Source organism: Balaenoptera physalus (assembly GCF_965194825.1).
Source record: "Balaenoptera physalus genome assembly, chromosome: Y".
Classification (NCBI taxonomy): Eukaryota; Metazoa; Chordata; class Mammalia; order Artiodactyla; family Balaenopteridae; genus Balaenoptera; species Balaenoptera physalus.
In genome coordinates, this window is record NC_138904.1 from 15,759,326 (window position 1) to 15,903,504 (window position 144,179).

Below are 144,179 nucleotides of genomic sequence, written 5' to 3' on the forward strand. Positions count from 1 at the left end.
TCAGTCATCCTGATTTGTGTCTAGCACCGCGTGCCTACTGTCTGGGTTCCCCTGAAATGAGTCTGGATCCTTCAACCGAGTCTTGTCTTTTGAATTGAGTCTAGTTCCCATGAGAAGACTTTGGAGTTCTTCTGTGCTGATTGTAGAACTACACTAATGGTTTTTTTCCCCAGAGGGATGACAGCTAATTCTGGATTTCCTGTGCTGTGTCTGTGTTTCCTTAGGTGGGTTTGAGATCCCACAGTGTGGTCTTGACCTCTATATTTTGGATCTGGAATTCATGAGTTGTGCCTCCAGATTCAAGTGTACTGTCTGTGGTCCCCTGACCTAACTCTCTTATGTGGGTTTCCTTATGTGGGTTGTGGTCTTTTTTCCCCACTTCCTTCTTTTATTGGGAAGCATATATCTGGATACACCTGGGATGCCTGACTTGGGTCCCTTGATGGTTATGGAGTCTTATGTGGTGGATCTGTTGTCTCCTAAGCTTAGTGTAAGTAACTGAAGACATCTGGGTTCTATAGTACTGTTGTGGGTTCCCAGGACTGTGTGTGGGCCTGCCTGAGTGGTATGTTTGTATGTACTCTGAAACAAGTCTTGGACCTGTAGGTGGATCTGAGTGTTCTTTTGAGTATCTGAGGACACTGCTGTTGTCTGGAGATGCCTGAGCTTAACCTAACTCATTCCTGTGAATTAGGTTTAGGATCCCTGAGGTGTATGTATGGCAATGAATATGGGTCACCTGAGATTATTCTGTGATACCCCCTGACGCATTTGGTTTCTCTGAAGTGTGTCTGGGTCTCCAGAGCTGAGCCAAGTTACTTTGAAATTGATCTGCAGTCTGCTGAGGTGGTTCTGGCAATTCTGAGGTGGATTGGGACTATTCAAACTGAATCTGCCTCTCTAGCTTGGGTCTGGGATTTCCAGAGGTGAGTCTGAATGCTCTGAGTTGACTTTGGATCAACTGAGGTGTTTCTAGGCTTTTAATATGTTGTCTGTGGAATTCTGTGTCATTGAGATGGATTAGGACTGGCCAGTATCAGTTTGGGGTCCCTGAGGTGTGTCTGGGATCCTCTGGAGTATTTTCTGGGGATGTATGTACTAAGTTTGGTGCCCATGAACTGACGTCAGCTTTTCTAATCAGAGTCTGGGTCCTGTGGACAGAGCCTGCGTTGAATTTGGGTCTGTTTGAGGTGAGTCTGTGTTAGTCATATATGTCTGAGGCCTCCTGGGGTGGGTCTGGGGACCTCATAGATTGATATCTGGGAGTGTGTGAATTGAATCTTGATCCCTTGATGTAATCTGGGGTCTCTAGAGGTGTGTTAGGTTACTTGAGAAACTTCTGGTTTCCTTGAGTTGAATCTGTGTCCTCCAAACTGAGTTTTGGTATCCTGAGGATGGCTTGATTCCTTTAAGTAGGTTGCGAGCCCCATATCTTTTACCCTGTGAACTTGCAGTATGTTTCTGTTTTCCAGGTCTGTTGCTGAGGAATGCCTAAACTGAGTCTGGATTCCTGAAGTTAGTCTTCTTTGCTCTGAAGTAGATCTGGATCTGAGGTACTTCTTGTGGATTTCGAGCCACTTGATTATGGGTCACTTGAAATAGATTTGGTTTCTCCTAGTTGGGTCCGATGTCTGCAGAACTGGGCCAGTGTACCTTGAAGTGGGTTTGAAGTTCCCCTACATGTCATAACATAAATATATGTAATATAAATAATAAAATATTTATGTGTATAATTATATATAAAATTGTGTAATTATCTGTAAAACATATATTTTTATATAAACCTTATGATAACCATAAAGCAAACACCTACAGTAGATACACAAAAGATAAAGAATGGAATCAGAGCATACTACTACAGAAAATCAGCAATTTACAAAGGAAAGCAGCAAGAGAGGAAGAAAGGAACAGTGAAACTACAACACAGCCAGAAAATAGTAGGACAGCATTGGTAAGTGTTTACCTATCAGTAGTTAATCTAAATGTAAATGGATTGGATTATCTAGCGAAAAGACATAGAGTGGCTGGATGGATAATAAAACAACCAACTACATGCTGCCTACAGGAGACTCACTTTACCTGTAAGGACATACATAGGCGCAAAGTGAAGGTATAGAAAAAGATATTCAATGGAAACCAAATGAAAGTAGGGTAGCTATAATTATATCAAACAAAATCAACTTTAGCCAAAACATTAATGAGACGAAGATGATCGTACTTTAGCCCAGCGGTCCCCAGCCTTTTTGGCAGCAGGGACTGGTTTCATGGAAGACAATTTTTCCATGGACTGGGAAAAATTGGGGGTGTTGGGGGGGGATGGTGCTGGCTGTAATGCGAGCGATGGGGAGCAATGGGGAGTGGCAGACGAAGCTTAACTCCCTCACCTGCCGCTCACCTTCTGCTGTGCAGCCCAGTTCCTAACAGTACTGGTCCGTGGCCCAGGGGTTGGGGACCCCTGCCTTAGACCACCTAAATATATCAAGGAAGCACTAACAGATCTGAAGGGAGAAAAACACATATTACAGTGATAGTAGGGGACTCCAGTACCTCATTTTCAACAGTAATAGATGATCCAGGCAGAAATTCAACAGCGAAACATTGGATTTGAACTATACCTCAAACAAATGGACCTAACAGACATTTTTCAGAACATTCCATCCAACAACAGCAGAATACACATTCTTCTCCAGCGCACACAGAACATCCTCCAGGACAGACCATGTGATGGGTCACAAAACAAGTTTTAACAAATGTAAGAAGATTAATATCATACCAAGAATCTTTTCTGACCATAATGGTATGAAACTAGAAATCAATAACAGAAGAAAAGTTCAAAAATTCACAAACGTGGAAATTAAGCAACACATTTCTGAACAAACAGTGAGTCATAGAAGAAATTTAAATATCTTGAAACAAATGAAAATGGAAACATATATCAAAACCAGTGGGGTACTGAAAAAGCGGTTCTAAGAGGCAAGTTTATTGCAATAAATGCCAACATTATGAAAAAAGAAAGATCTCAAACAAACACCTCAAGGAAATAAGTACAAATTAAGACCAAATTTTCTAAAAAAGGAAGGATATAACAAAGAGTAGAAATAACTGAAATAGAGACCAGAAAAAAAAGGAAAAGATCAAAGAAACTAACAGGTAGATTTTCAAAACGATAAACAAAATTGAGAGGCCTTTAGCTGGGCTAACTAGGAATAAAACAGAAAAGACTCAAATAAAATCGGAAAAGAGAAAACATTACAATTGATACCACAGAAATAGAAAGATCCTAAGAGACTAATGTGAACAATTTTATGACAATAAATTGATAAATTCTGAAAACATACAACCCACCAAGGCTGAATAATGAAGAAGTAGAATATCCGAACAGACGAATAACAAGCAAGGAGATTGAATCAGTAATCAAAAGCCTCCTAACGCAAAAAAGCCCAGGACCGTATGGTTTCACTGATAAATTCTACTAGATATTTAAAGAATGAATGCCAGTCCTTTTCAAACTCATTCAAGAAACTGAAGAACAAGAAGTACTCCTAAACTCATCTCATGAGGCTACTACTCTGATACCAAAGCCAGATAAGGACACTACAAGAAAAAGAATACTATATAGACCCATATCCCTGATGAAGATAGATGCAAAATTTCTCAAAATATTACCAAATGGAATTCAATAGCTCATTAAAAGGATCATTCACCATGATCAGGTGGAAGTTATCCCTGGGATGCAAGGATGGTTCAAAACTTACAAATCAGGAAGTATGACACACCGCATTGTTAATGAAAGATAAAAATAATGTAATCATCTCAATAGATGGAGAAAAAGCACCTGACAAAATATGATGTCTTCTCATGATAAACATACCTGAATTCTCTTAGTTTTTGCTTGTCTGTAAAATTTTTAATTTCTCCATCGAATCTGAATGAGATCCTTGCTGGGTAGAGTAATCTTGTTTGTATGTTTTTCTCCTCATCACTTTAAATATGTTCTGCCACTCCCTTCTGGTTTGCAGAGTTTCTGCTGAAAGACAAGCTGTTAACTTTATGGGGTTTCTCTTGTGTGTTATTTGTTGTTTTTCCCTTACTGCTCTTAATATTTTTTCTTTGTATTTAATTTTTGATAGTTTGATTAATACGTGTCTTGGCGTGTTTCTCCCTCGATTTATCTTTATGGGAGTCTCCGTGCTTCCTGGACTTTCTTAACTCTTTCCTTTCCCATCTTAGCGAAGTTTTCAACTATCATCTCTTCAAATATTTTCTCAGTCCCTTTCTTTTTTTCTTCTTCTGGGACCCCTATAATTCAAAGGTTGGTGTGTTTAGTGTTGTCTCAGTGTTCTCTGCGACTGTGCTCAATTCTTTTCATCCTTTTTTCTTTATTCTGCTCTTCAGTATTTATTTCCACTGTTTTATCTTCCAGGTCACATATCCGTTCTTCTGCCTCAGTTATTCTGCTATTGATCCCTTTTAGAGAATTTTTAATTTCATATATTGTATTGTTCATCACTGTTTGTTTGCTCTTTTGTTCTTCTAGGTCCTTGTGAAACGTTTCTTATATTTTCTCTATCCTATTTCCAAGAGTTTGGATCATCTTTACTCTCATTATTCTGAAATCTTTTTTGTGTAGACTGCTTATTTCTTCTTCATTTGTTAGGTCTGGTGGGTTTTTGCCTTTGTCCTTCATCTGCTGTGTGTTTCTCTCTCTTCTCATTTTACTTAACTTACTGTGTTTGGGGTTTCTTTATCGCAGGCTGCAGGTTGGAAGTTCCTGTTGTTTTTGGTGTCCCTCCCAGTTGCTAAGGTTGCTCCAGTGGGTTTTGTAGGCTTCCTGTTGGAGAGGACTAGTGCCTGTGTTCTGGTGGATGAGGCTGGCCCTTGTCTTTCTGGCTGGCAGGTCCACGTTTGGTGGTGTGTTTTGGGCTGTCTGTGGCCTTATTATGATTTTAGGCAGGCTGTGTGCTAATAGATGCGTTTGTGTTCCTGCCTTGCAAATTGTTTGGCATAGCGTGTCCAGCACTGTAGCTTGATGGTCGTTGAGTGGAGCTGGGTCTTGGTGTTGAGAGGGAGATGTCTGGGAGATTGTTACCCTTTGATATTACGTGGAGCTGGGAGGTCTCTTGTGGACCAGTGTCCTGAACTTGGCTCTCCCACCTCAGAGGCACAGCCCTGACACCTGGCTGGAGCACCACGAGCCTGTCATTCACACAGCTCAGAATAAAAGTGAGAAAAGAAAGAAAGAAAGAAAGAAAGAAAGAAAGAAAGAAAGAAAGAAAGAAAGAAAGAAAGAAAGAAAGAAAGAAAGAAAGAAAGAAAGAGAGAAAGAGAGAGAGAGAGAGAGAGAGAGAGAGAGAGAGGGAGGGAGGGAGGGAGGGAGGGAGGGAGGGAGGGAGGAAGGAAGGAAGGAAGGAAGGAAGAAGAAAGAAGATAAAAGAAAATAAAGTAAAATATTTCAAATAAAAAAAAGTAGTAAAAAAAATTTTTAAGTGATTAAAAAAATAAAAAGAAAGAAAGAAAGAAGAGAGCAGCGAACCCAAAAGACAAATCAACCAATGATAACAAATGTTAAAATCTATACATAAAAAACAAACAAACAAAGAAAAAAGAAAAAACAGACAGAACCCTAGAACAAATGGTAAAAGTGAAGCTATACAGACAAAATCACACACAGAAGCATACATACACACATTCATAAAAAGGGAAAAAGGATAAAAAATATATATAGCATTGCTCCCAAAGTCCACTTCCTCAATTTGGGATGATTCGTTGTCTATTCAGGTATTTCACAGATGCAGGTACATCAAGTTGATTGTGGAGTTTTAATCCATTGCTCCTGAGGTGGCACAAGGAAATTTCCCTTTCTCCTCTTTGCACTGCTCCTGGGGTTCAGCTCTGGCCCCGCCTCTGCATGTAGGTCGCCCTCTGGTGTCTGTTCTTTGCTCAGACAGCACAGGGTTAAAGGAGCAGCTGATTAGGGGCTCCAGCTCACTCAGGCCGGGGAGAAGGAGGGCTATGGGATGTGGGGTGAGCCTGCAGCCGCAGAAGCCGGCGTGACGTTGCACCAGCCTGAGGTGTGCCGTGTGTTCTCCCAGGGAAGTTGTCCCTGGATCACGGGACCCTGGCAGTGGCGGGCTGCACAGGCTCCCGGGAGGGGAGGTGTGGATAGTGACCTGTGCCTGTTCACAGGCTCCTTGGTGGCTGCAGCAGCAGCCTTAGCATCTCATGGCCGTCTCTGGTGTCCTCACTGACAGCCGCAGCTCACGCCCATCTCTGGAGCTCGTTTAGGCGGTGCTCTGAATCCCCTCTCCTCGCGCACCCCAAAACAATGGTCTCTTGCCCCTTATGCAGTTCCAGACTTTTTCCCTGGACTCCCTCCTGGCTAGCTGTGGCGCACTAGCCCCCTTCAGGCTGTGTTCACGTCGCCAACCCCAGTCCTCTTCCTGCAATCCGACCGAAGCCCGAGCCTCAGCTCCAGGCCCCGCCCACCCTGGGCAGGTGAGCAGACAAGCCTCTCGGGCTGGTGAGTGCTGGTCGCCACCCATCCCCTGTGTGGGAATCTCTCCGCTTTGCCCTCCGCACCCCTGTGGCTGCACTCTCCTCCGTGGCTCCGAAGCTTCCCCCCCTCCGCCACCCACAGTCTCTGCCCGCGAAGGGGCTTCCCAGTGTGTGGAAACCTTTCCTCCTTCATAGCTCCCTCCCACTGGTGCGCGTCCCATTCCTATTCTTTTGTCTCTGTTTTTTCTTTTTTCTTTTGACCTACCCAGGTACTTGGGGAGTTTCTTGCCTTTGGGGAGGTCTGAGGTCTTCTGCCAGCCTTCAGTGGGTGTTCTGTAGGAGTTGTTCCACAGGTAGATGTATTTCTGATGTATCTGTGGGGAGGAAGGCGATCTCCACGTCTTACTCCTCTGCCATCTTGAAGGTCTCCCCTGTAAGTCCACTTTTAATATCTGGGAAAAGTAATTGGGGCTTTCAGTGTAGCCCTGTGGCATCATAGTCCATGTATATTATTGTTCATTCCAAGCAAAGGCAAAAAGATATTGGGCATCAGGATGTACAGGGATACTGAAGAATGCACTGCAGAAATCTTTCACAGTAAAGAATTCACTAGTTTAGGGATATAGGACAGTAAGGTATGGGTATTTGGCACTACAGAATGGCAAGGAAGATAATAGCACTGATAGATCTCAAATCTTGTACAAATCTCCAACTCTTGCCATTAGATTTTTAACTGGCAGAATGGGAGTGTCATAAGGGCTAGTGTAAGGCACAATAAGCCCTTTCTTAATGTAAGCTTATACCAAAAGTTCTATTTCTTCTGTGTTTCCCGCCTCGATAGGTATTGACTGATATTGGACAGGGGTTTATTTAGGTCTGTGGTAATTTTAATGGCTGCTGCAGAATGTATTTTCCCTATGTCAGTAGGATCAAGTGACCCCAATTCTTCAGGTACTAAGCCTGACAGTTTTTCTTGTTCAGCATCACTGTCAGTCACAAACGTTATATGATGAAGAAATCTGAGTAATCTTTTAGGGCTAAAACCATTTCTCCCTTAACAGTAAAAGAAATATGAGCATCATAAGTTTCTAATAAATCTATACCTATCAGGTGCATAGGGGTATTTTCTACTAGGAAAAAGGAGTGCCTTCGTTTAAGTTCTCCTAAGTATAATTCTAAAGGTAATGATTTAAGGGTCTTAATATTTGCATTAGAAACCCCTACCATCTGTACCGAGGTATTAGAGAGAGAGAGAGAGCCTTTAATTTTGATAGGGCTCAAAATGTAAAAGGTAGCCCCTGTATCTATTACCGCTTTAATTGTTTTCTCCTCATATAATCATTTCTGTTTCTGCCAGGGTGTTAGAGAGGAGAAGGGGAAAGACTCCCCATGTTCCCTCAGATCAGCCTTACTCTTGTTTAACTTGAAATTACAGTCAATATCTGGTTTCCCTTCTAGGTCTCTCTTTGCTTTTCTTGCAGTTTCCCCAGTAATGACCCGGTTTTTTTTTCAGTAAAAGCAAATTACAGAATTTACCAGTGGTGGATTGAATAGGGTTGGGTTAACTTTAGACTGACATTGATTATTTAATTGTTGCAACTGAATGTTCATAATTTTTATAGAGGCATCTTTTTCTTTTTTTTTTTTTTTTTTTCATCTTTTTCTTTTTAATACTTTTGAAAAGTTAGTCAGCCAACATGACAAGGGCATTTGTATGTGATACAGACAAATCATGTCTAAATGATTAACATGCCTAAATCATGTCGTTTAGAGTAGACGATTCCTCATCTAGACCTTCTAAAAAGATGGAGTTAAGCAAAGAATCATCTTGGTGGTTAAAGAATGATTCAGGTGTCATGCCGGAATATTGTTTAAAAGTTTCCTTGGACCTCTCATAGTAATCCAGGATTGGTTCATCTCGTGTTTGTTTACATTGCTGAATCTTTGACCAGTCAGCAGTTTTTGGGAAAAGCTCTGTGATAATTCTGAGTAATTTATGAGCTAACTCCTTGCATTCACCTTGAGCCCGTGGGCTGTATAAATCAAAATTTGTTAAGGGGGTCTCTCCATCCTGCTTTCTCTATTTATTCCTTTGTTTGACTTTTAGAAACTAATAGCTGTATTAATTGATATAAATCTGAAAACCTGGGCTTACAGGTTTGGACGACTAGCTCAAATTCCTTAGCAAATCCCAACGGATCTTGACTACATTCGAGAAAGTCCTTAGGTAAAACTAAGTTCTGCTCGGGTCCAGGATGTGTACGTAAGCACAGAGTACAGTTCACCTCTTCCTGTAATAGGTTTCTCCTTCAAGGGAGCTATGAGTACTTCTGATCTTATGTCTTCCTTTCCTGGGGAAGGGGAAGCAGCAGGAGAATGGGTTGGTGGAAGAGAGAGAGAGCGCGTCTGGGTTAGGCACTTCGGATAAAGGAGGATATAAAGACGGAACAGAGTGAGAGACAAGGTTAACGCTAGTGGCTTTGAAAAATTCTAGTATCATTTTGAGCAACGTTTTGCTGATTTTTTGTGAAGAAGTTACTTTATCATTTCCGCTTTTAGAGGCTTCTAAATACCAATTGAAATAAGCATTCCATTTCTGTTTGACCTTTCTCTAGCTGCATATGCAAAAAAAACCACTTAGTTTTCAAATGTCAAAACAGACCCAATTTGGCCATTTAAGGTTGAGATCTCTTAGTATAATTTCCCTAATTCAGTTGGTCCTTGCAAGTGTGAGCTCCATACGTATTGTATGTGAATCTGGCTAGAGTGTTAGTGTGGAGGCTGGCTTTCTGACACTCCGTGTTTCTCTGTTTGAGAGTGTCTGTTTCCCATTTTAAAGTTGAATTTGTTGGGGATAAAATTTTCCATTGAAATTGTGGGGTGGGCCAGTGTGCTGCTTGTGAGTCTAACTCCTCCGGGATTTTGCCCTAAAGTCTTTTTAGCTCCTTTTACGTGTCTTGGGTTTTCCCTCTGGTACTGTAAAACCACCACAATGCTCAGAACGCTTATTCGCGTTCCCAGCAGAGCAAGCTTTCATTAAAATGAGTGGGTTTCCGAATAGGGATGGTTGCACGGTACAAGGATTGCCTCCACCACTCCTGCAAGTTAATTATAGAAAACCAGACATCTCAAGTGAATGAATTTAGCACTTTTCTACGTATGGGAAGATACAAGAGTCTGGGCTCACTGAAAGCATTCCTTTGATATGCACCTTAGCTATCTAGGGTCAGAATCATGTTCTTTCCCATCCTGAGTCCCCTCTGGGTGCACCATTGGGGGCGGCTCTAGTGGCTGAGGGCTTGATGGTGGGCTTCCTGTTTTTATCTTGAGTTCCCTCAGGGCTCAGCATTGGGGGCAACTGTAGTGGCTGATGGCTGTTGTTCACTGATAACGGCAGGTGGCATTCTTAGTCCACAGCTTCATAAGTATTTTTTAAAAGTTAGGTATTTCCTTTGAAGTCCTCTTTGTTTATTATTTAGTTGCATTTTGGTTTGTTTCTTTTGTTGTTTATTTGGGATCCAGTTAACAATCAAGTGTTCCATTTACTTAACATGATATAATTTCTGTTCTGATTTGTTTGAGAATACATTATAGATATCATAGCCTTTTCCAGTCAAATTCTTCAGTGTATTTTCCTAAAAACAATGATTCTGCCTCATTACCATAGTAATCGAAATCAGAAAATTAACTAATTATTACTATTATCAAATCTATAGACATATTTAAATTTAACCAATTGAAACACAAATATTGTTTAAAGAAAAAGAAAAAATTTTTTATCAAGGTTCCAATAAAGGTTTATGCTTTGCTTTTACCTCTCAAGTCCCTTTATCTTCATTATTCTGGAACATTTTTGTCTTTTATGACCTTAACATGTTTGACAAATTCAGGCCCATTATTTTGTAGGATGTCCCTCCATGTGGCTTTGTCTGATTTTTCCTCATTAGATTCAGGTTCGTGTTTTTGGCAGAAATATCTAGAAGTGACATTGAGTCATATGTATACTATCAGGAGACACATGTTGGTGAATTTGCTATACTGCTAAAGAAGTCAGCTTTATTCATGTTGTTAAAATGATGTCTGTCAACGTTTCTCCACAATAAAATTAATATTTTTCCCTTGTAGTTAATAAGTGTCTTGTGAGGAGATCGTCCCCCTTAATTTTTCTTAAAGAAATTCACGTTCTTTTATTTATTTATTTATGACTGTGTTGAGTCTTCGTTTCTGTGCGAGGGCTTTCTCTAGTTGTGGCAAGTGGGGACCACTCTTCATCGCGGTGCGCGGGCCTCTCACCATCGCGGCCTCTCTTGTTGCGGAGCACAGGCTCCAGACGCGCAGGCTCAGTAATTGTGGCTCACGGGCCCAGTTGCTCCGTGGCATGTGGGATCTTCCCAGACCAGGGCTCGAATTCGTGTCCCCTGCATTGGCAGGCAGATTCTCAACCACTGCGCCACCAGGGAAGCCCCCCCTTAATTTTTAAAAGTAAATTTTTGGTTTTAAGTTTGGAATCACACCTTTGTTTTCCTCTCCTCTGTATCATACTCCAACACTGTCATTTATTTTGATGTTAGTCATATGCTTTTAAAAGAAAACATGAAGTTGTGAATTCTAGTCTTCGCTAAAAATCCTGAGGCAGTCCTAGTAAACCATGTCCCTAGAGAGAAAACAGTTTATAGATCTAAAAATCAAAATATCGGTCAATTTTAGTCCTATTTGATTTATGTGAATGGATCCATGGTAAAAGTGTCTGATTTTAAGTTTTCTTTACATTACTTTATTGTAAACTCCTAGATTTAATCATGCCATTCTGTTTTCACAGCCAATTCTTTAGCCTAGGTCTAAGGTCCTCAACCTGATAATCACATGCCAAAGTATATGGATTTTTTTTCTTGGGGAGAGGATCCGTAGGCTTCAGTATATCTTTAACGGATCATTATGGGAACTTTTTGCATAAATTGCTGTTATTTTCCACCCACATTAGTTTATTTTTCATTTCAGCCTCAGATTGAATCCCTTAAACATCTTTTCCTTAGGTCATCACTTTGCTTAGGATGCTGTATCTTTTTTCTGACTCATCAGTGCAAACCTAGGTACTTTATCCTAACTTTCAGACCTGCTATTAGCTAAATAGATCTAATAGCCTTTTCATGGCTTTCCCCCAACCCCCTAGTCTTTTTTGGTGCCACTTGAAAATTTTCTCCTGAATTTTTACATTTGCTTTGTGCCCACTCTATGCCATTTCAGACTGCATTCTTTTTCCTTTTATGTCCCACATTACTCAGATTTTCTTCATGATGATTTTCCCATAGTAATTCATCCTGAATTCCATGAGAATTTACATATTACAGTCAATACTACACTGTTACATACTGTTTTCATGTTTCTTTGGAATTCTTTAGGTATTTAATGCATGTAACTGATCTGCTCAATGGATCATACATTTATTGATAACAGGGACAATATATGTAGTTTAATTTTTGTAGATACCAGTACCTACTCTCCAAATTTATTCTTTCCTCAAGTATTTATTGAACACCTGTTATGTACCACCGATTGCACACGCAACAGCACGGAAAAGAAACAGCCCTGCTTTCAAGAGCATGCATGCAATAGACCAAATAAATCAGTAAAGTATAATACTGATTTTTTTGAGCTTTTAAAGCTTTAATAAGTTTTTTATTGTGGCAAATATGTAACATAAAAGTTACCTATTTAACCCTTTTAGGTATATAATTTAGTGGCATTAAGTACGTTCATAATGTTGTACAATCATTGCCATTACATTTCCAGAACTTTTCCATCATCTCAAACTGAAACTCTGTACCCATTGAATAGCAACTCCCAATTCTTCCCAAACCAGGTCTTAGTAAACATTGTTCCACTTTTCGTTTCTATGAGATTGCCTAGTTTGGCTACCTTGTATAAATGCAGTCATACAATGTTTATCATTTTGTGTCTGAATTATTTCACTTAGCATATGTCTTCAGCGTTCATCCATGTTGGTTGCATCAGAATTTCCTTTCTTTTTAAGGCTGAACAGTATTCCTCTGTACATATGTAGCACATTTTGTTTATACATTCATCTGTCGATATACACTTGAGTTGCATCCATCTTTTGGCTATCATGAATAATGTTGCTAGAAAATTGTTATACAAATATGTGTTTCAGTCTCTGCTTTCATTTCTTTTGGGTATATACGTAGAGATAGAAATGGTTCATCATATGGTAATTCAACAGTAAATTTTTTAAGAATCCATCATATTTTCTTCTACAGTGGCGGCACAATTTTGCATTCCTGTGAGCAGTGCCCTTGAAGTTCCATTTTCTCCCAGTCTTTGCCAAAACTTGTTGTTTTCTGTTTCTTTCACAAGAATTATCCTAATGGATGTAAAGTAGTATTCATTGTGGATTTGCTTTTTATTTCCCTAGGGATTCATAGTGTGATCATATTTTCATGTAGCTTAATGGCTATTTGTATGTCTTCTTTAAGTTCTTTGCCAGTTTTAAAATCAGATTTGTTTGTTTTCTACTTGTAGGAGTTCTTCAGATACTTTGGTTATTAATTCTTTACTGGATACATGGCTTGGGTATATTTTCTCCCATTCAGTGGGTTGTCTTTGAGGTCTGTTTTGTGCCCCTTTTACTTTTGTGGCCTGTGCTTTTGGTGTCGTATCTAGAACATCACTGCCACGTTGTGGCAAGCTTTCCTCCTATGTACTAAGAGGGAAATTAATGGCTATAAACTCTTACCTTAAAAAGGAAGCAATATCTCAAATCAACAAACCAAAACCTTACAACTTAAAAAACTAGGAAAGAGGAGGAAATAGATGAGAACTAGCAGAAGGAAGGAAATAATGATTAAACCAGACATAAATAAAATAGAAATCAACCCTGCTGACAACCCTCCTGACGTAGGACTTGAGCTTCCATAATTGTGAAAAAATACTTTTCTGTTGTTTAATCTCCCTAGTCTGTGGTATTTTTTTAAAATAGATCTTTATTGGAGTATAATTGCTTTACAATGGTGTGTTAGTTTCTGCTGTATAACAAAGTGAATCAGCTGTACATATACATATATCCCCATATCCCCTCCCTCTTGCGTCTCCCTCCCACCCTCCCTATCCCACCCCTGTAGGTGGTCACAAAGCACCGAGCTGATCTCCCTGTGCTATGCGGCTGCTTCCCACTAGCTATCTCTTTTACATTTGGTAGTGTGTATAAGTCCATGCCACTCTCTCACTTCGTCTCAGCTTACCCTTCCCCCTCCCCGTGTCCTCAAGTCCATTCTCTACGTCTGCGTCTTTATTCCTGTCCTGCCCCTAGGTTCTTCAGAGCCTTTTTTTTTAGATTCCATATATATGTGTTAGCATACGGGTATTTGTTTTTCTCTTTCTGACTTACTTCACTCTGTATGACAGACTCTAGGTCCATCCACCTCACTACAAATAACTCAATTTCCTTTCTTTTTATGGCTGAGTGATATTCCACTGTATATATGTGCCACATCTGCTTTATCCATTCGGCTGTCGATGGACACTTAGGTTGTTTCTGTGTCCTGGCTATTGTAAATAGAGCTGCAGTGAACATTGTGGTACACGACTCTTTTTGAATTACGGTTTTCTCATGGTATATGCCCAGTAGTGGGATTGCTGGGTCGTATGGTAGTTCTATTTTTAGTTTTTTAAGGAACCTCCATATTGTTCTCCATAGTGGTTGTATCAATTTACATTCCCGCCAACAGAGAACCTCAGACCCCAGGGAATATTCATCAGAGTGAGGTCTCATGGAGTTGCTCATCTCAGCACCAAGACAGCTCTACCCAATAGCCTACAAACTCCAGTGTTGGAAGCCTCAGGCCAAACAACCAGTGAGACAGGAACACAATCCCACTCATTAAAAAAGAAAAGAGACGGCAAAAAATTACGTCACAGATGAAGGAGCAAGGTAAAAACCTACAAGACCCAATAAATGAAGAGGAAATAGGCAATCTACCCGAAAATGTAAGAGCAGACACTGTGGTACTTTTTAAGTGCATCTGTGGCAAACTAACACAATGAAGAAGAAATGATTTGACCACCATCATGGTCAAAACACTCAAGTACTTAAGTAGAAATAAAATCCCTCAACATATTAAAGTCCATGTATTGAAAATCCATAGCAAACCTCATATCAATGTTTGCTTCACATATTATAGAGCTCTTATGTTTGGTTCAAATGTATTTATAATTGTTAAATTTTTTCTGAGGAATTGACATTTTTATCAATAGACTTTTCATCAATATGTCAATATTAAATTTACATATATATATGAATCTTTGTATTTTGTAATGGTTTTTGGCTTGTATAGTCCCCCTTCTCTCTTCTGGTTACCATTTCCACAGAATATTTTTTCTTTTACTTTCAAGCTATCTGTGTCTTTAGATCAAAAATGGGTCTCCTGAACAATATGTTGTTGGTTTTTGTGTTATCCGTTCTGTCAGTGCATGTCTTTGGGGAGTTTAGTCTCTTTACATTTAAAGTAATTTCTTCGAAGGACGCTTTCTGTTGCTATGTTGTTACTTGTTTTCTCTGGATCTTACAGGTTTTTTTGCCCATCATTTCCTCCATTTCCTCCTTCTTTTACATTTAGTTGATTTTTTTGTTTGTTTGATGTGTTTTGTATCCCTTCTCATTTCCCTTTATGTATATCTGATAGGTTTTTTTGTGTGTGTGGTTATCGTGGGGATTACATATAAGATCCTGAAGTTATAACAACCTAATTTGAATTGATACCAACTTCACTTCAGTCGTGTACCAGAGCTACTGATAATAATCCTCAGAGTGAGAAATCAACAAGATGGCAGACGAGGGAACTCTAGGCTCTCTTCCCCCATAGAAACATCAAATATATAATATTTGATCAAAATAGTTTATAAGAACTTTAGAAATGAATTAAGAACCAAGTACATGTCTAATCAAGAAATGCTGCATTCAAAACAAGGAACTTTCATGCCATTTTGCTCACCTTTATCCCAGACCCTTTCCAGTGTAGCACAGCGTGTTTGAGAAGAAAATGCCAATTCTCATTTCTTCTCTCAGGCGAAGGTAATGAGTGGAACCTGCTTACAGTGTTCTGGCTTATCTGGGGACTACCCTAAGGGCTGGTTCTTGTCTTGCCAGACTCACACCACTAATGGTATAGTTTGGATATCAGCTTTGAGGCCACATATATCAGGGCTGGTGCCACAGTATGTTAGAGCTGCAGGGGGTCTGCAGTCCTGCTGTCATCCAGGAATAAGAGGTTATAGGCAGATGAATATAACAGAAAATACGGTCCAGAAAAGAACCAGGGTGAAACTTTAGTTATATTAAGACGTTTAAAGGGAGCTGTATATACCGGTAACAGGAATCAAAGCAAGCACAGTCCTAGGAAAGAAACGTCCTCAGAGAACTTTTCTTATTGCCTGTGTCCTCCACGCTTCTGCTTATCATCTGACTGTGGTTTCCTTAAATGTGTCCAGACATTTCTCTCTTGCTGCTTTCAGTGTTACATCATTATCTTTGTTCAGTTTGATAATAATGTGTCTTGTTGTGGGTCACCCTGAGTTTATCTTACTTGTAGTTGTTAAGCTTCTTGTATTTATATAAATGTCTGTTTCGTCAAATGTGGAAAGTCTTCCTATGTCTTCAAAAAAATCTTTCTACTACTTTCTCTTTTCTCCTTATAAGGATCCCATAATGGTCCACTGACACAGTGTCCTATAAATCCTATAGGCTGTGTTCACTTTCCTTCAATCTTCTTTCTTCGTTTGCTGGATTCCTTATCTTCAATTGTCCTGTCTTCCAGTTTGCCTGTTGTTTTTATATCTAGTTAAATATGTCATTTTACCTCTTTAGTGAATTTCTTCATTCACTTATTGTATTTTTTTCACCTCCAGCTTTGCTTTTTTAAAAAGTAATTTATATCTTTTACTCATTATCATCATTATTATTTTATTCATATATTGTTTCCTGATTTCCTTATTTTTTGTCCATGTTTTTTTCCTTTTACTCTTTGGACATATCTAATACAATTATTTGAAATTGTAGATTTGTTGTCTGTGCTTGCTTTGAGATGATTTCTGTTGATTTATTTGCTTCCTTTGAATGGGCCATCTTTCCATGTTTCTTTCTATGCCTTGTGATTTTTTTTGGTCATTGTTGAAAATTGTACATTTGAAAAAACAGGCACTTTTCCCAGATTTTGCAGACTGTGAGCCTAGACATCACCTTGAAGTGAAAGCTTATGACCTCCCCAGTTTTTTCCTTCAGTGTGTGTTGAGTCTTTCCTTCAGTGTGTGTTGACTGACCCTGCTTTCTGCCTTCTCAATTCCCCTATATAAATAGCTCAATTTTTTGAACATTCAATTTCCCAGATTGTCTGTACCCAGCTTATTCTAGGGCTTTTTGTGGTCTATTGTATGTTTATACCAGTAGGTCAGTCCAGCAGCAGCTTTCAGGAGTACCGCCTGCTGCTTCTGATCCTCTTCTGTGACTAAGATGGGCCATGCTGCTTTTCCTGCACCTGAGAGTCAAGATAGGCAAAATTAGTCCAAACCTTTAGCTCCCTAACATGTTAAAATGTTACAAGTAAGGTCTACCCTACTTTTTCTAGTTTAAGGGAGGGAATTGGGAACTAGGCTGCTGTCTCCTCTAAGTTAAAAGACCATGGTCAGGGGCTAGTAAAAAAAAAAAATGCTGTAAAATTTCCTACCACTTGAATATTTTTTCATTTTGAATATTTTATCATTTTTCTTCATTCATTTGCTTACTAAAGACTGCGATTGTTTGCAGAGCTCCTATAAGTCTATTTCATCCGTGTATGGTTTTGTTTTGTTTTGAGGTATAGTTGAGTGTTTATTGATGTTTCCATGAAGAAACAAGGACTTAGAGCTTCCTAGTTCACCATTTTCCCAAAACCACCCTGTTTTAAGAAAGCATTTTAACAGGGAGGCTAACGAACAAATAATATCATCAGGGCTTAGATTTTTAGGGATAGTGGTCATTTTAAGGCATCTCTGAGAAGGTGGATTTTGAGTAGAGACCTTAAGGAAGGAAGTGCAGGAGCTGGGGAAGAGCATGTACTGAGGCACACAGGTGGAAGGCCTAAAACGGTGAGAGAATAGCAAGGAGCATGGGCTGGGGCGATGAGCAGAAGCATTTGTCACAGCTGAGAGCAGAGTTAGTGAAGGGACCAAATTACGTAGGGTCCACTCAGGACTCTTGTTTTTTTCTGAAAGGGGTAGGAAATTGAGGAGTAGTTTTGAGTCCAGGGGTGACGTGATTGTACTTCCGTTTTACTGGGATCTCCATAATTGCACTAAGAATTGATTCAAGAGAAGGGTAGGCATGCAATCAGGCAGGGCAGTGAGAAGTGTATAGCTCAAATGTGCTGAGTAGGAGCTTATGGTGACTTGGATGAAGGGTTGGTGACAAGGGGTCAAAAAACGCCTAATTTTTTCTCTCTTCATTTTATTGAGATATAATTGACATATACACTGCATAGGTTTAAAGTATACATCATAATGGTTGGATTTACATACATGTTAGAATGATACCAGAGTAAGTTTAGTGACCATCCATCATCTCACATAGATACAAAATAACAGAAATAGAAAAAAATATTTTTCCTGTAATGAAAACTCTTAGAATTTACTCTCTTGACAACTTTCATATATAACATACAGCAGTGTTCATTATATTTATCATGCTGTACATACATGCTTAGTAGTTGTTTATCTTGTAACTGGAAGTTTGTACCTTTTGACTGCCTTCATTGAATTCCCCCTCCCCCAATCCCCACCTCTGGTAACCACAGATCTTGTCTGTTTTCAGTGAGCTTGTTGGTTTTTGAAATATAACTGACCTACAACCTTTTGTTAGCTCCTGTTATACAACATACTTCTATACATGTCAGAATGGTCTCCACAGTAAGTCGAGTTAACATCTTGTCACGACACAAAGATAGTGCACAGGTATTGGCTCTGTTCCCCACCCGGTATATTCATACCTATGATTCATTTGTTTTGTGATTGTAAGTTTGTACCTCTTAATCTCCCTCACCTATTTCTTTCCTCCCATCATCTGTCTCCCCTCTGACAATCCCCTGTTTGTTCTCTGGATTTATGACTCTGCTGCTGTTTTCTTATGTTTGTTCATTTATTTATTTTTTTAGATTCCACATATATGTGAAATCGTACAGCATTTGTCTTTCTCTGTGTGACTTATTTCACTAAGCCTAATATGCTCTAGGTTCATGCATGTGCAAAATACTTGTAATTCTGAAAATTGAGCCAACACAGTTTCTCTTGGTCTAGATAATGGAGTGTGAGAGAAAGACAGGAGTCCAGGATGACATTAAGATTTTTTGCGTGAACAGATGAAAAACTTTTGGTAGAGTACAGAAATTCAGGAGTTTAGACTCCTTAAATGTGAAATGCCACTTAGACCTCCAGTGGAAATGGCAAGGTTGTTTGGTGACTACACTAATTTAATGCTTGTGTTCTAGAAAGAGTCGTGGTAAACAATAAATTACTATCTAGGTTGATAAGGAAACCAACACAGAAGATCTCTTCCTGGAAGAGGTGGCGAGTCTGCCGAAGGAGAGGCCCGGCCACAGGGCCCGCGGCTCGCCCTTCACGCAGAGCAGCACCATTGTGCGTTCCCAGACTTTCTCGCCCGCAGCACGAAGCCAGTACGTCTGCAGAGTAAGTCGGGAGTCCTTTGCCACCTGCCTGGAAGGATTCTTCATCGGTCGCGGGCGGGGCTGGGCAGCAGAGGGTTGGAGCTCCCGGCTGGTCCTCACCTGCACGCAGGGTTGAGAACTCTGAGACAGGTGGAGGGGGAGACCCCACCTGCTGTGGTCCGTGGAGACAGGACAGCAGGTTGGAGGTTGGCCGGCCGTGGCCGTGTGACAGTGACAGCACGGACTAGCAGAGACGAGGCGCTGTTGAGGGTAAGTGCTCACGATGCAGCAGACTGGGCGCGCCGTTTGGCTTGAGGAGAGCTTTGACCCTCCCGCTCCTCTAACGGGGCTCGTTGGAGAAAGCATCTTCCCTTGAAGGGGCTGCCAAGGAGCCGCTGCATTAGGGCAAAGCCAGAGTTTGATCATATGAGAGAGGCAGACCCTCAGGCCTACGTGGGAGACACTGAGGGGTCCCCAGGCCCACCCTCGGGCTCAGAAATTGGCTAGGACTCACGGAACTCAGAAAAGCCGTCGTAGCCACGATGATGGTGCGCCGCAGGGAAGGGGTGCAGACCGACGCGCAGAGGGAAGAGGCGACGGGCAGCGCTCCGGAGAGACCGGGCGGAGCTTCCAGCCCTTCTCCCGCAGCGGATTTGTGCGGGAGCTCTCACCTCTCGGAGCAGTGGCAGCGTGCCCGGAGCACAGCCGACCAGGGGCGCTCACCCGAGGCTTGGTGCCCAGGGGTTTTGTGGGGGTCGTCACGAGGCACAGCTGGTGGCCGGCGTGGCTGACCTTCATCTCCAGCCCCTCCAGGGTCAAGCTGGTGGCCCAGGGCCCCCCTCACATTGTCAGCAGAGACTGTGTGGCCGGGCCAAGGTCCCCAGGTAAACAGAGACACTTAGAACGTTCTAGGGACTTACAGGTCACTGCCCAGGAGCTGAGCAGGGAGCCCACCTTTCTTGGGGAGGGAATCCTTTACTCACAGGAGGGAGCAACAGGGGCTGGGGCCCGGGTGGCCACGTCTGCGAGGCCTGCAGCTCCTCTCCCCACGCGGCGAGGTGCCCCGGTCGCGCTGCCCCGGGCAGCCCAGGGTCAGGCGGGGCACTCCCGCCCCATCAGGCTGCAGCCCTGTGGGGCCTGATGCTTCATCACGCGGCTGGAGGCACCTGATCGAAGGCCACCCTTCCTTATCCTAGACTCCTGCCGAGCCCCTGTGGACCAACCTCCAGCCTCCTTGCTGAGAACAGGGTGGTGACGGAGGGAGCCCTTCACCTCCCCAGAAACAGGCCTCCAGCCCCTGCACTGGGCTTTGCGTCCTGCGCGAAGGCACGCACTGGCCGGCGATGCTTCTAGAGGCCTCTTTGTGTTTATATTATATGTTTGTGATGAAGGGGAGGCATGTAAGTGCAGGGCTGCGACATTTCCTGATATCTGGGGTTCATTGGCATGGAAAGTAAGGCGTGAAGGCCAGGACTTTGCTTTCACGCAGATATATGTTGATCCTGAAATGAAAACCTGCCGCCAAATGAAATACATAACGTCTCGGCTCCCGTGAAGTCGGCATTATTTATTTTTCTTTTTAAAGCCAGGTCTTTTTCCTCGATGGGCAGGGTGGGTGTTAGTGGCGTGGGCTTGTCTTCCTGCCAGGAACGAGACTCTTTCCTGGAACGCCAGTCTTCCCAGCTCTTGCCAAAGATAGAAACACAGCAAATGAGAATGATTGATAAAAAGTGAAAAGCGCTGAGGAGAGTGTGGGTTTTCGTGAGCGTCACACCGTATCAAGTGGCAGTTGGCATTGATAGGATTGAAATTGTGTTGCTCGATTAGCCTGGAAAACCTCAGCTGGTTCGGTTGATGGACCTGAAGGAGGGGTGGGGCTGGGGGTTGCTCTGCTCATTTGGTTTGTCTTTGTTTGGCTTGAAACTCTTGTGTAGGGTTTTCTTGTAAGCGAAACCCAAAGTCTTGGTAAAAGCTCTAAACGTCATAACTGTTTGAGTACCTGCACGAGAAACAAAATAATCCAGTTCAGAGTACACAGAGAATGAATGTTGAATTCTTGAGGAAGTGTTTCTGAACCTCAGTCTTTTTGGTGTAACTTTATCGTAGTGACAGCGACAGTTCAACGCTGCCCCGGAAGTCCCCCTTTGTCCGAAACACTTTGGAAAGACGAACCCTTCGCTATAAGCAGGTATGTGCCACGTAGACTAATATGCCGTCTGTATGTACGCTGGGAGTTATTTCTACAAACCTGAAGACGTAATATTTTAGGTAAGATTAATTGAAAGGTGATATGTTTATTTCCTTTTTTACTTAGGTATAATTTTAAAAAGTGTATATAATGTCAATATGTTACCAATATTTGTTAATTTCCTAAGATAATGTCATAATCTAAGATAATACAGGATCTTTACATTTTACAATATAATAAATTAATAAACAGCCATTCTGTGTAAGAGATTCTTCTCTCTTTTTTGACAAGGGAGTATATACAGTTTAGAAAATTTGAGTCTTTCAACGTGGAGCATTCTCCTACATAGGACTGTTCTACAGTTTTCCTTTCTATACACCGAATTTTTTCTCCACATCACGCCAGTTTACACAGTTTTGCTACTTTTAATTTGTAAGGTAGTGGTTCCCTGACTTTCCCGGGCAAGAATTCTTTGAAACAAAAAATAATTCCCAGATCTCCTTGTGGTGGTTGTATTTAGAGTAGCCGCTGACAGAGAATGATAAGAAAGCACATAACTCAGCAACAAAAGTATTTCTCGGCAGCCATGCTGTTGGCATTTTGGCCTAGGTCTGTCTTTGTTGGGGGCTGTCCTGTGCACTGTGGGCCGTTGAGCTGCATCCCTGGCCTTGACCCACTAGTTGCCACTATCACCCCCTCCCCCAGTTGTGACGACCAAAACTGTCCCCTGAGGGCCCAAGTCACCCCTGGTTGGGAACCAGTGAGCTCTGCTATGAATTCAGCAGAGCTATTAAATGAGTTCGTGTTTATTAAGTCACTTACATTTGCATTTAACTTCTGCATATGTGCAGACTAGTGTTATGGGTGTGTAAAACGCATACAGTTATTCAGTCCTCCCAACAACGCTGATAGGCTCGTGGATTTGTGCTTTTGTTGCACTAACTGCCTTCCCCAGCGTTGTTTGCTCTCAGCTCCGTGTACAAAATTCTATTCTCGTCTTAGAACCTTCTTGAAAACAGGAGACTTGCTTACTTCAGGCTTATGTGGGGAGGAACATTTTGTTGTTGTTGTTGTTGTTGTTGTTGTTGTTTGGCCTCGCTGCGCGGCTGCCGTTGTAGTTCTCCGACCAGGGATGGAACTCGCACCCCAGCATTGGAAGCGGGGAGGCCTAACCATTGGACTACCAGGGAATTCCCTGGGGAGGAGCGTTTTTGACAGCCTGTGTGTGTTTAACCAGACAGCCCTCAGCGTGGTTTATAACGTGCTTTTTTCCCGTTATACAGTAGATCATTAAGATTTTGCCACGTCGGTATACTTTTCATCTTTTTACAATAGCTGCATTTTCTGCTGGCCTTATAATGTATTTGATCACTTTTCTCTTGTTAGGTATTTAGGATTTTTTTCTGTCATAAACCTTTTGCACATCATCAGCTGTGCCTTTCAGATGCAAGTCAAATGAAATTTCAGAACCAAAGAAAACACACATTTTGTGGCTCTTGCTTATATTGTCAAGTAGCACTTGAGAAAGATGACGCCCTCCTGCCCCGGTGAGAGGGTCTGTTTCTCTGTGCTTTAGCCAAAGCCTAGGTCGTCCTTACAGCGGACAGTTTCCTGTCACTGGCTCGTTACCGGAGTGGAGGTTTGAACCCGTGTCGCCCACGTGCATGTTGTGTTGGCGTCGGGCCACGCTGCGGGTGTCTCCCTCCAGTGGGGTCGGTCACTAGGGGAAGAAGCTGCAGGCAGGGCGCGGGCGGGGTGGGCGCGCTCACGGCCGCGGTCTCGCAGCCCTGCAGGTCCTCCCTGGCGGCTCTGGCGGCGCGCACGTCCCTGGACCTGGAGCTGGACCTCCAGGCGTCGCGGACGCGGCAGCGGCAGCTGAACGAGGAGTTGTGCGCCTTGCGCGAGCTGCGCCAGCGCCTGGAGGACGCCCAGCTCCGCAGCCACGCCGAGCCCGCGGCCTGGCTACTGCGCGACGAGCGCTTCTGGAGCCTGCTGCGGGAGGCCGAGAGGCAGGTGAGGCCCCGGCCCGCCAGCGGGGGGAGGGGGCGGGCGGGCGGGCCTTTCTCCCCTCCCAGTGCCCGGAGCTGGCAGGGGCTTCCATCGCTCTTCCTTGAAACTGGAAGCAAACCCGTCTGGTTCACCCCGCCTTGCTGTTGCAGACGAGACAGACCAAACTTGACTTCCATCAGGAACAGGCAGCTGAGAAGATGCTGAAGAAGGCCTCCAAAGGGGTGTGCCAGCTGCGCGGGCAGAACCTCAAAGAGCCCATCCAAGTGCAGGCGTTCAGGTGGGGAGAAGCCCAGGCCTCACTCTCCCGCTTGCTTTCTACTGTCACACCTTTGTCATTATAAAGAGTAAAGTAAGTATTGAGACAGACCCACAAGGAAGTGGAGAACAAAGCTGGAATCCCCACTGCTGTCAGCATTGTGCGATTTTTCTCCTGATTTATTTTCTATGTAGCTTTAATTAAGTCCAATTATGATCATTTTTGTTGAATTTTGCATTCAGCTTATTAAGAATTAAAATACCACATGTTACTACCTAACCTGTTATTTTTTTCATGACTAATTTCATCTAATAAACATAATTCACTTACCGGCTCTTGTAACATCTTTTATGTTTATGATCACAAATAACAGCAATTTACATATGTACAGTATGTGTTATCTTTGCTTTTTAAAATTTAGATTGAAGCATACTCTATATACAGGAAAATGTTCTGTTCTTATGAATATAGTTTAGTGAGTTCTCATAAACTGAACATTACAGAAATCAAAACATTATCAGCGTTTCCAGATTACCCTTCAAATTTCCTTAAACGCTGTGTTGAATTCTAATGACATAAATCAGTTTTGCATGGTTTTGTTCTTTCATACAGCCGCAGTTAACACAGCTCTATCCATACTACTTTGTGCCTGACTTGTAGCTTTGTTTTTTTCTATACCTGTAATTTTTATGTTCTTATCATAAAATAACACAAGATATTATAACCACTTCCTTCAGTTTTGATTTAGAATTCATATACTGATATATTTTTAAAATGTATTCATTTGTTGATAGAACAAGAATTAACACTTACTATGTAGCAGGCACTCTTCCAGCCACTGGAGATAAATCCCTGCCCTCCTAGGAGTATCATAACTTCTATTAAAATTTTGAAAATTTGTGTACAAACACATATGATGAGAATTCAAATTCTGATTGTTCTATGAACAAGGAAAGCCATCATTGATATGAGAGCTTCCTGCCAGCTTTCAGTGTCTGCATATCACCTTCTAACGTAATTTTTTCCATGCCCACCCAGGGAGAAGATAGCATTTTTCACGAGACCAAGGACTAACATACCTCCGCTGCCGGTTGATGATGTTTGATGAAGTATTTATCTGCCTATTTTATTTCCACGAAGTTCTAAAATTGTCTTTCAAATATTTGTGCAAAGTTATTAATATACACATTTTGTTTTCAAAAGTCTATAAATATGTATTTTTTGATAGTGACAGGAACAGGGCTTGGCTTTTCCTTGTTAAATTAACATCTCAAGCAGGTTATTTTATAAAAGAGCAGCTATTGTGTTAAGATTCTACAGTTTCCATGCTGTGTTCTTTGACTTGAAGGGTGGAAGACAGAAACTCAGGCAGATTCACTGTATTGTCATTTATTTATAGTTCTTTTCTTCCTCCTTGAAGGAAAACACTGACTTTAAGATGTATTTTAAGACTGAAATTTAGTTCTTCAGTATTTGCCATGCGGTAGAACGGATCTTTGGGGCCGGTTTTGTGTCTGACGTCGGAAACGCAAACACTGTGTGCTGAACTCGTCACTTGCCCCGTCTCTCCTGTGTGCATTGATCATGTATATTGCACACTTTCGCACCCTTTGTGTGCTGTTAAGATGCCGCCTTAGGGGCTCGGTCCTAAGTCAGTGCGGGGTGCGCGTTGCGGAGCTCGGTCTCCCGCGCGGGCTGGGCGCCCAGAGCCCCTGGTTTCCGTGCACCTTTCCGTGCCCACCCCGGGTCTGAGGCCGGTCACGGAGCCCCCGGCAGCGGCAGCCGCACAGCCCACCCTCACCCGGCCACGGCAGCCCCGCCTGCCTTTCCGGCCCGCCCCATCTGATCCTGACCGACAAGGAGGGCGGTGGTGGAGCTTCTGCTCTGCTGCTCTGCCCTGCAGGAAAGTGAAAAGAGAAGAAGGAAGGTGCGTTTTCACTGAGTCACTGGATCCGCTGATGCATAGAGCAGTCACGACATGGACACGATAACCTTTGAAGGCGCGTTTTTGAGGAAGCCAGCTTCCGTGGGAGCTACAAGTACCCGGCGAGTCACTCACAGGAGAGCATGTGCTTTCGATCAGAGGCCCTCGCCCCATACTGGAGTCTTCCCAACATTTCTTAAGAAATCTTAGAACTAGCTCATGAGGAAAAAATTCTTTACATAATAAAACTATACCATCCTTTTAAAACGCCAGGTGGTATAGTTCGCCTAATACGTATTTATTATATGTGAAATGCACTCTCCTTCATGAGGCCTCGGAGAAGTAAACGAGGTGAGTCACACAAAATGTAAGAGAAAACGGAACCCTCCTCCTGGGTCTTTCTGCCCCTCCCCCCTTAATCAGCAGCATCTCTCTTCTCATTCGTCTGTAAGCACTCCCTTGGATAACCCACCTTCCTTTTCACATTTATTAAAAATGAATGTTGTAAAAGCATTTCATTGACATGTGACCTATCACGGACAGTGAAGTTGTCAGTGGTGGTAAGGCTGAAAACTCTGTGCTTTTTCACACTTGTCACTTGTTGCTATGTATTTCTGCCTCTAGTCTCGGTTTTGTTTTTCCTTTTTCTTTTGCTAATTTTCCTGCATACGTACCCACAACAGAGGTAGAGAGACAAAACACATGAGTACTTGCCAGAAGTGCCCCCCAGGAGACAGCGTTGCTGCACGGGTCAGGTTGGTGGCAGGCCCTCTCTGTCCCCAGCTGTTGAAACTTCTGACTGACGGATTGGCTGCCGCTGGACTCTGGGGTGTGTGGAGAGCAAGTCACACTCCTCTGAGGTGCGTGGCTCCCCAGACGTGGGAGAGCCTCGGCCGCGTTGCCTGGCCTCTGTTCAGACACTGCCACTTGAAGCTCTAAGTGGGTGGAAGGGTTGAGGTAGCTTTCCTGCTAACCCCTACAAAGTAGCAATGCGGGGAGACCCACTGTGCCAATACAGAAAGCCCGCAAGGGTTTTCAAATGTCACTGCCCAGTAGATACAGGTTTCTGTTTGGAATGCTTCCCCACCCCAGAGTTAAAAAAGAAAAGAAAAGAAAAGAAATCCCTCCTTTGCCCCACCAGAAACAAATGCAGCCCCAGCTTTGCTGTCAGTTCCAGGAGCACTGGGTCCTGCGCCGCCGTTCCCCCGTGCTGCTCCCGCCTCCCTCCTGTGTCTGTCTGCTTTCGCACCTGAATGGGACCATAGTCAGAAAGGAAGGAAAAGCCAGGCAGATGAAGGACGGGGAGGTGACGGGCTCCGTGCTGCTCGCAGGCTGTGCTGGAAGTGGCACATGGACAGCGTCAGAGCCCAGCCCGGGAGGCAGGACACGATGCACCCTAATTGGCTTCGCTTTCGTGATTTGACTGTGCAGCTTCCAACTAGTTAAGACTCCCACCCCCTGGAAGATATCCCACATGTCCAAAAAGTGAAGTCCTATCGTCTTAAGGGGTATTTTCTTATGTTTAAGTTTGCCCATAATCGTGCCTTGGACAATCCAAAGTCTGCCACCAGGGTCCTTTAGAAACAGTGTGATAAGTAAAAGGGAATTCGGTCTTCACTTCATCTGGTCACGTAATTGTCACCACGGAAATAAGTAACCTTCTGTTGTGGGAATAAGTTATAATCAGTATTCATCTCTATTTTTGTCACCATTCTAATTGTGTAATTTGTATTGTTTGAAAGTATTTCTTCTACAAAATTAAACTAACCTGCCTTAAGAACAGAATGGAAATGTGTGTGATTTAAAAAAAAAATGTAGTTAGAGACTTAAATATATTAAAATGTTTATAATTTTTTTCAACAAAAATAGAGGTATGAAAATAGAATAGTACAATGAAGACACATGCAGCCCTCTGCCCTACCCCTTCACCATGGACCATTCTTGGCCCATCTTGTTTGGTCTACACCTCCGCCTGCCCCCCCTTCCCGTGTTCTGAAGCAAATCCCATACACCTTTCTGGTTGAGCTGGAAACATTTCAGTACATATGGCTAAGAGAGAAAGACACAGTATCCTTATCACATCATAACGTTTAATAACTCCTCAATGGCATTCATCATCCATGGTTCACCTTTTCACTTGCCTCAAGGTCATTTTTTTTTTTTTTAACTGAACAGAATCCAAATATCTGTTTATTGGGATTTTTTTTAAGTCTGTGGTTTTTTTGGGGGAGGGGGAGCTTTCTTGAGATAGAATTCACATACCATACAATTCACCCTTTTAAAGCATGTAATTCATCAGTTTTTAGTATATTCGGAGTTTAGTATGTTTGTAGCGCAAATGCTACAGTCAATTGTAGAACTTCTTCCTCACCCTAAAAAGAAACCCTGTGCCCATTAACCGTCACCCCCATTTCTCCCCCTCCCCCCTGCCCCTGGTAACCGCTAATCTTTCTGTCTCTGTGGATATGCCTGTTTTGGACATTTCCTGGAAATAGAATCACATGCTCTGTGTGTTGGCTTTGTTCGCTCAGCATCATGTCTTCTGGGCTCGTCCACATTGTAGCCTGTGTCAGGACTTCACTCCTTTTTATTGCTGAGTAATATTCCTTTGTGTAGATAGACCACATTGTGTTTATTTGTTCGGCAGTTGATGGCCATTTGGGTTGTTTCCACTTTTTGGCTAATAGGGATAATGTTGCTGTGTACATTTGTGTACAAGTTTTTGTGTGGACATAGGTCTTTATTTCTCTTGGGTCTATACATAAAAGTAGAATTTCTAGATCATATGGTAATTCTATGTTTAACCATTTGAAGAACTGCCAGACTATTTTCCAAAGCAGCTGCCCATTTTATATTCCTACCAGCAGCGTACAAGGGCTTCAGTTTCTCCACTTCCTGGCCAACACTTGTCATTTTGATCATAGCCATCTTCATAGGTGCACAGTGGCATCTCAGTGCAGTTGTGTCTGCTTTTAATTCACAGGATCCATCCCCCCTACCACATACACACCTTTGTAATTTGTTGAAGAAACAAGATTGTGTGTTTTCTGATCTCCCACAGCCTGGACTTGGCTCATTGTATCCCTGGGTGTGGTTTAACATGTTCCTCTGAACTTTATTTCCTAAAAATAAATGCTGAAAAAAAGCTGTTGTTGAACCTAAAAGCTTGATCAGATTCCAGTTCGTTTTTTTCCTGTCTTTTTTTGGGGCTGGGATGGGCGGCAAGACATACCTTCATCAGGTGACTTATAATGTTTCTTTTTATAGGGTTTGCAACTATTGATAATCAATACATAGATCCATTAATTCACTAAGGGTTGCAAAATGATGATATTCTCTCAATTTTTAAAACATTATTATTTACTTTGAAATGCCTTTATAAAGAGAAACTTACTAGTCTATTTGGTTATCCAGTGGTACAGTTTGTACTGTAAGCACAACTGATAAGGCAAGATAAATGATAAACAACTGATAAAGCAAGATAAATGCTTAATTTTTTTCTTTATTGACAAGTTTTGAAAATAATTGTTTCCCCAGCACTGTTACAGTGGTGACCAATTTGTTTTTGGCTTTTGGAATTTTTTTTTTTTTAGTATCGTTATTATTAACACAAATTTAAATATGTTTGGTGTGCTTTAATCCATTGGAGTTGTTATCCTTATTAATGCTCAAATTCCCTCCTCTGTAGCTGGGGCAACCTCTACTGGTTGACTGCTGGGTCCTTTTTATATGTCCCCAGGAGTCTAAGATGGCTTCCTTGCTACTGAAACGGAGCGGGACCCTACAGAGCCTTCCCGGGGACAGACACTTGCCCAGGCCCCATGTCCCCTGTCCGCCTCTTGTGTGTAGAAAAGCTTTAGCATCCTAGACCTTCCCTGAGTTCCAAAAAGAAAAATTTAATAAGAGAAGAAAGAAAAAACAGAAACAAAAAATATTCAAGTAAGACTAATAACAGTTTAGCCATAAAACAAAGTCAAGGGCCTTTGGTTCTTCCTCAGGGGCTATAGATAATACCCTGGGCCATACCCTTCAGTTGTCTGCAGGCACTAAAACCTCCAGCAGGTGGAAAAAGTTAATTGCATGCTGGTCACATAGACCCCAGACCAGTTGGAACCAGAAGGTTGATGACTGAGATTCCTGAAACATCACCCTGTTACCTCAGCATCAACCAATGAGAGAATTGTGCACGAGCTAGCTGATAACACACCCTGTCACCCTCTCCCTCACACTGTCTTTAAAAACCCTTCCCTGAAAGCCACTGGGGAGTTCGGATCTTTTGAGCTCAGCCGCCCGTTCTTCCTTGGCCTTGCAATAAACGCTGCGCTTTCCTTCACCACAAGCCGGTGTCAGTAGATTGGTTTTGCTGCTCCATGGGCGAGGGGACCAAGTTTGGTTCGGTAACACTACCCTGCTTGACCAGATGTTTGTGACCTGGAAATGGTCATTTCTCCAGGGAGACTTGGTTTCTTGGTGCCAGGAGTACTCATTACTGCTGGGTTAGTCATTGTTTGCAGATTTATTGTCTGTCTCTGTTAAGTAGACAGACAATATTTTCTTGTCATGCATCTCAATTTTTTCTTTGAAACAAGTGATCAGACACTGCCACCTCATTTTGGAACAAGATTTGCAGGCCCTTGGTTACATCCAAAGGCAGAGGCTGCACGTCTTTTGGTGTTTGGAAACATCGTGCCTGGGACCTGTGGCGAGAGGCACGCAGCCTTCTGGAATCTGTGCTTTTCTGTCCTTCCCACCAACAGACACTCTGGCCAGATTGCTTTTCCTACTCTGCAGTTACAGGCAGAATCCCCTGGGTAATAAACACAAATTGTTTTATTGCAATGGAATTAGTTTAAAAGAAATGCTTCACAGCACTGCCCAATAGAACTATCTGCAATGATGGAATTCTTTTGTATCTGCACTAAAATGTAGTAGCCACTAGCCACATGTGGCGATCAGGCACTTGACATGTGGCTAGTGTGACTAAGGAACTGAATTTTATTTATTTAAAAAAATTTTTTTAATTTTTAAAAAATATTTATTTATTTATTTAGGCTGTGCCAGGTCTTAGTTGCGGCGTGCATGTGGGACCCAGCTCCCCGACCAGGGATTTAACTTGGGCTCCCTGCATTGGGAGTGCAGAGTCTTACCCTCTGGACCATCAGGGAAGTCCCTGAATTTTAAATTTTATTAATTTAAATTAACTTAAACTTGAATAGCAGCTTGTGGCTAGTGGCTAGCATATGGAAGCAGTGCAATTTTACCCCGTATTACTGTGTAAGGGGAATAATTATGTCCAACTGACCAGGGGTTACATGCCCTGCTTGTCCCCGTGGGTGGGTTCATGTGACTTGACAACGGTGTGCAAATGAACTGGGCCACGTGGGGCTTTATATATGGATGTGTGTATGTTTGATTGTGAGTCTTTATAACTTTTTCCACTCGGCTCAAAATATGCTAGGTATTTTGATAAGCATATATAGGGGTACACATTTTTCCTTGCGTCTCAGGCTCCAGTAAGGCTCTGCAAAGCACTGCTTACTCTTTCCAGAGCCCTCACTTAAGCCTCAAAATGCCCCCAGGTGGTGGAACCTTTTACTACCTCTGCTGTTCCCCACTTTCCAGAAGGGAAAATCGAGGCTGGCAGAAGCTTGAAAAATAGCACAGACAATAATACTGTCATATGGCTGTTATGTAATACTTCAAGATGGTGTCTGAGAACATTTGAAGACAGTGTTGGTTCTGGTGTAACGCTGTATCCCAGAGACAGTTTTTTTGTTTTGTTTTGTTCTGTTTACCATGTAGCGTGCTTCCATGTCCATGAAAACTTCCTTCCCTCTCCGTGTCCCAGTCACTGGGCTCTGCTCCCCAGAGATAACCACCCTTTGCGGCTTCCTGTGCATCAATTCTGAAATAGTCTATGAAGATACAGGCAATCATACTTCCCACGTGCCAGCAGTACCACATTTAAGGGATTATAATGAAGCAGAGCTTCCAGCATGTTATACAATGGTGGACTCTTAAAAATGACTGGGAAGGGCCTTCCCTGGAGGTCCAGTGGTTAAGACTCTGAGCTTCCATTGCAGGGGGCCTGGGTTTGATCCCTGGTTAATCCCTGGGGATTAAGATCCCTCATGCTGTGGGACTCGGCCAAAAAAAAAAAAAAGCCTGGGAAATGGAAGATTTGGGTGCCTCAAATTATACTTTATAAGCAGGGTCTCTCTGCTTCGGCACTCGTGATATTCTGGGCTGGAACATTCTCTGTTGCAAGGCTGCCCTGGGCACCGTAGGATGGCGAGCAGCATCCCGGACCTCCACCCACCAGATGCCAGGGGCACCCCCACCCCCGCCCCGAGTTGTGGCAGCCAAAACTGTCCCCAGACATTGTCCAATGTACCAGCAGCAGATAAGAGGGAAAAAATGTAAACGATTCAAAGGGATTAACAAGTAGAAATCTGTGAAGAAAACAGAAGGTGCCAGTACGGAGAAATTAAAGCTCAAAGGTTGTTACGTAAGTGTTTGAAGAATCTTTTCAGGAAGGATCTTAACGGCTATCTTTCAATCTTCACACATAGCAGAATAAGAAGTGAATTTAAATGGAAGAGAAATTCAGGCTGGACCTACAGACGATGAAACGGTAACACCAGTTCTGAGCTGCCATCTTCCTTCCTAAAGATTTTTATGAGCAGAATAACCTAGGATGATTAGGAATTGTTCTCTCGGGGCTTTGCGGTTAAGATTTGAGAACCTTCAAGGAATGAAATCTGCGTTAAAAAGTAGCAAAATATACATAATCCATGATTATGTCTCCTACAGCGCTTTAAAAAAAAAAAAGCAAGAGTTGTTTCTTGTTACAAAAGCAATGCATGTTAATTGTACAAAAATTAGAAAATGCAGCTAAGCTAAAAAGAAGAAAATGAGAAATACCTTTAATCTCACTAATGAGTGAAATACTAAGGTCGATACTTTAGTGAATTTGCTTCCCAGTTGTTTTCTCTGTTCAAAGGCATTTGCGTAGATATAAATATATTAAACTGTAGGGGGGGAAACTCTTCCCTTCTTCCCTTCTAGGTGTTTTGACTGGTCTAATAATTAAATTGACATAAAATGGATTAACAGGAGAGAAACATATTTAATTTCCTACGGTAGGGGAGCCCATAGAATTCTGAGACTCCAAGAAGTCACCAAAGCAGGCAGCTTTTATACCTTCTAGACAAGGAAACCATAAGTTTGTGAAGAACTGGAGAAACAAAGGGGTTTGGGCTTGGGCTAGCAAATTAGTGAAAGTAACAAGGTTTGTTTATACAGCCTTCCAGGTGGTGAAGTCCCTGTCTCTGCAATAAGGATGCCTTTTATCCACCTGGTGGGGGGCAGGGTACCTTCACATGCTTTTGGGGGGACCAAGGAAGGTCAGAGTGTCTTTTTTTTGCACAGGCTGTTTCTTAAGTAACTTTAATTCAAAATAATCAGTATGCCAAGTGGCATATTTTGGGGGTGGCATCTTCTGCTTCCTTTTGGGGGTGGCATCTTCTGCTTGCCTTCAACACCTACATACATTCGTCGGATCATTCAGCACATAATGCTTTGGAGCTTGCTTTTTTTCATTTAAGACACCGTGAATGTCTTTCCATGTCGAAAAGTATCTATTACCATATCCGTTTTAATTCTTGTGTTGTACCGATGTCTTATAAACTTAACCTATCCTCTGTTTTTGGCCACTTAACTTGCTTCTGGTGCTTTGAGGTCATAAATAATATTGCAGCAATTTTTCCTTTCACGATTCTTTCCGTTCCTTTCCTTTTTTCCTAATGAGGCTAGTTCCTGGAGCAAATGATAGTAATAGCTGTCGGGGCCCACTGTATGTTTCAACCCGTGCATATTTGCAAGGTTTTTGGTAGGAATTGCTAAACAGCCCACCAGGAAGATTGTTCAATTTACATTCTTATGGGGGGGGGTAATCTTTTTTTTTTTCTTAAGTCCTTGCCAAAAGGACAATGTCATGGGTGGAGGTGGAGGATGTCGGAAGTGATCTCATTCTGCTGAAAACGGTGCGCCCCAGTTTTAGGCTTTTCCTGAATTGCCTGTTTGCTGTAATGTTCTTCACACTTGAACAATCACCTGGAGAAGAGAAGGTGAAACTAACCTACTGGCAAAAAAAATCGCCCCACGACGAGGAAGGTGCCTCTGCTTGAGTCATTTCCGCCAAGCCGGAACACAGAGCAAGTCACTTCGGACCTCGGAGGGCATTTTATAGACAGCCCCGCGTCCCAGCTCCCGTCGATTCTTGGAACTCCCACCACCGTAGTCCCGGCAGCCCAACCCCAGCGGGCAGCGCGTCCCGTGTCGGGGACGCTGGGTCCTCTGTGCACCCGAAGGAACCGACTGTGCGAGGCTTGGAAGGGCCGGCCTCCAGATCCGAGGTGACCCAGCCTGCCGGGCAGGGCTGAGTGGCTGGGCGGAGCACGTGACGCTCGCAGCCTGGCTCTTGGCTGGGGGGTAGTGGGGGCCCGCCCCGCGCGCCGAAGGCTGAAATCGACTTCTGCCTCTGGCAGGAAAATGAGCTTGTCAGCTTCTGTCTCTAGCGGACCCTCAACCCACTGGAGCAGGGGATTTCGGTAGCATTTAAATTTTATATCTCAGGAATCTGAAAGCAAAAGGTAAGTTGCTTATCACTCAGAAAAACAAATGAGAGGAAGGACCTGGAATACCGTACGGCCACTTTGTTGATTTTTAAAATCGAGTTGAAAATAATCGATCGCTGGGCGAGACAAGGGCCATTATTTAGCCCCAAATTAGCGGCTGACCTTCTGAACAGAAATTTGGTTAATCAGGAGGGGATGGTGGTAAAAGGGCCCGGGGTTAAATATAGAAGGACATGAAAGCTGCCGGAATAAACAGCAAGTACGTAACCCTGGCCTGCTTGGGAAACAACCCATTTCACATCTCTTTCAGGGGCGCCAGCGAAGGGAATGTTAAAATTGCAATTTAAACTCAAACGAAAGGAAACTAATCTATATGAAACTGGAATACAAATAAAAACAGTTCCTGCTTTTGCTCTTTCACATTTCAAAAACGTTTATGTGGTTTGGCAAGAAAGTTGATATCTTCACAGTTTAAGCCTGAAATATACCATTTCAAATTTACGAAATGTTCACGGTTGGAATCTTCTAAGTCCCTCTAGGCAAGGCTGTTTCAGTTGTGAATGAGAAATATTGACATTGTACATATTTTCTGTAATAGATGACTCACTTCCGCAGAACGTGATAAAAATTAGAAAACGTATAGTAATGAGTTATTGCGAATTAACTTTCATGTTTGAGAGATCAAATTCTTTGCCAGAAGATTTAAGAAAACAGACACAAGTACAACCATGCTCATGCAATAGCGCTTTACTTTAAACAGTCAAATGTTCAAGTAAGAAGTATAACTATGTGGTGTCACTGTTGTTTTCTTCGGCAAAAACACGTTGATAATGGAATGCAGGTACTGAGAGTAATTAAAAGCATTATTCGTCAGTGCAATTAGTATTACATTCCACAATGAATATGCTTCAAATTAATGTATTTGATATACGGTTTGAAACATGGACCCTCTAGGCAAAATATGTATATGCACTCTGTATTTTAACTGTCATTTTGATTTGCACAAAATAGATTTATTTATTTAGTTCTCCATCGCATTTGATAAAGACTTTTTAAAAATAAAAAGCTAAATTATTTCCTTTCATTACTAATCCCCTTATTGAAATCCTATTACCCGCGTGGAGCCTGGAGTCATTTGGGTCTCCCCTTCTGTGTGCTGTTTGTTTCCCACAGTTCGTGGAAGGCTAGGCCAGCTGCCCACACCAAACACACCGCCCTGAAAGGAGGCCAGAGCGAGGCTTCCCGGGCACTCGCTCCTCACCTCCAGGGACTTCCAGGGTCTTCCCCCCCGCCCCTCCCCTCCTCGCCCCGAGGGCGTCACGTGGCGGCGTGGGCCCGCCTCCCGGTGACGTCAGCGCGTTCGCAGCCGTTGCGCCGAAGAAACGATGCTCTAGGATGCGGTGCAGGTGGGCGACCGGCCTGCGCCATGCGGCACTGCAGGTAAGGGACTCTGCAGGAGGAGCCCCTGCAGCCCGTCGGCGCCCCAGGAAGCGAAAGTGGGGTTTCTGGCTGCTGCGGCTGCTGCAGGCAGCAGGCAGCAGGGGGGCGCGGAGGGCGGCTGCTGCAGGCTCACGCGTGACTTGGGTCTTGGCAGGCGCACCCTGGGAAAGTGGGCAGGGGCCAGACTGAAAGACCCGGGCCTCTTTCACAGGAGGGGAAAAACATCAGGAATGATCACAGTACACGCATTGTAAGGAGAGAGAGGGGCTTGTCAAAGGTAACTGTTTACCGACGGTCATTGTGCTTCTTAAATAATGACGCGTTGACTGATTCTCCTTACGGGGGTTTGTCCTCAGTAGTCAGCCTGATTTCTTTCAAAGGCAAGCTGCTGCTTTGCTTGAAATGGAATGGAAACTTCCTGGTTAGCATTTGAAGAGCTAGATGTGCGGTCTAAATTGTTTGGCATTATTTTGCAAGGTTCCAGCATTTAAAGGGGTATGTCAGAAATGTGCTTGTTTTCTCCAGGTGTTTTAAATAGATTAAAAAATAACAGTAGCCAGTTAAATAAAATAAAGCTTCCAATGTGCGTGTGTTGGAGAGTGCAAACCAGCTACATCTGTTCAGAACAAAAAGGTCTTTAGAAGGGGGTGGAGCTGGAAATGAACACCAAAAGCCATGAATTTCCAGTGTTCTTTTTGATTCCATTGCTAAATAATTTGCTGGCTGAAAGAAGGGGCTTGATGACGCAGTGGCAGATGGAGGGGTGTCAGCTGACTTCAATTTTAGCAGAACAGGGGGTGGGATTTTAATGGACTCTTTTGAGAGTTCAGGCCTGTGTTTACATTCCTTTCTCTGGTTCACATACGACCCGAGGCCAGGACATGTGTGGGTACCTTAGGAGGAGAATGTGGCGTTCTTTCCTGTAAAACGTGACCCCTCTGGAAGCCGTGGTATCACTGAATTGTATTGGAACTCACACCATGAATCATTTGACCCATGCAGCAACTGTGGGAGGACCTGTAAAACAATGCTATTTTCGTTGGTAATTAAATAAGGCATTTCTTTCAGCGTTTGGACACCCTGATGCGTTGCTGCAGTAATTCAGTAATTAATTTACTGCAGTTTTCTTCATTTGGTTCAGGTTGGCTATTAGAGCGAAGATCCTCAGGCCCTTACCTTCCCTTCTCCCCCAGCCCACCCCTAGACAGACAAAGCAGATGATAGACAGATGTAGTAGAGACGTGATTCCACTTCTGGCTTTGGGACTGTGGAACCTGGGACAAGTCACTTTGTGTCTTTGGGACTCAATTTTCTTGTCCCCAGAGTCACCAAGGAATTTATACCAGGGTTTCTCAGCCTTGGCACTATTGACGTTTGGGGCTGGATGGTGTTGTGGGCACCGTCCTGTGCTCTGGAGGATGTTTGTTTAGCTGCATCCCTGGCCTCCGCCCACTAGATGCCAGTAGCCCCCTCACCCCAAGTTGTGACAATGAAAAATGTCTCCAGACCCTGCCACTTGTTCCCTCATGCGCTCCATTGCCCCTGGTTGAGAACCACTGATTTGGATGGTCTTGAAATGTTCTTCTGGCTCTGGTATTCTAGAATTCATTTTCCTATGATTTGTTTCATGCTGAGCCCTTGGTCAGAGATCCGATTCCCTTTCCTGATGTTGTCAATGCGAAGACTTTTTTATGCTCTGGGTTTCCAGAAGTAGCTTCAGTCAAAGAGGGGAGGCCTGTTTTGTGTGCCAGTCGTAGCTGGGAAGCTAGCTTGCCGGAGTGTCAGGGAAAGAGGGAAAGACACAAGCGCTAGATCAGCGTGTTTGGAACTGGGGTAGCCCAGACTCCCCATCCTTATCTGCAGAAGTGGGAGTAGAAGGACCTGTGTGGAGGCGTCGAAAGGAGGGAGTGAGATACGGGGGTGCTGGTGCCCGTTGTGGCCGCCACGGTCATGCGCTTTACGCTCCAGTGCAGGACTGGCCGCTAAAGGTCTGGCTCTGACACTTCAGAGAGCGGCTTTGCTGCATCACTTCACCTCTTGGAGCCGTTGCCGAAAATGTAAATGGGGCTACTGTACGTGCTGGTCCTGCTTCTTTGGTTTTTGGGGGGATCAGATGGATGTAAGAGGGTCAGCAAGCTGGAAACTCCCGGGAGACAGGAAGCGGTGATGGCAGTGGCATTGCAAGGCGTGGGCCATGTGTAGTGGGTTTGGGGGAGGGAGCTTATAATGATCAGAAAAATTATCCTTGTCGCCCCACGGGCCTGGGACTGTGGTGTGCCCCTCCCCCAATACCCTTGCCCTCAGCTCGCTTTCTGTGCCTCTTCCTGGCCCCATTAAAATTGCTCTCCTGGGGGAGGGTTGGTCTTTAGTGAGAAAGAGCCAGTGTGCAGAGACCAGGGCACAGGCAGCCTCCTTTGTCCACTTCCAGCCATTTTCTTTACAGGTGGCGCCCACAGCCGGCCAGGTAGCTTGTCCCCAGAATGGCTTGGCACCCTAGGTGGTTCATTGGGCTCTGTCTCTGCACCCAGTCAGTGATGTGAAAGAAAATGAAAAAAGAGGAAGGCTTCCCTGGTGGCACAGTGGTTAAGAATCCGCCTGCCAATGCAGGGGACACGGGTTCGAGCCCTGGTCCGGGAAGATCCCACGTGCCGCAGAGCCACTAAGCCCGTGTGCCACAGCTACTGAGCCTGTGCTCTAGGGCCCACGAGCCACAGCTACTGAAGCCCGTGTGCCACAACTACTGAAGCCCGCACGCCTAGAGCCCGTGCTCCGCAACAAGAGAAGCCACTGCAGTGAGAAGCCTGCGCACCGCAACAAAGAGTAGCCCCCGCTCGCCGCAACTAGAGAAAGGCCCCGCGCAGCAAGGAAGACCTAATGCAGCCAAAAATAAATAAATAAAATAAATAAGTTAAAAAAGAAAAAAAAGAAAATGGAGGAGGATTCTCCATCAAATGAGAGTTAAGAGATGGGATCACTGTCCTAGGCAGCTCTGCCGCTGTGACAGCACCGCAGGGTGGGTGGCTTACCAGCAAGAGACGTTTATTTCTCACAGCTCTGGAGGCTGGAAGTTTGAGATCAGGGTGCCGGCATGGTTGGGTTCTGGTGAGGGCTCTCTTCTGGATTGCAGACGACTGCCTTCTCCTTGTGTCCTCACGTGGTGGGAAGAGAGCAAGCTAGCTCTCTGGCCTCTTCTTATAAGGGCACTAGTCGCATGGTGAGGGCTCCATCTTCATAACTTAATCACCTCCTAAAGGCCCCACCTCCTAATACCATCACATTGGGGATTAGGATTTAAATATATGAATTCTGCGGGGGGGATACATTCAGTCCATGACAATAACCAAATATAACTTGTGCCCTTGATTGGATCCTGGCCTGAACAAACATCGGTAATAGGCTATGGGGACACCTGGGTTATTTTTATGTGCCTGCCTTCTCGATCATGTGAGGAAACGATTGTACGTTTGATTAGATGCCATAATCTTGTGGTGTGGTGGGCACCCAGCTCAGCCACTCGTCATTCCTGACACAGAAGCAGTGAGATTAGACATGCTTGTTTCCTGCTGCCATGTTTCAGGGTAATTTGTTACACAGCAGTAGGTAACTAACACGTGTATATGTACAGGAGTCTTATTTTTCAGTGATGCTTGCTGAAGTAGTTAGGGGTGAAGTGTCATGAGAGCAATAAGTTACTTTTAAAGTTTTTTGGGTTTTTTAAAACATTTTTGGAGATCTTTTTAATGTATGGCTGAATAGAAGACAGATGAATTCTCAAACCTGCTTCTGCATTCAGTCTGTTGCAGTATCACATGTCATGTAGCCTCTGGAAAATTCCACTGGACACTCATGAGAGAATGAGAATGGAAAAAGGCAAATAAAAATTTACAATTATTATAAGGATGTTTTTGACAGCATAGACCCCCTTAAAAGGGCTTGGGGACCTCAGAGTGTCCCCAGACCACACTTTGAGAACCACAATAATTTACTTTTAAATGGTTCAGTTGAATGGAGAGAGAGCGAGAAGAGGCAAATACAGTCAAATAGGAACACTGGTTGAATCTGATTGGTGTTATTCATTGGACTCTTCTCCATAATGTGCTGTGTATTTGAAAATGTGCACAATAGAAAGTTAAAAAGAAGGTAGAAAAGAAATATAGACTCTTGGACATGTGAGGGGTTCTGATTGAGATCTGAGGGTGAAGCCCACGGGGAGCATTTTTAACCTGAGCTCCAGGTGCCCTTGACCGCACGAACCTGAGGCCCCAGGGGAGACCTGCTGGCCCGGAGGTTCCCAGCTTACCCAGCAGCCCTCCAGCCCTGCACCCTCCCAAACCAGACCCAGGGGGATTAGTTAGTGGTGAGGAGGGTGGGTGTATGAGCCCTCTGCAAATTCTGGCGTGTGGGCTGCGGGAAAGGCCTTATTATCAAACCCTTGCTTGACTGTATTGTCAGGGGCTGGCCAGAGATAAGTTGTCCTTTCTAAGGGCAGGGCTGGTTTCCTTTCTAGAGAGTGATAAGTATTTTTTGAATGACTTGTTTTCCATCGAAATAGTAATAGATGCTTTTTGGGAGGATTTCACACAGGATAAAGGCTATGGAAAGAGGACAAAGTCTCTTTCCCATTCCCGGTCCCCCATCCCACTTCCAAAGGCAACCACTGATAACTGTCTTATATACTGTTACAGAAAATGTCTATGCAAATACATCCATCTATAGAAGGTATATAGCACTTTCCTTTTTCTTTTTTCTTCACTAGGATGTAATTTACATGGAATGAAATGCATGGATCTTAATTCAGTTGGTTTTGACCAACTGAAGAGAACATTCTTGGTACTCCCAGAGGGCCTCATCTTGCCCTCCTTTAGTCAAATCCTCTGGCTGGAGGGTACCACCATGCTGATTTCTGTCAGCACAGTTTACTTTCGCCTGTTCTTGAACTTCATATACCTGGAGTCCTATGATCTGTACGCTCTTATGTCTGGCTTCTGCACTGGGCGTGATTGTGAGATTCATCTGTGTTGTGTCATGTAGCACTGATTCATTCATTCATTCCATTTTCTTGTGAAAGTACTTGGGAGAGTAATATACTTGATAGACCTCGTTTCTCTTACTCCTGCTGTTTGGAAGCTGTTGTACATACATCAGCTTGCTCACAGCATGTTCCAGAGTGTGGACGGTGTGGAAGTTTACTTAACCAGTCCCCTCTTGATGGGTGTGTGGATTCCTCAAGCTTTTGTAATCAATGTTTATGGTATTATGCCAATGTAAAAATGCCAAACAGGAAAAGACCTCTGGGATTAATTAAATGCATAAAATTTAGATGTTGGAAGCTAGCTAGCTTCAAAAATCAAAGCCACCCTTATATTTTACATATGACCAAGAGATGTCCCGAGAAGTCAGGTGACTTGCCCAAGGTCACGTGACCAGTAGCAACAGAGTTGGGGAACCACCCAGGTCCCCAGATGCCTTGTACAGAGTGTTCTTTTTTGCACTATAGGCTCTGTGAGGGAAGGAACTGTGTGTGCTTTGTTCACCACTGTAAACCCAGCACATAGCACGTGGCAGAGTAAGTGCTCATTAAATATTCGTTGGGTGAAATATTAAGTGAAATGTTAGTACCCTTAGAAAAGACCACCGATGTCCTGAGAACTGCAAAGGTGTTTCCATGAGATGTGAGCCTCGATATTCATTCATTCATTCACTCCCTCATTTACTTCTTTGTTCAGCCAGTATCTGTTGGGTCCCTGCCGTGTGTCTAGGCCAGGGTTTCTCGCCCTGGACACTGTGGGCTCTCGGGCTGGATGATTCTCTGTGGGGGGCTGTCCTGTGCGCGGTAGGATGTTTAGCGGCGTCCCCGGCCTCCACCTGCTCGATGTGGGTTGCACCCACTGCCCCGTCCCCCACTTGTGACGGCTGAACTCCAGACATTGACAAGTGTTCCCTGGTGGGCAAAATTGCCCCTGCTTGAGAGCTACCAGTCTAGGCACTGGGGTTTACCGTGGAACCAAATGGCCAAGGTTCGTGCCTCGGTGGAAGTGACATTGAAGTCGAGGAAAGAGAAGATAACTGTATTTGATAGGTTGTGCTGTCGCATGAAATATAGCGGGAGGCGGAGGGTGGGCAGTGGTGGATTCAGAACCCTGGTTAGACAGGGCGGTCACGGAGGCCCCTCTGGGGGCCCACACGTGACCAGGGACTGAGGGGGAGCCACGTGAACATCGAGGGGGCCGAGAGCTCCGGCTGAGGGAACAGCCAGTGCAAAGGCCCTGAGGCGAGGCAGCAAGGAGGTGGGCGTGCCCAGAGACGAACCGCCCAGAGAAGCGTGGTGGGAGAGGTGCTTGGAAGGGTGGCTGGGCGGACCCTGTGGGGACTCGGCAGGAGTGGCACCAACCCTGGTGACTCTAGGTGTGATGGCAAGCCACTGGGTGCTCTTGGGTGGGAGAGTGACACTTCGGGACGTGTGTTCGAACGGATGGCTCTGGCTGCGGTAAGGAGAGAAGTCAGAGGTGGGTGAGAGAGAAAGCAGGGTGGCCGGCGAGGAGGTCGGGACGGTGGCCACGTGAGCGGTGACCTGGGTGGCCAGGTGAGCTGCAGCTTAGAGGACCGTGCCCTTAACCAGTTTAGCAGCCGTGTCGTGCTTGGAGCCAGGCGGGCCTTGGTCGTCAGAGGAGCGCGTGCGGTCAGGTAGCACTGTGAGTGTGGCGACAGCGCCGCGAGGTGGAGGCCGCCTGCAGCGCCTCTCAGGACAGTGTCACCAGTGACGGGCGACGGTTCGCAGGGACAGCACAGGCGACAGCTCTTGCATTCCACAGATGACACTGGAAAGGCTCCCCTTCCGGCCTCCTGGTGTGGATGAAGTCGCTCGAGCTTTCTCGCGGGCCCTCGAGCCCACCGCCTGCCTCTTTCGCTGTGGACGGGCTGTTCTCTGCCTGGAGGGCTACGCCACCCCCGTGCTGGCCAGCCTGGGTCGCCCACGGTCCACTGTCGCCGAGTCCTCCCGTGCAGGTCCTTGAGCCGGTCCTGAGAGCAGGCAGCTGGCCGTCGGTTGGACTGATGGAGGTTTGAGACCAGAGCCTTCCCCGTTGGAGGTGACTGTCCCCCTCCTCGGGTCCCGTGCGGGGAGAGCCCTGCGGGCTAGGCCGGGCCCTCGACCCCCCGAGGACGCTGCCGGGCCTGCTCCCACCAGCGGCAGCGCTGACCCGGGGGTGGGGGTGGGGTTTGGCCGGAGGGAGCGTGACACAGACACGCCGAGTTCTGTTAATCCCCTCGGGAGGTCTGGTCCTTGCCCTGGTGCCCGGGGACCTGCTGACTCATTTCTCGTGGCTGCTGTTGCTGCCCCTGGGCTCGCCCCGCACTTTTTACCGCGTCTCTGGGGGTGGCCGGAGCTTACCTCCTGCCGGGATCTTAGCCTCCCTTCTGGGTTGCGATGGTCAGTGTAAAATTTATTGTTTCCATCCACCGGAGCCCTTGGAGGTGCTGGTTGGGTTCGGACGAGAGGGGCCACCGCAACGGTCCCAGACACATTATTTTCCTCTTAGCTCCGTCAGGCCTCCCACCAGCCCCCCTTTTGCCCAAAACATAGGCGTCGACTGACATTTCAGCCCTCACCTTGGTAACGGCGCTGGAATACGGTTAAGCCACCCCGTGGCCGTGTTCCCGCTGTGGCCTTGCTCGGAGGACACTGCGAAGGACACCTCGAGGCTGCCTTGGAGGACTCGGTGCATTTAACCTTCACGGACATGCTGCTTGCGAGCGTCTGTGACGTTGTTTCCATCCCCGAGGGGGAGTAGCCCACATGAGCAGGAAGTAGCTGGTTGCCGAGGAAGGTGGTCTGCAGAGGTCCCAGGAGAGGGAGGGACACGGCGGCGTTTCTCACCAGCATCGCCTTCAGCCGCTGTCATGGGCTGATATTGTGTCTGTCAGAGCGCACGTGGTGAAGTCCTAACCCGTAGTGCCTCAGGATGCGACCTTACTGGGAGATGAGAGCTTTGTAGAGGTAATCCACTTAGAACGAGGCCCTGAGGGTGGCCGCGGTCCAGTGTGACTGGGGCCTTTATAAGAAGAGGGGTTGTCTGCACAGACAGATGCAGGGCGAAGAGGGTGTGAAGGGGCGTGGGGAGAAGACGGCCGTCCGCCAGCCAGGGAGAGAGGCCTGGGACGGATCCTGCCCTCACAGCCCCCAAGGAACCAACCCCGCTGTCACCTGGATCTCAGGCTTCTGGCCTCCGGCACTGGGAGACAAGATGTTTCTGCCGTTCGAGCCACCCGGCCTGTGGGGCTTGTCAGGGCGACGCTGGTGAACTAATCCAGCGGTGTTTGCCAGGGCACATGAGCCATCGCCCGCCCGGGAGGTTGGACGGTAACCCGGCAGCCTTTACTTGAGCGCTTTCCGCGCAGTTTAGGAGAAGCTTGGCGAGCAGTGCCCTCTCCGTGGAAGCAGGTAGCTCTTGGGTCCCGAGAGGAACGAGGCCTGTTCAGTCCTCTCATGACCCAAGAGGAAGGGTCCTCGGGCCCTGGTGGGAATCTGGCTCCCCGCTCACTGTCTGTGGGACTTGGGCTTGAGACCTAACCTCCCCTCTGCCTCAGCTTGCTGATCTGTAACATGGGCCTGAGGGTGACGGCATTTACTTCACAGAGTGTCAGGAGCCCTGGTGACTGATACGTGTGACGCGCTTAGGACGGGATCCCTATCCAGAGTCGTTATTGTTATTATTACTGTGCGGAAGTTCTCCATCCTTGGCCCCGGGTGCCGGGAACGCGGAGACCTCATGGCCGTCTCCCTGCCCTCTGGGGAGGGGGGCGGGATGTGAGAACACTGAGTCCATTGTGTCACCGGAGGTCATGTGCAGTTGGCCTCAGCTCCTTCCCAACACGCAGGCTGTGTTCCGAAAGGGGACAAATAGCCGTGCAGCCCTGGGGCCACAGGAGCCGTGCCACGGAAGGCGGCCGTGCCCTGCACCAGCTCGCCAGCCTTGGGGGGCAGAAGGGGTGCGGGGAGGGCTGGGTGCTGGGCAGGGGCCAAGGGGGAAGCAGGAGGGGGAGGTAGAAGTGACCCTCCCCCTCTGTGCCCGCTCCAGGCAACATTTTGAAGCTGACAAACTTTAATTCTCACGTCTCTTTCTGTGCATCCTGCGGCTTGAGTTTTCTTCTCTTGGGGACGCCGGAGGGTGCCGTGGCCCTCGGCCTCTCGCCACGTGGCCACCAGGGGGCTCCTCTCAGTGTCCGCGCCGCTGGGTCTAACCCCCCCGGGGAGCGCCGTGCGGTGGCTGGAGGGTTGGCTAGAGGGGGTGGATGAAGCGTGGCCCGTCACCCGCCTAAAGGTGTCTGCATCTTGAAAGCGAGACTCCATCATCTCAAATGAATTTGAAGTTGGTGGGGTTTCAGGTGAGATGGAGAGGGGAGGGGAGAAGCTTCGACTAGTGGGGGAACCGCCCTCCAGGACGGGCCCGGTGACTGCCTCCTGTGTTATGGCCAAGTGCAGCCTCTCCCACACTGAGTCCCTCAGGGCTGACTGTGCCCCCGGCGGGGCACGCTGGAAGGGGCAGCGTGTGACTCGCAAGGCTAGGTCATAGAGACTGCTGCTTCCACCTCGCTCCTGTGGAGCACTTGTTCTAGAGGAAGCTGACTGCCACGTCCCGAGGACGCTCAAGCAGTCCCGTGGAGGCACAGGGTGCAGTGGAACCGGGCCCTCGCGCCAACAGCCAGCACTGACTTGCCTTCAGATGCCTGCGGCCCTGGGCGACAACCTCCTGAGAGACCTCGAGCCAGAAAGACGCAGCCAAGCTGCTGCTGAATCCCCAACCTGTAGAGACTGTGTAAGATTATATGTTTCTTATTTTAAGCTGCTGAGTTCTGAGGTAGTTTGTTATGTAGCATTCTAGATAATACACGTGGGGAGGAGAGGCTCTCCATGCACGGTTTAGGTTATTGATTGTAAGTTAGGGCATATTGATGATGAGCTTCAGTGCATTGATTTTAAGTAAATGGACAGCTGCGTATATTTCAGGAAAATGTCTACTTCCCTGTTGATCTTCATAGCCTGGAGACTTCAGTCTCCACTAGCCCCCAAAGGCCAGTGGGCTTTGGATGTCTGCTGTCACTTCAAGCACCCAGCATTGCAAATCTGGGATGTCACTTTCTTTGGGAGCATCTCGCCTTTTCTCCCTGCACCAGTGAAACGTGCTCCAGCCTGTAGTGTAGCTTGGAGCCCATGTCATGGTGGGTTTGCCAACCCCAGTGCCTTTGCTCGGTCAGAGGGTTCAGAGTTTGGACCTGAATTATTTCAGTGGGAGATCAGTTTTTCTAGGTAGGTATTTTAAAAGAGAAAGAAAGTAGTTCATAGGCGCTTGAGAGAAGTGTTGCAGCATGCCAACTAAAAAATCTAACTTTTGTACAGTGAGGTGATGAGATTTAATTCTAGTTGATGGGTCTTTTGGGTTGCCTTGAGTAATAAATCTTCTATTGAAATATATGTGCAGAAAAGTGTGTAAAGTGTAAGTGTACAGCTTGATGAATTTTCACAAAGTGATGACACCTGGGTAACCAGTGCCCAGATCAAGAAACAGGAAGTGGGACTTCCCTGGTGGCACAGTGGTTAAGACTCTGTGCTCCCAATGCAGGGGGCCCGGGTTCGATCCCTGGTCAGGGAACTAGATCCCACATGCCTGCTGCAACTAAGAGTTCGCACGCCACAACTAAGGAGCCCACGTGCTGCAACTAAGGAGCTGGCGAGCTGCAACTAAGACCCAGCACAACTAACTAACTAACTAACTAACTAAATAAATAAATAAATATTAAAAAAAAAGAAAAAGATAAAACGTGACCAACCACCAGAAGCCACCCCCATGTCCCTTCTGGTCACTCCTCAGCCCAAGGGTAACTGCTGTCCTGATTAACTCCGCACATTCGGTTTGCTTGTTTGGAACTTTGTTTTAATGGACTCGTGTGTTCCTGTGTCTGGCCTTCCCTTGACATTGGGTTTGCGAATTTCATCCTTGTCAGTGTACGTAGTGGTAGGTTGTTCATCCTTGTGGTTGTGTCTAGTCGCATAGTTTTCTCTGTATATAGGTGTCTTTTTTTTCTCTTGCTGCTGTTTTTCTTTTCTTGCTGCTTTTACGATATCCTCCTTTTCACTGGGTTTAGCAATGTGATTATGCCACCCCTCAGTGTGGTTTTATTCTGTTATTTATTTGGGTGCTTGGGGTGTATTGATTCGCTGAGCTTCTTGTATCTGTGGGGTTGTAGTCTCGTAGTTTAAAGCCTGTAGAACGGGATTTCCTAGAGCAAAAGTTCTGGGCCACAAATGAAAACGTATTTCAGAGAAATTTCTTGAGAGAACTTAAAGGGAGTTTTAAACCAATTTCCCTCTCACCTCCTGCACTTGGATAAGAAATGTGAAGTAGGGTTTGGCTCATCCGGCTGCTAACAGGGACTGCCAAGTCTTGGTGCTCCCCCCTTCCCGCTGTGATGGGTCCAAAGTCCACTTCTTTGGGCTCCCAAGATTCTGGGTCAGATGCCTGTGGTTGGGCGTCAGTCAGGATGTTGGCCGGCTGCACCGAGGAAGAGATCTGTCTATATTTGTCAGCCCAGCTTTTTTCCTGGGTGAGAAGTAATAAGGGAAAAATCAGGATGAATCGAGCAGTTAAAGAAACCCCCCGAACCTAGGAGGGGAAAGCAAGGCATGCCCTTCAGACTTGCGTTGCTACAGAGGATAAAACTGCGGACCGTGGTGCATGTGAAAGGCGATGCAGTCAAAGAGACGTGTCCCAACCTCTCATTTTCACATCTAGTGACTTGAGTATGGTTTTTGTATTCTTTTTGTCCTGTGTATACTCACAGGTAAGCTATCTTTCTTGTATGTATTTTTGAGTGTGCCTGTGCAGTGATGTCCCAAGCGTTAAGCTGACTGCTTCACAGAGTTTTCTATCTCTAAATGGATGCAGTTTTGTTTGTTTTTTAAAAAAATGTTTATTTAAATGTAGTTGATTTACAATGTTGTGTTAGTTTCAGGTGTACAGCAAAGTGATTCAGTTATACGTTTATACGTAAATATATATATTCTTTTTTTTGCATTCTCTTCCATTACAGGTTATTACAAGATATTGAGTAGTGTTCCCTGTGCTATACAGTAGGTCCTTGTGGGTTATTGATTTCATATTTTAATCCCAAGCTCTTAATTTATCCCTCCCTCCCCCTTTCTCCTTTGGTAACCGTAAGTTTGTGTTCTGTGTCTGTGGGTCTATTTTTGTTTTGTAAGTAAGTTCACGTGTATCATTTTTTAAGATTCCACATACAGGTGATATCATATGTTGTTTGTCTTTGTCTGACTTACTTCACTGAGTGTGATCATCTCTAGGTCTAGATGGATGTAGTTTTAATAACGCTCCTTGTAGAGGAGAGATCGTGTGTGCGGTGGGTGAAGCTTTTTAGGGTTAACGGATGTTGTAACTGTACAGCAGGCTCAGCGAACACTGCCTCAAAGGTGCAGACAGTAGATGGGGGTGAGTAACGCAGGCCTCTGCCCTCAGGAGCTCAGAGGCAGCAAGCTTTGAAACAATGATTCCAGTTTATAAGTAAGATTGATATTCAAAACAGTAGTAATTAAAACACAACGGGAAGGATGCAGGGAAGGAAATGGAGTGGGGAATAGGAGGGGAATGAAGGGTTTATAAGGGCCCCTGGTTGTTAAAGCCCGGTCTGTGGGCCAACAACATCAACCTTCCTGGAAGCTTGTGAGAAATGCACATTCTTGGGCCTTGCCCCAGAGCTGCTGAAGCTCAATGTCTGGGGCCGCCACCAGGACCGGGACCCAGCCCTCCCGATTTGCCAGGTCACCTGTTGCATTCAATAAAGTGTGTCAGGGAGTTTTCCTGCGTTCTTACACGGATGGCAGGATTTACTTTGCCCATTAGTACAGTTTCTTGTAAGGGTCGTGCTTTGGTGTCATCCCTAAAATCTCTGCCTAGCCCTAGGTCATGAAGATTTTGCCCATTTGTACAGGGCCATAAACATCACTCAGGGATTTATGCAGGCAAAGGCATCCCTGGCTGAAGAAAGAGAAAGTGGCCCGCGATGCCGCCTTCATTTGGGTTCTCTGAGAAGCGGACCCTGAGACGAGGATTCTGGTGCAGGGCGTTTCTTGGGTGCTGCAGGGACGCTGGGAGGGGCGACCGGGAGAAGAAGGCACCCGTTAGAGCCTGGGCTGTTAATGCAGCTCACCCTGTGGGCAGCCAGAGCTTAACTCCATGCTTTGGAAACTCTAGAAAATGACGCTTGCTGTGTCACGAGCTCCCCGAGTCACCTGTGGGTTCACTAGGAGGACTTAGGGGACCCAGTGTATAGTTGTCTTCACTGCTGTGACCTCCTATAATGGAAAGCTATAAAGCAAAATCAGCAAAGGGAAAAGGCGACGGGGCAAAGTCTGGAGGAAACCAGGCTCCGGCTCCCAGAGTCCTCTTCCCGTGGAGTCCCACAGGATGTGCTTCACTTTGCCCACAGTGAGCTGAGGCAGCACGGGGGACGCGCTCTCTACCCAGGAAGCTTGTTGGTCTCAGTGCCCAGATTTCTACTGCGGGCTGGTCCTGTAGGCACTCTGTCCAGCTCGTATCAAAATTCCAGACTCCCGGAAGGAGAGCAGAGGTTCGGCATCAGTCACAGTACTTGGAAAACCAGTTTAGGTACCACGAGCCATTCTTATCAGTGCTGGGGATGGTGTCAACCCTCCTGGAATCCAAGTTCCCAGGTGCCAGCCGAGGGCCAGCCTTGCCAGCAGGCCTTTCTGAAGAGAGCAGTCTCTGGCCTGCAGTGCTAAGTCTTTTCTGCACAGGTACGAAACACATGCCTTGAAATGATCCCGTTCAGGGGGCGAGGGAGTGGGAGTGTTTATGCACCAGTTCCTGAGGGTCATCGGTTAATACCTGCTCCCAATAATGCTCTTCAGGTGTGCCACACCAGCAGAGCCACCTTCCACGGGGCCTGAGGCAGTGACCTCAGGCGCAGAGATACAGTTGGGAATCAGCTGGAGCTCACTGGAAGGTTTTGAGGGATATGGGTGGGGCACTGGGAGCATCAGGTACAATAGTTATTCTAGAAATTGGGTGGGGACGACAGAGCCATGTGTCCAGGGCAGTTCACATGCATGTAGTCATGCAGCAGTATTACAACTGTGGGTGAAAAGACCAAGGTCAAGGCTTCCCTCTAACTTCCTTGGGGTGTGTCAGGGATGCCGGGTAGGAGGCACCGGGAGAGCCATGGATGGGCATCTCCTCCCTGTGTCTGCCTGTTTCTTTCTCTTCTTCTGAAGAAGAGAATATATGCATATATTTGTTCACTTGATGGAGTCCCATAAGTCCCTTAGTGTGTGTGTGTGTGTGTGTGTGTGTGTGTGTGAGTGTGAGTGTGTGAGCGAGCATTGTGGAGGCAGAAGATACTGGTATGTTTAACAAATGTTTGCTATAGCCTCAAACATGCATGGCAAAAAAATGTTTTTTCTTTATCCACACGAGCACATTGGGAGACCCATGTCTGTTGTGTAATTTGAAGCTAGCTGTGGATTTGTATTGGATTGCATTTTTGAAGCGTGTCATGGTGGTGTGTGCACAGAGATCCAGGGCATGAATAAAGGCAGGCCGGCGTCCTTTCATTCATTTTAAGCTCCTGATTTCCTCCCCCGTCAGAGAACTGAGTGGATGGGGAGCTGGCCTGGCCGCCCTAGGAGGAGGGGCTGGGGGGAAAGGGTTTACACTGGATCACACGGTCATGACGGTCATGACGATGATTGTGGTAATGCAGCCCTCGAGTTGAGGCGTGACACTCTTCAAAGGCAGGAGCTCCAAGACTGCCCTCTTCCCCACCACCCCCCCTCCAAGATCACAATCTGCATTTTAATAAGACCCCAGGGGATTCATGGGCTCATCCCAGCCTGATTCAGGGTCTCACCTGAGAGGCTGCACTTTGAAAGCACCTGGGGAGCTTTAGAAATGCTGATGCCTGGGCCCCCAGACCCGGATTTAACTACTCCGGGCTGGACCTGGGGTTGGGGGCCTTTGTGAAAGGCCCCAGGTGATTGGGCTGTGCAGCCAGGGCTGGGACTGGCCTGGGACCTGCTCACCGCGCCTCCTCAAAACTCTCCTTTCTCAGCCCTCAAGTCACCTGCCCTCCTGCCTGCCTCTGACCACAGCTTCTTTTTTAAAAATTTTAATTAATTAATTTGGCTGTGTTGGGTCTTTGCTGCTGCGTGCGTTTTCTCTAGTTGCCATGAGCGGGGGCTACTCTTCGTTGCGGTGCGTGGGCTTCTCATTGCGGTGGCTTCTCTTGTTGCAGAGCACAGGCTCTAGGTGCGCGGGCTTCAGTAGTTGTGGCACGCAGGCTCAGTAGCTGTGGCTCGTGGGCTCCAGAGCGCAGGCCCAGTGGTTGTGGCACACGGGCTTAGTTGCTCTGCGGCATGTGGGATCTTCCTGGAGCAGGGCTCGAACCTGTGTCCCCTGCATTGGAGGCAGATTCTCAACCACTGCGCCCCCAGGGAAGCCCCTGACCACGGCTTCTTAATCTGCTTGGGCCGTGATTCTGTCTCTGGCCCCCAGTCCCGCCTGGCTCCCCGGGTTTCTTCTTTTCAGATTCTTTTCCCATATAGGCCATTAGAGAGCACTGAGTAGAGTTCCCTGTGCTGTACAGTAGGTCCTTACTAGCTGTCTGCTTTATATCTAGTAGGGTGTGTATATGTCAGTGCCCGTCTCCCAATTCACGCCTCCCTCCTCCCTGGGTTTCTGACTTCAGCCCGGTCCCTTTTCTGTATTCAAAGTGTGGTCCGCAGACCGGCAGCAACAGCTTGTGAGAAATGCAGAGTCTCAGGCCCTACCGTGGCCGTGCTGGGTCAGAATCCGCATTTTAGCCAGCTGCGCAGTGTGCCAGATGTGCGGGAAGGCGGGAGAGGCGCTGCTCCCGCTGTCAGGGCGCGGAGAACTGGTGGCGTTGGCGGGAGCCAGGGAACCGGCCGCAGGAACGGGAAGGCCCTTGCTTGCTCAGTTTCTCGGTGTCGCTCTTGACGTTGGCACGGGCCGCTCTTTGCTGTGCGGCCGTCCTGCGCACTTGGGATGGTTATCGGCATCCCTGGCCGTACCCACTTGATGCCGGGAGCGCCCCCCGGCCTCCCCCTCAGTCGTGACAGCCGGGACTCTCTCCAGGCACCGCCAAGTGGCTGCCTAGGGACACAGTTGGCCCTGGTGGGTGCCACTGCTTCAAGCACAGCTTGACTGCAGTGGAAGGCCACTCTGGGGAGAAATGACCTGTGAATCCACATGGTTCAAAGGTCACCAGTTGACTCTGGGGCCCCCAAATGTAACCCCCTGCAGGGAAGTGCCCAAAAGGCTCGTTTGGCCCAGTTTTGGATGAAGGCAGAATTTCTCCACCTCAGCGCTGGCGGCACTTGGCGCCGTCCTGGTCTCTGTCGGGTGCTGAGCAGCAACCCTGGCCTCCACCCACTAGATGCCAGCTGCACCCCTGTCCGAGGAGACAGAATGTGCCCAGTGACCCCTGGGGGCAGAATTGCCTGTTGGGAGCCCCTGGCCCGTCCCTCTTTGGTCCGTGTCGCCCGGTCTCATCCCCCCGCGGTAGACCCGCCGCAGAGGTGGCGGCTCCCAGGGTAGCCACTCGCCTGGACGGAGGGTCCTCCTTTTCGCTGTCGTCCGCATGTGGCACTGCATGGGTCCCCTGCTCGCCCCACAGCCAGTCGCTGCGCCTGGCGGTTGGAGACTGTCACTGGCCCGCCTGGGTCACGTGCCCACGGTGGGGCGGGGAAGCTTTGGTACCCAATGGAGGGGAGGGACGGTTCTGGGGGGCGAGAATGGCCTGCTCTTGCACCCCTGTGCGGAGCTAAGTGCTCGGCTGCACTGCCATCTAGTCAGTGACCGGCTCATCTAGCAAATGCCAGGTGCCGGCGTTTCTCTGCCCGTCTCCAGGCCACCTCGGAGGGCGCTCAGCCCTTTCACAGGTGCGCAGCCCAGGCTCGGCGGGGCTGGCGAGGCACCCACATTGGCCTGCAGGGCCAGGTGTCCTAACCCCCCATGCCCCCTTCAGTTTCTGCCCCTCCAGGCCTCCCTCCACGGGCCTGGCAGAGGGCTCTTTCAGGGCATCCTCCTCTTCTCCAAACGCTTCTGCATCTCAAAAGAAAGCGAGCGTTTTTAGACAGCCCCGAAGCCCCTGCCCATCGAACTGGAGCTTTCCTTCCCACCGTAGTCCCCTTCTGCCCAAACCTCCAGGACCGTGGAGAGTGGGGGAGGGCTTGTGCTCCAAAGAAAAATGACGCTACTATCGCCGGAAGATGGAACAGATGCGCTGGGCAAAAGCCACAAGTGAGAATCGTGCCTAAGAAGCTGCATTTCCTGATGGGCAGCCCGCATTTTCAAACACTTCTTCAAATTGCAAAGTATAGCAAACACGCCCCAAAGTGCCTAACACCTAACTGTATGGCTTAATGGATCGAACACGAAGCCTCCGTGTCACCACCTAACGTATAATTTATAGGATGCCACGTAGATGGAATCACACTGTGGATTCTGACGCGTCTCGACTTCGGTCAGCAGGCTGTGTGAGACCCACCCATTGCAAGCCGACTTCGGGAAGCACTGGAGTCAGAGGGTGTGTAGAAGCCGAGAAGCCACTGAAGGTGACAGAGGAGTGGCCACGGGCTGGAGCGGGAATTGCCCTTGAGTTGCTCAGGGCACAGAGCCCAAGCCATGGGCTGTGGAGACAGGAGTTCCTGTGACCTGAGGCAGGAGTTGGGGCTAAAGGAGGCTGAGGGAAGGATGGCGGGTGAGGCAGGGCAGGGTACTGGTTGGAGCAGATGGAGAGGAGGCAGGCCCCGCCTGGTGGGCTCAGCTGCCCCAGGCAGCAGGGCTGCTCACACAGCACCCTCTGGTGGCCCAGTGGTGCAATGACACCCCTCTGAGCCCCAGGGAGCCCAGGCTGGTGGCCTTCAGAGGAGCGGCCAGCACCGAGGAGCTGGCGGCCAGCAGACGTCAGCCCTGAGTTTAGTGCCTGCTGTAATCCATGCAGGTTGCAAGAAAACTGACTTGTGATTGGTTGTTGGAGCTTCTGGAAAATCTGTAAGACATGAAGCTTTTTTCCGTATTTTTTTTTTTTTTTAGTTGTCATCTCAGGCCTGGCTCTGAACTCTGTGTTCTCGAATCCTCTCCTCCTTGTGTCCCACTCCTTTCACGGTGTCTTGTGAGTATGTGTGACCTCTAGCCCTGATGGCCTTGACCACTTTGTCAAAGTGATGCTATGACCATATTTGTATTCACAAGCCAGGGGCATCTGGTGTCTTGAAGCATTAGGATAGCTAATTTGTTGGAGAAACTTTTCCGATGGTAGGATATCATAGAAACCTTGATGTGCATGTGTGTGTGTTAAGAACTACCTTTTATACCTCCAAAGCGTCCAGGTTGAAACGCCGCTCGGGAGGTCCTGTGGTTGCATTTCCGGGGTCCCATCCTTCCCTTCCAGAATCCTGTGCAGGGCGGCCGTGCCTCTTCATCTGTGTACGTTCCCAGCGGGTGGTGACGCTTGCGCTGCTGCTTGTGTTGGTAGGTGAGGCTTGAAGGCCTGCCGGTGGCTCTGGCACCGTGGACAAGGGCCTGGCAGGTGGCAGATGCCCCGTGACTGCTTGTGTCAAGTAGCGCCCGGCAGCCCCCGAGCGCGGCCTGTTTCTGTAGGTCACACGCCAGGGCACACAGGCACACGTCTTCTTTCCGCTCTGTCTGGGCTGTTCTGTGCTTCAACGACCGAAGGGCCGACTGGATGAATTGCGACCGAGACTGCATGGCCCTTGAGCTGAAAACATTTCCCATCTGGCCCTTTGTAGGAAACACTTGCCAAGCCCTGAATGGCAGTTAAGTTACTGCGAGGGCACAGGGAGGAGAAGGACGGCGAGGCCACCTTGCTGGAAGGGCTCACGGGGCCAGGAGGGGGTTTTGGTGGCAGTTTCCACCACGCCCACGCTGCCAGAGGAACCTGCTGGAACTCACCCTTGGGGTGACGAGCCTTCCTTGCTGATTGGAGACTTCCGATTTTTTTTTTTTTTTGGCTGCACTGTGCAGCTTGCGAGATCTTAGTTCCCTGACCAGGGATCGAACCCGGGCCCTCGGCAGTGAAAGCGCAGAGTCCTAACCACTGGACTGCCAGAGAATTCCGAGACTTTTAATATTTTAATCTGAGTGATGACTTTCCGTTCCGTCTGCCCAGGTCATCTGGGGATTAGCTCGTAGTGTCATGGCTCCAAGTGTGAAACCAGCCAAATGTCCATCCACAGTAGAAGGGATAAACTCATGGGGGTCTGTTTCCACGACTGAATACTATAGAACAGGAAGAGGCAAAGGACATCATCCCGTCGGCCAAATCCAGCTCACTGCCTGAGCCAAAATGAGCTAAGAACGTTTTTTATATTTTTTAATGATGGAAAGAAACTGAAGGAAGAATAATACTTTGTGACAGGTGAAGATTATATGAAATTCAGACTTCATTGTCGATAAATCGAGTTTCATTGCCACATAGCCCCAGCCATTAATTTGTGTACTGTCTCTGGCTGCTTTTACGTGACAGTGGCAGAGTTGAGTAGTCCCGACAGAGGCCACGTGGCCCACAAAGCTACAGATATTTACTCTCTGGCCCTTAATAGAAAAAGTTCACTGTTGTAGAGCATAGAGAATGAACGAACGATAATTAGACACACTCAACACCATGGCTAGATCTTACAACACCACATAGAACAGAAGAAGCTGGAAACAAAAGATCCCATTTATATAAAGTTCAAAAATGGGCAAAATTAATCTGTGGTGGGAGGATAGTGATTCCCTTTCCGGGTGGGGTAGGGCCTGGAAGGGGCCATGAGGGAGCTTCTGGGGGCTGGTCACGTTCTGTTCTTGATCTGGGTGCTGGTGATATGCGTGAGCCCACTTTGTGAAAATTTGTGGAGGTGTCCACTTAGGACTTTTGCCTTTTTATGGATAGATGTTTCTTTCAATAAAAAGCTTACTTGAGAAGTGATTTCAGTCTGGCAGCTCCTCAAAAGGTTAAACGTAGACTTACCATATGACCCAGTAATTCTACTCCTAGGTGTCTACCCAAGAGAACTGAAAATACATGTCTACGTGAAGACTGGAATGATCATAGCAGCATTAGTCACAATAGCCCCAAAGTGGAAACAGCCCAGATGTCCGTCAGCTGATGAACGGACAAACACAACGTGGTATATCCACACAACGGAGTATTTTTCAGCCATAAAAAGGAGTGAAGCACTGATGCTCCAACATGGACAAACCTTGAAAACATTATAATAAGAGAAAGAAGCCAGACACAAAAGGCCGCATGTGATATGATTCCATTCCTGTGACGTGTACAGAAGAGGCAAATCTGTAGAGAAGGAAAGTAGATGAGTGGTTACGAGGGGCTGGGCCAGGAGAGGGACTGCTGTGGGCATGGGGTTACTTTTAGAGGATGAAAATGTTCTGGAATTAGATAGTGCACCTCTGTGAGCCAGAAGGAAAAGGTCCCAAGATGACAGCCACCTCGCCCGCTCTTTCGTGCTGCCCTTCCAAGCACGGGTGACTTGAAGGTTGACGGGGAGAAGGACTGACTTTTTCACCAGCTAATCCAGACCTGCCCCCAGATCCAGGCCAGATGAGTAACGCAGAGCAGTTTACAGAATGTAGGTAAAATGAAGACGTTAGATTTGCTACTTCTGTTTACTAAAATAGCAGTTGCCCGAAAAGCAGGGCAAGTTGGAAGATTGTAGATAATTCGCTTTCTGGCCTTGCCCTGTGATTATGCCCAGGCCAGCCCTGACTTCCCTGGTCTCTGTTTCCCTCTGGCTGGATTGGAGGGAACAAGCATCTTCCTAGCAGCTACAGGTGCACATGCGTTTCCATCAAGGAGAGGAGCGTGGACTCTTGGCTTCTTGCTGGTTACAAGATCCCCCGGCTTACCGGGGGCTTGCTTTTTCTATGTTTTTAATGATCTTTTCTGAGTTACACTTTTGGGTTCCCATTTCTAGCTGTTAAGGGCAGTAATGCTCATAGATATCACTATAGCTTTTGAGGGTGTGAGATTATCACTCAGATGATCTCAATTTTGCCAGCAGTGAAGAGTATGTTGTTTTTTCAAGTGATTTTCTGCTCTGTAATGACTGATAGAGACGGCTGGCAGTGAAGACAGCTCTGAAATTTCTGGAAAGTTCCCTAGGCTTAACCAGTATCTGTGCAGGGACAAAAAGTTTTGATGAATTAAAGATTGTTTGCTTGTCCCCGAGTGTGTGGAAGGGGCTGGAACTAAGCTTCAGTCTCTGTGTCATCTGCTCTGGGTGGAAAGCACCTGAGAAACAGTCCAGCCCAGGACTGTAGTTTTTGAGAGGAGGGCGGTGAGGGTCAGCAGGGGTCAGCGGAGGTCACACAGCCAGATGGGAGTCACGCAAATTTCTTGGTTAGTGGTCTTTTCACTTAGAGTAGATGTATTTCGTTTGAAAGAAAATAGTCTCTAATAAATGTAAACACTTTGAGGAGTTTTCAGGAGAAGATATTTAAAATGCCAGGCGTAGATTCATGTTTTAATGGCCTCACGAGTTCTTGGTAAACAGAAATCGCAGCAGGTCCCCCAAAAGTTCAGTTTGACTTGCTTAATCTCCCTGAGCAGAGCTGGAATCCATCAGGTCCCTTCTGTGAGCTACAGACATCAAAGGACTGATTAGATAAACTTTGGGAATGAGGGTACATGCAGGGTGGTAAGGAAAACGTGTTTTCATGAAACACTTATGGGTTGTTTTTTTTAAACTTTATTATTATTATTTTTTAATTGGAGTATAGTTGCTTTACAATGTTGTGTTAGTTTCTGCTGTACAACAAAGTGAATCAGCTATATGTATACATATATCTCCTCCCTCTTGGACCTCCCCGCCCCCCCGTCTCGCCCATCTAGGTCATCACAGAGCACTGAGCTGAGCTCCCTGCGCTACACAGCATGTTCCCACTAGCTATCTATTTTATACGTGGAGTGTATTTGTGTCAGTCCTAATCTCCCAATTCGTCCCACCCTCCCCTTCCGCCCCCCGTGTCCACATGTCCATTCTCTATGTCTGCATCTCCTCCTGCCCTGCAAATAGGTTCATCGGTACCATTTTTCTAGATTCCACATGTATGCATTAATATACAATATTTGTTTTTCTCTTTCTGACTTACTTCACTCTGTATGACAGGCTCTAGGTCCATCCATGTCTCTACAAATGACCCAGTTCCATTCTTTGTTATGGCTGAGTAATACTCCATTGTATATATGTGCCACATCTTGTTCATGCATTCATCTGTTTTTTTTTTTTTAACATCTTTATTAGAGTATAATTGCTTTACAATGGTGTGTTACTTTCTTCTGTATAACAAAGTGAATCAGCTATACGTATACATATATCCCCATATCTTCTCCCTCTTGCATCTCCCTCCCACCCTCCCTATCCCACCCCTCTAGGTGGTCACAAAGCACCGAGCTGATCTCCCTGTGCTATGTGGCTGCTTCCCACTAGCTATCTGTTTTACATTTGGTAGTGCATATATGTCCATGCCACTCTCTCACTTCGTCCCAGCTTACCTTTCTCCCTCCCTGTGTCCTCAAGTCCATTCTCTACACCTGTGTCTTTATTCCTGTCCTGCCCCTATGTTCATCAGAACCATTTTCTTTTTTTAGATTCCATATATATGTGTTAGCATACAATATTTGTTTTTCTCTCTCTGACTTACTTCACTCTGTATGACAGAGTCTAGGTCCATCCACCTCACTACAAATAACTCAATTTCTTTTCTTTTTATGGCTGAGTAATATTCCATTGTACATATGTGCCACATCTTCTTTATCCATTCATCTGCTGATGGACACTTAGGTTGCTTCCATGTCCTGGCTATTGTAAACAGTGCTGCAATGAACATTGGGGTGCATGTGTCTTTTTGAATTAAGGTTTTCTCTGGGTATATGCCCAGTAGTGGGATTGGTGGGTCATATGGTAGTTCTATTTTTAGTTTTTTAAGGGACCTCCATACTGTTCTCCATAGTGGCTGTATCAAATTACATTCCCACCAACAGTGCAAGAGGGTTCCCTTTCTCCACACCCTCTACAGCATTTATTGTTTATAGATTTTTTTTGATGATGGCCATTCTGACCAGTGTGAGGTGATACCTCATTGTAGTTTTGAATTACATTTCTCTAATAATTAGTGATGTTGAGCATCTTTTCACGTACCTCTTGGCCATCTGTATGTCTTCTTTGGTGAAATGTCTATTTAGGTCTTCTGCCCATTTTTGAATTGGGGTGTTTGGATTTTTGATATTGAGCTGCATGAGCTGTTTGTATATTTTGGAGATTAATCCATTGTCGGTTGCTTCATTTGCAAATATTTTCTCCCATTCTGAGGATTGTCTTTTTGTGTTGTTTATGGTTTCCTTTGCTGTGCAAAAGCTTTTAAGTTTAATTATATCCCATTTAAAAATTTTTGTTTTTATTTTCATTACTCTAAGAGGTGGGTCAAAAAAGGTCTTGCTGTGATTTATATCAAAGAGTGTTTTTCCTATGTTTTCCTCTAAGAGTTTTATAGTGCCTGGTCTTCCATTTCGGTCTTTAATCTATTTTGAGTTTATTTTTCTGTTTGGTGTTAAGGAGTGTTCTAATTTCATTCTTTTACTTGTAGCTGTCCAGTTTTCCCAGCACCACTTATTGAAGAGACTGCCTTTTCTCCATTGCATATTCTTGCCTCCTTTGTCATAGATCTGTTGACCATAGGTGCGTGGGTTTATCTCTGGGCTTTCTATCCTGTACCATTGATCTGTATTTCTGTGTTTGTGCCAGTACCATACTGTCTTGATTACTGCAGCTTTGTAGTATAGTCTGAAGTCAGGGAGCCTGATCCCTCCAGCTCCGTTTTTCTTTCTCAAGATTGCTTTGGCTATTTGGGGTCTTTTGTGTTTCCATACAAATTGTAAAATTTTTTGTTCTATTTCTCTGAAAAATGCCATCTGTAATTTGATGGAGATTGCATTGAATCTGTAGATTGCTTTGAGTAGTATAGTCATTTTCACAATATTGAGTCTTCCAATCCAAGAACATGGTATATCTTTCCATCTGTTTGTGTCATCTTTGATTTCTTTCATCAGTGTTTTATAGTTTTCTGAGTACAGGTCTTTTGCCTCCTTAGGTACATTTATTCCTAGGTATTTTATTCTTTTTGTTGTGATGGAAAATGGGATTGTTTCCTTAATTTCTATTTCTGATCTTTCCTTGTTAGTGTATAGGAATGCAAGAGATTTCTTTGCATTAATTTTGTATCCTGCAACTGTACCAAATTCATTGATTAGCTCTAGTAGTTTTCTGGTGGCATCTTTAGGATTTTTTTAAATAGTATCATGTCATCTGCAAACAGTGACAGTTTTACTTCTTTTCCAATTTGTATTCCTTGTATTTCTTTTTCTTGTCTGATTGCTTTGGCTAGGACTTCCAAAACTATGTTGAATAATATTGGCAAGAGTGGACATCCTTGTCTTCTTCCTGATCTTAGAGGAAATGCTTTCAGTTTTTCACCATTGAGAATGATGTTTGCTGTGGGTTTGTCATATATGGCCTTTATTATGTTGAGGTAGGTTCCCTCTCTGCCCACTATCTGGAGAGTTTTTATCATAAACAGGTGTTGGATTTTGTCAAAAGCTTTTTCTATATCTGTTGAGATGATCGTATGGTTTTTATTCTTTCATTTGTTAATATGGTGTATCACATTGATTGATTTGCATATGCTGAAGATTCCTTGCATCCCTGGGATAAATCCCACTTGATCATGGTGTATGATCCTTTAATGTGTTGTTGGATTCTGTTTGCTAGAATTTTGTTGAGGTTTTTTGTGTCTATGGTCATCAATGATACTGGTCTGTAATTTTCTTTTTTTGTGATATCTTTGGTCTTGGTATCAGGGTGATGGTGGCCTAATAGAACGAGTTTGGGAGTGTTCCTCCCTCTGCAATTTTTTGGAAGAGTTTGAGAAGGACAGGTGTTGGCTTTTCTCTAAATGTTTGATAGAATTTGCCTGTGAAACTGTCTGGTCCTGGACTTTTATTTGCTGGACGATTTTTAATTACAGTGTCAATTTCATTACTTGTGATTGGTCTGTTTATATTTTCTAATTCTTCCTGGTTCAGTCTTGGAAAGTTGTATCTTTCTAAGAATTTATCCGTTTCTTCCAGGTTGTCCATTTTATGATCCTTTGTATTTCTGCAGTGTCAGTTGTAATTTCTCCTTTTTCATTTATAATTTTATTGATTTAAATCCTCTGCCTTTTTTTCTTGGAGTCTGACTAAAGGTTTATCAATTTTGTTTATCTTCTCAAAGAACCAACTTTTAGTTTTATTGATCTTTGCTATTATTTTCTTCTTTTCTATTTCATGTATTTCTTCTCTGATCTTTATGATTTCTTTTCTTGTCTAACTTTGGGGTTTTTTTCTTTCTCTAGTTGCTTTAGGTTTAAGGTTAGATTGTTTATTTGAGATTTTTTTTGTTTCTTGATGTGAGATTGATTCAGCTATAAACTTCCCTCTTAGGACTGCTTTTGCTGCATTCCATAGGTTTTGAGTTATCGTGTTTTCATTGTCATTTGTTTCTGTGTATTTTTTATATCTTTTTTGATTTCTTCAGTGATCTCTTGGTTATTTAGTAGCATGGTATTTAGCCTCTATGTGTTTGTGTTTTTTACAGTTCTTTTTCCTGTAATTGATTTCTAATCTCATAGCATTGTGGTCGGAAAAGATACTTGATGATCCCAGGAGGGTTATGAACTATTACTGTACACATTTTACAGATGAGGAAATTGAGGCACAGAGTTTAAGGCTTGGGTAGAACTCCATGACAGGCATAAATTGAGACCATTACTCCTGCACATGGCCTGGACCTTAGCACAGAAGTCTGGTTTTTCCTGGGAAGCAGAACCAATCAGATTTAAGGGGATGGACAAACCAAAAACTGTTGAAAGGATCTTTGTTGTAAACTTGAATGCTGATTTATTAACTCAAAATGAGGCATGGACTAGATTTTTCAGGAAAGGTGCTCTCAGTTCTCTGTACCTGAAGTGCTCCTCAAAGCCATGGCACAGAGCCAGGGACTGCTTGGGGGTGTTCTTGGTGGCTCCTGCCATCCTTTTCTGAGGGTCAGATGTCCCCCAAATCATCCTGAGGATGTCAATGCAGAGGAGGCTGGTCTGGACTCATGAGACTGTGCAGGAGTCAAACTGACAAGCTAATTCTCTTTGTACTCTTTTTTTTTTCTAGCCTGTCTCATCTGCTCACACATTTATTTTTGAGTCTGTTTATCCTATTTATGATATAATTGGGACTTAGACATTTTTGGTAGGATGGAACCTACCAAAAATTCTGTAATGGGGCCTTGCCTTTGTTACCCCAATGGTTCAGAGATAACCACACACTTAAATGAACTCAAAACACTTTAGTGAACATTGACCACGTGCCAGACACAGTGATGGGAGTGCAAATATCAGTCAGTCATTGTTTGTCACTGCAGAGGGTCATGGTGGAGTGGGAAGATGTTCCAGCCACAGTGTAATTAGGAGTTCTGATAATGCTTTGGGTCAGAGTGACATCAGCAAAATAGTAAGTTAGAAAGTCACGGCCATTGTTCCCTCACAGGAACACCAATAACAATGATATAGAGACCTTTATGAGAATTCCAGATTCCAGTTAGGAAGTTGCAGGACCCCAGGAGAGCACAAAGCCAAAAGCAGTTGCTTTGAAACAAGTAAGAGGAGTGATTTCACTTTACCTGTGTCGGCCCCTCCTCCAAGATGGCACAGCTCAGCACTGAGAGAGACTGCCTGCAATTTCTCCTCCTGGAGAAAGAGTAGAACGTGTCTCCAGCATCTCAACCTTTCAGAGCCCTACCTCAGGGCTCGCCTTCCTCCCCACTTATAGCACTGATGGAAGCAGCATAGGTCGGAGGCCTGAGGGTAGCTGAGAACAATGCAGGTGGTGGGTGGCTTGTGGCAGCTGGCATGGATTTGCATGACTGGGAGAAGACCCTCAACTTGAGACTTCTCAGTCATGAGGGAGAGGAGTGAAGAGTGCCTCCAGTGTCCTGGCTTTTCTGAGGGCAGCCTGAGGGACTGGTTTCTGTTTAACTTCATTCCTCACTTGGAGCAAGAGACAGGAAGAGAGGTGGAGTTTGCATCCAGCTCTCTGGATTTTTGCAGGGCTGCCTGAGGAGCTGATTTCTGTTTGGTCTGATGTGAGGTACTGACAGGGAGCTTCCTGGTTGCCACTGAGAACCCAGGAGAGTGAGGTGGCTTGCTGCTATAGAACCAGAGAACTTGCAGCGCCAAGGACAGACACCAGAGAGAGCAAGAGATTATGATCTTGTGAAAAAATAAACTGGTAAATTCCTTTAATTAGGACTTTACATGCACAAGTCCAGAGAAAATGCATCAGCAGAAAAGGTTTGAGAGGCCTCCAGATTCTCTAGTTGGGCTGATTCGTGAAGGTCCTTCCCTGTACAAAACTAGTTTGTAAAGACTGGGAGAGGTGGCTGTTTTTTCATATGTGTAGATACCAATACAAGAGTTGAAAGAACATGACGAAATAGACAAACACGACTCAACCGAAGAAACAAAATAAATATCCAGAAACCAATCCCAAAGAAACACAGGTATATGATTTACCTGATACAGAATTCAAAGTAAACTGTCGTAAAGATGCTCAACAAGCTCAGGAAAACAATCCATGAATAAAACGAGCATTTTAACAAAGAGATAGAAAATACAAAGAAGCAACAGGAATTTTGGAGCTGAAGAATATAATAGCGCAACAGAAAACCTCACTCGAGGTGTTCAGCAACAGACTTGATCAAACAGAAGAAAGAATCAGTGACCTCAAAAGCAGGTAGTTGAAAATTTTCCAGTCAGAGGACAAAAAAAAAAAAGAAGAAGAAGAAGAAGGCCTAAGGGACTTATGGGACTCCATCAGGTGAACAAGTACATGCATGTGGGAATCTCAGAAGAAGAAGAAGAGAAAGAAAAGGGTAGAAAGCTTATTTATAGAAATAATGACAGAAAACTTACCAAATCTGGGAAGGAAAATGGACATCCAGATTCAAGAAACCAAACAGATTCTATAAAAGATGAACCAAAGAAGTCCACAGTGAGTCACATTGTAATCAAACTATCAGAAGTCAAAGACAGAATTGTCAAAGCAACAAGAGAAATCCACTCATCTCATACAAAGCCTCCCCCATAAGACTGCCAGTGGATTTCTCAGCAGAACTCTTGCAGGCCATAAGGGAGTGAGATGATATATTCAAAGTGCTGGAAAAAAAAGAAAAAGAAACCCCAGCTAACCAAGAATACTATATCTGGCAAAACTGTCATTAAAAAATCAAGGATAGATAAAGACTCCCAGATAAACAAAAGCTGAGGGAGTTCATCACCACTAGACTTGCCTTATAGGAAATGCTAAAGGGAGTCCTTTGAGGTGGAATGAAAGGATGCTAAACAGCAACACAAAAACGTTTGAAAGTCTAAAGCTCGCTGGTAATCATATGGACAAATGCAGAATACTGTTATGCTGCAGTGGAGGTGTGTAAATCACTGAATTCTGGTATAGAAGATAAAAAAAGAAAGTATAAAAAAGAACTATATCTATAAAATATGTCAACAGATGCACAATATAAAAATGTGTAACTCATGACATCAATAATATAAAATGTGTATGGGGGGAGAGGTAAAAGTGTGGAGTTTCTGTATGTGATTGAAGTAAGTTGTTAATCAGCTTAAAATAAATTTTTATCACTATGTTTTCTAGAAGCCCCATGGTAACCACAAGAAAATACTTACAGAAGATACACAAAGGAAATGAAAAGAATCAAAGCATATTCCTACCAAAAAAAAATCAAATGAAACACAAAGGAAGACAGCAAGAAAGGAAAAGAGGTACAAAAGAGCTACAAGACAGACAGAAAACAATGAACAAAATGGCAGTAGTAAGATCTTCCATATCAATAATTATTTTAAGTGTAAATGGATTAAACTCCCTAATCAAAAGACTTCAAGTGGCTGAATGGATTAAAAAAAAACCAAGATCCAACTCTATGCAGGCTGTAAGAGACTCACTTTAGACTTACGGACAAATAGAAACTGAAAGTGAAAGGGTAGAAAAAGATATTCCATGCAAATGACAACCAAAAGAGAGCAGGATGGCCAGAAGAAACAGAGGACTTGAACAATATATAGACCAAGTTGACCTAACAGACATTTGTCAAATGTTCACCCAACAGCAGCAGAATACACATTCTTCTCAAGCACACACGACATTCTCCAGGATAGATCACATGTTATGTCACAGAATGAGTCTTAACAAATTAAAGAGGATTGAAAATTATACCAAGTATGCCCTCTGATCACAATGAAATGAAACTATAAATCAGCAGAAGGAAATAGGAAAGTTCACAAACATACGGAAATGAAACAACATACTCTTGAACAACCAGTGGGTCGGTCATAGAAGAAATCAAAAGGGAAATTAGAAAATATCTTGAGACAAATGAAAACAAAAACACAACATACCAAAACTGCAAAAGCAGTATTTGAGGAAAGTTTATAGTGATAAACACCTACATTTAAAAAAGAAGATTCTAAATAAAAACCTGACTTTTACACCTCAGTGACCAAAAAAGAACAAACTAAGCCCAAAGTTAGCAGAAGGAAAGACATAATAGTGATTAGGGGAAATAAATGAAATACAGAATAGAAAAGCATTTGAAAAATCAATGAGACTAAGAGTTGGTGTTAACATCAATTTTTTGTTAAATAGCACCATCTTTTTGTTAAAGGTCAACAAAATGGACAAAGCTCTAGCTAGACTAAGAAAAAAAGAGAGAAGACTCAGATAAAATCAGCAATGAAAGAGGAGACATTGCAACTGATGCCACAAAAATAAAAAGGATTATAAGAGACTACTATAAGCAGTTATATGCCAGGAAACTGGATAATCTAGAAAAAATTGATAAATGCCTAGAAATTTACAACCTACCAAGACTGAATAATGAAGAATAGAAAATGTGAACAGACCTGTAACTGTAAAGAGGTGGACTTTGTGATCAAAAACCTCCCAACATAGAAAAACCCAGGACCAGATGGTTTCATTGGTGAATTCTATCAAATTTTTAAAGATTAATTCAGTTTCTTTTCAGACTCTGCCAAAAGAAATTGAAGAAGAGGGAACACTTCCAAGCTCTTTTATGAGGCCAGCATTACCTTGATAACAAGGCCAGAAAAAGACACTACAAGAAAAGAAAATTGGAGGCCAGTTTCACTGATGAGTATAGATGCAAAAATCCACAACAAAACACTACAAACTGAATTCAACAGCATATTAAAAGGACCATACACCATGACCAAATGGGATTTATCACTAGGTGCCATGATGGTTCAACATCTGAAAATCAACCCATGTGATACACTACATTAACAGGATGAAGAATAAAAATTACATCTTAACAGATGCAGAAAAAACATTTGACAAAATTTAACACCCTTTCGTGATTAAAAACATTCAACAAGCTAGGATAGCTTTTGTTGAATATGAAAAGCCCACAACTACCTTCATACTCTATAGATCCTTTCTTGCCTTTAAGGATTGGGTAAAAGACCTAGGTGTCCCTGTGTCTTCCAAAGTCCCTTTGTAGGTAAATATGGTTGTGTAAGAGAGAGGCTCTTTTTTTCAGGGTGGACCCCTCCAGCGTGAAGTTCGATTCCATCCTGTCTCTGTTGCCAGTTATGTCGTCTGTTGCTGGCCCAGTCCTCCTCCCTTGCAGCTAACTTAGCCATCTTCATTTCTCCTCTCCCTCGGAGCCCTCGTAAATCATACCTGTTAGACATTGTTATGATGCTGCTACATCTACATGACAACCCTTTCCAAAAAACCCGGTGGCTTAAAACAATAACCATTCATTTTTCTCACGGTCTGCAGGTCAGCCGGGTGGTTTGATTGGGTCAAACCCAGCTGCTCTTGGCTGGGCTCACTCATGAATCTGTGCTTGGCGAGCCTGAATGATCTAGGATGGCCTCAGTTGAGATGACCCACCTTGACTCCATGTGGTTGCTCATCTTCCAGCATCTAGCCTAGGCTTCTGCTCATGGCAGAAGGCCAAGGAAGAAAGCAGAGGCCACGTCGCCTTTGGGGTCTAGACTCAGTACATGCATGCTGTCACTTCCACTGCATGTCCCAAGGCCAGCCCTGATTCAAGAGCCGGAGAAATAGACTCTACCTCTCAATGAAGAGGAGCTGCCAGGTCCCACTGAAAATGCTGTAGATGCAGGGACAGGTAGAGAATCTGAGCTGTTTCTGTGTTCAGTCCGCTGTGTAGATTGGGAGTCAGCAAACGTTTTCTGTAAATGGGCAAATAGTAAACATTTGAGCCTTTTGGGGCCATTTGGCCTGTGTCGTAACTACTCAACTGTGCCGTTGTGATGTGAAAGCAGCCGTAGACAATACGTAAATGAGCGGGCATGGCTGTGTTCTGCTAGAACTTGTTTACAAAGCCAGGCAGCAGGCCGGATTTGGCCCACAAGCTGCAGTTTGCTGTGCTCTGACCTCAATGATCCAGACCAGGTAGGAATCTCAGATGCATGATCTAGGATGCTGTCCTTCCTGAAATCATAAGCAGCGGTGTCATCTGCCAGCAGAAGTGCTCTTATTGGAGAGAAGAAATAAAACCATGGGCTCTCCTCTAAGGTACAGATGACTACAGTTGACCCTTGAACAACGTGGGGGTTAGGGACACTGACCCCCAGCGCAGTCGAAAATCCACATCCTGCTCTCACTGCCTCAAAAACAAAGGAATTGATAAATGACTCACCCAAGGGCAAGAAGCTGAAACAGTCCGGATAGAATCAGGACTCAAACCCTGGTTCTTGTGATTCCACATATTGTGCTCTCTAATCGAACACAAACTTTTCCCCTCACATAGGTAAAGATCTGTAAAACGAATATACAGGTATGATATTTATTGAAAAAAATGCATGTATAAGTGGACCCACCCAGTTCAAACCTGTGTTGTTCAAGGGTCAGCAGTATTTGCATCACTTTGGGTGCCATATTGAACTTACACAGGTTAAGTTTATTTCTCGTCAAGTCCTTGGAGTTCATTCCTTTTTATTCCTGTGTTTGGCTGGATTCTCATTTCTTATCCATCTATATCTCCTAATGGATCCCAGATAGAATCATTTTTCTTTTCTTTAAAAATTTTTTTTGGCCATGGTGCATGGCTTGTGGGATCTTACTTCCCTGACCTGGGATTGAACCTGTGCCCTCAGCAGTGAAAGTGCAGGGTCGTAACCACTGGACCACCAAGGAATTCCCTCTTTCCATTATTTCTGACCTGGATGCCCTCTTTCTCTCTTTCTTAATCCGAGCTTCAGAAGCGAATTCACCACCTCCTTCTGGGCGCCCAGGGAGAGCTTCCAGTTAGATCTATGGATTATATCATGTTTATTTTCCTTTACCAATTAGGCATCTGATTGTCAGGATTGTCAGGACGATGACATGCCCCATCAAAGTTTAAAGATACATTTGTCTCCAGAGTGACTTTTTATTTCAATCATTATTGCCTGGAGTTGTTGCTTGACTAGAGATATGGTTAAATTTCAGGTAACGTGAACTTTTTTTTTTTAACATCTTTATTGGAGTATAATTGCTTTACAATGGGGTGTTAGTTTCTGCTTTATAAAAAAGTGAATCAGTTATACATATACATATGTTCCCATATCTCTTCCCTCTTGTATCTCCCTCCCTCCCATGCTCCCTATCCCACCCCTCTAGGTGGTTACAAAGCACAGAGCTGATCCCTGTGCTATGCGGTTGCTTCCCAATAGCTATCTATTTTACGTTTGGTAGTGTATGTCCATGCCACTCTCTCACTTTGTCACATCTTACCCTTCCCCCTCCCCATATTCTCAAGTCCATTCTCTAGTAGGTCTGTGTCTTTATTCTGGTCTTGCGACTAGGTTCTTCATGACCTCTTTTTTTTTTTTTTCCCTTAGATTCCATATATATGTGTTAGCATACTGTATTTGTTTTTCTCTTTCTGACTTACTTCACTCTGTATGACAGACTCTAACTCCATCCAACTCACTACAAGTAACTCCATTTAGTTTCTTTTTATGTCTGAGTAATATTCCATTGTATATATGTGCCACATCTTCTTTATCCATTCATCTGATGATGGACATTTAGGTACTTCCATGTCCTGGCTATTGTAAATAGAGCTGCAATGAACATTTTGGTACAAGACTCTTTTTGAATTATCGTTTTCTCAGGGTATATGCCCAGTAGTGGGATTGCTGGGTCGTATGGTAGTTCTATTTTTAGTTTTTTAAGGAACCTCCATACTGTTCTCCATAGTGGCTGTGTCAATTTACATTCCCACCAACAGTGCAAGAGTGTTCCCTTTTCTCCACACCCTCTCCAGCATTTATTGTTTCTAGATTTTTTGATGATGGCCATTCTGACTGGTGTGAGATGATATCTCATTGTAGTTTTGATTTGCATTTCTCTAATGATTAATGATGTTGAGCATTCTTTCATGTGTCTGTTGGCAATCTGTATATCTTCTTTGGAGAAATGTCTGTTTAGGTCTTCTGCCCATTTTTGGATTGGGTTGTTTGGTTTTTTGTTACTGAGCTGCATGAGCTGCTTGTAAATTTTGGAGATTAATCCTTTGTCAGTTGCTTCATTTGCAAATATTTTCTCCCATTCTGAGGGCTGTCTTTTGGTCTTGTTTATGGTTTCCTTTGCTGTGCAAAAGCTTTTAAGTTTCATTAGGTCCCATTTGTTTATTTTTGTTTTTATTTTCATTTCTCTAGGAGGTGGGTCAAAAAGGATCTTGCTGTGATTTATGTCATAGAGTGTTCTGCCTATGTTTTCCTCGATGAGTTTGATACGGTCTGGCCTTACATTTAGGTCTTTAATCCATTTTAAATTTATTTTTGTGTATGGTGTTAGGGAGTGTTCTAATTTCATACTTTTACATGTACCTGTCCAGTTTTCTGAGCACCACTTATTGAAGAGGCTGTCTTTTCTCCTCTGTATATGCTTGCCTCCTTTATCAAATATATGGTGACCATATGTGCGTGGGTTTATCTCTGGGCTTTCTATCCTGTTCCGTTGATCTATGTTTCTGTTTTTGTGCCAGTACCATACTGTCTTGATTACAGTAACTTTGCAGTATAGTCTGAAGTCAGGGAGCCTGATTGCTCCAGCTCCATTTTTTGTTCTCAAGATTGCTTTGTCAATTCGGGGTCTTTTCCGTTTCCATACAAATTGTGAAAATTTTTTTCTACTTCTGTGAAAAATGCCAGTGGTAGTTTGATAGGGATTGCATTAAATCTGTACATTGCTTTGGGTAGTAGAGTCATTTTCACAATGTTGATTCTTCCAATCCAAGAACATGGTATATCTCTCCATCTATTTGTATCATCTTTAATTTCTTTCATCAGTGTCTTATAATTTTCTGCATACAGGTTTTTTGTCTCCTTGGGTGAGTTTATTCCTAGATATTTTATTGTTTTTGTTGCAATGGTAAATGGGAGTGTTTTGTTAATTTCACTTTCAGATTTTTCATCATTAGTGTATAAAAATATAAGAGATGTCTGTGCATTAATTTTATATCCTGCTACTTTACCAAATTCATTGATTAGCTCTAGTAGTTTTCTGGTAGCATCTTTAGGATTCTCTATGTATAGTATCATGTCATCTGCAAACAGTGACAGCTTTACTTCTTCTTTTCCGATTTGGATTCCTTCTATTTCTTTTTCTTCTCTGATTGCTGTGGCTAACACTTCCAAAACTATGTTGAATAATAGTGGTGAGAGTGGGCAACCTTGTCTTGTTCCTAATCTTAGTGGAAATGGTTTCAGTTTTTCACCATTGAGAACGATGTTGGCTGTGGGTTTGTCATATATAGCCTTTATTATGTTGAGGAAAGTTCCCTCTATGCCTACTTTCTGCAGGGCTTTTATCATAAATGGGTGTTGAATTTTGTCGAAAGCTTTCTCTGCATCTATTGAGATGATCATATGGTATTTCTCGTTCAATTTGTTAATATGGTGTATCACGCTGATTGACTTGCGTATATTGAAGAATCCTTGCTTTCCTGGAATAAACCCCACTTGATCATGGTGTATGATCCTTTCAATGTGCTGTTGGATTCTGTTTGCTAGTATTTTGTTGAGGATTTTTGTATCTATGTTCATCAGTGATATTGGCCTGTAGTTTTCTTTCTTTGTGACATCTTTGTCTGGTTTTGGTATCAGGGTGATGGTGGCCTCTTAGAATGAGTTGGAGAGTGTTCCTCCCGCTGCAATATTTTGGAAGAGTTTGAGAAGGATAGGTGTTAGCTCTTCTCTAAATGTTTGATAGAATTCACTTGTGAAGCCATCTGGTCCTGGGCTTTTGTTTGTTGGAAGATATTTAATCACAGTTTCAATTTCAGTGCTTGTGATTGGTCTGTTCTTATTTTCTATTTCTTCCTGGTTCAGTCTCAGCAGGTGGTGCATTTCTAAGAATTTATCCATTTCTTCCAAGTTGTCCATTTTATTGGCATAGAGTTGCTTGTAGTAATCTCTCATGATTGTTTGTATTTCTGCCATGTCCGTTGTTACTTCTCCTTTTTCATTTCTAATTCAATTGATTTGAGTCTTCCCCCTCTTTTTCTTGATGAGTCTGGCTGATGGTTTATCAATTTTGTTTATCTTCTCAAAGAACCAGCTTTTAGTTTTGTTGATCTTTGCTATTGTTTCCTCCATTTCTTTTTCATTTATTTCTAATCTGATCCTTATGATTTATTTCCTTCTGCTGCCTTTGGGGTTTTTTTGTTCTACTTTCTCTAACTGCTTTAGGTGCAAGGTTAGGGTGTTTATTCGAGATGTTTCCTGTTTCTTGAGGTAGGCTTGTATTGCTCTCAACTTCCCTCTTAGAACTGCTTTTGCTGCATCTGATAGATTTGGGTCGTCGTGTCTCCATTGTCATTTTTTTTTAGGTATTTTTTGATTTCCCCTTTGATTTCTTCAGTGATCACTTCGTTATTAAGTAGTGTATTGTGTAGCCTCCATGTGTTTGTATTTTTCACAGATCTTTACCTGTAATTGATATCTAGTCTCATAGCGTTGTGGTCGGAAAAGATACTTGATACGATTTCAAATTTCTTAAATTTACCAAGACTTGATTTGTGACCCAAGATATGATCTATCCAGGAGAATGTTCCATGAGCACTTGAGAAAAATGTGTAATTTGTTGTTTTTGGGTGGAATGTCCTATAAATATCAACTAAGTCCATCTTGTTTAATGTATCATCTAAAGCTTGTGTTTCCTTATTTATTTTCATTTTGAATGATCTTTCCATTGGTGAAAGGGGGGTGTTAAAGTCCCCTACTCGGATTGTGTTACTGTCAATTTCCCCTTTTATGGCTGTTAGTATTTACCTTATGTATTAAGGTGCTCCTATATTGGGTGCATAAATATTTACAATTGTTATATCTTCTTCTTGAATTGATCCCTTGATCATCATATAGTGTCCGTCTTTGTCTCTTGTAATAGTCTTTATTTTAAAGTCTATTTTGTCTGATATGAGAATTGCTACTTCAGCTTTCTTTTGATGTCCATTTGCATGGAATATCTTTTTCCATCCCCTCACTTTCGGTCTGTATGTGTCCCTAGGTCTAAAGTGGGTCTCTTGTAGACAACATATATACGGGTCTTGTTTTTGTATCCATTCAACCAGTCTGTGTCTTTTGGTTGGAGCATTTAATCCATTTTCATTTAAGGTAATTATCGATATGTATGTTCCTATTCCCATTTTCTTAAATGTTTTGGGTTTGTTATTGTCGGTGTTTTCCTTCTCTTGTGTTTCTTGCCTAGAGAAGTTCCTTTAGCATTTGTTGTAAAGCTCGTTTGGTGGTGCTGAACTCTCTCAGCTTTTGTTTGTCTGTAAAGGTTTTAATTTCTCCATCAAATCTGAATGAGATCCTTGCTGGCTAGAGTAATCTTGGTTGTAGGTTTTTCTCTTTCATCACTTTAAGTATATCCTGCCACTCCCTTCTGGCTTGTAGAGTTTCTGCTGAAAAATCAGCTGTTAACCTTATGGGGATTCCCTTGTGTGTTATTTGTTGTTTTTCCCTTGGTGCTTTTAATATGTTTTCTTTATATTTAATTTTTGATAGTTTGATTAATATGTGTCTTGACATGTTTCTCCTTGGATTTATCCTGTATGGGACTCTCTGTGCTTCCAGGACTTGATTAACTATTTCCTTTCCCATATTAGGGAAGTTTTCAACTATAATCTCTTCAAATATTTTCTCAGTCCCTTTCTTTTTGTCTTCTTCTTCTGGGACCCCTATAATTCGAATGTTGGTGCGTTTAATGTTGTCCCAGAGGTCTCTGAGACTGTCCTCAGTTCTTTTCATTCTTTTTTCTTTATTCTGCTCTGCAGTAGTTATTTCCACCATTTTATCTTCCAGGTCACTTATCCGTTTTTCTGCCTCAGTTATTCTGCTATTGATCCCGTCTAGAGTATTTTTAATTTCATTTATTGTGTTGTTTATCGTTGCTTGGTTCCTCTTTAGTTCTTCTATGTCCTTGTTAAATGTTTCTTGCATTTTGTATATTCTGTTTCCAAGATTTTGGATCATCCTTATTATCATTATTCTGAATTCTTTTTCAGGTAGACTACCTATTTCCTCTTCATTTGTTAGGCCTGGTGTGTTTTTACCTTGCTCCTTCATCTGCTGTGTGTTTTTCTGTCTTCTCATTTTGCTTATCTTACTGTGTTTGGGGTCTCCTTTTCTCAGGCTGCAGGTTTGTAGTTCCTGCTGTTTTTGATATGTGTCCCCAGTGGCTAAGGTTTGTTCAGTGGGTTGTGTAGGCCTCCTGGTGGAGGGGACTAGTGCCTGTGTTCTCATGGATGAGGTTGGATCTTGTCTTTCTGGTGGGCAGGTCCACGTCTGGTGGTGTGTTTTGGGGTGTCTGTGACCTTATTATGATTTTAGGCAGCCTCTCTGCTAAATGGATGGGGCTGTGTTCCTGTCTTGCTAGTTGTTTTGCATAGGGTGTCCAGCACTGTAGCTTGCTGGTCGTTGAGTGAAGCTGGGTCTTGGTGTTGAGATGGAGATCTCTGGCAGATTTTCGCCATTTGGTATTAACGTGGAGCTGGGAGGTCTCTTGTGGACCAGTGTCCTGAAGTTGGCTTTCCCACCTCAGAGGCACAGCCCTGATGCCTGGATGGAGCAACAAGAGCCTTTCATCTACACGGCTCAGAATAAAAGGGAGAAAAAATAGAAAGAAAAAAAGAGGATAAAGTAAAATAAAGATAAAATAAGGTAAAGTTATTAAAATAAAAAATAATTAAGAAAAAAAGAAAAAAAATTTAAGTAAAAAACAAACAAAAACCGGATGGACAGAACCCTAGGACAAATGGTGAAGGCAAAGCTGTACAGACAAAATCTCACACAGAAGCATACACATACACACTCACAAAAAAAGGAAAAGGGGAAAAAATAATATATCTTCCTCCCAAAGTCCACCTCCTCAATTTGGGATGATCCGTTGTCTATTCAGGTATTCCACAGATGCAGGTATATCAAGGTGTTTGTGGAGCTTTAATCCACTGCTTCTGAGGCTGCTGGGAGAAATTTCTCTTTCTCTTCTTTGTTTGCACAGCTCCCTGGGTTCAGCTTTGGATTTGGACGCGCCTCTGCGTGTAGGTCTCCTGAGGGCGACTGTTCGTTGCTCACACAGGACGGGGTTAAAGGAGCAGCTGCTTCAGGGGCTCTGGCTCACTCAGGCCGGGGGGAGGGAGGGTTACAGATGCGGGGAGAGCCTGCGGTGGCCGAGGCTGGTGTGACGTTGCAGCAGCTTGAGGTGCACAGTGCGTTCTCCTGGGGAAGTTGTCCCTGGATCACGGGACCCTGGCAATGGCGGGCTGCACAGGCTCCCGGGAGGGGCGGTGTGGAGAGTGACCTGTGCTCACACACAGGCTTCTTGTTGGTGGCAGCAGCAGCCTTAGCGTCTCATGCCTGTCTCTAGGGTCCGCGCTGATAGCCGCGGCTGGTGCCCGTCTTTGGAGCTCGTTTAGGCAGTGCTCTGAATCCCCTCTCCTCAGGCACAAGGAAACAAAGAGGCACGAAAAAGTCTCTTGCCTGTTGGGCAGCTGCAGACTTTGGCCCGGTCTCCCTCCCAGCCAGCTGTGGTGCGCTAACCCCTTCAGGCTGTGTTCACGCCGCCAACCCCAGTCCTCTCCCTGTGATCCAACCGAAGCCCGAGCCTCAGCTCCCAGCCCCGCCCACCCCGGAGTGGGAGCAGACAAGCCTCTTGGGCTGGTGAGTGCTGCTCGGCGCCGAGCCTCCGTGCAGGAATCTCTCCGCTTTGCCCTCCGCACCCCTGTGGCTGCGCTCTCCTCCGTGGCTCCGAAGCATCCCCCCCTCCGCCACCCGCAGTCTCCGCCCGCGAAGGGGCTTCCTAGCGTTTGGAAACCTTTCCTCCTTCACAGCTCCCTCCCACGGGTGCAGGTCTTGTCCGTATTCTTTTGTCTCTGTTTTTTCTTTTTTCTTTTGCCCTACCCAGGTACGTGGGGAGTTTCTTGCCTTTTGGGAGGTGTGACGTCTTTTGCCAGCATTCAGTGGATGTTCTGTAGGAGCAGTTCCACATGTAGATGTATTTCTGATGTATCTGTGGGGAGGAAGGTGTTCTCCGCGTCTTACTCTTCCGCCATCTTCTTCTCTCTAACATGAACTTTTTTTTTTTTTTTTTTTTTTTTTTTTAAATTTTTATTTATTATTTATTTATTATGTTTATGTTTGGCTGTGTTGGGTCTTCGTTTCTGTGCGAGGGCTTTCTCCAGTTGCGGCGAGCGGGGGCCACTCTTCATCGCGGTGCGCGGGCCTCTCACTATCGCGGCCTCTCTTGTTGCGGAGCAGAGGCTCCAGACGCTCAGGCTCAGTAGTTGTGGCTCACGGGCCCAGTTGCTCCGCGGCATGTGGGATCTTCCCAGACCAGGGCTCGAACCCGTGTCCCCTGCATTGGCAGGCAGATTCTCAACCACTGCGCCACCAGGGAAGCCCCTAACATGAACTTTTTAATAGACTGTTCAAGTCTCTGCAATTCTTCGAGCTGCTGGCTTGGTTTTTCTTACGCGGGCTACCCATTGTGGGTCAGCAGCCTGCCATCTTCTTTTTCCCATCAGAGATCGTTTTTGCCGCCTATAATACAAGGCTATTACCATCTTGTTTTTCTAGAAATGAAAATGAAATCTTTGCTTTCTAATTTTATTCCTTCCCTTTTATTATTGGCTGATACTGACTTATGCAATATGATTCTTCCCTGAGCATTCATCAGTGGGTATAGTTTTCAGCTTGGCCTGGCTCAGACTTCAAACTTTTAAAGTTTTAAAGTAGCAAAGTTGCACAGACAGTTAATAAATCAATAACTATGGCCATTTTATTGCTTGTAAGGAGATTGCTCCACTTTTCCTGTAGCAACTTTTCAATTTGATCAAAATGCAGTTTTATCAGGTCGTGGTTGAGTCCTCCAGATATAAAAATACATAAAGGAATTGAGAGAAGTCTATGCTCAAATATTTTAATAACTACCTTTCACTTCTTTAACCATCTTATTCTGGCGCTTTTGTGTTTCCCGTCCTGTAATTCAGATTTCCATGCTCTTTGCCAAAGAAATTTTGATTTAGTGCTCATTCCAATCTCTTGTCTTTGTAAGAGTGTATTATTTTTCTTGCTAACTGGTGGTGAGCATTGGTCCTACTGCAAAGCATTTCCTCCATGTCAGATTATTTCCGATGTGATCTGTAAATCAGGTTCTGATGGTGGTTTAACATGGAAGATGTCTTGGTTTATTTGAGATTGTTTTCCAGACAAGTGGAGGCAGAATAATGTGAGTGGAATTGTTATCTTAGGCAGGAAAGGAAGAAATCCTCCACTTTGCTACTGCCCTGGCAGCAGGCACCCTTTTGACAGTATTTTAAGGAAGATTAGAAGTGAGGGCCCGCACTCAGGGCTGCTTGCCCGGGGCAGTGTGCTGCCAGCCTGGCATGGCTCTTGGTTTGTCTTAGTCTGTTCGGGCTGCTATAACAAAATACCACAGACTGGTTGGCTTATAAACAACAGACATTTATTCCTCAGAGCTCTGGAGGCTGGCAGCCTGAGATCGGGGTGCCAGCGTGGTCAGGTGATGGTTCTTTTTCCAGTCACAGATTTCCCGTTGTGTCCTTACACGGTGGAAGGGGCAAGGGAGCTCCCTGGGGCCTCTTTTATAAGGGCACTAGTCCCATTCTTGAAGGTACTGCCCTTATGACCCAATCACCTCCCAAAGACCCCACCTTCTAATACCATCCTTTGGGGGTTAGGATTTCAATGTATGAATTTGGGTGGGGGGACACACACGTTCAGACCATAGCATGGCTCACGTGGCAGGTTGTCCTGCCTCCTTGTTATCCCCATGGCATCCCCCCCACCCCCGGTGCAGAGGACCACTCCCTCTGTGGGTCACCTTGCCTCCCACCAGTGAGTTTAAGTCTTAGCATTTTCACTCTGCTGTTGCTGTACATCTTGAATATCCGCAGTGACAACCACAGAGGTTGTCTGACTCAGTGGTCCGCTTTATCTCCCAGAAGAACCGGTTACTGGTTTGACTACAATGATTTGGTTTTGAGTGGTATGCCTCAACCCTGTTTCCCCCAGGCCTCTCATGTTGATGCCCCGCTTTTGCAGAATGTGAGGTTTTCCAGAAATGGATATAGTTGACCCTCATTATGAGCGGTTCCGTGTTTGTGAATTTGCCTGCTCACTAAAACGTATTTGTAACATCCAGAGCAATACGTGGGGCACTTGCCCGGTCATTCGCACAGTGCACTGCAGAGACTCAAAAGGTTTGAGTTGCCAGAAATGCACGATCCTAGCTGAGGTTGGAGAAATCGGTGCTCTGCTGTCTTGTTTCAGTTCCCAGACCAGAAACAAGTGTTCTTTTCACAGTCTCTTTAGTGCCATATTTTTCGCATTTTTGTGCTTTTTTTTTATTGGTAATTTTGCTGTTTCCAGTGGCCTTGAAATGCAGGGCAGGAGTGCCTGTAGTGTTTCTAAGCACAGGAAGGCCGTGCTGGGCCTTATGGAGAAAATACATGTGTTAGACAAGCTTCCTGCAGCGTGAGTGACAGTGCTGTTGGCTGTGAGTTCAGTGTGGATGAACCAACGACATATATTTGATAAGGTGTCTTTAAACAGAAACACACAAAACAAGGTTGTATATCGATTGGTTGATGAAAATGTGACCGGAGGCTCAAAGGAACCTAACCCTGTATTTCTCTTGGGGACGGTGATTTAGTACTCACTAATTCGGTGGCCATGGTGACTTTATAGCACATAACTACCACAAATAATAAGAAAGTAACATTTGTCAGAAACAGACTCACAGACTTAGAGAACGAACTTATGGTTACTGAGGGGAAGGGTGGACGGAAGGGATAGTTAGGGAGTTGGGGATTGACATGTACACCCTGCTATATTTAAAATAGGTAACCAACAAGGACCTACTCTATAGCACAGGGAACTCTGCTCAATATCCTGTAACAACCTAAATGGGAAAAGAATTGGAAAAAGATATATGTGTATGTATAACTGGATCATTTTGCTGTACACCTGAAACTATCCAACATTGTTAATCAACTATACTCCAATATAAAATAAAAAGTTAAAAAAGAGAAATTAACGTTTGTGTCTCCCCAAAATTCATATGTCGACACCTAATCCCCAATGTGATGGTAGGAGGAGGAGGGGCCTTTGGGAGGCGATGAGGTCATGAAAGCTGAGCCCCCATGGATGGGATTAGTGCCCTTGTGAAAGAGACCCCAGAGTGCTCCACCAGACGAGGACACAGTGAGTAGATGGCCATCTGTGGACCAGGAAGTGGGCTCTCACCAGACACTGAATCTCTAAGTGCCTTGATCTTGGACTTCGCAGCCTCCGGAACCGTGAGAAATAAATATGTGTTGTTGATAAGCCACCCAATCTATGGTATTTTTGTTATAGCAGCCTGTGCTAAGACAGACTATATGTATCTTTCATCACAGCAGAGGTGCCTATGCTGAAATGTCTTTCCTGTACAAGAAAAGAGCACACGTGGATTGTTCTGCCAGGTCTGTGCAGATGTTCTGCTTACGTTTTTAACGACAGGTTTTCTCTCCCAGGTGTAAGTAGCATGGTCAATGCAGCAGCGATGAGTGGCTCTGGAAACCTGATGGATTTCCTTGACGGGCCATTCCCTGGTGTGGGGACATATGGGGACTTCCACACCATTGACTGGCTGAGGGAGAAGTCACGGGACACCGACAGACACAGAAAGGTACATGCTGTTCATAAGGATACTTTGAGAGGAATCCCTTTGGAGGCCATGCTTTCATTGGACAGTCACTGAGCTAGAGCTTGGGTTCATGTGTCATGTGCTGAGCTAGGTTCTAGAGAAGAGAAGAGCTAGTGGGAGAGGCAGAGATGTGGATAGGTAATTATAATACCAGGTGCTTTGGGTGGAAGGCGGTGTCATACAGAGGTGTGTGGAGGGCAAGGAGGGGACTCTGGAACCAGACAGATCGGGTGCATCCTGACTTTGACACCTTTAGGCTGGCTGACTTTTGGGGTGCCATTTCTGGACCCCACCTTCTCATCTGTAAGGATGGAGTTAATTATACCAGAAGATTAAATGGGGCTGTGTGTGTATGAAAGCACATATTACAGTGCCTGGCCTCTAGTAGGCAATCAATATATATTTTTATGGGCTGCAGTAAAGTTATGTATCAAGTGCTGTGGGATCATTTAGGAGGTATGGTTAGGGAGGGAGTTTTTAGAGAGGGTGAGATTTCAGTGGGGTCTTGAAGTATGACTAAGAATTTGCCAGGCAGAGGAAGGGGAAAGGATTCTTATCAGGAGTGGCTCTTTTTTAGGTCACAGAGGCATGAAAGACTGTGGCACATTTAGGCAGTTCAAGGAGCTCTAAGGTTTGGTGGCAGATTCACGGAAGGGGAGGACTAGAGATGAGTCCGGCCACGTGGGCGATGGGGCCGCACTGGGAACGACTGAGTAGAACATGAAGAGGAGTTTGGATTTCCTTTTTTTTTTAAGATTTATTTTATTATTTATTTATTTAATTAATTTATTTTTGGCTGCTTCGGGTCTTAGCTGCGGCACACAGGATCTTCGCTGAGGCATGCGGGATCTTTTCTTTGCGGCGCGCAGGCTTCTCTCTAGTTGTGGTGGGCAGGTTTTCTCTCTTTAGTTGTGGCTCACAGGCTCCAGGGTGCGTGGGCTCTGTAGTTTGCAGCATGCGGGCTCTCTAGCTGAGGCATGTGAGCTCAGTAGTTGTGGTGCGTGGGCTTAGTTGCCCTGTGGCATGTGGGATCTTAGTTCCCTGACCAGGGATCGAACCCGCGTCCCCTGCATTGGAAGGTGGACTCTCCACCACTGGACCACCAGGGAAGTCCCTAGATTTCCTATTTATTTATTTATTTGTTTGTTTATTTATTTATTTTTGGCTGCATTGGGTCTGCATTGCTGCGCGTGGGCTTTCTCTAGTTGTGGTGAACGGGGCCTACTCTTTGTTGTGGTGCATGGGCTTCTCGTTGCGGTGGCTCCTCTTGTTGCAGAGCACGGGCTCTAGGCACGCGGACTCAGTAGTTGTGGCTCACGGGCTCTAGAGTGCAGGCTCAGTAGTTGTGGCTCACGGGCTTAGTTGCTCTGTGGCATGTGGGATCTTCCTGGACCAGGGCTTGAACCCGTGTCCCTTGCAATGGCAGGTGGATTCTCAACCACTGCGCCACCGGGAAAGCCCTGGATTTCTTTTTCATGGCCACAGGATACAAGAGAGATGCACTGCCAGGGGAGAAACAGGAAGCTTGGAAATGAGCTCAGGAGAAAGAGGACGAAGATCTGTCAGAGGGCAGTAAAGTGCCGACGGAGAGAGGCTTGGGGTCCAGATCCTTCACAGGAGCCGTTGCCAGGATGGAGGCGGGTAGTGGGGCCAGGATGACGCCCTGGCTGTGGTCAGAAGAGGGTGATGCCTTGGATGACGAGAGGGGAGAAAAGGGACGCGGCAGATTTCAGGGGGAGGCCACTGAGTTCGGTTTCAGGCGCTGTAAGTCTGAGCCGTTTGTCCAGCCTGTGGCTGGAGGTGGTCGGCAGGCGAGAGAACCCTGTGCAGTTCAAGGGCAGGGTCAGGGCTGTTGGTGGAGCATGGGGGGTCCTTGGCGTGCGAGTGGGCGCTGAAGCTTTAGAAGCGGCCCAGGTGGCCTGGGTCTGGAGAGAGAGGGGTCAGGAGCAGTTGGGCCCCGGAGCAGTGCCAAGATTTAGCGGGTTCCGGGGGGCGGGCTGGGGGTCAGTGACTGATGCTTAGAAGAAGCAGGTAGAGGTGAAGGAGGGCAGCCAGCAGAGTGGCCACAAGTGAAAGGGGGAGAGAGTGGCGAGGACGGGGCCCCCTCCACGGCGGGGTCAAGTCGGAGACGAAGCAGCCGCGAGGGGGCTGTCGGCGACCGAGGGAGAGCAGCTTCCGAGGGTGCGCTGAGGGGGCAGTGCCGTCGAGAGTGTGACTGTGTCGCATCATTTCACGCAGGTTGACAGGGAAGGAGGCAGAGAGATGTGTAGGGAGCGAGGTAGCGTCGAGAAGCTGACGCAGCCGCTTGGCTCCGACCTGGAGGAACGGGGGAGCTGGGGCACCCTTCCGTCCAGAGCAGGGGTCGTGGACTGTGGCCCTCGGGCAAATCCAGCGCAGCGCGTGTCCGGCTCTGCACCGGTTCCTTGGCTCGCAGCCCCGCCCGCGCATGCGCATGCTCCATATGGCTCCTTTTGTGCTACAGCAGCAGAGTCCGGTAGTTGCCACGGAGACCATCTGACCTGCCCAACCGAAAATAGTTACTTTCTGTCCCTTTACAGGAAATGTTTGCCAGCCCTTGCTCTAAAGGGTCATGAGGGGAATGATGATCTCAGGAATGTAGGATTCTGTTAACACAGGGAGGCAAAGGGGTCCTCTTACAACGTGTTTAGATGTAACCATCTGCCTGGAAAGCGTGATCCAGACTGGCTCATTCAGCCTTCTTGCTGTTAATCAAAACTACAATGAGGTATCACCGCACACCGGTCAGAATGGCTATCATCAAAACATGTACAAACAACAGTGCTGGAGAGGGTGTGGAGAAAAGGGAACCCTCCTACACTGCTGGTGGGAATGTAAATTGATACAGCCACTATGGAGAACAGTATAGAGGTTCCTTAAAAAATGGAAAGTAGAGTTATCATGTGATCCAGCAATCCCACTCCTGGGCATGTATTCAGAGAAAACTCTAACTCAAAAAGATACATGCACCCCAATGTTCATTGCAGCGCTATTTACAATTAGCAGTAATCACGCCTTGGATAAACCTCATTGGCTGTGATACTGCCACTGCACAAAGCTAACGGCACTATTCACAATAGCCAAGACATGGAAGCAACCTAAATGTCCACTGACAGAGGAATGGATAAAGAGGGTGTGGTACATATATACAATGGAATATTACTCAGCCATAAAAAAGAATGAAATAATGCCATTTGCAGCAACATGGATGGACCTAGAGATTATCATACTGAGTGAAGTTAAGTCAGAGAAAGACAAACATCATATAATATTGCTTATACGTGGAATCTAAAAAAATGGTACAAGTGAACTTATTTACAAAACAGAAATAGACTCACAGACATAGAAAACCAACTTATGGTTACCAAAGAGGAAACGGGGTGGGGAAGGGATAAATTAGGAGTTCGGGATTAACATATATACACTATTATATATAAAATAGATAAACAACAAGGTCCTACTGTATAGCACAGGGAACTATATTTAATATTTTGTAATACGTATAATGGAAAAGAATCTGAAAAAGAATATATATATATAGGTATAACTGAATCACTTTGCTGTACACCTGAAATTAACATTGTAAATCAATTATACTTAAATTAAAAAAAAGGTTCTTGGGACTTCCCTGGTGGCGCAGTGGTTAAGAATCCACCTGCCAATGCAGGGGACACGGGTTTGAGCCCTGGTCCGGGAAGATCCCACATGCCGCAGAGCAACTAAGCCCGTGTGCCACAGCTACTGAGCCTCCGCTCTAGAGCCCGCAAGCCACAACTACTGAGCCCACGAGCCACAACTACTGAAGCCTGCATACCTAGAGCCCGTGCTCCGCAACAAGAGAAGCCACTGCAATGAGAAGCCCACGCACCGCAACGAAGAGTAGCCCCTGCTCACCACAACTAGAGAAAGCCCTCGCACAGCAATGAAGACCCAACGCAGCCATAAAGGGAGGGAGGGAGGGAGGGAGGGAGGGAGGGAGTGGGGGAGGGAGGAAGGAAGGAAGGAAGAAAGAAAGAGAAAGTAAGTTCATTCTTGTTGTTAACATGTAGCCTGGAAAATGAAAGAAGGAAATGAAGTCTTTGTCGAAGAGGGTCTTTTGTGAACAGACCTTATGATTTAAGCTAAAATAATGATTTGTATTCAAAACGGTGACACTGAAGTGATGTCTTCCTTCAGAATGGCTTTGAAATAGTCAAAGATCAAATCACACTTAGTGAGGTTTTTTTAATTAAGTGAATTTTTTTGGATTCTTTGGAGACTATTATGGCATCTTTATAGGTCTGTGAACTAGAAAGCCCATTTAACCATTGTGCTAGGTAACTGAAAGAATCACGTAAGTGGCAGTCTAGTTGCTTCATTATATTCGTTTTCTCAATCACCGTGTGTCCTGAGGAAACAGTTTCAGAGAAGGAAGCATGAATTGGAAGGTGTATCCACGTCAACTCCGATGCCTTTCTGTTTCTAGATAACGAGCAAGAGCAAGGAGTCCATATGGGAATTCATCAAGAGCTTGCTGGACGCCTGGTCGGGATGGGCGGTAATGCTGCTCATCGGCCTGCTGGCGGGTACGTGGGGCGTTTCTCTTGTCCTTCATGCGAGGGGGTTGTTCCTTCAAATACCTAAGAGCACAATACACGACGATGCACTTAACATAAATCTATCATCAGTAAAGCAAGAAGGCCCCAAGGCACGGACGGGCCCAGGTGCGGTCATTGGAGAGCGGTACCGAGAGAGCGGGTTGGCCCTTTCCACACTGTACAGAGGTTTACTGCCATGCTGGATTTTACTGAAAGCACACATTTCACATTCTGTAGTACTTGGCCACGTAGAAGGCGAGAAAGGACGGGAACATGTTGATCTCTAAAAATAAAACATCCTATGAGACTGGCCTTTACTAACACCGGCAGGCCCTGAGATGAACTGTAAACATCGAGAGACGCTCACAGTAACGCGAGACACCACAGGGTCTGAGGTCGGCCCGGGGGAGGTACCTCCAGCCCGTGGGTTGTTCTGGCCCTCAGGGACTCCGTGTCCTTCATTTGTATAATCCCAACACCGTGTTTGTGAGCAGTAGCTGTTTCCAGAGTGAACGAAGGAGTATCTGGAGGGGACACCTCCCCTTTTAATAGCAAGTGCACCAGCCCTCCGTGGAAATTGTTTCCTGAAACTTACTTCCTTTTAGGAGGCTGTGAAGGTTAATGTCTAAGAAGAAAAAAAATTTGATCATGCTAAAGAGATTCCCTTAAGAAAACCCCCCTGCCTGTAGTAACACGCTAGTTGTGGTGATAGGACTGATTAGAGAATGGCTGTGCTATACAGGTTGAATATAGTACATACTTGCAGAGCACCTGCGGGGCATAGAGTAAGATTTTGTGATTAGAGGACTTGGATTTCTGGCCGCCCTGTCACTCGTTACATCTACAATGGTAGGAGGGGCTTGGTTGCCAGGGAGGGACTCCCTCTGCCTTGCCTGTCCTGAAGGGCCCAGGAGAGAGCTGAAGGGGCAGTCCTCTCCTTCCGGTCACCGCAGCTGCCCGCCCATCCCCCCCGCCCTGTCCTTCCCCTCCCAGCGGCGCGCCCGGTGTATATTGGCAGCAGTGCTGGGAGGGAATTCGAGTTCATGGACATACGGCGTTTTGCCACCCATTCGTTTGGCTCTATGAAGACCTTTAAAGGTAGGTGGCGGGGGGCGGGGAGGGTAGTCTGCTGCTAATTTTGATGTCTTTCTTTAGAATAGATTTATAAAACTGTACCCTGTGTTATTCTTGGCTCCTGGGAAGAAGGGATGAGTACGGGAAATGAAGGAATCAGAGTAGATGTCTTGGCATCCTGCTGGAGTCACACAGCGTAGATTTATCAACTGATCTCAGAGCCCTGTCGGGCTGTCTTTAACAAGTCAGATACCGACCATCGGGCTTCACTGTTAATCCGATTTCCATCAGTTCTTTCAGGAAGAATCACCTGGGGAATTAAAAAAAAAATGCTGCTGCCCAGGCTTCAATTAAATAGTACCCCTGGAGATGACACCCTAGCACTGAGTAAAGCCCCCTTTCCCCTGTGATTCTAATGTGCGGCCAGGGGTGAGGACCACTGGAGAAGGGCGATCCCATGGTCACATCAGCAGGTGAATATAGGAGGGAGGCAAGAAAGGGGTGATCTTGGCAGTGAAGGTGGCTAAAGTGTTCTTTTGATCTGGATGAAGGAAAAGCCAGAACAGTGCCCCATTCGCCTTCCCGTTCCCCAGTGGCGAGCCCCAGGGGTCCCACTGTCTGTCCTGTCACCTCCTTAGTGGCAGCCCAGACATTATATTCTGACGCCCAAGACGGAGAGGCCCAAAAAGCTGCGGCTCCTCTGCAGGGCATTAACCAGGAGGCACCACTGGGTGTCGCTGTTGCTCCACACAAGGCAGTTTTTGTTCACATGTCATCTGCTTGAGGTGTTCTCTGACCACCTTTTCTAGAAGTACGTCTCTCCCTCTCTGAGCCTCGTCGCCCGCGCCCACTATATGTATGTATGTGTGTATGTATGTAACAGCTTTATTGAGATATAACTCACATACCAAACAGTTCACCTAGTTAAAGTGTACAACTTGGTGGTTTCTAGTGTATTCACAGAGTTTTGCAACCATCACCAAGGTCAATTTTAGAACATTTTCATCAGCTCCCAAAGAACCTCCCTACCCTTTAGCTATCAGCCCCAGTGCCCCTAGCCTCCTCTCAGTCCTGGGCAACCGCTAATCTACTTTCTGTCTCTGTAGATTTGCCTATTCTGGACATTTCATAAAATGGAATCATACAACATATGGTCCTTTGTGACTGGCTTCTTTTACAGCATAACGTTTCCGTGGTTCATCCATGCTGTCGCGTGTGTCAGTACTTCATTCCTTTTTGTTGCCATTGTAGGTGGACCACATTTTGTTTCTCCGTTCAGCAATTGATGGGCATATGGGTTGTTTCCACTGTTTGGCTTTTGTGAATATGCTGTTGTGAACATTTGCGTACATGTCTTGTGTTGGGTATATGTTTTCATTTCTCGCGGGCAGATGCCTAGGAATGGAAGTGTTTGGTCAGGTGGTGACTCCTTGCTTAACTTTTTGAGGACCTGTCCGACCGTTCTCCTGCACCATTGTAGGAAATGGCTGCCACTGGAACGTGCTGTATTCTCCTCTCTAGCACCTACCACCTTCTGTTGGAGCCCCTCATTTACTTACTTATTCAGTCTAGTGTCTTCTCGCCCAAGGTGAGATTCCATGAAGGCAGGGACCTGAGTTTGCTGTGTTCACTGCTCTACCCCAGGGTGTGGAACAGTACGTGGCACGTAGTAAGTAGGTGCTCAATAAATAGCCCTTGAGTGAATGGATGGACCTGAGTTTTATGATTTTCATTCGTTTGTTGCTCTCATTCATTCAACATGGATATATAGTTCCAGCTATGTACCTGACATGAATACAACAATGGCCCTTGCCCACTTAAAGGGGACACAGGGTCTAGACACCTGGTTTGAGCCCCACCGTGGCACACAAACTAGACAAGAGACTCCCCCCACCCTTATAGACTAGTTGGAGTGTGTGTGTGTGTGCATGTGTGGGATGTGTGTGTGTGTATACACATATATATAAATACTGATCATATCAGGATGTGGTAAGTATGGTGATGGGAGAATGCCTGGGAAGTATACTTAGCCCAGACTTAGGAAATCAGGCAAGGCTTCCTGAAGGAGGTGATATAAATGCCAGCACCTGGAAGATAAATAGGAGCTTGCCGGGTTGGGGGAGGACAGTGCTATCTGAGGCGGTGCAGAGAGGAGGGCCTGGTGTGCCAAGGAACACTGTGTGGGCAGGGTGTGGGATTCGTGATGGAGAGAGAGGAGTCTGGAGAGAAACGTGGGAACGGCGGTCAGAGCCTGCGCACTGCTGAGGATTCAGGTGTTCTGGCTAGAACAGTGGGCGACTGCTGATGGAACCAGGAGAGTGGCAAGGCCAGGTCGCCTGAGGCTGGCGTATGGCTGCCTTTGGTGTTGATGCTGGTGGGGAATTGATGTTGTAATGAGGATCCAGTAAAAGTGTGAAAAGTTTGGTAGCCCAAAAGTATTCCCTGCCTTTGTAAAAGACTGGAATGTGTTATTCTAGAAGGAGACCTAAAATGGCCTTCTCTGACCCACTGCATACTCGATTTTATCCCACTTCTATCGGCCTTTAAAGTAGTTATTTACTTATGTAGCTCCTCTGTCCTTTATCCACAATTTTTTAAAAATCCAGAAAGTTCTAACAAGTGAGATTTTTCAAGCTGGACTCCATTTGGTGGCAAAACTTTATTTCGGTGACGAGGCTGTTGTAAATCGTTTTGTCTCCGTTCTGTCTGAACTGTCAGGTTTCCTGGAGGATACTCATGTGTGTGATCCCAGCATCCTGCCCCAGAAGCCGCTGAGGGGGTTACATGATGTATAGGGTGTAGGTACCCTGTTTCTAAGATTCGGAAGGGCTGGGTTCTGAAAGCCGCTCGGCCCCAGGGGCTTGCGGTGGGCTCAGCGCTGCGGGTCTCTCCCTCCCGCCCGATCAAAGCCCCCCGAGGACAGCGTATCGTTGGCCTTTGTGTCTCACTGGGCTGGGCACCACCTTTGCCACACCTGGTGCCCTGCCACTCGCTCAGGTGACCTCAAGACTGAAGAAAGAGGCTTCCTGGGTGCGTGGCAGCCCGGGGCACGGGCATCTCCGCCTGGCCCTCCGGGCGCACGTGCTGCCCTGGCCCACGCCGGCCGTCCCTCTGAGTGGCTCTCGCTGCTTCTTCCAGGCATCCTGGCCGGGGTCATCGATCTTGCCGTCGACTGGATGACAGACCTGAAGGAGGGCATCTGCCTGTCGGCCTCCTGGTACAGCCACGAGCAGTGCTGCTGGACTTCCAATGAGACCACGTTTGAGGACAGGGACAAGTGTCCCCTGTGGCAGAAGTGGTCGGAGCTGCTGGTGAAACAGTCGGAGGTGGGTGCAGGGGCGGGTCCTGGCTGGGAGCCCCGTGGCTGGTGCGGGGGGACGTCCGAGCTCTCGCCTTGCAGCGTCTGTCCTGACCGTCGTCGTGGCTACTACGAGTGCCACTTGCCGCTTGGCTTTTTCTAGCTCTAGGGTTCAAACTTCACTTGGAAAATCCTTTCCCACTATTTCATGTGCACGATGTATGTATTTTCTTTAAAGCCTTTTGTTTGGCTTTATTTCTCTTACTGAGAGTGATTTCTTGATCATGCTGAAGAAATAGGGTTGATTTTTATCCCTTCTGATTGAGAAGAAAAGATGTTACTATTTTTTAATAACAGCTTTAGTGAGACATAATTCATATTCCGTGGGGTGTACCCATTAACGGGTACAATGCGATGGCTTTTAGGATATTCACAGAGCTGTGCCACCATCACCCCAATCTAATTTTAGAACTTTTTTTATCACCCCCAAAGAATCCTTGTACCCATCAGCAGTCACTCCCCATTTGCCCCCAGGTCTGCCAGCCCTAGGCAACCACGAATCTACTTTCTTCTCTCTGCAGATTTCCCTGTTCTGGACATTTCATGTAACTGGAATCATACAATCTGTGGACTTTTGTGTCTGGCTTCATTCACTTAGCGTAATGTCTTTCAAGTTCATTTGTGTCGTAGCATACATTGGTACTTCTTTTCATGGCCAAATAACATTCCATTGTCTGGATAGAGCACATTTCATTTCTCCATTCATCAGCTAAGGAACATGGGTTGCTTCCACTTTTGTGCTATTATGAATGATTTTGCTTTGAACGTTTGTCTACAGGTTTTTGTGTGGACATATGTTTTCATTTCTTTTGGGTAGGTACCTAGGAGGGGAATTGCTGGGTCACATGGCAACTCTATATTTAACCTTTTGAGGAGCTGCCAGACTCTCTTCCAGAGTGGCTGCACCACTTGAGATTCCAGCAGCAGTGTATGTGGGTTCCAGTTTCCGCACATCCTCACCGACCCCAGTTGTTATCTGGTTTGGATTATAGCCCTCCTAGCAGGTGTGAAGTGCTGTCTCATTGTGGATTAAGTTATCATCTTCCAATGCATCTTAGGAACACATTACAGAGGATGTTTGTGGGCTTTCCGTGATGGGAATATCCCAGGCCCAGGGGATGCAGCAGTGAAGCACAGACCAGGCGCTTGCCTTCATGGCACTCCAAACTTCAGATCCACATACAAACCTTAGTTGGGGTAAAGGGTTAATTTCTACCCAAATTCAGTGGTTACCACAATGACTATGGGTCATCGCCAGATCAGAAGCCCAGGTGAGGGGGAGTTAGTTGCCAAGATGCACATTAGGGGTAATGTGAGGACCATTCAAGCTAGAACTCTTCTTGGAAGATAGACGTAATCCCTTTATTCTCCTCCTCCCTCTCCCACTCTCTTGCCTGATTGACTTAATGCAGCTGAAGACATTTGGAATGCACTTTGCCATTTGCTAAACCTCTTTCTCAGTGGAGTTGAAAATTAATTCCTTCAAATCTCAGAAGTAGACCAGGATCTTGAAATCTCACACGTTCTCAGTGCTCTCCATTACTTCCAAAAAATAAATTCTCTACTTGAGTTGATGGAGGTGGGCAGGCAGAATTGGCTGGGCACCATGTTTGATTTCTTCTCTCTTACTTTGGAGGGAAATATGGCCGTCTAGCTTCCCAGCCATTTCTAAGACTTATACTTTGATTCAAAGAATTACTGTTAGCAAGGGTGAGATGTTATTTTTAGTCTCAAAAGAGTCCATTTTTCACTGGGTGAAATGTATTCCTCACCACATAGGGTGTGATTTCTCACCACATAGGGTAATTAAAGGATCATCGAAAGGAAAGCTCAACTTTGTCTTGATCCAGGAAAAAATAAAATTAAAAAAAAAAAGACTATTTCATGCTGAACTTTGGATGGTTTATATGAACATGTTGCTGCAGGAGCCTGACAAATAAGCTGCAATACCATCCTGTTTCCTTGGTACAGCCAGTGCTGCTCTAAGGCACCATATGCATTCCTAAAAATCACAAAACTGCATCATCAAGACCACAGAGCTTGTGGGGAAGATGGGGCTAGGGGCACAGCACTCAGAAACTTCAACTGGTGACACATAAAAAAGATGGGAACCTCATAAAAGCAGTAGCAGAGTTAGACGCACGTTAAATGGTTAAGAAATGTATGAATACTCCCCTAGTGCATGCGTGAGCTGGAAGTCCTCTGAGACGTGTGCCTGTGTGCATTTTGTGTATCCCTGCACGGCTTGATTTGCAGCTGCAGTTTTCTGCCTTGTGTTTCTCCCAGATGAAATTGTGCAGAAACAGATGTGAAATTGGCATTATGCTCAAGTTCTGCCCTGAGGCATGAATCACACTGGAACAAATTTGCCTTTTCCAAACAAGTGTTCAGGCAGAACTGACTGCGTTTTATTGGACATCAGAGACCGAAGGCACCCGGGACACTAAAAAGAACAGATTACTGTTGGCATCTTGGTTTCTGATCGCAATGCCCAACAGCAGGCGCTTTTGGACTCAAGCCGCCTATCAAAATAAGGAGATGGCCAGTGGGGAACTGGTGGGAAATTTAAAGCAGCCATAAAAGATGTGGCGGCAATACCATCTTCCCCTTCCAAGAACCAGAGATGCGTAGCTCAGCTCGTAGACAGACAGGGAACTCTATCTGGGAGTGGCTGGCTGGACCTGGTCTTCGTCCAAAGCGGGCATCTTTATTTGTGACAGCTGAACTCAAAAGGAATAAACTACTGAGTTGAGCATTGTTTCCCGTGTGACAAAGCGCAAGGAACACATTGATGTGGATAAAACTCAAAAAAGCGGTATCAAGTGAAAAAAGTAAGTTGCAGAAGAATATCTAAATAAAGTAAGAATCTATTTCTGTAGAGTCCCTAAAACAGCCAAAATGAAACAAGCATACTGTTTAGTGATACACATATGTGCTAAAGCTATTAAGAAAGGCAAGGGAATGATTGGAGGGGGGAGGAGGAAGGTTCCACTGGGGAAGCAAACACAGGGCTTTCAAAGGTACCTGCTCTTCTGTCCTGAACTTGGTAGTGGGTACATGGTAGTGGGTACATGAATATGCTTTCAGCCGTATATAATATGTAACAGATTCATGTCTCTATTTATAAAAGAGTTCACAATAATCTTTTCAAGTATCAGGAGCCCAATGGAGAGCTTATAATTAAGCTTTGGTTATTATGACTCAGTAGTAGAAAAATTTCCCTGTTATTATAGTAGAGCTTGAACTTCCTAAACTAAGGGTGCAATACCTACCCCAGTTCTTGGAGGAGAGGGGCAGAGTGAAAAGTAAGTGCAAATAAGTAGTTCCTGGATATAAAGAATGTCCTTCCAGTTAAAACCCAACTAACCATGCAAACAGCTCTACCCAGTTTGAGATACAGGGCTGTTCTACACTTCAGGAAAGATACTAAATGAGATCTTTAGAAAATACACTTCCCATCATAGGAGGTGATCTGCCTTAAGCTGTTCCTGGCGTGCAGTGTCGCAACAAACTTTGAAGGCAGTGCACTTCTGCACAGTTTAAAAATCACTCATCCTTTGTAATGTTTGCTTCTGAAACATTTAGATTACTTTGGATGACAATGTTACTGACCAGGGTTCTTGACCTCCTTAATCAATAGAAATTGATCAGAGGCCAGGCAAGAAATTCAGGCAAAGCTTTATTGGGGCCTGAGCTGCAGCAGGCCGGGAGGGAGAACAAGTAACAGGTTCCTTTGCTGGCCTACTTGCTGGGGGGCAAGGCGAGCTGGTTCCTTATATGTGGTGAGGGTAGGGGTGTGTCCAGGGGTCGGGCCAGAGGAGTTGCTTAGGTGGTCTGCTCACCCCTTTGGTGGTGTTGAGTGCAGGGTGCACGCGCAGTGACCTGCTTTTGCTCCCGCTCTTCAGAAGTGGCAGTGGGGCTCTTTGGTCTCTTTGTATCTTGTTGTCCAGAATTTGCCCCAACTGGGCATGCATGCAGTTACTTTTAGTCCCTTATAGTTTCTTTGTATTTTGTTGATAGATGTTTGTCCAGGTGCAAGCATTGCAGCAGTGCAGCAGAGGGTTCCAGGTCCCAGCCAGTGTCAAAAAGTCCTTTGAAACATTAAAAAAAAAAATACAAATTTAGAGACCATTTTTTTTCTGTGTAAAAAATGCTTTTGTATGCTCTACAATGCACACTTAAAAGTGCACACTAGTTCTTGGGCTTCAGAACTTAGAGCGAACTGGGCAATGATGATTCTACTACTGTCTGCTTCATTCATAGAACCACTGTGGACCGTATAAGAAATCATGTCCTCCTAGGGCGTTCCCTGGTGGCGCTGTGGTTAAGAATCTACCTGCCAGTGCAGGAGACATGGGTTCGAGCCCTGGTCTGGGAAGATCCCACATGCCGCAGAGCAACTAAGCCCCTGCACCACAACTACTGAGCCCGCGCTCTAGAGCCCACGAGCCACAGCTCCTGAGCCCGCGTGCCACAACTACTGAAGCCCGCACGCCTAGAGCCCGTGCTCCGCAACAAGAGAAGCCACCGCAATGAGAAGGCCATGCACTGCAACGAAGAGTAGCCCCCGCTCGCCACAACTAGAGAAAGCCCGCACACAGCAACAAAGACCCAACACAGCCAAAAATAAATAAATAAATAATAAAATAAATTAAAGAAAAAAAAGAAATCATATTCTCCTAGAACTTACTTTGAGTTGCTGTTTCAGTTCTATACAATGTGAACTCTTTCACAAATATTTATTTGCCAGAGAGGTTTTAAAGTTACCACCATGAAGTCACAAATGTGCTGCAATACATCGCCTTAAAGCCCTGCTTGATTCAGTCTCTGTTGATCCAAATTAAAGCAAGTGATTGGATTTTGGCATCTATGAATTTGCCTTCTTTAGTCCCTAATTTGATCATGACAATTTTATAAAGTCATTTTAGAGAATTACAAAATACCTCTGACATTGTTCAATTCACCACATGTCATGGCTGGCAAAGGCTCAGGTAATTTAGATGCTTGTAATTTTCTAAATGGTATTACACTATTCAGCTGTACCCTGGGGTCCAAATCCATATTAACTAACTGACAAAAAATTGTAGATAATTTTATTCTAGGCAACACAAAAGGGCAGGATTGTGGCAGGCATAATAAAACGTCCCTTAAATAAAGGGATCTGAGATCCCCAGAGCACAGGCTCAAATAGGCCCACTAGCACTAGTTAAAGACCAGTTTAACCACTGCTAGTTTGTCTGCCTTTAGGAAGGAGCTTAGTGAGTGCTTTCGAACGGATGCCCACACGCTTGCTCACTGTTGGTCTTTCTCCTTGAATTAAGAAACAGATCTCTATCAAGAACTCCTGAGATGAAAATGGTCCAGTCACCCCCCTGTAAAACTGCTAGGATTAGTTCACTTCACAACCCTCTCCAAATCATCACAGGTGACATGATGCCAGAGAGCGTTTCAGGACCGCCCTTAAATACAGAGGAATTAGGAACAGCTGTACTGCTCTTCTCAGGACGAGAGCAGTGCTTCTCTACCTGGACTGCATTTTAGAATCACCTGGGGAGGCTGTAAACCTCCTATGCCCAGGATACACCTCAGACCAGTTGCATCAGATCTCGGGGCGGGGGGATACCTCGTCCTCACTGGTGCCTGATTCTCCAGGTGGTGCCACGGAGTGCCGGTGGAGAAGGATTGTAATAGCTACGTGAGAAACTGATCTCTTGGCGCCCACTGGGAGGCTCTTTGACGTTATGTAAACATCCTGACGGTGACAGGAGCTGAGGCTGTCCCATTATGTATTATACAATGGGAAAACGGATACTGACCATGAATTTCATTAGCTGACTCACTCAGTGTCTAATAAATCTCTGATTACAGGCTTGTAAATTGCTAGCTGGGCAGTAAACATTCACTCCATTTCAGCCAGTCGCGGGAGAGGTTGAAGGTAAAATGTTACTTACCCATTGGAGATGCTTCCATATCCAGAAGAACCCTGTTTTGGGGGAAGAGGACTCCAGTAGATGAAGTTAATCACTGAGATTGACACCCCGTTGAATTCTAAAAGCGTTATGCAAATTCACGTGCACCTTTAGGGAGAAAGCCATTATTTGGCGTGTACAAAACGTCGCAGGTCTGAAAGTGGTGCACGAGTCAGCTCTACCTGTAGTCAAAGTACTTTTCAGGACAAGAGGGCAAGATTCAACGGAAGGGAAGGGGTTGCCATGGATTCAGATACCCTTACATCCCCCAGGGGTGCGTTATTAGAATGTTGAGCATCTTCTTTTTCCAATATTGTATTAAGAATATTTTCAAACATACAGGAAAGTTGAAAGAATTGGACAGTAAACACCCATATGCCCCTGGCCTGCGTCAGGGGTTGGCAGACTTTTCCGATAAAGGGCAGAGAGTCAATATTTTGGGCTTTGTGAGTCAAGAGGCAAAATTGAGGAACTAGTCTCACTAAAAGGCTAGTAGTCTTGTTTACATATTACATTTAAAAACATTAAAAGCACTCCTAGCTCGTAGGTCATACAAAACAGGCTGTGGGCTGGATTTGGCCCACGGGCCATAGTTTGCCGACCCGGATCTAAAGTTAAATTGATATTTTGTTCTATTTGCGTTGTCACATAGCCGGCCAGATGTTCCTTTATCTTGGCCATCTTTCAGTAGTGAAAAATTTACAGTTAAAATCAATAGATACACGTGTCTTTTCAACACAACAGAGGGCAAAATGCACATGATAAAATGCCATAAATAAAATGAGACTGATAATTACTTATTCAGTCCTCTTTATGATCTCTCATTACTCTTGGAATTATTAAGATTTACTATGCATTGAAATTGTTTCAGGGTTCCATTAATATATAAAATTAGGCGTTAATACAAATTCTCAATATAAAATTATAGCTAAATTAACAGCTAAAGCAGCCTGTCTTCCATATGATTTAGCGAATCTCGGTTTGAAAGCTGCTCCTCAGAGGAGGGAGAGGTTACTTTCCTAGCCGTGGCGCTGAAGCGGCTCACTCCCCATCGCTCTCCATCCTGTGTTTCAGATAAAGACCATCCTGAGCGGCTTCATCGTCAGGGGCTACTTGGGCAAGTGGACCCTGCTGATCAAGACTGTCACCCTGGTGCTGGTGGTGTCCTCGGGCCTGAGCCTTGGCAAGGAAGGGCCGCTGGTGCACGTGGCATGCTGCTGTGGCAACTTCTTCAGCAGCCTCTTCTCCAAGTACAGCAAGAACGAGGGCAAGAGGCGCGAGGTGAGCAGGTGCAGAATGAAGCGCCCTCCCGCCCTCTCCAGCCTCTCCAGTACCCGCTGATTTGCCGGAAAGGCCTCGGGCTGACGGGGAGCTCTTTGCTTTGCAGGTGCTGTCAGCTGCGGCCGCTGCCGGGGTCTCTGTCGCCTTTGGTGCTCCGATCGGGGGTGTGCTTTTCAGTCTGGAAGAGGTGAGCGTGGGCACCGGAGGGCCCCGTGGTTCTGAGCGCTGAGGAACACATCGGGGGTCGGGGCGGCAGGAGGCTTCCCTCTCTAGCCCTCTGAGGGCTGAGAGAGTCCTGCGGCTCATTAAGGAGCCGCAGTGTTCGCCATGAAATACGTGTTTTCAAGTCCTGTTTTAAAAGTTGCCAGTGTGATTTCTGGGGGGAGATTTGCAGTCTCCCCTCTCGTTTTCATAAACAACATAATGAAGCATTTTTATGTTTTGCAACCCAAATGGATCCAGTCCAGCAGTCGGCCCACGTTGTCCGTAAAGGGCCAGGTAGCAAATATTTTAGGCTTTGCGGGTCTCAGGGCTCGGTCGCAACCACTGGGCTCTGCCCTTGTAGCGTGGAGGGCGCCGCAGACAACACGCACGTGCACGGCGTGGCTGCCTTCCAACGAGACCTTCCCTATGGATGCTGAAGTTTGAAATTTATGTAATTACCACTTGTCACTAAGTCTTGTTCTTTTGAATATTTCACGTGTCACAAAATAATTCTCTCTTCCCCCAACCATTTAAAAACGTACAAACCATTCTTAACTCATGTGCCCTCCAGATACATCTGCTGGGCCAGGGGTTTCAACCCATGATCTGTTGCCTGGAGAATCAAATCAGAGGTTTCTTTTCTTTTAGGAGGGTCTCTGTGCTATAAACAGAATGATGATGAAGTGTTCTCATTTGTCTTAAAAAATAGCGCAAACACACCTTGACTAGTGTCCGTTCCAATTGTAGACATAGAGTCCTTTAACTATCTTTGTTAGTGCATTTGGGCCATCCTCACACGTAGGTTGAGGAAGTGAGTACCGCCCGTCTTTGGTCTTGAGTGTGACTTTATGGCCTGTGCCAGCAGGTGGGTCTGGGGCTCTGGGCGGCTCTTTCTGCCGCCGGTCTCTGATTTTCCACCTGTTGCTTGGTCGCAGGTCAGCTACTACTTTCCCTTAAAGACCTTGTGGCGGTCCTTCTTTGCGGCCCTGGTGGCAGCCTTCACGCTGCGACCCATCAATCCCTTTGGGAACAGCCGCCTCGTCCTCTTCTACGTGGAGTATCACACGCCCTGGTACATGGCCGGGCTCTTCCCCTTCATCCTGCTTGGGGTCTTTGGGGGCCTGTGGGGAACCCTCTTCATCCGCTGCAACATCGCCTGGTGCAGGAGGCGCAAAACCACCAAGCTGGGGAAGTACCCGGTGCTGGAGGTCATCGCGGTGACCGCCATCACTGCCATCGTCGCCTACCCCAACCCCTACACGCGCCGCAGCACGAGCGAGCTCATATCCGAGCTCTTCAATGACTGCGGGGCCCTCGAGTCCTCCCAGCTCTGTGACTACATCAATGACCCCAACATGACGCGGCCCGTGGACGACATCCCCCACCGGCCGGCCGGGGTCGGCGTTTGCACGGCCATGTGGCAGCTGGCGCTGGCGCTGATCTTCAAAATCGTCATTACCATATTTACCTTTGGCATGAAGGTAGGTGAAGGGGAGGGAAGGTGTCAGGGGAGGGAGGCAACCTCTGTCCTTCTGGGGATAGCACCCGAGTCCCCAGAATAAGATTGTGACGGGGGGAAAAGGGGAGGTGACCTTTACTGAACGTTCTCATGAGCAGGGCACTTGACATCCTTTTAATCAACAAGAAACAACGCTTTTGATAAACAGCAAGCCTATGGAATAGAGATTTATAACCCCATTTTACCAGTGAAGAAGCTAAGGCTTGGAGTATATCATTCATATGGAGACGTGTACAGCTTGGGGAATTCTCACAAAACATACACACTTGTGTGACCAGCACCCAGGACCAGGAGCAGAACGCTGGCAACCCTCCAGAACCCCCTTGTGTTCCATGACTGTTGCTTTTTGTGGTATTCTTACGAATTAAAAAAAAAAAAAAAAAAAAAAGTCTAGGGACTTCCCTGGTGGTCCAGTGGTTGAGAATCCACCTTGCAGTGCAGGCGACACAGGTTCAATCCCTAGTGGTAACTAAGATCCCACATACCGAGGGGCAACTAAACCCGCCTGCTGCAGACTACAGAGCCCACGCGATCAGGAGTCCCCATGCCACAACTAGAGAGAAGCCTGCACGCAGCAACGAAAGGTCCCACATACCGCAACTAAGACCTGACACAGCCAAAAAAATAAATATTAAAAAAAAGTCTGAGGATCTGTGTACTTGGGTGCAGTGGTCAAACACAAACCTGAATTTTTGCCTTAAGAACAAGGAAGGATAAACGGTATTAAATAGGTGGCTGTCTCTGATGCAAAGGGATTTATTTTCTTCTGGTGCCTGCTGGGAGAAGTCTGCTTTGAAGTTACAGGGGATTAAAAGATGAGGGGGATAAGGGGTGCTCAGAAAGGAACAATTTCCTCAGGAATGTCTCACACTGTAGAAATCACACCCGAGGATCCAAACTTAACTCGAATTTGGGTAAAGATCCACTTGCATCCTCAGCTTGATGACAGCTGGGGGGCAGGGGTGGGGTAGGGGTGACATAAATGCAGCTCCCGGTCAGGATCGGCGGTCACATGCAGTCTCCACGAACAGAGTCAAGTCTGCTCTGTAGCAAATGTCTGATCACTAGAGAAATGAACATGTTTTTCACACAGCAAAATATAAAACACGCTATTACCTAGACCTTTCAGTTTCCATGGTCTTATTTCTTTGCTGCATCTAGCCTGGCTTGAAAATATTCAGAATACTTTTCGGAAAATGGACTTTGTTAGGAAGACAGACCTGCCCCCCATCTCTCTCTGAGATTCTTTAATCCACAGCAGGCAAACCAGGCCAGCTTTTGAAGGCGAGGAAATGAAAGTGTAAAATTGCATTCTCTCCAAGTCACAGTAGATACGACCAAGCAGGTGAAATCACTGGTCCCATGGTTTCCCAGCTGACCCATGTTTTGAAGCGTTGCCCCTCCTTTGAAGACCAAAGCAAAATGCAAGCTTGTCGAGGGGGCCTGACTTTCCTGGTGGTGGGGCAGCGGGAACAGGGGCCCCCTTCCCTCATGCTGCTTTCCCCTGCGCTCCCCGCAGATCCCGTCCGGTCTCTTCATCCCCAGCATGGCTGTGGGGGCCATGGCAGGCAGGATGGTGGGAATTGGCATGGAGCAACTGGCTTACCATCACCACGACTGGATCATCTTCAGGAATTGGTGCAGGCCCGGAGCAGACTGCGTCACCCCAGGGCTCTACGCCATGGTGGGAGCCGCTGCCTGCCTAGGTACCGAGTGTGTGTGTGTGTGTGTGTGTGTGTGTGTGTGTGTGTAATGTGAGTAGCAGAGGGCTTTTCTCCGCTCAGTCATCCGGGGACTCAGGCTGATGGGGTCTCCACCATCTTGCAGCTGTACCGTCTACAGTAGTGGGTGGGGCAGGGGTGCTGCTAAACATCCTGCAGTGCACAGGACACTCCTCCCCCACGCCCAACGGAGAATGGTCCGGCCTCAAATGTTCCTCGTGCTGAGGTCCAGAAACCCTGGTTTAAGCTCACGGGCAGATGGGGAGTCGATATGGATTCTTCCCTTGAATACCAAGGGACGCAAGGGTGGGTCTGTCTCCTGTCTGTAGCCCCTAAAAGTCTCTACAATTTTCCAGCTCGAGGGGTTCTGGTAGAGAGCAATGCTTGCTGAGTCAGAAACCTGCAGAGCCCACATAGGCTCCACTCACCAAAAAGCAAGGCGGGTCCTGGGTGAATAGACAACTTGCTGTCCCTCACGGGAGAAGAGCCCCTCAGTGAGATGTGACTTACGGCTCCTGATGCGAGGCTGTGTTTACCAAGACTGGCCTCTATCCTAGAGGTCTGAGCCTGGGCGCCGTGTAGGACTGTCTCCGCGGAACAGGTGCCGGGAGGGTAGAGCCGGCTTGTCAGTTTGCACAGTTCATGTCCTCTCGCGGGTGTGGGGTCGAGTCCTGCAATTTCATTCCTCCCTTTGGTTGCAGGTGGAGTTACCAGGATGACGGTGTCGTTGGTGGTCATCATGTTTGAATTGACGGGTGGTCTTGAGTACATCGTGCCCCTGATGGCGGCGGCCGTGACCAGCAAGTGGGTGGCTGATGCCTTTGGGAAGGAAGGCATCTACGAGGCCCACATCCACTTAAATGGGTACCCATTCCTGGACGTGAAGGACGAGGTCACCCACCGCACGCTGGCCACCCACGTCATGCGGCCACGGCGGGGGGAGCCGCCGCTGTCCGTGCTCACCCAGGACAGCATGACCGTTGAGGACGTGGAGACGCTCATCAAGGAGACCGACTACGATGGCTTCCCCGTGGTCGTCCCCAGTGACTCGGAGCGCCTCATCGGGTTCGCCCAGAGGAGGGAGCTGATTCTCGCCCTAAGTGAGTAAAGCAGGGAGGCTCACGCTTCACGGAGACGAACGGCACCCCTGTGCCCCGACATTCTCAAAGAGGTTCGAGAGAGTGGACGAGGGTCGGAGGGCTTCAGGCCAGGGTCTCTCACGCTTTAATGCTTATTCGTTTCACGTGGGCGTCTGGCCAGAATGCAGTCGGTCTGGGGTGGGACCCGAGACTCTGCATTTCTCCCGAGCTCCCTCTTAGTGCTGCTGCTGCTGCTGCCCCCAGGTCACACCGTGAGGGACAGTGTCCCGTCGGAGGCATTCTTGGCTGGACACCGAGCACCACGTTTGCAAGCAGCCCCCTGGGCCCCTCCCGCCAGGAGACACGCGCTCCGCCCTTTAGGGACTTCCTGGGCGAAGCTGAGCAGGACGAGGTGGGAGAGCGCGGGCTGGCCGGGCAGGCCGGTCGCGGAGACGGACTTGCAGGCAGGCTGACCGACCCAGATGCTGAGCTCTCGGCCTCAGGCGCCTCCCTCGGCGCCGCTCAAGCCCTTCACTTCGCGACTCTATGTCCGGCGCCATCAGTTAGAGGCCCGCGTGGGTCCAGTCAGTTCCGTGGGATGCTTTTCCTCCTCGTGCGCTGACTGGATCAGCTGGGCTGAGGGGCAGGCTGCTGAGTTGGGAGAGCGGAGAGGGGATGAGGCCCAGCTGGGATGTTCCCGACACGGGCGGCTCGGAGAAGCCCGGGGCTCCCGTTGGCCCAGGGATGAGCGCCTTGGAGGGGGAGCGGGAGGTAGGAGGATTCCACAGACAGAGGCCTGGGTGTGAGTCTTTGGAGGCCCAGGCAGGGAGGAGCAGTGACTCTTAGAGTGTTTTCTCCAGGTGGAGAAGGGGCAGGGACCAGCAAATGAGATCCTGCTCGCTATCCCATCATTTCAAGGTAGGCTGTAGCCTACCTTGACATGGCTTATGTGTGCACTTGATTTTACTCTATATGTCATCTTCAAGAGTATTTATGAATTTTGCCACTGGGGCTTGTCGAGGTATAATGGTGAAATGCTCCACTGGGAATATACACTGTGCAGACAACCCTTTGCTTATCCCTGTTCTTTGTTAACTATTTCTAAGGCTCTCCCTTTGAATTTCTGAAACTTCTTGCCAATGTTAAAAAAAGTTTATAAACAGCTTTGTAATATTTTAAAATTATCTTCATCAAAGATTTTATCAAAATAAGGACTCAAAGAAGACCCAGTGGGAATGGAAAAGCAGAGTTATGGGAGAAGAGTTAAAGAAACTCTTTGTTTTCTTACTGGTGTAAGATACTAGGGTATCTTCTGGCAAGTTGAAAGAGCTCTGTATCATGACTGAACAACAACATAAATGTCAGATCTGTTGGATAATTATTTAGGGCTAAAGATGTTTCTGTCTGAGAGGTTAATTACATAATAAGCCATGGAGAATTGTCAGATTCCCTGCTTGTTTCTGCTGGGGATATTAAAACATATGCAGAGGGACTTCTCTATGCCTTACTGAACTATAACTTGTCACAAAATAATCTGCTTTTTATTCTAAGTATTATTTACCATTTTATCATACTGTTTTTGTACTGACCACGACTGTGGCTTCTTCTGGTTTTTCACTGTTAAAACTTCCTTATTAATTACATCTGTTTTATGGAAGCAATTAAAATTCACAGGATTAGTATTACCTCCTTAAAAACATAATTACTCTAAAATAGGGTTTTTCAACCATGGCTTCTTTGGCATTTAAAGTCAAATAATTCTCTGTTGTGAGGGGGCTGCCCTGTTCATTGTGTGATCAGCATCCCTGGTCTCTACCACCACATATCAGTAACAGCCTCCTGTCAGTAGCGACAGTCAATAATGTTTCCAGATACTGAGAAATGTCCCCTGAGGGTGCAGGCAGAATTACTCCCAGTTGAGAACCATTGCTCTAAGGCCATTGTAATCACTTACTGGATATGTGATTATTTCCAGTCTTTTAAAATTTCTTGGCCTATCATAGTTTGTGGAATTCACTTTATCAACACTTTCCTCATTACCCTCCTTGCACCTGGCATTATGATCGTACTGCTGCTAACAAGTGGAATGTCAGGTTGAATGACCGTAACAGGCGCTCGTAAAGGGTACATCATTTTTCAGGAGCTGCAGCCACTGAGAGTAGTTGTGGTAGAATAGAACAGCAGACCCCCAATACTAACAACAATTTTAAAAACAGTTTAACCACTTGATCTTTACAACAAATATGAAGTTTGTTACATTTTTGAAGTAAAACTAATATGCATAGAATACTGGGGAAATCAATAGCAAATGGGAAAATAAAAAAATTTACCCATATTCTCAACACCACAGAAGGCCATTGTTAATATTTGGTGTATTTTCCTCTTGTTTTTTGGGTCTTTTACACATGTAAATGTTGGGCCATCTTCTTTTCTTTCATCCCTCCCCCTCACTCCTTCCCTCCCTCCCTTCTTTCCTTCCTTTCTTCCTTCCTTCCTACACTCCTTCTTCTTTTCTTACACAGGCAGGCTCCCATGAGTCCCTGGGGTCTGGGAGTCTATACTCTAGTAGCACTGGATCACGCCCTGGGTGAGGGCTTGGTTTACCCTCTTGCACAGGAAATATTTCTTGCTGGTAGCATCCACTATGTGCTGGTGCTGTCCCGGAAGCTGGGAGCACAGCTTCCAGGGAAGCTGGGGTGACAGTAGTCAGGCTCTGCCCTCTGTGAACTTATATCCTTGAGTTTGTTGCAGCCATTCTGGTGACTGATAAAGATTTCTTGTCCAAACAAGGAATAGATGGTTCACCCTAGTAGAAAGATGTGAAGAGCTTTCCTGTTGGCTCTTCTTCCATTCACCAGCTTCCAGCTTTCCATTAGAGTACTCTATTGCAATAAATCACTTCAGAACAGGCAGTTGGAATTTTTTAAAAATGAACAATATAGATGAACAGTAGTCTTTGAGAAAGCAAAAATTGTAGAAATCAGGATCCATTTTAAGGTAAGCCTCACTGTACATTTTCCCTAATTCCTCACATGGTCTAAAACAGAGATTAAATTTTTTACCAAAGGAAATTTGCCTTGGAGATACGTCTACTCATGAATCTACTTCATGTATGAATCTAAATAGCCTGGTTTCTAGCACTTCATTTAGGTATATGAGTTCCTGTTAGCATATTTTATTTTAGCTTTCTTTCACATGATATTCTCTGTAGACAGAAATTGGCTAATTGTAACCACAGCAGTTCTAATTTCTTTGAGAAATTCACAAAAAAGGAGATTAAAAGGGGTAAAATATACTTTTTCTAGGGTTATTTCTTGGGTCCCAAAAATCATGATTAGACTGAGCTGCGTTTCTGGGCTGTGAGCCTAGGATGGTCCTCTTGGTTTCTTGTTCCTTTCAGGATTTATAATACCATCTGAGCCAGTTATACGTTAGTTTGTAAAAAAAAAAAAAAAAAACCAAACCATGTATTAAGGTCATTGGGCAGCTAAGTGAGGTTCCTTTTCACGTCAAACCTCGGCCCCTGATGAGGTGAAGGTGTGTCAGGAAACAAGGGTGGCAGGCCCTGGGCCAGCTGGGTGCCCTGACGTCCAGGCAGAAGCAGTGCATTTCCCTAAAGGAAGTAGCCTGGTCAGGCCCGCGTTGCAAGACTTTGGCAGTGAATGATCGGCTCACAGCAGGGGGGTCTCGCACAGCATTAGCTTGAGAGAGGGAGATGCCAATTTCACAGATGTTTGGCTGAAGCCCCAAGTTAAGAATGTGGAGTCTGCCTGCTGCGCCCCTCCTCTGTGGGATTCTAGGCTGCTGGGGGAGGGAAGTCGTGTGTTGCTGTGGGATGGGGTGGGATGGGGTGGGGGAAGGGACCCCGCAAGGGAGTCTCGTGGGGCTCACCGTCCTGCTCGCCCATTCCAGAGAACGCCAGACAGAGGCAGGAGGGCATCGTGAGCGACTCGGTCATGTACTTCACCGAGGAGCCCCCCGAGCTGCCAGCCAACAGCCCGCAGCCCCTGAAGCTGCGGCGCGTCCTGAACCTCAGCCCTTTCACCGTCACGGACCACACCCCCATGGAGACGGTGGTGGACATTTTCCGGAAGCTGGGGCTCCGCCAGTGCCTGGTGACGCGGAGCGGGTGAGCGGCGGGACCCTGGGGGGAACAAGATGAAGGGCACGCGGGCTCAGCCCTTGCGGGACTGGCGGGGACCGGGGCAGGGGGGTGGGTGGCAGTGCTCGGAAGAGATGTCAGCAGGGGAGCCCAGGAGGAGGAGTTGCCGGCGAGCGTGGGACGCAGGCTTCCAGGTGGGGCTGCTGTCTCTGCCCTGAGGTTGAAGGTTGAGTCCCGAGGGGAGGAGCCAACGGGGAGGGGCTTTGGCTGCTTTTCCAGTGCCCTGGTTCTGGCGCCAGAAGAGGTTCAGACTCTGAACTGGCATACCCGTCTTCCAAGTCATGGCTTTCTGCAGAAACGAGCAACGAAAATCTCAGGGCTAATGAAAGAAATGGGGTTAGACGCACAACGCTCAAACTTGGTTGACACACACACAAGATGCAACCCTACTAAAAGAAATGACACAGTTTTACACATTTAATGGATAAGAAAGACATAAATATTATAATAAATATGTCATTCTTTACATTAAGGAAGACCTGACAAATTTTGTAGAAGTAGGCATCAAAGCGCTGGGTTACTGTGATTTACTGTGAAGAGATGTTTGGCTCTTAGCATATGCATGAGCTGAGGTAGCTTATAGATGTATGACATGGACAGGTGTGCGTTTTGTGTATTTTTGTGCCACTGGGCTCAGACGGGTGTCGTTATATGCATTCAGAAATCACATAAGCAAATGGTAAATTTATATTATGCTTAAATTTTCTGTTAATTTTGTTAATTTAGTTGTACAGATTCACATTTTCAAAACAAATGTTATCTGTGAACTAAGAGTTGTGATGACTCCATGGCATTTTATAACCCAATAAACTTTTTCTTTGTTTTAATCACATGTTGTGAAAACAAAAATGAAAATCTTGAGCAGCAGATCGAAAGATTATAACATTTTGAGAGGTATAGCAAACTGAGGGTCATTCTTTTGGATTACAGACATGCCTAAATTTGGGTAGAAAAACGGATTGGCTCTGTCAATGTAGCCTGAAATCTGGGGTTGTCTGCCTATATTCTATTTCCATAGGCTGGAGATAGGAGGTGGGTAAGTGTTGTGGGATATTGGCACTGTGTATAGTTTAGGCCTTTATAGAATTCATAGTCTTAACTATCCAATGTAGTTTACTTTCCAGAGCCAGCTCGCTTGGTTTAACCCAGTGTTCTCAACAAAGGTGTTTTTGTCCCCTGCGGCAATGTCTGTTGTGTGGCTCTACTGACATATCTAGTACATAGAGGCCAGGGATGCTGCTAAACATATGATCAATGAACAGGGCAGCCCCCAAAGACAAAGAATTATATTATCATGTGCCCAAACTCAATAATGCTCAGGCTGAGAAACCTTGCACTGGCTGTCCGTGAATAGCCAAATGAGCAATTTTTATTCATTTGACTTCCTTCCTGCTGTTCTGGCAACTAAGACACAGGGCTTTACAAGGGATACATTTGCATATTGACCCAGAGAATTGGTAGCTGGCAAGATGTATCCTCCTTAGCTTTGATTGTAGCTGAGGGTAAGGAGAGTGTCTTGCACATGGTGAGGGGTAATCAGTAGGGAAGAATAAGTGTTTGAGGCTAGAGATCATTTCTGCTGGTGGTTTTTAAAGGCACTCAGTGGTTCTCAAACGTGAGTGGGCATCAGAATCCCCCAGAGGATTAAACTTCCAGGTTAAATGCAGAGTGCCAGGGCCCCATTGCAGTTACTGATTCCTCCGATCTGGGAGAGATGTGTATTTCTAACCAGCTCCCAGGTGCTGCTGCTGGTCAGGGTCCCTACTCTGCAAACTGCTGAAGCCCATTAATGTACTTGAAATTCCAGGACTCAGCATAAATACCACTGTGATCACTTGTGTCATTTCAGTGTGTAGCAGTTTCTCTTTTCCTTTAAAATAATAATCCAATGTCAGTTATCATTAGAACTTCCAGTTCTGGCAGGAAATTCTTCCCTTAACTCCCGCTCACACCTCAAGAAGCTCCATAAGGTTTTCTGTTGAAGATCTGGGTGCTGAAATTTGCTCTGAACGTTCTGCAAGAAAGCAAAAATCTCTCCCTCTCTCTGTCTCTCAATATTTTAAACAAACACAGATGCTGATACATTACTGCTGATAAGAGATCCTTGTTTGCAGGACATTTCATCTCCCTGAGCTTTTCTCCTCCTAACACCAAACCCAAGGTCTTTTAGATTTTCTTCTGTGTTATTGTCTAGGAATTTTATAATTTTGTTTTATATTTAGATCTGTGATTCAATTTGAATTAATTTTTGTGGCAGGTGTTAAGGGCTGTATCTACATTCTTTTTTTTTTTTTTTTTTTGACATGTAGGTGTCCAGTTGTTTCAGCACCATTTGTTGAACACACTATTTTTCTTCATTGTATTGATTTTGCTTCTTTGTCAAAGATCAGGGTTTACTTCTGGACTCTCTGTTCCATAGATCTGTTCCTATTCTATCTCTTTTCTTTCACCAATACCACACTGTGTTGATTACTGTAGCTTTGTAGTTAACATTGAAGTTAGATAGTGTCATTCTTCTGAATTTAATCGTCTATATTATTGTGTTAGCTGTTCTGGGTGTGTTTCCTCTCCATTTAAATGTTAGAATCAGTTTGCTGATATCCACAAAATAAGTTGCTGGGATTTTTATTGGAATTGCATTAGATTAAGTTGGGAAGAACAGGCATCTTGACAATATTGAGCCTTTCTATTCAGTATGGAGGATCCCTCCACTTAGTTTTTCTTTGATTTGTACATCAGAGTTTTATAGTTTTCCTCCCGAGGATCTTGCACATATTTTGTTAGGCTTATGCCTAAGTATTTAATTTTGGGGGTTCTAATGTAAATGGCATTGTATTTTAAATTTCAAATTCCACTTGTTCTTACTGGTATATACAAAAGCTATTTACTTTGGTATATTAACTTGTCGCTGCAACCTTGCTATACTTGCTTATTAGTTCTAGGAGGTTTTTTTTTTTTTTTTTTTTCTCAGTTCTTTCATATTTTCTACTTGGATGAGCATGTCATCTGTGAGGAAAGATGATTTTATTTCTTCTTTCCTTATGTGTATGCCTTTTATATCCTTTTGTTGTGTTGTTGCATTAGCTAGGAAGTCCAGCACAATGTTGAAAAGCACTGCTAATAAGGGATTTTCATGTTTGGTTCCTGATCTTACTGGGAAAGCTTTGAGATTCTCACAGTTAAGTATGACATTAGATCTTCCTTGTCTAATTGAGGAAGTACCTCTCTATTCTTAATCTACTGAGATTTTTTATTATGAAAGGATGTTAGATTTTTTTCAAATATTTTTACTGCATCTATTGATATGATCATGTGATTTTTCTGCTTTAACCTGTTGATGTGATGGATTACATTAATTGATTTTCAAACATTGAAGCAACTTTCTATACCTGAGATAAATCTCACTTGGTTGCAGTGTATAATTCTTCTTATACATTGTAGAATTTGATTTACTAATTTTCTTTTCTTTTTTTTTTTTCTTTTAGACTTTTTTTTTTTTTAAGTATTTGTTTTTTTATTGATTTATGGCTGTGTTGGGTCTTCGTGTCTGTGCGAGGGCTTTCTCTAGTTGTGGCAAGAGGGGACCACTCTTCATCGCGGTGCACAGGCCTCTCACTATCGCGGCCTCTCCTTGCAGAGCACAGGCTCCAGACGCGCGGGCTCAGTAATTGTGGCTCACGGGCCCAGCTGCTCCGCGGCACGTGGGATCTTCCCAGACCAGGGCTCGAACCCGTGTCCCCTGCATTGGCAGGCAGACTCTCAACCACTGCGGCACCAGGGAAGCCCTACTAATGTTTTGTGTTGAGGATTTTTGTTTATGAGAATTATTAGGATATCTTTTGTAGATATCTTTCATGTGATGTCTTTGGTTTTGGTATTAGGGTAATGTTGGCCACATAAAATGAGTTCAAATGTATTCCTTCTGCTTCTATTCTCTGAAAGACATTGTAGAGCGTTAGTATAATTTCTTCCTTAAATGTGTGGTAGAATTTACCAGTGATCTCATCTGGACCCACTGCTTCCGGGTTTGGAAGATTATTAATTAGCGATTCAATTTTTAAAATAGATATAGGCCTATTCATGTTGTTTGTTTTCCTGTTGTGTGCATAAGCATTCTGTTTTTCAGCAATTGGTCCGTTTCATCTACGTTTTCAAATTGATGGGGATAGAATTGTTCAAGTGCTGCTTAACTATCCTTTTAATGCCCCTGGGATCTTTAGTGAAGAGTCCCCTCTTTTGTTTCTGACATTTGTTAGTTTTGTCTTTTCTCTTCTTTTGTTAGTTAGCCTGGTTAGAGGCTTATTAATTTTACTGATCTTTTTAAAAAAAAAAAACCAGGATTTTGGTTTCACTGATTTTCTGTCTTGAGTTCTTGTTTTCATTTTCCTTGATTTCTGCTCTACTATTACTTTTCTGCTTTCTTTGGATTTAATATGCTCTTTTTCTAGTTTTCTAAGATGCAAATATAGATGATTGATTTTAGATTGTTCTTCTTTTCTAATACTATAAATTCTCCTCTAAGTGCTGCTTTTGTTATATTCCATAAAGGGTATTTTGATAAGTTGTGTTTTAATTTTCATTTAATTCAAAATATTTTTAGTTTCCCTTGAGACTTCTCTATTGATCCATGCTGTTTTATCTCCCAAGTATCTTGAGATTTTCCAGCTGTCTTTCTGTTGTTGATTTCTAGTTAAATTCCATTGTGGTGAGAGCAGACCTTGTATGATTTCTATTTTTTAAAGTTTGTTAAGGTGTGTTTTATGTCCCAGAATGTGGTGTGTGTCTGTGTGTGTGTGTGTGTGTGTGTGTGTGTGTGTGTGTGTGTGTATGTGATGAATGTTCCACATAAACTTGAGAACAGTGTGTATTTTGCTGTTGTTGGGTGGGGTAGTATATAGATATCAGTTATGTCCAGTTGAATGATGGTGTAGTTGAGTTCAACTATGTCCTTACTGATTTTTAGCGTGCTGGAGATGTCCATTTCTGTTAGGGGTGTGTTGAAATCTACACTTATGACAGTGGATTCATCTATTTCTCCTTTCAGTTCTGTCAGTTTTTGACTCACACAGTTTAATGCTTTTATTAAGCATGGGTTATATTCTTGGTTATAGATCTGTTATTTATAATTCATTGAATTTTCTTGAACTGCTACCAAAAGGGGCTGGACATTCAAAAACTTGATTTAAATCAAACTGGACATTTCATATGATTAATGGGCCTGCTGGATTTGATATGCCTCCATTTGAGTTGATGTGCAGTTTCTTATGGTGATAAGTGCTATTAAAATTATCGTTACAATTATAAACATTACAATTATTGTACACAATTATTATTACAGACCAGGGCATAATCTACAAACAAATAGAAGACAGCTTCTATGTTCATATTCCATAGTGTAGTCCTTACCAGCTTAATATACAGATGTGACAGTTACAAGAGATTTTCAGGTCTGCTTTAGGCAAATGCCTGATCTTTTGATACTATTTCCAGCATGAAGATAAGGAAGTAAAAACTGACTTTTATAGATATAGGAGATTTTTTTTTTTTTGGTGGGAGGTTAGAGTTTTGAGAGAATGTTATGATAGAGTTGTCATCTGTAAACATTAACAAGTCATTTTTTTCAAAGCATCATTGACTAAATCATCACTTAACTGAGAATCTATTTTGACTTAGAATTGGAGAAGGCTCAAAGTAAGTTCAAACAAGTATAATGAAGTAAAGGATCTTGTTCTCTACTGAAGAACATGGATATAATCCAATCAAAGAGGCATTACTCAAGACAGGCTTATTAGAGGGAAGCATTCTGGCGTAGGCTTTCAGGTAGAAAATAGGAAAGAAAATGAGTTTTAACCTGAGGGATGTCTACTATTCGTGATTGTCAATAGTAGTGTCCCCTTCCATGGGCAAGAACACCTTTAGGTGGATCAAACTGTTTAAACCCACTGTATTTTCTGAGACCACACTTTCTAATTGGTGTATTATAGGTGCAGGCTGCTAGCCTTACAGCTATTTCTTTTTCATTTTGAAAGGACAGTGAAAATCCCAACAGTCACAAATGCTAATTTCTAAAATCCTCCATCTACTCTCCCCTTGCCCTTAATTCTTTCAATTATACTTTCTGAGAGAGAAGTTAGGAAGAGACATTTTCATTTGTGCCTTGTTCTTGTCATCATATTCTAGCAACTGAGTGGTGAGTGAGACTTTATGAATCACATGGGTGATATATTATTAATTTCCAGGGGCTTCTATAACAAATTGTCATAAACTTTGTACGTAAACAACAGAAATTTATTCTCTCAGAATTCTGGAGGCCAGGGTCTAAAAGCAAGCAGGGTGCTCTAAAGGAAAATATGTTTCTTGCCTCTTCCTGCTTCTGCTGCTGTAGGTATTCCTGAACATGTGGATACCTCACTCTAGTCTCTACCTTTGTGGTCACATGTATCCTCCTCTGTGTATCATGTAGTGGGTCATGGGTCATTGTGGACCATTACAAGATTAAGAAGGAATGTTATTTTTTTAAGGAACTGTCTTGTTGGTGCTAAAAGGATGTCACTATTTATGGTTGAGCAGGTATTTCTGCTTGGGGAGGTGCATAATACCGACACACAATGCGCAGTAGAGGGGAGAAAGGATACCAAAGGGCGGAAAACATTTTTTATGTTTAAATTTTTATTATCTTTCCATAAAATAAGAATTTTATTTCACAATTTCTCCCTTTTGGTTATAAATCTTTTGATAGAAAGCATTAGGTAATCAAATATTTGGTCCCTTGATGCCAGGGTGGTTGCTTACTTGCTCTGGGTTTCTCATGTTCCTTGATGCTGGGTCCTAATAGCCTGGTTTTCTCCTTTTTTTGGGTTTTACTGGCAGAACGTCTGGCAAGGACTGAGAGTCAATTCTACGTTGTGAAAGTAAGGCTTAAGCCAATTTTCCATTTATGTGCACTGTATATGACCATTATTTTATGGACAACTATAGGTGTGATTTATACTTTCAAGTCATTTAGATATCATTATCTTAGTACAAGTAGGTGACACACAATGTGAAAGGCAAGAAACTATCAGCTTATAAGTTCCACAAGCTATAATTAAAATTGCCAGTAGGATGAACAATGTCATTAGCAAAGATTTAAGCCCAAATCCTCCTGAACCAAACCATTTTCCTAGTATTCACCCTAAACCGAGAAAAAGATTGTTCAGAGTGGAAATTTGACTCTTCATATGTCATAAGATGAGTTAACAAATATCATGGTCAAATGGTCATACTGTGGGAAAAGTGATAGAAACCAGTATGCTCATATTAAAGACAGATTGGCAGGAGCTGTTTCCAAGGCTACCTGTAGGTGACCTTGGGCCCAAGGGGTACTAACTGTGCATCTTTCTAACCAAGTTGGGGAGAGTCAAGGCCATAAACTTGTTCCAAAAATCCACTGGGTTCCATTAGGAGGTACCCAATATTTAACACCTAGTGAAAAGTAGTATTTATGGCCAGGTTCAGAACAGGTGTCATTGACTGGCTTAGTGATATTGGCTGTGAACACTAGAGTTTCTTCTAAGATAAAATCCTGTAGGGCTAGCCAGTCTGAACACTGAAGAGGTGTAATCCACCAGGGTAATCCAGAAGTGTTGAACATAGATAATTGGCCACAAATCCAGCAACTGGACTTATTTTTCACATTTGCAAATGATTGAGGCCAAGGAAGAAATAATACGTTTCATTCATAAGCAAAAGTATAAGTAATTATCAAAGTAATTAATATACAGGCCTGGTCTGGCATCTTGGGTCATCTTCAGATGTCATCCTCTTCTGATCCTCGTCTGGTAGTGCTGGTCTCAGTTAGTTGAAGTTGAGTGTCAGAAATGGGAGTTGTAGTTCATCTGAGAGACCTGATATGGTTCCTTCCAACATGGCTATAAAGAGTCCTTTATCTGATGTCATTTCCAGTATGCGTAGTCTCCTGGTTGCAGGTCGTGGGGCATCTAATTGTCATCCAAAGTTAGATTGCTGTGGTAAGCTTCAGACACAAACTTAGAGTGCCCTTTTAGTAAAAACTCAAGTAAACTTTACAATAATAACATAACAATAAGGAGCCTTCTGGGAAGTGAGTCTTAGGCAGTAAATACAGACCCCAGTTAACAAAAACTAGAATTTAATGTCCACTGAAACATAATCTTTTTTTCTCTAAAATTTCCATCATTTCTACCAAATGTAGCCATATTCCACCTAATTTGTTTGCAAAATAAACCTGGTTAATTGACCACATAAGCTCTTTTAAATTGGATGTTCTGGCACTTTTCATTAGGAATCTCAGATTGAACTTTTAAAAAACTATCAAGATAAGGAATGTCACCCCAAGGGGGTGTCACAGATTCTGCCTGCAATATCTATAGATTTGGGTGATAGGTTTCAGTCAATTCCTCTCTTCTCCAGGTCCTCAGAATACCTTGGGAGGCAGCCTTCCTTATTTACTTGATAAATGCCTGGGAACCTAAGAGTTTCTAAATTCTGGAGGGATCAGAAAGAGTGAAAAGGTAAATATTTCAATTCTACTTAAAAAGATATAATTTACCAAATTGCTGTAAATCATAATTATCTTAAGGGGATAGGTTTCCTTATGCCTGGAAAACACAGATTAAAAACCAGTAATATTTCAGACAGAATCCCCCAAATTAACCATACTCATCAGTTTACTCAGTTTTATCACTGATCTTTATCTGCTATTAATAGTTGTAAGAAGCCAACAGGTTTTCCATTTGAATTCTTTAATCTCTTACCCAGTTCAGCAGTATGATCTGAAAGTTATCAGAAACCTGTACTTGTCAGAAAGCCCTTTCTGTGAATGCTCTTGAAGATGAAGCATTTTTTGCAAAAGTGTCAGAGTACAGCACTGTCTATGAATGACGAAAGACTTAAAAAGACAAGGTTAAAGACCTAATTACAATGCAATTGACATAAATTGGCTATTGCTGTGGCATACAACGGTTTAAGATAATAACTAGAATTATGATGGATAACATTTGCAAGGACATATCAGATATTCAGGAGTTTCATATAATTTCTAGGTTATCTATATTAATAACACTTACCTGTACAACTCAATAATATAACCTAAGAAGTTTTATCACCATTTGTCAATGGTTCCCATGTAATAACATACCAAATAAACCTAATTAGTTTAATATTCCTCTCTCTGAGATGGAGAGAAAACAAATATTTGAGGTGTCCCGGGTTTAGCTAGAGGTCAAATGAACTTCATGTAGAATTTGCTCTTTGGGAAGTTTGTCAAAAATATCAAAGAAGTTTCAAATATTCACAATGACCTATGATCCTATTTGACCAGGTGTTTGAAGAAACGATACCCATTCACTTAACAAAAGGGACAATAAGAGATCTCAAAGGTTGTAATGAATCACTTAAAGTCAAAGCAACTCACACAATCTATTATGAGAAACAGGTCAATATTTTAAGAAAACTCTGTTTTCCCAGCGGAGAGAGAAAACCAAACTCATGTCTTGCATCAGCGCACTCTTAATAACAAAATTCATTTACCTTATTAAATTCAATACAATCTTAGCCAATCCTGGCTATGCATAAAACTCTTCTCTCAGTGTTCCTTCTTCACAAACGTTTCACAGCTTTCTGTACCCATATTAACTTGTCCCACTCTTTTCCATTCAAAAACAGCCAGCTCTAGGACAAAAGCACTTCTTTTTCCTTTTACAAAATTCATTTCCATTCCTTGTATCCTCTTCTTCTGAAAACTCACTTCCCATTTTCCTTCCATACTGAAATGTTTTCCCCACTAGTTTAGTAGCTTTAGTTACATATATAATGTAATCTTAACCTTAAAGCCTAGTTTCTAGCAAAAATAAGAAGTAAGCAATTATAAACTGTACTTTTACATTAACATTCTGTAGATTGGCAAGCTTGTAATTACTATTTATGGTTTCTAGAAAACACACTTGCTCTTTATGGTTAAGCAGGTATTTCTGCTGATGCGGAAGTTTGGTTGATGCATAATGCAGATATATGATGCACAGTGGGGGAGAGAGGAGGCCAAAGGGCAGAGAAGAATTTTATATTTTTAAGTTTTTCTTGTCTTGCCATAAAATATGAATGTTATTTCATACAATCATTACCACTATTTCCAGAACATTTTATCATTCCAAACAGAAACTCTGCATTCATTATGCAATAATTTCCCTTTCCTCCCTCCTCTGTATTATTTTCTATTCTATTGTCTGTCTTCATGAATTCCCCTATTCTAGATACTTTATGTAAGTGGAATCATACAACATTTGTCCTTTTGTGTATGACTTATTTCATTGTCATGTTCTCAAGTTTCATACATGTAGCATATTTATGAACTCCTTTTCTTTTTAAGCCTGAATAATATTCCATTTTATGTAAATTCCAGCTTTTTAATATTCATTTATTTTGTTTTTTAATTTTAGGGTTTTTTTCAAAATTGCAGTAACATTGCTTTATAACATTCCATAAATTTCATGTATACAACATTGTATTTCTACTATATACCCTATAGCATGCTCACCACCAAAAATTTTGTTTCCATTTCTCACCATAAAGTTGAACCTCTATACCCATTTTATCCTCCCCTCACAACTTCTTCCCCTCTGGGAGTCACTACTCTGTTGCTTGTATCTACATATTTGTTTTTCTTTGCTTTGTTCACTTATTTTTAAGTTGTTATTTTTATCTGTTTTTAATATTCTCACATTCTACGTGTCAGCGAATCAATGTGATATTTGTCTGTCTCTGACTGACTTATTTCACTTAGCATAATTCTCTCTAGGTCAATCCATGTTGTAGCAAATGGCAAGGTCACCTTTTTTTTTTTTTTATGGCTGAGTGGTATCCCATTGTATAAATGTACCGCATATTCTTTACCCATTCATCTGTCAATGGACACTTGGGTTGCTTCCATATCTTGGCTATTGTGAATAATGCTGGTCTGAACATTTGGGGTGCATGTATCTTTTTGAATTAGTGTTTTCATTTTCTTTGGATAGATACCCTGAATTGGGATAGCTGGATCATATGCTAGTTCTATTCTTAAGTTTTTGAGGAATTTTTATACTGTTTTCCATAGTGCCTGCACCAATTTATACTCCCCCCAACAGTGTAGGAGGGTTCTCTTGTATCCACATTCTCGCCAACACTTGTTTTTTCTTGCCTTTTTTTGATAATAGCCATTCTGAGAGGTTCATCAGGTGATATCTCATTGTGGTTTCAGTAATGATTTCCCAATAATTAGTGATATTGAATATCTTTTCATGTTGAACATCTGTATGTTTTCCTTGGAAAAATGTCTAAGTCCTCTGCCCATTTTTAATTGGGTTGTCTTTTTGTTTTTGAGTTGTATAAATTCCTTATATATTTTGGATATCGGATATTTGATTTGTGACTAACTTCTCCCATTCAGTATGTTGTTGTTTCCTTTTGTTGATACATTCCTTTGCTGTGCAGAAGATTTTTCAGTTTGATGTAGTCCCATTTGTTTAATTTTGTTTTTGTTTCTCTTGCCTGAGGAAGCATATGTTGAAAGGTATTGCAACACCAGTGTCAAAGAGCATAACTGCCTGTATTTTCTTCCGAGAGTTTTAAGGTTCCAGGTCTTACATTCAACTCTTTAATTCACTTTGAGTTGCCTTTTATGGGTGGTACGAGATAGTGGTCTAGCTTCATTTTTAATTTTTTAAAAAATTTTGCATGTGGCTGTCCAGTTTTCCCAGCTCCATTTACTGAAAAGACTGTCTTCTCTACATTGTGTATTCTTTGCTCTTTGTTGAAAATTAATTGTACCTATATCTGTGGGATTATTTTTGGTCTCTCAATTCTGTTCCATTGATCTACATATCTGTTTTCCTGCCAATACCATGATGTTGTGATTACGGTGGTTTTGTAATATAGTTTAAATCAGGGAGTGTGATACCTCCAGCTTTGTTCTTTTTGGTTATTTGGGGTCTTGGTGGTTTCATATAAATTTCAGACTTTTTAATTGTATTTTTGTGAAAAATGTCCTTATGATTTTGATAGGGATTGCAATGATCTGTAGATTACTTTAGGTAATATGGACATTAAAACAATGTTAACTCTTCCAATTCATGAACCTTTTATATCTATCTTTCATTTCTTGATGCCTTCTTCAATTTCTTTCAAAAATATCTCTTATAGTTTAACGGTGGGAGTCTTGCACAAATTTGGTAAAATTTATTCCTGGGTTGTTTTTTTTTTTTTGGTATGTGTGATTGTAAATGGGACTGTTTTCTTAATTTCTCTTTCTGCTAGCTCATTGTTGTATAGAAACTCAACAGGTTTTGGGGTTTTTTTAAACATCCTTATTGGAGTATAATTGCTTTACAATGGTGTGTCAGTTTCTGCTTTACAACAAAGTTAATCAGCTCTACGTATACATATATCCCCTTATCTCCTCCCTCTTGCATCTCCCTCCCACCCTCCCTATCGCAACCCTCTAGGTGGTCACAAAACACTGAGCTATGTGGCTGCTTCCCACTAGCTATCTATTTTACATGTGGTAGTGTATATATGTCCATGCCACTCTCTCACTTCATGCCAACTTACCTTTCCCGCTGCCCTCAAGTCCTCAAGTGTCCTCAGGTCCATTCTCTACATCTGTGTCTTTATTCCTGTCCTGCCCTACGTTCTTCAGAACCATTTCTTTTTTAAGATTCCATATATATGTGTTAGCATACGGTATTTGTTTTTCTCTTTCTTACTTCAGTCTGTATGACAGACTCTAGGTCCATCGACCTCACTACAGATAACTCAATTTCATTTCTTTCTATGGCTGAGTAATACTGCATGGTATATATGTGCCACATCTTCTTTATCCATTCATATGTCAATGGATACTTAGGTTGCTTCCATGTCCTTGCTATTGTAAATAGAGCTGCAATGAATATTGTGGTACATGACTCTTTTTGAATTATGGTTTTCTCAGGGTATATGCCCAGTAGTGGGATTGCTGGGTCATATGGTAGTTCTATTTTTAGTTTATTAAGAAACCTCCATATTGTTCTCCATAGTGGCGGTATCAATTTACATTCCCACCAACAGTGCAAGAGGGTTCCCTTTTCTCCACACCCTCTCCAGCATTTATTGTTTGTAGATTTTTTGATGATTGCCATTCTGACTGGTGTGAGATGATATCTCATTGTAGTTTTGATTTGCATTTCTCTAATGATTAATGATGTTGAGCATCCTTTCATGTGTTTGTTGGCAATCTGTATATCTTCTTTGGAGAAATGTCTATTTAAGTCTTCTGCCTATTTTTGGATTGGGTTGTTGTTTAGTTGATATTGAGCTGCATGAGCTGCTTGTAAATTTTGGAGGTTAATCCTTTGTCAGTTGCTTCATTTGCAAATATCTTCTACTATTCTGAGGGTTGTCTTTTTGTCTTGTTTATGGTTTCCTTTGCTGTGCAAATGCTTTTAAGTTTCATTAGGTCCCATTTGTTTATTTTTGTTTTTATTTCCATTTCTGAAGGAGATGGGTCAAAAAGGATCTTGCTGTATGTCATGGAGGGTTCTGCCTATGTTTTCCTCTAAGAGTTTGATAGTGTCTGGCCCTACATTTAGGTCTTTAATCCATTTTGAGTTTATTTTTGTGCATGGTGTCAGGGCATGTTCTAATTTCATACTTTTACATGTACCTGTCCAGTTTTCCCAGCACCACTTACTGAAGAGGCTGCCTTTTCTCCACTGTATAGTCTTGCCTCCTTTATCAAAAATAAGGTGTCCATATGTGCGTGGGTTTATCTCTGGGCTTTCTATCCTGTTCCACTGGTCTATATTTCTGTTTTTGTGCCAGTGCCATACTGTTTTGATTAGTGTAGCGTAGTCTGAAGTCTGGGAGCCTGATTCCTCCTACTTCGTTTTTCTTTCTCAAGATTGCCTTGGCTAGTTGGGGTCTTTTGTGTGTCCATACAAATTGTGAAATTTTTTGTTCTAGTTCTGTGAAAAGTGTCATTGGTAGTTTGATAGGGATTGCATTGAATCTGTAGATAGCTTTGGAATCTGTAGATTGCGTTGAATCTGTAGATAGCTTTGGGTAGTATAGTCATGTTCACGGTGTTGATTCTTCCAAACCAAGAACATGGTCTATCTCTCCATCTGTTTGTATCATCTTTAATTTCCTTCATCAGTGTCTTACAGCTTTCTGCATAGAGGTCTTTTGTCTCCTTAGGTAGGTTTACCCCTAGGTATTTTATTCTTTTGTTGCAATGGTAAATGAGAGTGTTTCCTTGATTTCTGTTTCAGACTTTTCATCATTAGTGTATAGGAATGCAAGAGATTTCCGTGCATTAATTTTGTATCCTGCTACTTTACCAATCAATGATTAGGATCTCGTAGTTTTCTGGTAGCATGTTTGGGATTCTCTATGTATATTATCATGTCATCTGCAAACAGTGACAGCTTTACTTCTTCTTTTCTGATTTGTATTCCTTTTATTTCTTTTTCTTCTCTGATTGCTGTGGCTAAAACTTCCAAAACTATGTTGAATAATAGTGGTGAGAGTTGACAACCTTGTCTTATTCCTGATCTTAGAGGAAATGGTTTCAATTTTTCACCATTGAGAATGATGTTGGCTGTGGGTTTGTCAAGTATGGCCTTTATTATGTTGAGGTAAGTTCCCACTATGACTACTTTCTGGAGGGTTTTTATCATAAATCGGTGTGGAATTTTGTCAAAAGCATTTTGTACATCTATTGAGATGATCATTTGGTTTTTCTCCTTCAATTTGTTAATATGGTTTATCACATTGATTGATTTGGGAATATTGAAGAATCCTTGCATTCCAGGTATAAACCCCACTTGATCATAGTGTATGATCCTTTTAATATGGTGTTGGATTCTTTTTGCTTGTATTTTGTTGAGGATTTTTGCATTTATGTTCATCAGTGATATTGGCCTGTAGTTTTCTTTCTTTGTCATATCTTTGGTTTTTGATATCAGGGTGATGGTGGCCTCGTAGAATGAGTTTAGGAGTGTTCCTCCCTCTGAGTTTGGGTGTGTTCCCCACTTGATCACGGTGTATGATCCTTTTAATATGGTGTTGGTTTCTGTTTGCTAGTATTTTGTGGAGTATTTTTGCATTTATGTTCATCAGTGACACTGGCCTGTAGTTTTCTTTCTTTGTGATATCTTTGTCTGGTTTTTGATATCAGGGTGATTGTGCCCTTGTAGATTGAGTTTTGGGAGTGTTCCTCCCTCTGTTCCTTCCTCCAAAATCTCCCTCAAAATTTTGGAAAAGTTTGAGAATATAGGTGCTAACTCTTCTCTAAATGTTTGATAGAATTTGCCTGTGAAGCCTTCTGGTCCTGGGCTTTTTTGTTGGAAGATTTTTAATCACAGTCTCAATTTCAGTGATTGTGAGTGGACTGCTTATATTTTCGATTTCTTCCTGCTTCAGTCTCGGAAGGTTGTGCTTTTCTAAGAATTTGTCCATTTCTTCCATGTTGTCCATTTTATTGGCATATAGTTGCTTGTAGTAATCTCTCATGATCCTTTGTATTTATGCAGTGTCTGTTGTTACCTGTCCTTTTTCATTTCTAATCCTATTGATTTGAGTCTTCTGCCTTTTTTACTTAATGAGAAATGGCTAATGGTTTATCAATTTTGTTTATCTTCTCAAAGAACCAGCTTTTAGTTTTTTGATCTTTGCTTTTGTTTCCTTCATTTCTTTTTCATGTATTTCTGATCTGATCTTTATGATATTTCCTACTGCTAACTTTGGGTTTTTTTTCTTTCTTCTTCTTTCTCTAATTGCTTTCGGTGTAAGGTTAGGTTGTTTATTTGAGATGTTTCTTGTTTCTTGAGGTAGGATTGTATTGCTAGAAACTTCACTTTTGGAACTGCTTTTGCTGCATACCATAGGTTTGGGGTCATGTTTTCATTGTCATTTTTTTCTAGGTATTTTTTGATTTCCTCTTTGATTTCTTCAGTGATCTCTTGGTTATTTAGTAGTGTATTGTTTACCCTCCATGTGTTTGTAGTTTTTACAGATTTTTTCCTGTAATTGATACCTAGTCTCATAGCGTGGTCAGAAAAGATACTTGATATGATTTCAGTTCTCTTAAATTTACCAAGGCTTGATTTGTGACCCAAGATATAATCTGTCCTGGAGAATGTTGCATGAGCACTTGAGAAGAAAGTTTATTTTGTTGTTTTTGGATGGAATGTCCTATAAATATCAACTAAATCCATGTTGTTTAATGTTTCATTTAAAGCTTGCATTTCCTTATTTATTTTCATTTTGGAGTTCTGTCCATTGGTGAAAGTGAGGCATTATAGTCCCCTACTATGATTGTGTTACTGTCAATTTCCCCTTTTGTGGCTGTTAGCATTTGCCTTATGTACTGAGGTTCTCATATTTTGGGTGCATATATATTTGAAAATGTTATATCTTCTTCTTGGATTGATCACTTGATCATTATGTAGTGTCCTTCTTTGTCTCTTGTAATAATCTTTAAAGTCTATTTTGTCTGATATGAGAATTGCTACTCCAGCTTTCTTTTGATTTCCATTTGATTGGAGTATGTTTTCCATCCCCTCACTTTCAGTCTGTATGTGTCCCTAGGTCTGAAGTAGGTCTCTTGTAGACAGCATATATGGGTCTTGTTTTTGTATCCATTCTGCCAGTCTATGTCTTTTGGTTGGAGCATTTAATCCATTTATATTTAAGGTAGTTATTGATATGTATGTTCCTATTACCGTTTTCTTAATTATTTTGGGTTTGTTATTGTAGGTCTTTTCCTTCTCTTGTGTTTCCTGCCTAGAGAAGTTCCTTTAGCATTTGTTGTAATGCTGGTTTGTTGGTGCTGAATTCTCTTAGCTTTTGCTTGTCTGTAAAGGTTTTAATTTCTCCATCGAATCTAAATGAGATCATAGCTGGGTAGAGTAATCTTCATTGTAGGTTTTTCCCTTTCATCACTTTAAATATGTCCTGCCACTCCCTTCTGGCTTGCAGAGTTTCTGCTGAAAGGTCAGCTTTTAACCTTATGGGGATTCCCTTGTATATTATTGTTTCTCCCTTGGTGTTTTTGATATATTTCTTTGTATTTAAATTTTGATAGCTTGATTAATATGTGTCTTGGCATGTTTCTCCTTGGATTTATCGTGTATGGGACTCTCTGAGTTTCCTGGACTTGATTGACTGTTTCCTTTCCCATGTAGGGAAGTTTTCAACTATAATCTCTTCAAATATTTTCTCAGTCCCTTTCTTTTTCTCTTCTTATTCTGGGACCCCTATAATTCGAATGTTGGTGCATTTAGTGTTTTCCAAGAGGTCTCTGAGACTGTCCTCAATTCTGTGCATTCTTTTTTCTTTTTCCTGCTCTGTGGTACTTATTTCCACTATTTTATCTTCCAGGTCACTTATCCATTCTTCTCCCTCAGTTATTCTGCTATTGGTTCCTTCTAGGGAAGTTTAAATTTTAATTATTTTGCTGTTCATCATTGTTTATTTGCTTTTTAGTTGTTTTAGATCCTTGTTAAATGTTTCTTGTATTTTCTCCATTCTGTTTCCAAGATTTTAGATCATCTTTACTATCATTACTCTGAATTCCTTTTCTGGTAGGCTGCGTATTTCCTCTTCATTTGTTTGCTGTGGTGGGTTTTTACATTGCTCCTTCATCTGCTGTGTTCTCTCTGTCTTCTCATTTTCCTTAACTTACTGTCTTTAAGGTCTCCTTTTTGCAGGCTGTGTAGTTCCCCTTGTTTTTGGTGTCTGCCCCCAGTGGGTAAGTTTGGTTTAGTGTGTTGTGTAGGCTTGCTGGTGGAGGGGACTTGTGCAGGTGAGGCTGGATCTTGTCTTTCTGGTGGGCAGGACCCCATACAGGTTTTGGGGTGTCTGTGACCTTATTTTGATTTTAGGCAGCCTCTCCGCTAATGGGTGGGGTTGTGCTCCTGTCATGCTAGTTGTTTGGCATAGGGTGTCCAGCACTGTAGCTTGCTGGTCGTTGAGTGGAGCTGGGTCTTAGCGTTGAGATAGAGCGCTCTGGGAGAGCTTTCACCATTTGATATTATATGGAGCCAGGAGGTCTCTGGTGGATGTTGTCCTGAATTTGGCTCTTCCACCTCAGAGGCACAGGCCTGACACCCGGCTGGAACAACAAGACCCTGTCAGTCACAAGACTCAGAAGAAAATGGAGAAAAAAAGAAAGAAGGAAAGAAAAAATAAAATAAAATAAAGTTATTAAAGTAAAAAAAATAAAAATTGTTAATAATAAAACAATTAAAAAGTAATAAAAAAAGAAACAAAGAAAAAAGAGAGAAACCAAACCAAAAAACAAATCCACCAATGATAGCAAGTGTTAAAAACTGTCCAAAAAAAAAAAAGGGACAGAGAGAACCCTAGGACAAATTGTAAAAGCAAATGTATACAGACAAAATCATATGAAGAAGCATACACATACACCCTCACAAAAAGGGAAAAAAATATATATATATATATTTATATATACCTATAGATAGATAGATAGAGAGATAGATAGATAGATAGATAGATAGATAGATAGATAGATAGATAGATAGATAGATAGGTAGAAAAAAAAGAGAGCAACCAAATCAATAAGTAAATCTACCAATGATAATAAACTCTAAATAGTTAACTAAGATAAACATAAAACCAGAAAGAAATTAGATGCAGAAAGCAAACCCCAGGTCTACAATTGTTCCCAAAGTCCACTGCCTCAATTTTGGGATGATTCGTTGTCTACTCAGGTATTCTGGAGAGGCAGGGTACATCAAGTTGATTGTGGAGATTTAATCAGCTGCTCCTGAGGCTGCTGGGAGAGATTCCCTTTCTCTTCCTTGTTTGCACAGCTCCTGGGGTTCAGCTTCAGAACTGGCCCCGCCTCTACATGTAGGTACCCTGGGGGTGTCTATTCTTTGCTCAGACAGGATGGGGTTAAAGTAGCAGCTGATTAGGGGGCTCTGGCTCACTCAGGCTTGGGGGATGGAGGGGTATGGAATGCAGGGAGCCTGCAGTGGCAGAGGCTGGCATGACATTGCAACAGCCTGAGACACGCCATGTGTTCTCCTGGGGCAGTTGTCCCTGGATCATGGTACCCTGGCAGTGGCAGATTGCATAAGCTCCCAGAAGGGGAGGTGTGGATAGTGACCTGTGCTTGCACACAGGCTTCTTGGTTCTGCAGCAGTAGCCTTAGTGTTTCATGCCAGTCTATTGTGTCTATACTGATAGCCGCGGCTCGTGCCTGTCTCTGTAGCTCATTTAGGCAGTGCTCTGAATCCCCTCTCCTTGTGCACCCAGAATCAATGGTCTCTTGTCTCTTAGGCAGTTCCAGACTTTTTCCTGGACTCCCTCCCAGCTAGCTGTGGTGCACTAGCCCCCTTCAGGCTGTGTTCACACAGCCAACGCCAGTCTTCTCCCTGGGATCTGACCTCTGGAGCTGGAGCCTCAGCTCCCAGACCCCTCCTGCTCTGGCAGGGGAGCAGACAAGCCTCTTAGGCTGGTGAGTTCTGGTCAGCACCAATCCTCTGTGTGGGAATCTCTCTGCTTTGCCCTCAGCACCCCTATTGCTGCACTCTCCTCTGTGGCTCTGAAGTTCCCCCCGCCCCCCGCCACTCCCTGTCTTTGCCCACGAAGGGGCTTCCTAGTGCGTGGAAACTTTTCCTCCTTCACAGCTCCCTCCCAGAGGTGCAGGTCCTGTCCCTATTCTTTTGTCTCTGTTTTTTCTTTTTTCTTTTGCCCTACTCAGGTATGTGGGGAGTTTCTTGCCTTTTTGGAAGTCTGAGGTCTTCTGCCAGCATTCAGTAGCTGTTCTGTGGGAGTTGTTCCACATGTAGATGTATTTCTGATGTATTTGTGGGGAGGAAGGTGATCTCCACGTCTTACTCCTCCGCCATCTGAATGTCTCTCCTCAACAGGTTTTTTTATGTTGATTTTGTTCCATGAAACTCTACTGAATTCATTTATTATTGTAATAGTTTTTTGGTGGTCTTTAGGGTTTTCTGAGTATAAAATCATGTCATCCACAAACAGTGACAGTTTTACTCTTTCCTTTCCAATTTAGATGCCCTTGATTTCTTTTTCTTTCCTAATTGCTCTAGCTAGGACTTCTAATTCTGTGCTGAATAAGAGTGGTGAAAGTGGGCATCCTAGTCTTGTTCCAAATTTTAGAGGGATTTTAGAGGAATAGTTTTTTACCATTGATTATGACGTTAGTTGTGGGTTTGAGGTAACCATTATTATGTTGAGGTATGTTTCTTTTATACCCACTTTATTGAGAATATTTATTATATATGAGTGTTGAATCTTGTCAGTTGCATTTTCTGTATGTTTTGGGTTTTATCCTTCATTTTATTAATATGGTGTATAATGTTGATTAATTTGCAGTTGTTGAGCCATCCTTGCATCTCTGGAATGGATCTCACCTTGATCATTGTGTATGATCATTTTGTTGTGTTGTTTGCTGAATATGATTTGCTGATACTTTGTTGAGGATTTTTGAATCTATGTTCATCAGAAACATTGACCTGTAATTTTCTTATTTTTGTTGACTTTTTCTGGTTTTGGTGTCAGGGTGATGTTCGTCTTATAAAATGAGTTGGGAAGTGTTCCCCCCTCAACAATTTTTTGGAAGAGTTTGAAAGGAAAGTTATTAAATCTTTAAAAAATATTTCATAATATTCACTTGTGAAGCTTTCTGGTCCTGGACTTTTTTTTGGTGGGGGTGGGGAGCAGGTTTTTGATTACTGTTTCAATCTCTGGACTATGATTGGTCTCTTCAGTTTTCCTTTTTCTTCATGATTCAGTCTTGGAAGGTTGTATGATTCTAAGAATTTGTCCATTTCTTTTGGTTGTCCAATTTGTTGGTGTACAGCTAGCTGTTCATGTAAAATTGTTTTCTAACTTTCCTTGTGATTTCTTTTGAACCACAGGTTATTTAAGCATATGTAGTTTAATTTGCATATATTTGTGAAATTTTCAGTTGTCCTCAGGTTATTTATTTCTAGAGTCCTTCTACTGTGTTCAGAAAAGTGTGTTCAGTTTTCTAAAGAAATACTTTTTTGAGACTTGTTTTCTAGCATAGCCTATGGTCTATTGAGGAGAATGTTCCTTGTTCACGTGAGAAGAATCTGTGTTCTGTTTTTTTTGGGTGGTATCTTCTATATATGTCTGCTAATTACAATTGATTATAATGTATTATATACATTATAATACATTACATTATATAATATGGCTCCACATTTTTATTTCTTTATTGATCTTATATCTGGTTCTATTAATTTTTTTTATTGAAGCAATCCTGAGAAGAAAACAAAACCAGTGGTATTACTCTCACTGATTTTAAACTATATTCCAAAGCTATAATGATCAAAACAGCATGGGATTATTATAAAAGAGACATAAATCAATGGAACAGGATGAAAGCCCAGAAATAACCCCCAAAATATATAGACAATTAATTTATGACAAAGAACATACAGTGTTTTATGATAAAAAACATACAATGAAGAAAGGATAGTCTCTGCAATAAATAGGTTTGGAAAAACTGGATAGCCACATACAAAAAAATGAAGCCAGAAAAAAATTGTCTCACATCATACACAAAAGTCAATTCAGAATGCATTAAAGACTTGACTGTGAAACCTGAAACCATAAAACTCTTAGAAGAAAGAATAGACAGTATGCTCTTTGACATTGGTCTTAGCAATATCTTTTTTTTAAATTTAAGTACAGTTAATTCACAATGGTGTGTTAGTTTCAGGTGTACAGCAAAGTGATGCAGCACAAAAGTACAGCATAATATTTCAAATGGTTGAGTAATATTCCATTATATATATATATATATATCCATTATATATTCATTCATCTGTCAATGGAGTACAGCATAATATTTCAAATGGTTGAGTAATATTCCATTATATATATATATATATATATATATATATATATATATATCCATTATATATTCATTCATCTGTCAATGGACATTTAGGTCGCTTCTCTGTCTTGGCTATTATAAAAAGTGCTACTATGAACATCAGGGTGTATGTACCTTTTCGAATTAGAGTTTTCTCCATATATATGCCCAGGAGTGGGATTGCTGGATCATATGGTAACTCTGTTTTTAGTTTTTAAAGGAACCGCCATACTGTTCTCCTTAGTGACTGCACCAATTTACATTCCCACCAACAGTGTAGGGGGGTTCCCTTTTCTCCACACCCTCTCCAGCATTTATTATCTGTAGACATTTTGGCGATGGCCATTCTGACTGGAGTGAATTGATTCCTCATTGTAGTTTTGATTTGCATTTCTCTAATAATTAGTGATATTGGATATCTTTTCACGTGCCTGTTGACCATCTGTATGTCTTCTTTGGAGAAATGTCTATTTAGGCCTTCTGCCCATTTATTGATTGTATTGTTTGTGTTTTTGATATTAATCTGTATGAGCTGTTTGTATATTTTGGAAATTAATCCTTTGTCTATTGCATCATTTGCAAATATTTTCTCCTATTCTGTAGGTTGTCTTTTTGTTTTTGTTTTGGTTTGCTTTACTGTGCAAAAGCTTTTAAGTTTAATTAGGTCCCACTTGTTTATTTTTGTTTTGATTTCCGTTACTCTAGGAGATGGATCCAAAAAAAGGTATTGCTGAGATTTATGTAAGAGAATGTTCTGCCTGTGTTTTCCTCTAAGAGTTTTATAGTATTCATTCTACATTTAGGTATTTAATCTATTTTGAGTTTACTTCTGTGTATGGTTTTAGGGAGTATTCTAATTTCATATTTTTACATGTAGCTGTCCAGTTTTCCCAGCACCACTTGCTGAAGAGATTGTCTTTCTCCATTGTATATGTTTGTCTCCTTTGTCATAGATTAATTGACCAGATTAATAACAGTGTGGACGTATTTCTGGGCTTTCTATCCTGTAGTATTGCTCTGTATGTCCGTTTTTGTACCGGTACCACACTGTTTTGATTGCTTAACCTTTGTAGTATAGTCTCAAGTCAGAGTGTGTGATTCCTGTGGCTCCGTTCTTCTTTCTCAAGATTGTTTTGGCTATTCAGAGTCTTTTGTGTTTCCATAAAAATTAAAAAAATTTTTTGTTCTAGTTCTGTGAAAAATGCTATTGGTAATTTGATAGGGATTGCAGTAAATCTGTAGATTGTCTTGGGTAGTATGATCCTGTAAACAATATTGATTCTTTTTTTTTTTTTTTTTTTTTTTGGGCCACTCTCTGTGGCATGCAGAATCTAGTTCCCTGACCAGAGATCAAACCCATGCCCCCTGCATTGGGAGCATGGAGTATTAACCACTGGACAACCAGGGAAGCCCCATTATTGATTCTTCTAATCCAAGAACACAGTGTATCTTTCCATCAGTTTGTGTCACTGTCAGTTTCTGTCATCAGTATCTTATAATTTTTGGAGTAATATTCTTTTGCCTCCTTAGATAGTTTATTACTAGGTATTTCATTCTTTTTGATACAGTGGGAAATGGAATTGTCTCCTTAATTTCTTTTTCTGAAATTTCATTGTTAGTGTATAGAAATGCAATAGATTTCTGTGTATTAACCTTGTATCCTGCAGCTTTACAGAATTCATTGATGAGTACTAGTAGTCTTTTTGGTGGCATCATTAGGATTTTCTGTGTATAGTCATGTCATCTGCCACAGTGACAGTTTTACTTCTTTTTTCAAATTGGATTCCTTTTATTTCTTTTTCTTCTCTGATTGCTGTGGCTAGGAATTTCAAAACTGTGTTGAATAAAAGTGATGAGAATGGGCATCCTTGTCTTCTTACTGATCTTACAGGAAATGCTTTCAGCTTTTAACTGTGGAGTATGATGTTAGCTGTGAGTTTGTCATATATGGTGTTTATTATGTTGAGTTATATTTTTTATGCCCACTTTCTGGAGAGTTTTTATCATAAATAGGTGTTGGATTTTGTCAAAAGCTTTTTCTGCATCTACTGAGATGATCACATGGTTTTTATTCTTTAGTTAATGTGGTTTCTCACAGTGATTGATTTGTGTATACTGAAGAATCCTTGCATCCCTGGGATAAATCCCACATGATCATGGTGTATGATCCTTTTAATGTGTCGTTGGATTCTGTTTGCTAGTATTTTGTTGAGGATTTTTGCATCTTTGTTCATCAGTGATATTGGTCTCTAGTTTCTATTTTTGTGTGTGACATGTTTGTCTGGTTTTGGTATCAGGGTGATGGTAGCCTCATAGAATGAGTTTGGGAGTGTTCCTCCCTGTGCTATATTTTGGAAGAGTTTGAGAAGGATAGGTTTTAACTCTTCTCTAAATGTTTGATAGAATTTGCCTGTGAAGCCATCTGGTCCTGAGCTTCTGTTTGTTGAAAGATTTTTAATCACAGTTTCAATTTCAGTGCTTTTGATTGCTCTGTTTGTATTATCTATTTCTTCCTGGTTCAGTCATGGAAGGTTGTAGTTTTCTAAGAATCTGTCCCTTTCTTCAAGGTTGTCCATTTTATTAGCCTATATTTGCTTATAGTGGTCTCTTATGGTCCTTTGTATTTCTGTGGTGTTTCATGTAACTTTTGCCTTTTTATTTCTGATTTCATTGATTTAGGCCCTCTTCCTTTTTTTTCTTGATGAATCTTGCTAAAGATGTATCAATTTTGTTGATATGTTAGAAGAACCAGCTTTTAGCTTTATTGAACTTTTTGATTTTTTTTAAGTCTCTTTCATTTATTTGTGCTCTGATCTTTATTATTTCGTTCCTTCCAGTAACTTTCGGTTTTGTTTGTTCTTCTTTCTCTAGTTGCTTTAAAAGTAAAGTTAGATTGTTTATTTGAGATTTTTCTTGTTTCCTGAGGTAAGCTTGTTTCATTATAAACTTCTCCTTCAGAAATTCTTTTGCTATGTCCCATAGCTTTTGGATCCTTGTGTTTTCTTTTTGATTTGTCTCGAGGTATTTATTTTATTTGCTGTTTGATTTCTTCATTAATCCATCGGTTGCTTAGTGCCATGTTGTTTAGCCTCCATGTTTCTGTTTTTTTGAAGTTTTTTTTCTTGTAATTGATTTCTAATCTCATAGTATTGTGGAAAAGATGTTTGATATGACTTCAATTTTCTTAAATTTACCAAGGCTTGATATGCAGCTCATCATGTGATTTGTCCTGGAGAATGTTCCAGATACACTTAAAAATAAATTGTATTCTGCTGCTTTCGATTGGAATCCTCTATACATATAAATTAAGTCCATCATCTGGTCTACTGTGTCATTTAATGCCTCTGTTTCCTTATTGATTTTCTCTCTGGATTCTCTGTCCTTTGATGTAAGTGGGGTATTTAAATTCCCCACTATTATTGTGTTACTCTAAATTTCTCTTTCGATGTTTGTAAACATTTGCCATATATATTGAGGTGCTCCTATGTTGTGCTTATTTATATTTACAATTCTTATAACTTCTTCTTGGATTGATCTTTTATTCATTATGCAGTGTCCTTCTTTGTATCTTGTAAGTCTTTATTTTAAAGGCTCTTGTCTGATATGAGTGTTGCTACTCAGCTTTCTTTTGTTTTTCATTTGCATGGAACATCTTTTTCGATCTCCTCACTTTCAGTCTGTATGTGACTCTAGATCTGAAGTGCATCTCTTGTAGGCAGCAAATATGCTGTCTTGTTTTTGTATCCATTCAGCCAGTCTTTGTCTCGTTTGGAGCATTTAGTCTATTTTTATTTAAGGAAATATGTATGCTCTTCTTGCCATTTTGTTCATTGATTTGGATTTGTTTTTGTAGGTCTTTTCACCCTTTGTTCTTTGGTTCTCTTGTCTTGTGATTTGATGACTATCACTTGTGTCATATTTAGATTGCTTTTTATTTATTGCACGTACATCTATTATAGATTTTTGGTTTGCAGTTACCATGAGGTTTTTGTCATAGAAGTTTGTATATATGAACATTAAGGTGCATGCATCTTTTTCATAGCAGCACTGTTTACAATAGCCAGAACATAGAAGCAATCTAAATGTCCATCAACAGAGGAATGGGTAAAGAAGATATGGTAGATATTTACAATGGAACATTACTCAGCCATAAAAAGGAATGAAATTGGGTCATCTGTAGAGACGTGGATGGACCTAGAGACTGTCATACAGAGTGAAGTAAGTCAGAAAGAGAAAAACATATATCGTATATTAACACATATATGTGGAATCTAGAAAAATGGTATAGATGACATCTGAATTTAATAGGCCAGTAACTCTGGAAATACGCTTCATTCTCTTTTCCTAGGGTTTGCTATTTTTGTTGTTTTTGAAATTTTTTAATGAGTATTACAGTCATTCCTGCACTGAGGAGCATCTGATGGGTAAACTTAATGTCTTCTCAGGTTTTTTCTTACCCTTTCCCTGGGCATGTTCATTCACTTTTTTCTTTTTTCTTTTCCTGTATGTGCAGTTTTGGGGATATCCTAGTGTTTAATGTCTGGCTTCTAAAAGAGGAAAAAGAGAAAAATGAAGGAGGAAAAAATGGTTACTGCCCTTTAAGTTCCCGGAAGTCACTTCAGCCAGGGGGTGGGGATTTGCAACAATGTGGGGAAATGAAATAATAGCTGCCCATTTCTGTGTCTTTATCTCTGTAATCAAAAAGCAGCAATCAGTATTCAGAACATGGATCTGTAATATTTGGAGCACAGTGTGCTTTGTACTTACCCTGACTTCTGCAAGCTGTGTACATGCTGCTGCAGGAACATGTGCATAGCTGTCTGTTTTGTGGCTAGGGATGGGGAATTTTTACCTGCTGCTATGATAAGAGCTGAAATTAACCAAAATTTATGGTCCATGTCTTCTCCTGGAAGTTGTAAACCTTCACCAAAGGCCAGAGTTCCAAAATTGTTGCATCAGACAGATTTTTCCAATGAAATTGTTGTTTGATGGGAATACAGATTTCTGGTGCTTCCTACTCCATCATCTTCCCAGAGTCAGAATTTTCATTAGATTTGAAGGCATGTCTTTTACAAATGATGATATAGGAAACCCACTAAGAAGGACAGTTACTTTGCTAAACGTTAAAGGGAATTTTTTGAAGAGTCACTACCACTTGAAACACTTGCAGTAACTTGTGTTTATGAGTGATTCCATACTGGTGCTGGAGGCAGAGTTTTTTAGAGGCCTTTTGTCAAGGACCCTATCACTAGCCTTGACCCCAAAAAGAGGCAGCCAAGGAAACAAGTCTGTGACATCCTGTTTCTCATTATCTGTTGCCTTCAGTTGCTTTCCATCCACTTTTTTCCCCCTGTAATCTGGAGAACATTGATATCTTTCATACTGGTAAGGCTTCTGGGACAGAGAATAGCAAAGACTATATCCAGGAGTGACTGGATGTACAGCACCATTTTCAAATATACAGAGCTCTGGAGTATGTGCATTTTAGAATACCTGTTAAATGAAATACTGAGAACTGTGGGGCTGAGTAATGTAATGTTTCTGTTCCACCTGTAGTGTCTCATCCTTTTTGGAAAGCTCCCTGCTAGGGGTAATGCTTAAAGTGCCCCAAAGTTGGTGCCAGACGTTAGTATGGGGTGCAGAGGGATTGTTGGAGGATGTCTCCAAATAGTAGAGGACATTCCATGGTGTCTACCTCCCTGGCTATAGACAAACTGTTATGGAAGTTTTTCATCAGTTTTAATTTGGGCAATGGTTCTCAACTTGGAGTAATTTTGTTCTCCATCCACTGGGGACTTTGGTAATATTTGGAAGTCGTTTTGATTGACACAACTGGGGCATTACATTGTACTGGCATCTGTTGAGTAGAGGCATGAGATATTGTTAACCATCTTGAAATACATAGGACAGCCCCCGAAACAAAGTATAATTCATCTTCAAATGTCACTGGTTCCAAAGTGTAGAAACCGTTAAGTCAAGCCTTCCTATAGACCTACATTGGCTGCTACTGCATAGGAGGAGCACTCACTGGGGACTCCCAGTTGCCTTAATATCGGGTCTCCTCCCAATGAAAAAGCTGCCCATCCTTGCTTTCATGAAATTAATTAGAATAATCAGAGCTAGAAGAAAATTTGTTTGACTTTAGGAGGAAACCTTTTTTTCCTTACCTGGGGCTCCAAGCCTCTGACAAGTCTCAGGTCTTGTAGTCTGTTCTGCTCTTCTCAGCCACAATCTATAGCTGTCAAGACAAAATAATGACTATGAAGAGGCAGGGGCACTGGGAAGTTTCTGCAATCATAAAAGCAGGGTGATTTCATGAGGAATTCAGTCATAGTACCCTTGAGAAAATTTTTACCTCTTGTTGAGTGAATGCAATGGACATTTGCTATGGCAATTTGTTCCCAAGTGACTACTACCAATCAGGAGGGAGTAAAGTGTTTCTAGGCGCTACCAACTGAGTTAAGCAATATTCCATTGTGGCAAGATTAGAGCTGTGTTCTTTCTTACAGTGGAGTTTTCCCAGAGAGAGCAAAGACTTTCTCAATACAAAGTAGAGGGTTATAGTTTGTATTCCTTATGTATGTCTTGTTTCAAGAATTTGATAAAATTTTGTTTTCGAATATGCTAGACTTATTTATTCTATTGTACTTGTCTTATCACAAATTTTAGAATTTCACATAGCATAAAAAGGGAGACATTGCAGATAAGATTATTTTAGTTCAAGTGTCTAATGCAGGAAAGTTGAAAGATAAAATAAACATGGCAGTTTTAGTACAACAACATCTTATTTTATGAAGCAATGTTCAATTTCACTGTTTTGAATATATTAGAAAATTATTTAAAGTAATACATGAACATAGGTAAAGTTACTTATTGCTAAAAAGTATCAATGAAAAAAAAAATTCCTGGCTTTATCCTTCTCCACCACCACTCCACTCAATGTAGGCAGCTACATTTTCCCTCCCAAAGTTTTATTTTGCAATTTTATTTTATTTGAAGTTGTCCAGATTTACAGACTTTGTAACAGTGGTTTCATGTACACACATATGTATCTTTACCTGGATTCTTCTGTTAACGTTTTTCCACATTTCTTTTCTTTCTGTTTTTTTCTTTCTGAATCACTTATACATAAATTGCAGTCAACAGAGTAATTAATTTCTAAATATTTCATTGTAAAATTTGTAAGAAAAGCACTTTAAAAAGTATATCCACCATACCTTAATTACACAGAATTAACAATAAGTCAATAATATCACCCAATATTCAGACCACATTTAAAATTATTTTATTGAAGTATAGTTGATTGACAACACTATATTAGTTTCAGTTGTATAACAAAGTGATTCAATATTTTAATAGATTATATGCCATTTAAGGTTATTCTAAAATACTGCCTGTATTGCATGTGCTGTACAATATATCCCTGTAGCTTTTAAATTTTATACATAGTATTTTGTACCTCTTAATCCCCTATGTCTACCTTGCTCCTCCCACGTCCCTCTCCCACTGATAACCACTAGTTTGTTTTCTATGTCTGTGAGTCTGTTTCTGTTTTCTTATATTCGTTTATTAGTTTTGTTTTTTAGATTCCATATTTAAGTGAGAAAGTACAATATTTGCCTTTCTCTGACTTATTTTTCCCAACATAATACCCTCTAGGTCCATACATATTGTTGCAAATGGCAAAATTTTATTCTTTTTTTATGGCTGATTAATAGTCTGCTGTTTATATGTGCCACATCTTCTTTGTCCATTCATCTGTTGATGGATACTTAGGTTGCCTCCATATCTTACCATTGTAAGTAATGCTGCCGTGGGTACTTGGTACATATACTTTTTGAATTAGTGTTTTTGTTTCTTCTGATATATACTAAGGGGTGGAATTGCTGGATCATATGGTAGCTCTATTTATATGCTTCTGAGGAACCTCCATACTGATTTCCATAGTGGCTGCAACAATATATATTCCCATCAACAGTGTCCCCTTTTCTCCACATCCTTGCCAACATTTCTCATTTGTGGTCTTTTTAATGATAACCATTGTGACAGTTACAAAGTGATATCTCATTGTGGTTTTGATTTGCATTTCTCTGATGATTAGTGATAATGAGCATGTCTTCATGGGCCTGTTGACTATCTGTATATCTTCTTTGGAAAAAATGTCTATTCTGGTGTTCTGCCCAGTTTTAAAAATTGGGTTGTTTGCTTTGCTTTTGATGTTGAGTTAAATGAGCTTTTTATATATCTTGGATATTAACCTCTTAGTTATATCATTTGAAAATATTTTCTTTAATTCCATAGGTTTTTCTTTTCATTTTGTTAATGGTGTCCTTTGCTGTGCATAAGCCTTTAAGAGTAATTAAGACCCATATGTTTATTTTTAGCCTTTGGAGACAGGTCCAAAAATATTGCTATGTTTTATGTCAAAGAGTTTTCTACCTATGTTCTCTTTTAGGGGTTGTATGGTGTCATGTCTTGTATTTAAGTCTTTAAGACATTTTGAGTTTGTTTTTGTATATGGTATGAAGGAATGTTCTAATTTCATTGATTTACATGCAGCTGTCCAGCTTTCCTACCACACTTGCTGAAGAGACTGTCTTTTCTCCATTGTATATTCTTGCCTCCTTTGTCAAAGATTAATTCCCAGAAAGTGTGTGGGTTTATTTCTGGGCTTTCTGTTCTGTTCCACTGAGCTATGTGTTTGCTTTTGTGCCATTACCATGCTGTTTTGATTACTGTAGCTTTGTAGTATCATCTGAAGTCTGGGAGGGTTATGCCTCCAGCTTTATTCTTTTTCCTCAGGATTGCTTTGGCAATTCTGGGTCTTTTGTTGTCTCATATAAATTTTATGATTATTTGTTCTAGTTCTGTGAAAAATGTCATGGATAGTGTGATAGGGATCACATTAAGTCTGTAGATTGATTATAGTATTATGGCCATTTTAACAATATTAATTCTTCCAATCCAGTGCCAAGGATATCTTTCCATTTCTTTGAATCATCTTCAATTTCTTTGATCGGTGTTTTATAATTCTCAGTGTCTAGGTCTTTTTCTGCCTTGGTTAGGTTTATTCCTAGGTGATTTATTTCTTTGGATGTGATTTAAAATGTGATGTTTTTACTTTCTCTTTCTGATATTTTATTATTAGTGTAAAGAAATGTAACAGGTTTCTGTATATTAATCTTGTATCCTGCTAACTTGCTGAATTTATTAGTTCTAATAGCTTTCGTGTGGAGTCTTCAGGCTTTTCTATATAGACTCTCATGCTATCTGCATATAATGACAGTTTTACCTCTTCCCCTCCAATTTGGATACATTTTACTTCTTTTTCTTTGATTGCTGTGGCTAGGACTTCCAAAACTGTGTTGAATAGAGTGGTGAGAATGGGCATCCTTGTTTTGTTCCAGAATTTAGTAGGAAGGCTTTCAGTTTTTCACTGTTGAGTATTATATTGACTGTAGTTTGTCATAAATGGCTTTTATTATGTTGAGATATGTTTACTATAAATCCACTTTGTTGAGAGTTTTTATCATGAATGGATATTGAATTTTATGAAATGGTTTTTCTGCACCTATTGAGATGATAATGTGAATCTCTTCCTTTCCTTTTGTCAATGTGGTGTATCACATTGATTGATTTGCATGTGTTGAACCATCTTTGAGACCCTTTAATGAATCCAACATAATCATAGTGTATGATCATTTGTATGCATTGTTGGATTTGGCTTGCTAATATTTTGTTGAAGATTTCTGCTTCCGTATTAATGAAAACTATTGGCCTATAGCTCCTTTTCTTTCTTTCTTCCTTCACTCCTTCCTTCCTTCCCTTTGTCTGGTTTTACTATCGGGGTGATAGTGGCTTCATAGAATGACTTTGGGAGTGTTCCCTCCTCTTTGGTCTTTTGGAAGATTTTGAGGATAGTTATAAATTTTTCTTTGTATGTTTGATAGAATTCCCCAGTGAAGCCATCTGATCCTGGCTTTTGTTTGCAGGGAATTTTTAAAAACTACACATTCTATTTCACTTCTAGGATCAGTCTGTTGAAATTATCTGTTTCTTCTTCACGCAATTTTGGCAGGATGTATGTTTCTAGAAGGTTGTCCATTTCTTACAGGTTGTCAAATTTGTTGGCCTATAACTATTCATAGTATTTCGTTTTTTTTTTTTTTTTCCTGTGGTGTCAGTTGTTATTTCTCCTCTTCCATTTCTTATTTTATTTGAGTCCTGTCTTGCTGAGTCTGGCTAGAGGTTTATTGATTTTGTTTATCCTTTCAAAACTCCAGTTCTTCATTTTATTGATCTTTTCTATTTTTTGATCTCTATTTTACTTAGTTCCTCTCTGGTCTTTATTGTTTCCTTCCTTCCTTCTGCTGACATTGGGTTGTTTTTAACGATTATTTATAAATTTATTTATTTATTTACTTATTTATTTTTGGCTGCATTGGGTCTTTATTGCTGCCCACGGGCTTTCTGTAGTTGTGGAGAACGGGGGTTACTCTTCATAGCTGGGTGCAGGCTTCTCATTGCAGTGGCTTCTCTTGTTGCAGAGCTTGGGCTCTATAGGCATGCACGCTTCAGTAGTTGTGACTCACAGGCTCTAGAGCACAGGCTCCATGGTTGTGGCACACAGGCTTAGTTGCTCCACAGCATGTGTGAATCTTCCCAGAGCAGGGCTCGAATCCATGTCCCCTGCATTGGCAGGCAGATTCTTAACCACTGCACCACCAAGGAAGTCCTTCACATTGGGTTTTAGTTGTTCTTCTTTTCTAACCCTTTTAGTGGGTATGTTTTGTTGTTTATTTACAATTTTTCTTGCCATGAAAAACAAGAAAATATTTTTCTCGTTTTCTTGTTCTTGGCTATCAATATCCCTCTTAGAACTGCTTTTGCTGGGTCCCATAGATTTTGTAAGGTTGTGTTTTCATTGTCATTTGTGTCAAGGTATTTTCTTATTTCTTCATTCATTTCATCATTGACCCATTGGTTTTTTAGTAGCACGTTGTTTAATCTGCATTTAATGATTTTTTTCCCCTCATTTTTCTTTCTGTGGTTGATTTCTGGTTTCATAGCACTGTGGTCAGAAAAGATGCTTGAAATAATTTCTATCCTCTGAAGTTTGTTGAGGTTTGTTTTGTGTCCTAGTATGTGGTCTATCCTAGAGAATGTCCGTGCACAAGTGAAAAGAATGTGTATTCTGGTTTTTTTGGATGTAGTGTTCTGTAGATTTTAATTAAGTCCAGCTGTTCTATTGTGTCATTTAGAATCTCTGTTGCCTTATTGATTTTGTCTGGAAGATCTGTCCATTGATGTCAGTGGGTCTCCTACTATTATTGTCAATTGTCATTCCTGTCAGTGTCTCCCTTTATGTCTGTTAGTCTTTGTTTTACATACTTAGGTTCTCCTATATTGGGTACATATATGCTATTGAGTGTAATATCCTCTTCTTGTATTCATCCTTTTATCATTATATAGTGTCCTTCTTTTCTTTGTCTTTCTTCATGGACTTTGTTATAAAGTCTACTTTGTCTCATTTGAGTATTGCTACCCCATTTTCTTGTCACTTCCTCCTGCATGAAATATCTTTTTCCATCTCCTCCATTTCAATCTATGTATGTTTTTCTCCCTAAAGTCAGTCTCTTGTGGGCAGTGTACTGTAGGTTCTTGGTTTTTAAAAAAAAAATAAATCTAATCTGTCACTCTGTATCTTTTGATCAGAGGATTTAGTCCATTGACATGTAATTATTGATAAGTATGTACTTATTGTCATTTTAAACCTGTTTTTCAGTGGATTTTGTAGTTCTTCTTTTTCATTTCTTATTCTCTTTGTTTTTCCTTTTGTGGTTTCATGGCTTTCTATTGTATTATGTTTGGGTGTCTTGTTTGTTTGTTTTTGTGAATTATAGTATGTTTTTGATTTAGACTGATAGTTATATGACTACAAACACATTCTAAAATATTTACTTTTTCTTACTCCTCTTCCTTGCAATTTGTTATTTTGATGTTCTATTTTACATCTTCATGTTTATCCTTTTGCTATTAATTGTAACTACAGTCACTTTTGCAAAAATTTTTGATTGTTTTTTGATTTACATACTGGCTTATTCAAGTGATCTTCAATACTTTTATGTATTTGTCCTTCCTATTGTGTTTTTTCCTTTGATGTAAATTCTTGCTTTTTTTCTATTTAGAGGAGCACTTCAATGTTTCTTTTAAGTTAGGTTTAGGATTGTTGTGTTCTTTTATTTATTAGTTGTCTGATAAATTATTTACCTTTACTTCTATTCTAAATAATAATCTTGCTGGTTAAGGTATCCTAGGTTGTAGGTTTTTCCCTTTCAGGACTTTGAATGTATCTTTTTTTTTTTTTTTTGGCCTGCAAAGTTTTTATAGAGATATCCTTTTGGGGGTTCCCTTGTAACTGACCCTTTTTTTTTTTTTTTCTTGTTAGAAGAAGCCTCCTTATCTTAAACTTTTAGAATCCTCTTTATCTTAAACTTAGAAGCCTCTTTATCTTAAACTTTTGCCTTCTTAATTATGATATGTCTTGGTGTGTGTTTGGGTTTACCTTGTTTGGGAACCTCTGTGCCTCATACCTGGATATCTGTTTCATTCTTTAGATTTAGAAAGTTTTCAGCCATAATTTCTTCAAATACATTTTGATCCCCCTTTCTCTTTCTTCTCCTTTTGGAGCCCCTATTATAATGAAACCCTTAATATGGCACACTTTATATTATTCCATGTATCTCACAGTGCACTTTCATTTTTTAAAAATTTGTCTTTCTCTCTGCTGTTCCAATTGGATAATTTCTATTTTTCTGTTTACCAGATCACTTAGTATTCTTCTGTTTTACTTTGTCTTCTGTTCATTGCTTTTAGCTTGATTTTTATCTTGACAATTGAATTGTCTAATTTTGATCAGTTTCTCTTTATAGCTCTAGCTCCTTGTTAGAGCTTTCTGCATTTCTTTTGATGCCTTTTAAAATTCCTTCAGCATTTTTTTACTTCCTGTTTGAACTTGGGTTCTGTTAGACTGGAGAGGTCTGTTTAACTGTTTTTTTCTTTCAGGTGATTTCTCTTGTTCTTTTAATTGGGAGTAGCTCCTCTGGTTCTTCATTTTACTTAAACTTCTCTGACTCTATGAATTTAGGAGAAACAGTTATCCACTGTGGTCTTACAAGGCTATTTTTATATGGGAGAGTCCCTGTGTAGACTGTGTGAGTCCAATATTTTTGGTGAGAGGGTTGTTTTTGTTATGGATGCATACCACATCTTTCCTCAGAATGTGTTGGGCGTTGTCCCCTTGATAGTGGATGTGCTTGGTGTTTGGTGACCAGAGCCTGTACTAGATGTTGGGTGGGGACTCCTCTTTGCTCTGTGACTGTCACAACACTGTTGGAGTAGATGCCCTCAGATCCAGTTCTAAGCAGAAGTGTGAGGTAGGTGGGACTGCAGTGCTCCCACTGGGAAAGGAGCCACTGTGTATACATCCCCAGGGGCTGTCTGCCAGGGATATGATGCCACCCACCACCTCGTGTGAGCATGAACAACATCCGGTACTGCTAGAGCCACCCCGGACCCAACAACACCGAAGGAGCGCTGATAATAGCCTCAGATCAGGCCTGCTCCCAGTGTGTGCATGTTCTCAAAGCCCATTGCTGCCAAAGCTGAGCCCACCATGGGAGTGCTGATAATTGGCTCAGATATCAGCCATGTAACTGCACTGTGCACACCCACAAAGCCCAGCACCATTGGAGCTGTGCCCTGCAATGAACACACTGACAGTAGGGCTCCTATGGTTAAGACCTGTGTACCATTTTGCTCCCACACAACTATGGCAGCCTGGACCACACTCCAAGCTCCTTGGGCCATCTTTGCACAGCAAGCCTGAATCTTTTCCCTGGTCTACCTACTGATGCCTGAGTTTCAGGACCTAGCCCTCATGTATACTATAAGTAGGTGTGCATTTTGGGCTGCAAAGTGCAGCAACATGTCAGCCGTCAGTGCTGACCTCTCTCTGTGCTGTTTGTTACCAAACCAATACTTGCACACTCCTCTTGAGAAAAGTCCAGGTCACTGCAGCTCCGGATCTGTCCCAGTGGACCTACCAACTAGGAAAGGGGATCCCCAGGGTATGGGAAACTTTCCTTTTTCACAGCTTTCTCTTGGGGGTACAGATCCTGTACCAATTCCTTTTTTTTTTTTTTGTCCTACCTCGTTTTGTGTGATTTGTCTTGCAGCTTTGGTTGTATCTGCTGCCAGTTTTCAGTTGATTTTCTGTGAACATTTTTCCACATGTGTGTGTATTTTTGATGTGTTCATAGGGAAAGGTGAGCTCCACGTCCTTCTGCTCCACTGTCTTGATCTCTCCTTCTAGTTGTTTTTTATGTGCTTGTGTGAATTCTCCTGTGAAGTTGTTCCTGAAAATTTGTTTGCTGGGAGTTTTTCATTACTAACTCATTTCACTCCTGGTGATCAGTCTGTTCAGATTGTCTGTTTCTTCCTGATTCAGTATTGGACGATTTATGTTTTTAAAATTTATCCTTTTCTTCTAAGTTGTCCATTTTGTTGGCATATAACTGTCCCTAGTATTCTCTTACAATTTTTTTTGTATCCTGTGACATTAGTTGTCATTTCTTCTCTTTAATTTCTTATTTTTTTCTATGTCCCCTTTCTTTTTTTCCTAAATGAGCCTGACTAAACCCTTATTAATCAATATTTTATGTATTTAGGTGCTCCTATATTAGGTGCACATATGTTAACAAATGTTACATTCCTTTCTTTTATTGATCCCTTTATCATTTTATTATGACCTTCTTTGTCTTATGTTACCAAGTTGTTTTAAACTCTGCTTTGTCTGATATGAATATATACCCAAGCTTGCTTCCCTAGGGAGGATGTCCAAGGCCATGATATCCCCTTCTTCTGTGTCTACTCCTTGGGGCCCAGGTCCTGACCTGATTGCTTCTCCTCCTTTCCTACCTAACTCTGTGCATATCTTTCTTACAGCTTTTGTTGTACCAGGGCCTTTCTGCCAGCTTCCAGTTAGTTTTCACTGAGTTGCTCCACATGTACATGTATTTTTGATGTGCTCATGGGGGGAGGTGAGCTCAATATCCTCCAACTCTGCCATCTTGATCTTCTCCCCACATTCAAATTTAAACCTGAATTCTGTTAAGTTTCATGTATTACATTAGATTCTTTTTAAAATGGGGTGTAGTTGTTTTACAATATTGTGTTTGTTTCTACTGTAGAGCAAAATGAAGTGAAGTTCCCTGTGCTATCCAGCAGGTTCTCATTAGTTAACTATTTTAAACATAGTAGTGCATCTATGTCAGTCCCAATCTCCCAATTCATCCCACCTCTCCTTTCCTCCCCTTGGTGTCCATACATTTGTTCTCTATGTCTGTGACTCTACTTCTGCCTTGCAAACTGGTTCATCTGTACCATTTTTCTAGATTCCACATATAAGCATCAATATATGATATTTGTTTTCCTCTTTCTGAGTTACTTCACTGTGTATGACAGTCTCTAGGTCCATCCACATCTCTACAGATGACCCAATTTTGTTTCTTTTTGTGGCTGGGTAATATTCCACTGTATAGTTCTATGACGTCTTTTTATCCATTCATCTGTTGATGGGCATTTAAGTTGCTTCCATGACCTGGCTATTGTAAATAGTGCTGCAGTGAACATTGGGGTGCATGTGTCTTTTTGACTTATGGTTTTCTCTGGGTATATGCCCAGTAGTGGGATTGGTGGGTCACATGGTAATTCTATTTTTAACTTTTTAAGGAACCTCCATACTGTTCCCATAGTGGCTGTATTAATTGACATTCACCCCAACAGTACAAGGTATTCCCTTTTCTCCACAACCCTCTCAAGCATTTAGTGTTTGTAGATTTTATGATGATGGCTATTCTGACCAGTGAGAGATGATACCTCATTGTAGTTTTGATTTGCATTTCTATAATGATTAGTGATGTCGAGCATCCTTTCATGTGTTTGTTGGCCATCTGTATATCTTCTTTGGAGAAATGTCTATTTAGGTCTTCTGCCCATTTTTGGATTGGGATGTTTGTTTTTTAGATATGCATGAGCTGCTTGTAAATTTTGGAGATTAATCCTTTGTCCGTTGATTTGTTTGTGAATATTTTCTCCTATTTTGAGGGTTGTCTTTTCATTTTGTTTATGGTTTCCTTTGCTATGCAAAAGCTTTTAATTTTCACTAGGTCCCATTTGTTTATTTTTGTTTTTATTTCCATTAATCTAGGAGGTGGGTCAAAAGAGATCTTGCTGTGATTTATGTCATAGAGTGTTCTGCCTACATTTTCCTCTAAGAGTTTTATAATGTCTGCTCTGACATTTAGGTTTTTTATCCATTTTGCATTTATTTTTGTATATGGTGTTTGGGAGTGTTCTAGTTTCATTCTTTTACATGTAGTTGTCAAGTTTTCCCAGCACCACTTATTGAAGAGGCTGTCTTTTCTACATTGTATATCCTTGCTTCCTTTGTCATAGAATTGTTGGCCATAGGTGTGTGGGTTTATCTCTGGGCTTTCTATCCTGTATCACTGATCTATATTTCTGTTTTTGTGTCAATATCATACTGTCTTGATTACTGTAGCTTTGTAATACAGTCTGAAGTCAGGGAATCTGATTCCTCCAGCTCCGTTTTGTTTTTCTTTCTCAAGATTGCTTTGGCTATTCAGGGTCTTTTGTGTCTCCTTACAAATTTTAAGATTTTGTGTTCTAGTTCTGTGAAAAATGCCACTGGTACTTTGATAGGATTGCACTGAACCTGTAGATAGCTTTGGGTAGCATAGCCATTTTCACAATATTGATTCTTCCAATCCAAGAACATGGTATATTTCTCCATCTATTTGTGTCATCTTTGATTCCTTTCATCATTGTTTTATAGTTTTCTAAGTACAGCTCTTTTACCTCCTTAGGTAGGTTTATTCCTAGGTATTTTTTGTTGCTGTTGTTGTTGCAATGGTAAATAAGACTGTTTCCTTAATTTCACTTTCTGATCTTTCATTGTTAGTGTATAGGAATGCAAGGGATTTCTGTGCATTAATTTTGTATTCTGCAACTTTACCAAATTCATTGATCAGCTCTAATAGTTTTCTGGTGGCATCTTTAGGATTTTCTGTATATAGTATCATGTCATCTGCAAACAGTGACAGTTTTACTTCTTTTCCAATCTGTATTCCTTTTATTTCTTTTTCTTCTCTGATTGCTGTGGCTAGGACTTCAGCAACTATGTTGAATAATAGTGTTGAGAGTGGGCATCCTTGTCTTGTTCATGATCTTAGTGGAAATGTTTTCAGTTTTTCACCGTTGAGAATGATGTTTGCTCTGGGAGTGTCATATATGGCCTTTATTATGTTGAGGTAGGTTTCCTCTATGCCCACTTTCTGGACTGTTTTTATCATAAATGGGTATTGAATTTTGTCTTATGCTTTTTCTGCATTTATTGAAATGCTCATATGGATTTTAGTCTTTAATTTGTTAATATGCTGTATCACATTGATTGATTTGCATATACTGTAGAATCTTTGCATTTCTGGGATAAATCCCACTTGATCATGGTGTACGACCCTGTTACTGTGTTGTTGGATTCTGTTTGCTAGTATTTTGTTGAGGATTTTTGTATCTATATTCATCAGTAATATTAGTTTGTAATTTTCTTTTTTTGTGGTATCTTTGTCTGGTTTTGGTATCAGGGTGATGTTGGCTTCGTAGAATGAGCTTGGGAGTGTTCCTTCCTCTGCAATTTTTTGGAAGAGTGTGAGAAGGATGGGTGTTAGCTCTTCTTTAAATCTTGGTGGAATTCACCTGTGAAGCCATCTGGTCCTGGGCTTTTGTTTGTTGGAAGATTTTTAATCACAGTTTTAATTTCATTATGTGTGATTGGTCTGTTTGTATTTTCTATTTCTTCCTGGTTCAGTCTTGGATGGTTTTATTCTTTTCTAAGTATTGTCCCTTTCTTCCAGGTCATCTTTGTCTTGGCATATAGTTGCTTTTAGTAGTTGGTTATGATCATTTGAATTTCTGTGGTGTCCATTGTAACGTCTCCTTTTTCATTTCTAATTTTATTGATTTGAGTTCTCTCCCTCTTTTTCTTGAGTCTGGCTAAAGG

At 43.1% G+C, this 144,179-nt stretch overlaps 1 protein-coding gene across 3 annotated transcripts; it reads left to right on the forward strand.

The window, feature by feature from the left end:
• The first annotated feature begins 32,671 nt into the window (after nucleotides 1-32,671).
• On the forward strand, nucleotides 32,672-104,804 carry LOC309653327 (H(+)/Cl(-) exchange transporter 4-like). Of its 3 annotated transcripts, XM_082447926.1 has the most exons (11): nucleotides 32,672-34,231; nucleotides 35,390-35,656; nucleotides 78,972-79,126; nucleotides 83,628-83,727; nucleotides 87,952-88,139; nucleotides 95,215-95,421; nucleotides 95,528-95,608; nucleotides 96,561-97,106; nucleotides 98,664-98,850; nucleotides 99,567-99,965; nucleotides 103,857-104,804. In XM_082447926.1, exons 3-11 carry the CDS (start codon nucleotides 78,983-78,985, stop codon nucleotides 104,075-104,077), a joined length of 2,073 nt encoding a protein of 690 aa, XP_082304052.1. In that variant the 5' UTR covers nucleotides 32,672-34,231; nucleotides 35,390-35,656; nucleotides 78,972-78,982; the 3' UTR covers nucleotides 104,078-104,804. The 3 variants fall into 3 exon arrangements, with proteins under 3 accessions (XP_082304052.1, XP_082304053.1, XP_082304054.1); XM_082447927.1 differs by lacking the exon at nucleotides 35,390-35,656; XM_082447928.1 differs by lacking the exons at nucleotides 32,672-34,231; nucleotides 35,390-35,656 and adding an exon at nucleotides 45,351-45,471.
• The last annotated feature ends 39,375 nt before the right edge of the window (nucleotides 104,805-144,179 follow it).

Bases quoted from the DNA above. Each gene is read 5' to 3' on its own strand.
- LOC309653327 (XM_082447926.1), top strand. From the start codon at position 78,983: ATGGTCAATGCAGCAGCGATGAGTGGCTCTGGAAACCTGATGGATTTC. The intron at 79,127-83,627 runs GTACATGCTGTT...TTCTGTTTCTAG, and splicing joins ACACCGACAGACACAGAAAG to ATAACGAGCAAGAGCAAGGA. The intron at 95,609-96,560 runs GTGAGCGTGGGC...GCTTGGTCGCAG, and splicing joins TGCTTTTCAGTCTGGAAGAG to GTCAGCTACTACTTTCCCTT.